Source organism: Coloeus monedula, assembly GCF_965178545.1.
Source record: "Coloeus monedula genome assembly, chromosome: 2".
Lineage (NCBI taxonomy): Eukaryota > Metazoa > Chordata > Aves > Passeriformes > Corvidae > Coloeus > Coloeus monedula.
In genome coordinates this window covers 38955479-39071195 of record NC_138782.1, presented here as the reverse complement: position 1 = coordinate 39071195, position 115717 = coordinate 38955479, and the positions used below count along the sequence as shown (strand labels likewise).

Sequence of the window (115717 nt, the reverse complement as noted above, 5' to 3'; positions counted from 1 at the left end):
CTGGAAGTACGGGCGGCGCGGGGAGAAGGCAGGGGTCAGGAGATCCTCCCCGCTATCCAGCGGAACTACATTTCCCAGGACGCCGCGCGAGGCGGCGGGGCGAATCGCTCCCCGCGGCTGTTCCCGCCGGGCCGCCGTAGCAGCGGGCGGGGGCGGCTGTCAGGCGGTGACGGCGGGCGGGACGCGCCCAGGTTGTTGCTGCTGCTGCTGCCGGGACGCGGCGGGAGCGGCGGCGGCGAGCCAGGCGGACCCGGCCCGGCCATGGACGAGCAAGCGGGGCCCGGCGTCTTCTTCAGCAACAACAACAACAACAACGCCCTCCTGCTGCCGCCGCCGGCGGGCGGGCCGGGGTTGGAGCCGGGCGAGGCGGCGGCAGCGGCGGCCGCGGCGGCGGCAGCAGGAGGAGGCGGCGGCGGAGGAGGGGGGGTCTCAGCCTCCGGAGCCGCCGCGCCGCTCTCGGCGTCCCGGGCTCAATACAGCGTGCCGGGCATCCTGCATTTCCTGCAGCACGAGTGGGGCCGCTTCGAGGCGGAGCGCGCCGAGTGGGAGGCGGAGCGGGCGGAGCTGCAGGTAACACCCGCGACCTTCTACCCCCCACACCCCCGGCTCCCGCAGCCGCTCCCCCTCCGTGTCCTCCGTCCCTACGCAGCTGGAGGGGAGCGGCCGCTCTGGGCGCTGCCACGGCTTGTCCTCTTCCCCGAGAAGAAGCGGCAGCCCGGGCTGTTCCACTGCCCCCAGGGCGGCCGGCCCCCGCCGCGGCCGGGAGCGGGGTGGGACGTGGCGGCCGGCCCGGCGGGGAGCGGGCCCTGCGCGCTCTGCCGCTGTCGCCGCCTCCCCGGAGTTTTCCGGGTGCCCCTCAGGGTCGGCCGCCCCAACTTGTCACCAGTTTCATAATCCCTCTTAAAATCTGCCCCCGGCGAGTAGCGCGCCCCCGTTGTGCCGCTGCACCGCCGCTCGTGCCGCATTTGCCCCCGGCCCTCGATGCTGCCTCTCCCGCACAGGGACCAGGCCCGTGGGACCGGCTGGATCCCCTTCGCTACTATGGGGCACGTTATGTAGTGTTTTCGTTTGAAAAGCGATGGGGTTGATACGCTCATTAATGCATGAAAGGATTGATAGTGATCTTGTGGTTAAAGAACTTGTGAGCTGCTGGCCTAGAGCCATTGCTGTCAGATACTTCAGTGATGTGCACGTTGCATTAACTCCAATAGCAGTCGATAATGCAACAACCTTCGTTCCTCTTCGGTGTTGTTTACAAGAAAATCCCTGTGTTAAACCTTAACGCTGCCCATGTTACCAGCAGCCCACTGATTCTCATTTGGCCGTGTTTGAGACTGAAAAGTGTCTACTGGTTTCCTTTTTAGATCTCCTTTCTTTGTCTCTTTCTTCCTGTCCATCCCTTTTTTCTATAGCTTTCCTTGAAAGTACAGTCTTTGTCAAGAGAGTCTTGAGTCTGTTTAGCAATGCAAACCACTTCTCTATTTTTTGGTTATTGGGTTGGGGTTTTTTTCATCTTTTAAATTTTACTTTCTATAGTAACATTAAACAACCACTCTGAGAAGAGTGGCAGATTTGATGTTCTTTAATGAGAGTTCCCTTGCACGAATTTAAAGGAAGTGGTCATGAGGACAAGAGAGTAATTTTTATTTTAACTTCAATGATTCAATGAGAAATTGGTAAGTAACTGAATCATACTTCTATTCACTACATCCAGTAAATACTGTGTAGAAAGTTACTAGCTTAGCTGTGTATAGGAATAGCATCACGTGTCATATATCCAGTGGAGGTCCATAAATATCTTGACATATATTCATAGCTGGTAAAGATACCAAATATTGCTTTGGAGAAAAAAAGCTAGTTTACAGGACCTAAGAAATTTTGCCACTGCATTAAAAGTATTAACATTTTGCATATTTATCGTGTCCTTCAACAGCATGTCATTCCTCCTTCTTCCCCAGGTATCCCTCAAAAGCTTGGTGTTATGGATGAGACAGGAGGAAAGAAGTAGAGTATTTAGACTGTTTGCAGAAGTCATGTATTATCAGTGGCAGATAACCCCATCACACGTTGTTTGCTTGAATGCCTTTGACTCTTGCCAAAACATCTCAATAAAGTTATAATTAGCTGTGGCTGGCATTGCCACAAGCTGTAACAGCATTTATCTGCTGCAGAGTCATGTTCAGGAAGGTGCAAAATTCTTGGCTATCTCTATAGACATCAGGCATTAACGTCTGCTGTGACCATTTGCAGATGAACGTTCTTGGATTCATGTGAGAGGTTTGTGGTAGGGATTCAGCAACTACAGGATGGCTTTTAGAAATTGTACACCTGAAGCATGAGCAGTGTTAATTACAGACTTGGTCTGTGCTCCTTCTGAAGCCTTTTGTTGGCCTGTGTATTTGGAAATGTTTAACAGAGTAATGGAAATTTGAGGTCAGACACTTTCTTTCTCTTGAGATAAAGATGCAGTGCTCCTCATTGTACTTCTATCCAATGCAAATTCCAGTGCTAGACTATCCATCCACTCTTGGGAGGCTGTGGGGCAAAGGACCTATTTAGTGTGGTGGTCTTAGTATCCCATAATTTTTCTTGCAATTGATCTAGTTTCTTAGAGGTAGATTTATCTCTGGTTCCTTACCTGCCATGGTATTGAAATACTTGGGATACCTTATACCACAGTATTACTGTGCTTGGCTTCTGCTCTGTAGTTGTTGGTTAGCTCCAAAATATACCCTCTCTCCAAAAAACCATCTTGTAAGTCAATCCCATTGTGATTTCCTGGCTTCCTTTTCTTCCTCTCTGGGCTTCTTTTCATTTTCTCTTTTTCTTATCCCTCTAATTAACTGTGTGGAACTAGATGTGATATTCAGGTAGAATACCTTTCTGTTGTGTTCTGTGGTGCTTGTTGAGGAGACACACACCGAAGCTCATAACGTGTGTGAGCTGGCAGGCCGGGCAGCTTAATCTGTTCTTAGGTACTGGTCTAGTACTGCCTTGCCAAAGTTTTTCTTCCTACCAGTGCCTATATTTTGCTTTCCCTGGCAAATATTCATGCTTATTCTGATCTTCTAATTATTTTTTTTGAACCTTTTGAAATTATTGTTGTCTGTATTATATAATCTTCCTCATTAGAGGCGAAAGAGGACTTCAGTATTTATATCTGTACAAACATCATTAGTAAGCTGTGTATATCAAATAAGAATGAAAACAGATTAATATGGGGCCCCCATGATGCTTATCTGCTGATTACATATTTAACTTTTAATGCTTGCTTTCTGTTTACAGTACTTTGACATCTGCAGATTGAAAAATTACCCTAAGAATAGACTTTTGTGATGCCCTATGAAGTAATTAACTAGGATAAATACTAATGTTATTAATCCTCATTTAAGTATTCACAAACAGTGTTTTATGGCGTTATAATCTATTTTCATATCTTTTCAGAAATTAGTGATTTTCCTTTTCTTAGGTTCTTCTAGCAGCTGCTTGGGAGAGTTGACAAGACAGGGTTTCCTGTTCTGCTGGTTTTAAACTTCAGGTTTTTTTCATTCTGCATTTTTCTGGACTGACACAGAGACATTTCAGAGTTGTCATTATGTGTTGGACAAGCCCATCCGAAAATAGCAAAGGGTTTGATCCAAATGCATGTGCAGGGCACTGAAATCCATATCTTTGCTTGAGGCAGGCAGGGGTTGAACTGACTCCCATAGTGGTGTCTTGCCTTAACCATACGTCTTCTGACTGGTTGGGAGTGACTGTTGCCGATGTTATTTCCCTTTTAATTAGCCATCTGTCACCCCTGGGGGGAGCAATGGGGACTCTGCCCCCGGGGCTGGGACCCCGCAGAGCTGAGTGCTGCCGATGCACGTCCTTGTCCCAGCAAGCGACAAAGCTGGATGAGCTTGGAAGGTGTGTGTGTGTATGGCTTTTGTTTTGACTAGAAATGTTGTCTTTGCAAGCAATGCATATGTTGCTGTGGAAAGTTCTGCTTCTGACAAACATTTTTCTGGCAAAAGTGCAAATTTGCAGACTTTGGCATTTCTTCCTATTTCACAAATGGTCTAAATTGCAACAAACTGCTATACTGTATGTAACTGTGTGTATGGACAACCCCACATCCTGCTGAGGAATTTTCTAGCTTTTGTCCTTGTCACTACTGAAGTTTTCATTTCCTCTAACTAGTAACTTGTTTCTTTAGAGTAGCAGACTCCATATGAGTGGTGGGACCTGATACCATTACATGAAAATTGTTTTTCCTGGGTAAACTTTCCTTTGAAAAGGTTTGCAAGGAAATTAGGGAGAATGGGTGGATACAATGTGCTTGTGTTTCTACAGCTTTGTTAAAAATAGTCCTTGTAAGACAGTGCCAAAAGAAAAAGAAAACACCACCCAAGTGATAGGGAAAGAGATAATGAAATGAGATAAAATGTGGTTAAATTACAGCAAACAGCTGTAATAGAAGGAATGTGATGGAAGTTACAGATAAGCACTTGAGATTGGGTATGGAAGTTAGATTTAGTAATGTTAGCTCGCTGGGAGGGGTTCACGGTGGGAGATCTTGCCCCTTGCTGCTGCTTTTCTGCTGCAAGAGGCAGGCCAGGCATGCTACGTGGTAAGATTGTGTCCTTGGAGATAGACAAGTTGAAGTAATGAGGAGAAGGGGCAAATCAGACAGATGGCTGTGGCTATTTATAGTATGGTTTAGGACATTTGTTACTCGATTCAGAAATTGTTGATATTTACAGTTTGTTGGCTTTTAGATAACGGTCCTCTTGTTGGATTAAATTTCTAGTTAGAAGACATTCTGATAGTTGGATAATCTGAAAATGTTGTGCAGAGAAAAAGTAATGAGCAGTGTGTTGGTGAAATCAGTTATTAAGTTAATGGAAAAGTCCTAAAGATACAGTTTGACCAATAAAATAGAAGATAAATAACATTTGAAGAAGTTCTGTATAAAATTTTCAAATATGATGATGTGGGTCAAATTTCTGAGATTCTCAGTGAAAGGTGAATTGGCAGAAGTGATGTAAAAGTCTTCTATAAAATATTTTTTCTCATAAGGCAGACAGTACAAAAGAACCACCAGTGATTAATGTTTCATGTGTTTCCACTGCAGAAAAGCAGTAATTTCAACTTTATTGTTTTATATATGTCAGATAAATCAAAGGCAAGGCAGAAGAAAATAAGCCATGGTCACAATAGTGAGGTGTGTTTATTTGCTAAATGGGCCTTGGTGACTACCAGATATCCTTTCTTTCACAGACTTCTTTTAGCAAGCTTTCTATTTGCCAGATTCACATGAAGCAAACTGTATTTTCTGGCTAATTCCAATATAATCATTGATATGCTGTCATGGCTTCTTTTATTTAAGGCAAGAGGACCAGTGAGAGTAAATGTTCAGTGATTTTCAGAAATTCAGAAATTTGTAGAACGTAAGTACAAACTGATGAGACAATGTTCTTTGCAGGTGTGTCCCTGGTTTTTATAGTCTGGGTTTTATTTTTTTTTATTGCATAATTGATCTGGCCATTTCCTACCATCAGATATTCCAATTCTTCTCATATCTGTCAAACCTGTAATTTGGTTTGAGTGTAATGAAAATGTGTTTCTTAAATAGGCCTAAATAATTTATGAAAATGCTGCTGTAAATATCGATATAGCAAGAACAGAGAGAGTTTTGCAGTGTTACATTGACTCCGAGTGGTCTTTAAAGCTTTCAAAGACTTTTCATGGAAAGTTATACTTGCAAAAAGAAAAAGGCATTTTTCTGTTTTTCGTGATTGCTGTGGAATTGTTGGATTGAGCAAAAATCAATTAAATTGCTATGTTCTAAGTGGAAAACTTTGGTTTTCAGTGTCAGGTTAGCATATGGTAAAACATCCTATGTGTCTTTATTAGTGCACATTTTTAATTAATTTGTATCTCTGTGTCCTACTCAAAATGTAGCCCTTCTGTTTCTGCTGAGGGTCTTGGCTCCTGGCTGTTTTATTGCATCAGGGATAAGTAACTTGGCACTGTTGGATCAACAAGTTGCAAATATAACTTAGCCTTTATTGACGTTTCAGTAGACACGGAAACTTTATTTACTAATTTTAGAATGGTCTGTGTAAAATTCCCCAAGGAGGATCACACGAATTGCCTGAGACTTTTAGTTCATCTTAATTTAATGCGAAAAGAAGTAAGACTGTACAGATACCAAGCCTTAACTAAAACTGTTACCAGTACACAGTTTTCTGAGAAAATAAGTATTGGTCAGTAACCTACTCGTATATTTGGCTTCACAAGGCTGGCAAGCCTTGTCAAGTCCTCATTTCTAAGTTTCTTAGTTAAAAAGTGGCGAGAATTGACTTTGAAGTAGAGGAGGGATTCTTATGTTTTAGCTTTAAATGGTGAGAAATGCTTGGATACCTGAAAGAATTCTTTTGCATCATTTCAGAGTACTCAGAATCCAAGCTTCACAGACAATAATCTAGAAATAAAAATACTTTGAAATGTGAAGACAAAGGTTCATTTTGTCTGAGTGACTTGCTCTGTGTGGGCCTGTAGATGAACTCATCCATATGTTCTTTTCCTATTTGAAAAAAGTTTGCTATATACTCACTAGTATTGATTATTTTTGGTAATAACCCAGTGATAAATAAGCTAAATTAAAGATTGCATTGTGGAAAGACTGCATTTTTTCTGGTCTTAGCCAGGAATATGTTTCCCTTTAGTGCAGTCACATAGGGCAGGATCGCAAAAGCATCAGAGCAAAAATGACATGCATGATGTTCATATCCAAGCTTGTAAACAGGAGGTGAGAACAAAATCACTTGCCTTTGTGTCTGTTTCACTTGATGTCCAAGTCAGTTCAGAGTGGTCATGCATGCTTGAATACAAGGAGTAGCTGATCCTGGATGTAGGAGTGAGGAGCAGGACTGTGCCAATTGCCTCTGCAAATGCTTGTGTGGTCAAGTCTGGTTCACTCCTCTTTCTGCTACTGAAGCCAAATCTAAAAATCTCCTCCAGATTTTTTCTCCCTTGTCTTGCCATACCCCAAGTGATTCATTCGGCCTGTGAACTTCCATTGTCTGTTTAAATGTGGGCCATGAGTCTGTTTATCAATCCTGGTGCTGACTGCTGTCGCTGCATTTCTGCCGTTCTTGTACAGCAAGAGGAAAGAAGTTTGAGCATTTGTAGTTTGGACTCCAGCTCATAATATGTGATTATTTTGTGACATGCCATTGCAGTGTTGCTTATAGAATTACATCACATTTAAAAGCTGAACTCTTTTTGTGCTTGTATCAGTCTATATGGCACATGCTTTTGGGTCAAAAAAAAAGTTAATATTCACCACTTAAGTACTGTGTGCCACAGAAGTGACTGGAGGTTTAGAGAAAATTTTTGCAAGTGAAGAATGATTAAATGAGCTGAATATACATTGCTTGGCAACTATTTTCATGCTTACAACTGCTAGAACAGTGAAAGGCAGCACTGAGAGAGGATAAAAGAAAGACTGGCATTCTGAACAGAGATCTATGTACTGAAACACTTCAAACTGCGGAAAGACAAGTCCTCTTGTTTTTGAGATGCCTAAGTTAGTAATCAAGGTATTGCCCGGAATAAATTGTGAATCAGTTCTGGATTGTTTATTAGGAGTATTTCAGTCTTACTGAATTTGTTTTTCAAACAGTGTTTTCTCTTTGAAAACACTGTTTGAAAAACAGAGACAAAGAAGGTAAGTAAATGGCATTTTTAGCCGTATTTTTTTTACTGTAAGCTAAATCTTTGATTTCTTTTGGATGGATTTTCTGGGTTTAGCTCTGATGCTAGTTTTAGGACAGCTCTGAGAAGTCCCACAAAAATAAAGTACCAGTAGCAGATAGTGCTGTGCACTGGTCTCATGAGGTGGTATCACCCAGCATGAGCATGTGAGGGATAAATGGGGTGAAGTACCTTCTTCGTGGGGTGAAGTTAAATATGCCTTGGTGCCTGCCAGTCGTTTCAGCCTGTGGCCCCACTTCAGTTTTGTGTTATCTTAAGTGGCTTCAGGAATTACAAAAGCTTCCTAGCCTCTCCTGGCACGGAGTGCTAGTAGGTGTGTGTAGTGATGTGAAGTATGGTGCCTCTTAAAATTGTTCCCTAGTTGTACTAGACCATTGATATTTCCCCTCCCCACTCCCTCTCTTTTCTTCTCACCCCCGGGCATGCTTACACTTATTTACAAATATACTTAAATATGTAGTGCTTCAGTGAGCCAACTATAATCTAAAATACTGAGTACCCTGGCAGCCTGCAGAATCCTTCTGGCAGATCTTGGTAGACTGGTTAGCACAACTGTTCCAGATTAATCAATCTCCATAATGTATTTAGTTATTTTAGCTATCTGCATATTTTTTGTAATACTTTTCCTACAGTTTTCCCCCCCCTCTTTTGTTCTCTTTCTCTCAACCTGTGAAGACCTGGTTGTTGAATTATGGAAGCATTATGTGGAGAATTGTGTGTCTTAGTAGCTCTTTGTCAAATGATGTCTGTTAACCTTTAAGTGTCCATGAATTTGAAGTGAGATTTACTTTAAAATATTAAGATGACTATTTTAGAGAAGAATAGAAAGGCATTTTAAAATTTTTGAGTCTTATGAATTAAAAAAAATAAATTGCCTTTTAACTTGAAATAGCTGTAAAATTCAGTAACTGATATAAGTTGATACTAAATGTGCATCAGTTGTTTAGCAGTCGTAGAATGTTTATTTTTTAAAATTTCCTGTCAAAGAGGAGTACTTTTTTATCTCCTACTCTCTGGTAGTGTTGAGGTGTCAGCCTAAAAAGATATCTAAATATAATATACTTTTAAACATGCTTGTTGTCGTGGTTGCTGATTCAAGGAATTATAAATTTCAGTGTAAATTTTTAAACATTGGTAGAATCTGGGCTTACTAAGATGTGATTTCATTATTTAATTATGTTGTTATGGCTGCTAAGCCTCTATTAGGAAGTCAGCAACATTTAAAAAAGAGTTGTTTATAACCCAGTGCTACCGAAAACATTGTCTCACCTTTTTGTCTACTTCACAGTAATGTGATACTAGAATCTTTTGGGGAATTCTGTAAAACAGCAGTGTTGTTGCCTCTGAAAATTTTTTTAAGAATGAATGTTTTTTTAAAAATCCCTTAGTAGAGAAGTGGAATAGTTAAGATAGCTACGGTGTTGTAACTTAGACTGGATGTGTATGACAATTCTAGGTTATGTTGCAGTTGGTCATGCAAAACAATACAGTGAGATAAAATGGAAAAAAAAATACCGGACACAACAATTGCAGCTGAAATAGACTGTTCCAGGCATGTCTTTTTCCAGTGTTCTCTGGTTTTGTGGGGGCTATTTTTGTTTGGTTTGATTTTGGTTTTTTGTTTGGTTTGTTTTGTTTTCTCCTTCTCTCTTGATTGTAATTTCACAGTTGAGTTGGAATACAGTAACTTGTAGCACTTAGCCTGGAATAAACTTGAGGCGGATCCTGCCTTGATTCTTGCTATGGAGCCAGCGGGGCCGGGTGCTTTATGGAGACGATGCGCCCCACCCATAAGGCAAGGAACAATATGAGGTTTTGCGTGATCCCCGTAGGCGATTTTGAGGTTTGCAGAGACTGGCTTATGACTTGATGCATTTTAACCTTATTGCCTAGAAGGTCAGTTGTCGCAGAACCTGTTTGTTGGGAATATTTGCGAATTCTTGAAATTTTTGGCAAACCTTCCCAGGAGTGGCCAAAACACAAGTGTAGAACAGTGTTGCAGATTAGTCAAAGTGGAAGGGACTCTCCTTCGCTCCTCTACTCCCTCAGGTGTAGCTCAGGCTTCAGATTTGACTTGGGCTAAAGCTGCAGCTGTAGAAGTCACCTGTGGAGTCTCAGTCTATTGGTAAAATTCTACCATTTATGCCTGAAACATAGAAAACTGGAGTTGTGCAGTTCAGTTATAATTTTCATCGTGTTTTAGTCCAGACCTCCTGCACATTAAATGTTTGCACAGACATTTAGACAGGTGTTGTCTTATGTGTTTTAATTGGAAATAGTGATCCTGCAGTTATCACTGTATTATTCAGAGACTGAGAAAATTCTGCTACATGTCATGATTTGTTATTTTAGATATTTAAACTCATTGTACTTGTTTATTCAGTTTGCATTTATCTGCAGAGTGTGTCTGTTTCTTTTATGGTGTGAACATTTAGGTTCCTTTGTATATTTTCAGTTGATTGCCAAACATTTTAAAGAATGAAATCTGCTTAAGACATATGAACTTTTAGAGTATTATTGCTAGTATAAAATTTCAGTTATTATTTTAATACTATCCTTATGTGCAATATAAGTAAACCTGAATATCATCATTAAGAATTTCTTAAATAATATTTAAGCTTACATGTATAACTGATGTTTATTGTCCACTGAGGCTGACCTAATTGTAATCACTTAGTACTTGTATAAATGAGGGATAAGGGTTGCTAAAATCTTGTGGAAAAAAGAGGGAACATTTCTCTATGTTATGAAAAGGACCAAATGTAAGTATTCTCATTTTCAGAGCCAGAATTTCTCAAAATAGTGAGTATTAGACATAAGGATGCTACTTTGAAGAAAAGCATGAACAAACTGTGCTAGAAACCGCGCAGCCTCCAAGGAGAGAGCAAAATTATTCTCAGTTTCTTGAAGTACCAATAAAACTACCTATCTGTAAAGTATATATTTATTAATCTTGAAGGTTCCTAGCAATTAGCTTATGTAGGGCTGGAGAAATGGCTCTTGGGCTGTTGTTGCTGAGTGCATTTTAAGCAAAAAACGCAAGGATTTCTTGAAAGTCTGGGGAAAAGGAAATTTCTAAGACATCACATTAAGAGCATGGACATATTACTGACAACAGAAGATGGTCCACATGAAGGAGGTGTCGTATGATATTTCTGAATCATATCCATTTATGCCTCTTCCTCTTATAAAAGGAAGCTTTTAAAACTATTGAGAAGTTGCAATTTCTAATTTTGTTTGGGCTCCTAGCAGTGGAAGATGACTTTAGCCTCAACTGTTAGCACAGTAATGCTGGTTTGACCTTTGTAGTATAGCAGTGTCTGAGTTGGGTTGTTTGCCAGCCTTCCGGGTAAAAATGCTTCATTCCAGTGTGTTCAGTCAGTTCATTCTTGGCTAGAAATTGCTTGCAGACAGCAGGTCACATAATAGATCGCTTCATCTTGTGTCCTGATAGCATTGGGTGATCTTCTTCATTCCAGCCAAATACATATTTACATCATGATCTTTTGCTTTTAGAAGCGCATTTGGATGTTCTCTCACTTGACTGGAAGGGCTCGTGTTTACTTCTGCTGGGCCTGTGTGGAGATAGGGAGAGAGAATCTGTGTGTCTGTGCAGTTACTGCAAACTAAGTTATATGTGTCTGAGATGTTCCTCTTGGGAGGGATGCTGACCTTGTTGAGTTGAGATGCTTCTCGCACAGTTGCAATCCTCAGGGCAGGAAATGCTGACTCCAGCACCAGCATTTCTTTCTCCTGTGCTTTTCTTTAAACCTGAGCAGAAAATTGACATTAGAATTCAATTGTAATTCTTGATGCCAGAGTGAGAGGTCTTTCTTTTGATTCAGTTGACTTTTTTTTTTTTTTTAAATTCAAATATATTTCCCCTATTGAAGGTGTTGACTGATCTTGTTGGAGAGCAGCCAGTGTTTTTCTCTTGTCATAAACTGGCTGGTCTAGTTGGTGACTGGCAGTTAAGGATCATTCAGGTGTCTGTCAAGCTATTTATTGGCTGTACTGGAGCAATGAAATTATGTCAGCTGGTGTGGTATTTTAGAGCAGCTGCTATTTGTTAGGTCGCCAACAAATGGGCTTTTGGAGTAAGATTCGTCTTGCCTGGTCACTAACATTCAACCAAGTTAGTTGTGTGCCTTCCCTTTATAGTTGGTGGAGAGAAAATGACATTTACAGACTCTGTTTTTTCTCACCTTGGGGTAAAAATCCACAGTCAGATTCTTTGGAAGCAACTATCTCCATTAACTAAAATACCTGGGGACTGCTTGCAAGGTTGTGATAGGTGAGGGTAGGATATTTCTGCTCATTTTTAATCCCTGACTTTCCTGTGCATTTATTTAAATGAAAGGCTTATTGGTCTTCATGTTCAACAGCTGATGGTCTAGACCAATTGCCTTTTATCCTGTTTGTGCTTCTCAAGAGACAAATGAGATGCTTGGAGACTTAGCTGCAGAGGTGCAGAAAGCTTCTGATCCTGGAAATGGCAGGTGAGGCTGTGGCATGAAGTGGTGACTGCCTGTAGGTATTTTTGCCTAAAAGTGTACTTTTGAGTTGAGCAAGCACAAGAACTTGGCCCCTTTTAATGGACTTGATTTGAGCATTAGGTACAAAAGCAGGTAGTTCTTCCTTCATGATTAGGAATTAGTATCTTGTGTTTGTCATAATTTTCTATTTAAAGGGGATTTTTCACAAGCAACTAAATGTGCTGGAAGTTGATAGAGGGTTGGCTGTCTATTTTCTGCTTGACTTTTATTTACTTATGTCCCATTTCTCCCTTGTCTCCCTCACCAACATACCTTTCCCTGTTTTCCTTTTTTTTTCCCCTCTCTTAATTACAGTATTTCTGGAGAACTTTCCTTAACCTATTTTAGTAAGTATCATAATTAACACTTAACCCTGTATTACAAACAGGGTTTTATTTTTCTTTTGTTCTTATTTTAGCTGAACATGGTTTACATCAGGTTTTTTTGCGAGTATCATGTGTCTAACGTATCTATAGAATTATACCCTAATTTTTCACTACTTCACTTAGTGAGCAGAAGTACTTTATCATCTTCTTTTGCTTATTGTTGGTAAATACCTTTATCTGCTGAAGGTTTTTTGTATGCTTATTTTACCCATTTCTTATCCTTTATTGAATGTTTCTCCAAGAGAGAAAATAAACCCTGTCAAACAAACCAAAATTGTTTTATTTCTTTTTTCTTTCCCTTTTTTTTTAGATCTGTAATGAGCATGTAGTTTAGGAGGCTTATCCATGCAGTGGTTTTTGTAAGTGTTTAATGTTTATGAAGCATAGTAAGCCCATTTCTTTTGAACTCTACAAATGAATATTAAAATAACTTGGGAAGACGCACACACTTAAGAGCTACGCTGAATGATTTTGAGGAAGCAGCTTCTAAATTGAACACTTCCTTTTGCAGGCCCAGATCGCCTTTCTTCAAGGTGAAAGGAAAGGACAGGAAAATCTGAAGAAGGATCTAGTGCGAAGAATCAAAATGCTGGAATATGCGCTCAAACAGGAAAGGTATGCTGCTTTAGTGATGAGTACGTGATGAAGAAATGCTGAAGACACAAACTTTGTTTTGCCCTTGTATTTGACAAAACCAGGAAATATTTTTTCTGTATCTACTCAGTTCTCAGATTGACAATTACTACTGTACTAAATAAAACCACAACTCTAAATGTCTGCATTATGATAAGAACAATAGCTAAAATAGTATGGCTCCAGAAATATGCTAACAAAACCCATAGCTGATCAATAATGAATACTTTTCCTTGGTAAAATTCCACTGAACTGTGTAGATTATACTCCAGAATTACAGTGTATTCTCATTTTGTTCAAAGTACTAGCTTTGTTTATTAATATGTGACGACTGAAATCTTGAATAACTGTCTTCAGTCTAATAATTACTAGTTTTTAATCTTGGTAAGTTTTAGTCTTTTTGGTATGATAGACTCTACAAGAATATCTTCTGGAGATTAATTGTATGATTGAAAAAATGTTTGTCTTTACCAGTTAATCAATGTCTTATTTCTTTGTTCATGGAGATTTCAGTACAAGTCCTCAGTTTACCATTTTATTCGTATATATACTTCCCTGTTACTCTAACCTTTGAGGCAAGCAAGTTTTTTTTTTTATCATGATTTCAGAAATCTCTCTGTTCAACCGATTTATTTTAGGCCAAGTTTAGTTTAAATTCTTTTAATTAGTGAAATGTCTTTTAAAGTTCTTGAATAAAGAGTATATTTATGGTACTGCTGCAGAGCAATTATTGCTTACATTGTTATTTTCTTATCAGATAATTCCTGCTTCTCTTTAATAAAATAAGCCTCTGAAATAGTTTGTTTAGTGGAAATAAGATTAAAAATATACACATATGCAAATGAGGAATAGAATATCGCTGGTAGATAATTTTAAAAGGACACTAATAGTTACATCACTGTATTGCATTTACGTTTGCTCATCTTATATGGGCTGCTTTAGCACAAGGCATGTCTTTAACCATCCAGTTCATCTCTTTCTGGTAGCAACCAATTAATCTGCTAGCATAGAGATGCAGACAGGGTTCTGGCCGGCAGTAGCCCCAGGGCTCCAGTGTATTTTCTTCTCCTTTGGGGAGTTCTTGGAGGAATGCTTGGATACTCTTTTTGCCCAGGCCTTCTTATGGTACTGATCTTGTATCAAATAGCCCAGAAAAATATGAAATGTATGCATAATGGAGTTTGCAGTTTATGGCTGTGGAAAGGCTTACATTTGAAGCATGATTACAAAGCTTAGTGTCATTGGTTCAGCTAAAGATATACTAGTAAGTCATATGTATTCTGTGAAGATTTCTTGTATTTCAAAACTGAGGGAGCTATTCCTGATTATGTAAAAGTATCTCTGACACTTCATGTTCATAACCCACAGAACTTAGCAATTTAAAATTATCAAACTATGTAAATACATTTTTGTGTATCATCAGAGAAACTTTGTAACATGAAAAAAACAAAAATCAAACTTCCATATGGATGGTAAAAATCTCCCCCAGTTGTATTCTGTAAAAGCCACTTAAATGATGATGTTTAAAAGTTAATGCAGCGGTCCCTGTCAGGATTAGGAAAAAACACTTGGTGGCTTCTTATTAGCAGTTTTTATATGTGTATCTTTTATGTTGTCTGTTTTTCTGCAATGTGTGGCGTTAGCCTTGGTTACTCAGGTCAGTAGGCTACAGTCAGCTGATCTGATCCAGTGTGACAGTTTCAGTACGGGTGTGCAGTGGTTCTGTAAGCAGATGTGATGCTTCTGACTGGTGTGTGTTGGAGACAGCTATTTATGAGTTTGTAGTTTTAAACAGCAGTTTTATTTGCCAGTTTCTGAAGAAATAGTCATGTATTTCTGTTGGAATTATCTCCCATCAAGTGCTCTTGCTTGATATTTCAAAGAATAGCAACATACTGAGCTTGGAAACACTGCTCTCTTTCCCAGTATTTTCCTAAATCAGCTGTCATCCAGGTCAGGCAGTAGTCAGGATGCTTGCATTTTCCGTTGGGTTCTCAGAGCTGGAAAATGAGATCCTACAAGGTAGGAGGAAGACATTCCTGTTGAGTTGGGGAAGGTTGGTGCGCTGTGAGGGGGCAGGGAATCATTCCTGTATTCCTTCATTTCTGCCCTGCCCCTGCAGCATTTCAGATCTTTCTCAGCTAGACGAAATAAGTTATGAGTAACAGAACAGAATATGAAATTGTGGACCAGAGTACTCCATGTTCACAATGCCCTCAGGAAACAGTGAAAAAGAAATGAGCAGCATTTGTTTTCTCAGGTACATGCTTTCATGAGCTGCTGTTCTTTGTAGTGGCTGCTCCACATTTCTTTTATCAACCGAACAGTTTCAAATTTTACTATAAATAAACAACTTTGGGAGTGTTGTTGTTCTCTGTTTCATGTCACATCATCTTATAGTGGGTAAGGTAGAAAATAAGTTTTACTACTGATTGTCATGCTTTTCTGGCAAATTTGGTTTAATGTTTACTCTTTGTCAGTAATGGTGAGGCTACCTTTTTGTTGTGTGTATAGCAAGCCAGGTTATTTCTGCTGAAGAGTCTTTATAGACGAAATAGCACAGAGCTTAGAAGGAGCTAGTGCATAGTTAAGTGCTAGTATTTTTCAATAGCAGTTTTGATGTAGTTTTGCCAGCATCCAGTAGATTGCAGTGTGAGGCTGTTCAGAGTTGAAGGTTACTTTTTATGATTTAATCAATACTTGCTCCACCACCAGTAAATTGCATTGGTGCCTCTGGATTTTCAGGAGCTAGATGAAATGTAGTACTGTTTCTCTCAAGTACATGTCCTATTTCAGCTAGTCTAGCTCACTTCCTGTCTTAACATATTTCAACCAAAGAACTGGACTCATGAGCCATGTCTCTAGAAACAGTTGATTTAATTTTATGTTGTTTTCTGCACTGATGTGTCTGATCAGTGTAAGGCTGGCGCCTTCTCCCCTGGGTAGAATATCTCGCCGTGCTGTTCCTGGCAGTCGTTCTTGTTTATGTCTCTTGATTTGGCGGCAGCTCCCAGATCTTCTACGGATGTTTTGGCAGGCTCTCTCAGCACAGCTGGATCAGATGCTTCAGGTCTGGCGACAGATATTTCCAAGAAATAGTGGCTTTCTTTGACTGGAATCAAACTTGTTTCTGTGTGAAGTATTCAGAAAAGTTTCACTGCACTCAGTCTTAAGAAATTTGGATGAAGGCTTTTAGCATTTTCCTAAGCAATTCTTGCCACGTTGAATGTCTCCAAGCACTGAATAGAAGACACATAGTTGAAGGAAAATACTGAGATCAAAAGAGGAGAATTGTGTAATGAAGGGCAAAAGCCAAAGCAGTGGTAATATTCATACTTATCTGAGTAAGGCGTCTACCCAGGAACATAGTTTCACAGTGCTAAAATAGCTTTCTTCCAAATAACTGGAAGGCTAGTTTTCAGATAGAAAACACCTTCTATAAAGTTGTGTCCTTCAGGTAGTTATTTTCAAGTCATTTTTCAGTCTCTGCATACTGTTAATAATTCATATGTAATTTTCAGAAATGGAAGGTAAATCATTCAAGTTGAACAAGTTTCAGATAACAAATCTTTGAGATGTTTCTTTTTGTCCCCTGCCACCAAACCACTGTCCTTTATATACTTTTATACTTTTTTACACAAAAAATACTTTATCTCTTTTTTGTGATGGTAGTATTACACTACTGGGATGTGTGAGCTACAGTTCCATGTGAACTGCAGGTGGCCATTTTAAAGCTGTTTAAAGTGGACCATGTGATTTCTGAAAAAGTGAAAAAATGAAGCATTACAGGTGGGCAGGAGATATTCTGTCATTGTAAAAATAAATTAAATTAAAATGTGTTAATGGAATAAGTGATATTTAGAATTTGTGTAGAAAAGAATTAAAGGTTATTTTGTGAAAAGTTTCATAGCCTTAGATTGCAATATGTGTGTGTAACTGAAGGGTCAGGTTTCCCTTCTTGTCCTGGAGTCTGAATCATGGTGTTCAGCCCTTTTCTTAGTGCACTTTAGAAAGAAGATTGTTTGTCTTTCATACCTGTGACATTTTCAGCTGTATTATAAAAAAGTGTCTAGTAATAAATCTCATACTGCCTGAAGAAGTGTAGAAAATATTTCCTAGATGGCCTATTAGCAGTCTGTATTGATTTTATGGGAGTTTTTTGTAATGTTTTTCTGAAATTTAGAAGCTGACCACAACCGAAGATGAGTTCACTGTGTCACACACTTCGGCATGATACTCATATTTCTGTTTCAAGTCTAACTCTGTCCTGCTGAGAGACCTGAATTTATACCAATTGAATTTAATTCAGATTTGATTATAGAATTGGGGTTTTTTTGTCATTTTGTGCAGTCAGAGCTCTATAACTTTTTTTTAACTTTGTCAGCAATATTGAAAATAAGGATTACTTTTTGGGGATTTTCATCTCTTCAATTGCCTCGTTTTTAGAACGTGGTTCTTCTGCCTTTTCTGTAGTGCTACTGATCTCTGCCTGCAATATACAAAGTTAGGTCCTCTAAAAGATGAAATCTTAGTCCAGCTTGGCCCTAAAATAAATTTAAAGGGCCAGTAGTGTACAAGACCATATAATCTACATTATCCTCTTGAAGTAAAGAATAACAACAAAAGCTTTAAAAGCTGTTCCATTATAAGATGGAACCAGTTACAAAATCCTGCTACTAACAGTTTAAAATGGATTTAGAATGAATAATCTCATTTTGCTGAAATGATTTTATAATGCTTTTGATGAGTGGGGAAAGCTTCAGTAAGAAGAAAGAAGACTGTTACTGTTGATTTAAGAGGGAAGTAACTTAAAAAATAAGCAAACATGGATTTAGGAGATTGAAATAAATATACTGAGATGTTTAAAAAACTGCAGTCTGAATCTTTGAAAGATGGATTTTGAAGAACGTGAGATCTGAGGCACAGGAAAGGTACAAAGAATGATCCTTTCAGTGAACCTAGCAAACATTTTACTTAGACTGGAAATTATTAACAAAACTTGATAAGAAAATTAGTTAGTGTAGTGGAACTTTGTATAAAATCCACAAAATAAAAGCAAATATCGACTGCTGCAAGACTAACTTCTCCCTGAAATTATTTGAAGGACTGAAGTAGAACACATCTTTCAGTAATCCAGATTAGAGCAGAGTAGTAATATTTGTTCACTTCTGATAAATCAAATCAAAATAGATTACACATTAGGGTCACTTGAATTCATGACTGCGTAAAAAATTGTAGTGTTTAAAGTTGGTGGGGTAGGTTGGTGACAGACTAGAGGATTTCTTACTTCTTGATTAATTATTGCTTTTCATTAGTGACGGCAGGGGAAAAGTATACATAGCATCAATATTTAACAATAACGAAATGCAGTTGTTTTACCAGGGTAACATGTAAGAAACGGATAGTTGGAAAAGAAAAGATAAATATTTTGATTGAGCATTCAGCTTTGATTTTGTTCTACTTTTGGTTATTCTTTTCTGTACCGACTAAAATGTATAACTTTCATCTATTCCTGTTAATATATTTCAGGTACATCCTTTCTCCTTTCCTTGTTGATTGCTGCTCAGCTGAGCTAGAGCTTAGTGCTCTGACTCTTGAGAGTTAGTTCCTTCATCTGTCAATGCTGCTATGCCTAAGAGGCACTTCTTCACTCTTCACTTACCCCTCTCAGTCAGAATTAAATGTTTATTATAATTAAAACGCAGCTGGATTAGTAGGAAGCTAGTACTGTTGATATTGAAGTGTAAGAGCTACCAAGCATTCTTCAGCACTATTTTGTTAGAAGTAATGGGTTTTCTTGATGAAATAGGAAAAGGCAAAAGAAAACAGTAGTATAATGAAGATGCTGAAGAAGCAATCAGGAGGTGTAGGTAACTTGAAAACATTTTTTGCAGCCATTCTTGATACAGTCATGCAAGCTTAGTAAGACTTGCCTTATAAAATTACGAAGTGTCAAACCCATTAACTTTTTTAAAAACAAATTTAAAGTGGAAGAGCTCCCTTGTGACTAGTGGAGCTAATGAAGCTCATTTTCTTGTTGGTGCATGTGAGAGGTTTATTTTTTTTGTCTTTTTCAGCCTGTTTCTTGCTGCCCTACACTCCGCTTTGTACGTTTGCGTTTGAACTGCTTGTATGTGTGTGCTGTTTGATTGTCCCACTACTCCCAGGCTGCATATGCAGCATTTCCTGACTTGTTCTCAGCCTTTTGTTCAGGGTAGGAACTAATACAAGTGCCACTCTTCTACCCAGTTGTGAATGTATAAAACTTGTAATTTTGTACTTAAGAAGTTCTAGTGAGTGTGAGAGAAGGAGGGAGCAGATTGCAAAACTAGTAAAGGCTCACTGATTCACTTTCTCTGTTGCAGTGTTATAAGACTTCTGTAATGAATCTTGAATAACTTACATGTGCATGTGTAATACTGTACTACTGTGGTTTTATTATGTGTATTTAAAAGTCTGTACATACTGAGTCTTTAGGATGAAGCTTTTAAAATTAAAAAGCATTTCTGTTTTTTTTTTTGTAGTTACTCTTGTTGTCATTGTATGGCATGCTTTGTGGGGCTTATTACATTAGATTTTCTGAAGGCTAAATATTTTTGGAAGAAAGTCTCCATTTTTGCACTTGGTCAAGTGGCAGACCTAGCAGCTTTGAGAGAAACTGGTGTGGATGAGCTGTCATTGCAAAGTCTCGTTCAGAATATTTCTAACTGAGGGCCTGCTGCTGTTGGAGAGCACAGCATTTCAAAGAATAAAACTGGAGTTTTCTTAATGGAGTGACAATATGAGATATGAAGTAGATGGCACTGAACTGACATGGGTAGTAAAAATGTTTCATAGCAATGGCTGAAAAGGGAAGACTGGGGGTTGGGAAGGGAAGCAGAAGAGTTGCTCGTGTCCCCAGGGAAGGAACCTCTTCTGTAGCAAGAACATTTTGTAAAATCTGCAGTCAACTGCTCTGTTTCCTCAGTATTCACTGTGCAATTACATGTAACCCTTGAAAAAAAATTAATAAAATTATGTATCTGAAGTCCTGGTAAAATGATTTAGTTTGCTTTGTTCCTAGCCTAGAAGAAAGGAATGGCTTTTCAAGTGAAAACAGGTGACATTTATGTATTTAGAGATATCCTTTAAATGTACTAATAGGTTTTTTTTCTTCTTTTTTTTTTTTTTTTTTTTTTTTTGTTTGGTTTGGTTTCCTTTCAGGGCTAAATACCACAAATTAAAATATGGCACAGAACTGAATCAGGGAGATATGAAGCCACCGAACTATGATTCTGGTAAGAATTTATTGAGAATGAGTTTATTACTGGCATAAAAGTTTAGCTGTGTTATGTGCAAATGCTGAATTGATAGTATTGATAAAATAAGTCTTAATGGAGCAATGAGAATAGAGATAATTAATAAATCCTATATTTTTCTCTTGTACAATTAAAAATATATGCTAGTGCTCTAAAAGGGTCTATTAATAAATCAAGTTAGTTTAGATTTTAAAAAATCCAAACCCAAATGAGCAGACTGCTCTTGGAGAGAGTAGTTTTTCTGTCCCTTAGTAATGTGTATGGATATTGTAGAGCAGAATGATACTAGATTCATAGCAATAGAATCCTTTTATCTCTGTATAATTCTTCTGAATGAAATATATATAGTTAATAATTTTTTGTTCAATTACCTCAATGGTATTCCAGGAAAAGAAATAATTAAGGTGCATATTGGACATAAGAGAGAGTTTTTGAATGGGAGATTTTTCAGCAGAATTCAAATGATCATTGGAGATGCATTTAGCTAATTTTGGTTTTTTGCCTTGGTCTCTAAGAAGGCTGATTAGTTTTCATCTCTTACTTCACACAAATAGACTTAAGCACTGAGCTGGAGAAATTAAGAATTTAAATTACTTCCTTTTATCCCTCTTATCTCCCTACCCTTTCCTCAGGAAAGGAAAAAAAAAAAAAAAGAAGAGGTACGGAGATCTGGCTATAGGTCAAGCCATTGAAAAAATAGGTGATGTTTGTTGTGTCTCAGTCTCCTGATACTCCTACTACAGTGACATTGGAACCACCTGTATGTAAAGGAAGAGCATAGAAAGTCTGCAGATCTCATCTCTGTCACTTGGTTTGTGGAGGGGATGGTCTAGTTGATGGTCATGGTGATTTCTTAGCTCATTGAGTTTAAAAGGTCATTAAAAAAACCCCAAACAAACAGAAAATCCGACTCCACACCAACTAACAAAGCTTTACACCAGGCCTTTCTTGTCCAAGTTCTTAATGAATTTTTGAGAAATTTTATTTTGTGTGATTATCAATGTTATTTCCATAACTGAAGAAATATTTAATTTTTAAAATTAAAATTTAATTTATTTAATTCTACTAAGTGGAAGACCTCAGTCTGTATCTGGACCATTAGAAAACTTTGTCCTGATCATACCACAATCCTAGACAACTGTGGGGTTTTTTTGTAATTTCTCAGGATGCAGCTACAGCATGTTGCTCAGTTTCCAGCTGAGGAATGTAGTGGGATGCCTGGCTTGCCCAGCAGAGCTCTAGCCTGTGCATTAATTCTGCAAAGTCAACATTGTGGAAATACTTTAGTTCAAATTCTATTATTCTAATTTATCCCATTGTATTCTATATATAGCTATCAGAAATGTATATTTTTGTTCTATATCAAGTCTGGACTGATGACTTAAAATAGAAACTTTGTTCTAATGCTCTTTTGAAGTTGTCTTTGACAAATACTGAAGTTGTGTGTTCATATATTCCCCTTGCCCCTATCCCTGTTTTTCCTGCCCAGTCATGAAAAAAGTGGAAATATTGGTAGTAGTTCTTCCATATGGGTCCTTGTTGTTTGTTTTCTTTCCAATCTCTTGGTGAGTCTGTAACACAATTTTAGAAGAAAGATTTCAGTCTCCTGGTAAAGGGATACTTAAAAATTATTTATACTATTTATTTATTTATTTATTTATACTGTTTATACTATATCTTCTGCTATAATTTGCTTATAATGCAAGTCTCTTCATTCTTATCTGTAAACCACTGCTACTGCTAGCAGTCATCATTTTTGAGCAGACTAAGCACAAGAGAACTCTTGCCTGTGGGTATACTTAGCAATGCCTTCAGAAGAAGGGTTTTTGCTTTCAAAAGGAATTTTCAGGCAGATTTACCTCAGTCATGTTTTAGTAATTACAGACTGAGCTTTGGTAGCTGTGCATTGGATCCAGCTGTGTCCAGTTGTCATTAGAAAATGATTGTGCATTTATTTCCTGTGGTTGCTATTAAATAGGCTTGTGAATTTGAGATGTCTAAAATTCATACGTCTCTCCTTGCATGTGACTTCTCATTAGTCTTTGATAGCTTCTTTGGGTAGGTGGTGGGGGGTTTTTGTATAGTATTAATTCAGTTGTTTAAAGGTAAATTACTTCCTGATGAGAATAATAGCTTTCCTACGTCACATATCAAGTTACTCATAGGATTATACCACAGGTTTTTCTGGTTCTTAAGTTTTGTTTACACAGGAAGTTTCTTCATCCTTCAGTGTTTGAACCACAAGATTTTCGAGTTTTGTAGAGGCTTTCATAGGTAATAAACCAAGATCTTTTCTTTTGGGAAGCATATGCATATGCATCTCTTTGAGGAGAGGGAAAAAACCCCACCATCATGTGCTGTGGAAGTATATATGGAATAAACATGTAGCTGTTGGTTGCCAGCATTCTCATAGTTTTCTTAAGAGAACAGCCACATGCTGGTTTGTTTGTTTGTTTGTTTTTTGTAGATTTTCCTGGAGTAGTAAAATTTGGATACAAAATTATGGTTAGGGGAAATGTGATGAAAATTTTTCTACAACTTTTGAGGTTAAAAAATAAACAAATGACTCTATTGTTTGTTTATTTCTACAAAACTAATACATATAAGGATAAAGTTGATATAAGTAGATCTGTTGATTTATGTTGAACTGTCAAATATTAAGGAAATTGGGAAGTTGTGAGTTGATATCATGCCACAGTTGCATTTGATATTGTTAGTAGTTAAAGATATTTGTATTCAAACTTAATGCGAGCAGCAATTATGTTGGAAGTCTAAGCAAAAATTGGACTGCAGACTGTCTGTCATTATGTGCCCCTAAAGGAGGTAGGAACATGCCCTCCTGGAGTAGGACTGTTTAGGAATTAGGACTAGTGGAACTTGCTCTCATAGTGTAGGGTGTACCTGGAAATCTTTATGTGTATCTAGTACTACAGTTATGTGCTATGTGCATTTTTTTTCTCCCTTCATTATTGGCATTTTGAATTTTGTTATGAAACCTTTCCAAATCATTTTAAGGCAGATCACATTTGTCTTTTCAAGTGGATGGGCATCTTTTATGCAAATAGGTAAAGGGAAGAAATGTAATAAGATAATATTTTACAGATGAAGGGAATGAGACAGAGATTCAGCCACAACAGAACAGTCAGCTAATATGGAAACAAGGACGACAGCTGCTAAGACAGTAAGTGTTGAAAAAAGGACTCAAATACCAAATGCAAAGCAAGAGTCTGCTAATGAAATGTGATGGTGATAGTATTTGGATTTTTTTTTTTCAGTTGTATTTTACTGAAAGAAAAGTTAGTGTGTGTGATGAAGTTCATTGAGCTTTTGCACTACTTTTCCTTGGGTTTTGAAAAATTTTAGTTCATAACTTCAGATGAGAAGCCTTGTCAAGTCAAAAAACTCCTGATCTCACTTACTTGTCTTTCACTGATTATAATCAAACAATCTGCTTGGGAGAACAGTGGGTCATAACACTTTGCAATTAAAAAACAAAAGACACAAGTAGTTCTGCTAAGAGCTGTGTAAAATAAAACCAGCTAGGATTGGGAAGGGAAACTTTTATTTTGGCTTGCTTAAGTTGCAGAAAAGACTAACATCCAGAAGGTTGGACTAGATGTTTTCTAATTCTCTGCTCATCTCAATGAAACAAATGTTTTTAATCTAACTTAATTTTTGAATTGTGACCATAATAACTAAATTAATTGCCAAGATATTTGGTGTGTTACAGAGGATTGAGAGGGGACTGAGACAGTAAGGACGATCTGGAACTTATATTAAAAGACCTTTTTCCAAGGAATTGTACAAAAGTTAATTTTGTTGGATGGCTTGTACAGGCTTCTCTTTTGCAAGAGCTCAAATCTTTGCATGCGTGTTGAATAAATGTAAATAAAGTCATCTTGACTTGGATCAGTGATTTTGAAGACAAGTCATTCCTTCTCAGTGCAGTTCATAAAAGAGTGACACTGCTGAATACAGAGTGCATATTACTGACAGACTCTGTTTTGCATAGGTGACTTGTTTGATTTTTCTATAGCCAACAACCAGTATTTCTCTCCTAATGTGGTTATGTGAATGATATTGTTAAATAATTGGAGGAGAATTTCTTGCAGGAAAGGTACATGTCCCTGATTCGTAACAGCTGTGACTGTAAAATAGCATTTCCTTTCTTTAGAGTTGTCTAGAATATTGACAGTTTAATCAGTTACTCCATGTTCTATAGGGAAGGACACAAACCAATTCTTACTTTCTCTTTTTTAAATTGTTATTTCCCTCTTATTTCTCTCAAGGGCAACATGGCATATTGATGAAAGAGCCAACTTTAAACCTACAGAGCCAATTTAGACTGTGAGGTTTTCATACAAGGATTTTTGCTGTTCAGTCTTTGTGGAAGACAAATTAATATTGCAGATCCATTGCAGAATAAAGGAAAGGCAAGACAAAGATTTTATCAAGCCTAGTCCGTCTTAAATAATAACTCTTAATAATAGCCACAGCTATAGAATTTGGGTTTTATTCCCTCTCTTCTAGGCTTCTATAATGTTTACATAAGGAATATATCTGGTACTTCTTATATCTAGTTTCCATGTGTCAAAGAATAAAATGACCATGGTTATGCATGCAACTGTGGTGATTTTTATAAAGCAGTTGTAAATATTTTAATTGAAAGTGCTTTTCCATCCATTTTAGTAAATGAATGAATAACGTATTGTATAACCTCTGACTGCTAGGCTCTCTGATTTTTTTTTCTCAGTGACTGTAGAGGCTGGTACTGCAAGAGGCGATCCCTCTGCAGCTGGTACAGGATGATTTACAAGCATGTTTCACTAGCTCAGCACCGTAGTTTGCTAAGTGAAGGGATTGAGAATGAGTTTAGGGAGAAGTTTCCATTTAATATTTTGTGGAAGTGATATAAGCAAAGAACATTAGCATGAGTTCTCTTCCTTCAGGTATCTGCAAGAAGTGGGCTACACTGACACGATACTGGATGTGAAATCAAAACGAGTGCGAGCTTTGTTGGGCCTCTCAAGTGATGCTTCAGAGAAGGAAAACAGAAATCAAGAGCCAATGGTAAATGGCACAGAGGGCCAGATTAAAGAAAACGCAATGATTGGGTAAGCATCAAGCTGACTGTTATCTTTCTGCATAAATGCACTTAGTGGTGTTGAACAAAGTTTTTGTTTACTGAGAAGATTTCAGGATTCTTTCCTAGTTCGAGATTAGAGCAATTCTAACTAATTTTATTATATTAAGCAATAAGTATGGAAGTTATTCTCTAGATTCACATCTTATAAGCACCGTAATTTATTTTTCAGTTGGATGGCAGCACTAAGTCAAATCGAGCCTCTTTTGAGACATAATTGCTAAGTGTTTACAAGTCAGCGTTGTTTCAAGTTAATGGTTTGTTTATATTGCTGGATACTTTACTGTGTAGGTTACAGGCTTTGCTCTTCTGATCTGCACTGACTATGACACAATAATCTATATAAGAAAAGGATTTTTTTGGCTGAATCTGAAAAACAAAGTCATTCATTACATTCTCAGTCCTGTAAGGTTTTGATTTTCTACTAATGAATAGACATACGTAAATGTGACTGAAATATAAGGTATTAATTTTTGCGTTTTAATATTTTTAATACTATGGAAAGTCAGTCAAAGACAGTAAAAGCTTGTTCTTACTTTTTCTCTTAAGTAATGTTGAAACTTAAGAGGCTTTTTTCCATTTTCTTCTCTTTTCCATGCAAAGTTAAAAAAGAAAAAAAAAAGTAAGTTAAACTTAGCTATAAAGGCTTCAGGAAAACAATCTGTTTGTTCTTGTTTAAGATATTGCAAAACTGGAAAAATAATGAAAATTATGCAGAATTGTAGGAACAATAGATGAGGTAGCTGTTTTCAGTAGTAGCACAGCTTCCCTCAGAAATTCTCACTCTTTTCTCCTTTTCTATACTCATGGGTCAAAGTTCAAGGCCTTTATTTTCTAAGGTCTAATACTTTGTATGATACATCCCGTTTTCTAAAAACCATTTGTAAGATATTCATTTGTACCATCCTGATAGCTGCAGCAACTTCATGCCAACAAGTTATATAAGGGCAGAAGTTCATTGTTATGTAATTAAATGTAATGCTGTGAGATAGAAAATTTGAATGTGTGAGAAAGCCTGCAAGCTGCTAAAATATATTATGTTGCTACATAGTTGACATGTCATTTATGTACAGCAGCTTTGTTTTGAAGAACAAGGAATGCTTGATAGCTTGCAGTAACGGTTTTGGTTTGATTTCTGGTGAAGTATATAAATGAAGCTTCTCCTCTTACACTTCAAAATTTATTTATGTGTATTTACCCAGTTTTGAAGAAGGTGGATATATGTATAAGGTAGTTACTTGATGGATGAAATGCTGGGACAGTGGTTTTGATACAGCACTTCTGGATACATTTGCATTTCTTTCCCATCTGCTTGGTTTTGGGATAGATCTGACATTAGGTTTAACACGCTGTAGGTTTGCCCCGTGGCTGAGGACATTCATTGGTGGAGAAAAATGAGTTCCCTTCCATTGTGGCTGTGCAAGCTTGTTAGCTGCAAGGCTGGTGACTTTGAAAAACTGTTCTTATCTTGCTCATGATGCATGAGATGGCAGACTGCATTATAGAGCTTAGGGAAGTGTTTTGATAACCTAATGAACAAGAAGGGACTCCAGGGCTTTTACAGGGGAAAAATTTTCCAGGGTTCTTGGTCAACATGGTCATGTCAGTCTTCATGGGTGATTTTGAATTTCTGATGTCCACTGAGATCTCCCTCACTGGAAGGAAAAAGTCAGGATTTTACTAGAATTCCGTGATCAATCTAAGTACAGGACTACCTCTCAATGCTGTGATTCTTCTGGGGGCACTTTCAGACCACCTCTTTCAATTTTTCTTTCAGGAAGCATTTTGTGGCTTGCTTCCTGGCAGAGACTGCCTGTTCTTTAACAGCTATTTCATCTTGTACTACGTCACTGTTTCTGTGACATGTGGCACTGTTCACCTCCTTCCAAATGCATCATTACTTGCCTCTGAGATTTCAAAGTGCAGCTTTGTGGTGGATGCAAAATCAGAAATAAGCTCATATTTAGCTGTTGTCTGCCTCATGTAATGCCAGCATTACTTCAGGTTATCTAGAACAACTTCTCTTTGAGAAGTATAGCATTGAATAGATGACTAAGATCTAAGGCACGTGGATGTTGCTCCTGAACTCAACTCAAATTTTTAGAGAGTGTTTGAAAACCTAATTCAACGCTTTCCTACCTGGTTGGCAGAACTAGGAAAAATTTAGGTAACTTAGCTAAATTCTGGCTTACAGTTGAAGAAGGTGCATCCTTTGAAGCAATGTCACCAGTGCTAGGCTGCTTACTGTGAGGGCAGAAGGACTGGCAGTTCCTTAAGCAGCCTCTTGTTATTCCTTGTGTGCATGTAAAGTGAAAAGCGGATTTGGGCTACAGCAAGCTTTTACAGTTGGAAGGAGTGCCGTGAACAAGTGTCTGCAGTTTGGTAGTGGTAGAACAGGAAAGTTATGGTGAGAAATTGGAAGAAAAGAAACTGAACAAAACCTTAGTGCAATTCCAGGAAGTTTAAGGACATATGTGAGTGTTTGCCAGGACCATGAGACATTGGGACAGTTGCAAACTAAAATGCAGACTGAAGACTTTCTGTTACTGTATCGGTACAGTGAAACTCTCTCCTACGGAGAAAACTTTGCTATCACCAGAGAAGCCTGTGAACTGCTCAAGCCAATGCAGTTTGGCAGATTTTCTGATTCAAAGCATTTAATGAACATTGATATCAAATATCTGCTAGCAAGTCTGAGGACACTGGTCAGCCTGAAGATGTTTTAGGTATATTTGAAGAGCAGAGCATTGGGCAAAAAGTAATGCATGAAAATGAATGAAGTCTAACAAGGAATACACCTCTGTGAAAGTGAGAAAAGACAGCGTGTTTGATACGTTTGGTCTTGGAAGAACTGCTGAAATCTGTGCATTTTAAGTCTGAGTTTTAGGAAACTGTTGAGATGGAATGAAAAATGCGAGAAGCGGAGTGCAGGACTGGAGTAAAGAGAAATCTTGTGGATGAGAAACGATGAAGACAAATCAATAGGAGTTTGGAAAGAATGTGGGTGAATGTGATGAAGATAATGTACAATAGAGGGGAAAATGGTACAGTGAAAAACAGAAGGAATGTGTATTTAATGATGCATTTCCAGAATAGGAAAATGGAAGGCGCACTAGCTTTTCATTCCCTTAAAGATTTCTTCATATAGCAGTGTAAATTGCAGAAAGAACAGATTGGCTCAACTGCCTTCTGTACAACTGAACATTCATGTGATAAATTCTAAGGAAAGGAAAGAGATGGTATTTGATGCTTTTAAGCTGCCATATGGTTATCTCTTTGAGAGGAGAGAGGGAGTAATGGAAATAGGAAACAAAACTTCCTTTATGTTTTCATTATTTTTTTGGTAGTCAACCAATACTTTCTTAGTGAAATGAAAGAGGTAGAGAACAAAATAAATTAGTATTGCAAAAATTTCCAGGGAAAGAGTGGAAGAGCTGATCTACTTGTCAACACGGTCTGAATTTAGCACAGTTTTTGTGTAAGTGTATTAATCTGTGCATAGTGCTTGTTGCTGCTACTCGGCCTCCCTCAGAAATATCTCTGTGACTTGCTCTGACTGTACTTCTAAGCACAGTGGAAACCCACGCTTTTCTTATTTTTAATTTTTTTTTAATGCCTTTGATTGTTTTAAAGATAATTCCTGGCATTTTTCCTCTGACCTCAGGGATGTGTGAAGTACTTCACGGTGGGTAGGGAGGATGTCTTTCCTCTATTCAGCTTACTACAGCTTTTATGGATTTTTGAGTTGTTTGTTACACCAGAACTTGCCTATTACCTGAGTTACATCTTGTTGTCTGTCCTTTATACCTATTTCTACAGCCGAGGTTTGGACACTCAATGCTGGGGATACCAACTTTAAATTGAGCCTTTTCATGGGAAAGGCTGGTGAGAACGTTTGGAGTGATCATTGTGAAGTTGATGCTGTTTGCTTTGGTGTGTAGAAGCATATGATGGTTAATGTAGTGCAAATACTTTATACAATAATATTTATTTGCAGCAGAGAATATGTAACTTGAATTCTGCTATGCTCTAGTTATTTTAGAAAATTGCTGTCTGGTCCCTCGTACCTCTCAGCTTAGTTTTGTATATCCTAAATGATTGCAGTTACATCAGAGAAGTTCCCCTTCCTTTGGTACGGTGATGAACAAACTACTATTGTTTTAAACCAAATCAGTTTCTCTTCATCCCTAGGTGAAGTAGCCTCAGATTTTGTGTTATTAGCTGCTACATGTGTGGCCAGACTTGTATTCTTACATTGCCTATTTATTTGCTGATGTACAGATCCTCTTGAAAACTTTAGCACTCAAGAAAGACATCATGTGGATTTTGAATGCACCCTGCAAGATTTTGAATCCGTAAATGAAATGTTAATATGATAACGTGAGCTAGATATAGTCCTGTTTTCACTTATTTCATGGAATTTAAAAGGGAATCAGTTTTCAGTTTCTTCAATCAGCTCACTTGCATTACAAAAGATAAGTACCACTTGGCATGACTGGACTCAAAAACAGATACTAAAATAATAACCTCGTAATAATGGTTTAAATTCCTAACACTTGCAGTGAGAGGAATGGGTGCTTTCCCCCAACAAACTGAAACAGAAATGAAAGCTGCCTGCAAATGTCTTGTAACTTGTAGCCTTGAAAACATGAATGTATAAAGTATCTTTAGTTCACTTATTACCTCATTTTCAGTAGCTTTATCTTACTGAGTGAAACCTAAACAGTCAAATTAGTTTACCTTCATCAAGGTGTGTATTTGACTACCATTTGGTATGAGTGGAAGCAAATATAATGAAGGAATAGAACTGGAAAGGAATGAGGATATACCAAACGTGTATACATATGCATATATATGATTGTCTATATATGAAAACAGTATAGACTAGTTCTTGCTAAGGGTTTGATCATTAGAACTATAAATAGCCAATAGAAGCTTTTTAAAGAAAAATGGTCCTGAGTGATGTATCAGTCTCTCTCTGAAACTGATCTGCTGCCTTTTCTTTTCCTATTGAACTGCAAAGCGCTTCCACTGCCTATACTTTATATAAAAGGCATCAAACCCTCAGCATTTGAGAGCAAATCCAGAGACCTTTTCAAAAATTAAACATTTTGAAAACTTTATCTTTCTGATATACAACAAATCGTTCCAACCAACACATCAGTGAATGAACATCTTTGTATACCAGAAGACCTTAATAACTCTTTTGCATCCCTAAATCCTATTAACACTAGCCCAGGTAATGAAAATGCTGCATACTGGCTGATGAATGTTGTTTGTTGACTAGCTTATAAAATGGTTTATTTGGGAAAATATCTCTGAATTTTTAAACCTCAGGTAGTACCTGCCATGAAAAAGATTTCCAAAATAGTATGCAAGTGTATGTTGCATTTCAAAAAGGAAAAACCACCAGTAAAGGGAATAAAGCAAATAGATTTTTGATTTTTTTTTTCTTTTCACCTTTTTCTTGTTTCTCCATGCCTTCATCTGCAGTGACCTAACAGGCATTTCAAAGGTACCTGATTTAGGCCAGATCTGGACACTTTCAACAGATGCACTAAAGCAGAAAAAACAAAGTAGATAAATTGGGGTTTTATTGTGAAAAAATAAGTCCAAATGGACCACACTTTTAATTGGCCCAGTTCTATGGCTCAAGAGTTTAAGAGATGCTTCTTGGAAATGTCACATAAGACTCGCAGTACAGAAAGAATGGGGAGAAAGAGACAGAAGTGGTGCAGTTGGAGAGAGAAGCAAAGGGAGGGGAGGTGAATGGAGAAATAACTTATAAAAGTACCTCAAATATTAAGATTATTTTTATTCTTTATAAAGCTTGTTTGATATATTATAGTTATCTGACTAGATTTGGCAAGAGAAGTGGCCCTTGCTTTTTAAATGTCATTCCTTTGCGATTCCAATTTATATCCAAACCATTTTGTAAGTGCTGCTTCCCAGTTGTAATATATATTGCACTAGTTCTTGCATTGTTTGGTGTGAATTCATAGATTTCAAAGGTTGTCACAGACTGTTTAACCTGGCCTGTGTTCATTGTGTATAAATTTTGATGATTGTAAGTGTTCTGTAGTTTTATAATCTATTTTGATATTTTCTGTGCTGCCTTATGAAAGATTTTACACAGTGTTGAACATCTAATGAGCTGTTTTTAAAGACAGTCTTCATTGAATTTGCATGCATTTATTTAATAAGTACAGTTTGATAGAATTTAACTAGCCACATTGAAAAGGCTGTTTTAAAACGTGATAACTAAATTCTGTGGGGAGTTAATAAAACTAATGACGACTATGCAGTAGCTATTTTGATAGTAGTAGGAAACTGAACCAAAGAAAATGGCTCAAGAAAGAGTATGAACAGCTTTGAATGCTGGGTCACAACAGGTTCTTTCTGGTACAAGCTCCCAGAAACATTTCTCAGCCTAAGCTGAACTTGTATTTATTTAACTTTATTGTGGTATTTCTTCCTGCTTCTGAATTTATCAATAAAATCCTGGTTTTATTAAAGATAACTTGTGTATATTTTGGATAAAATAAACAAACAAAAAGGGCCTCTGCTTTTTCCTTTGAGGTTGTGAGTAGGACTGAGGCAGTTAAATGGCCTTGTGGTCGGGCAGTTCATGGGAGAAGTTTATGAGTCTCTCCCTGGACATGACCCCAGACTTTCCAGAGTTATTATCAACAAAGGAGAAGGTAATGACAGAAATATAGATTGTGTTAGTTACAAAGAAAGTGCATGCCTATAATGTGACTTTAGTCTAAGTTAAACTTGACTTTGCAATGTGAAATGCTCTGCATCATGCTGGGAGCAGGAAAGGTATCATCAGTGTCCTGTTTTAGTTTCCACAAAACAACTTCACCTTGCCTGTAAGTTATAGCTTCTGCATTTCACTCACTAAGAAACAGGATTTCTGTTAAGATCATGAATATTAAAGGTTGAGAGCAAATACATTCAGTCTGAATGATCCATTTTGTAAAGCTGGTAATATTTCAATGTCAGAACCAACTGGGTTTTTACACAAAATACTTGTCTTGAGACTCGTCACTGTTGGCAAGAAAATGAAGAGTTGCTGTTTATGGCCTGCAGAGCCCCGGTGAAAGCCAGGCTTGCTTTATTTAAATATGTGGAATATCCACTAATCATATTTTTTAGATTTCATGGGAAGGTATTATTATTTTTAAAGAGGCCAAGGGGTCAACACAAATCTGAGTAATTGAACAGCCTGTAAACACAAATTTGGATCAGATTTTCACAGCCATCACAGCTGTGCAGAATTCTGTCACTTCTCCTGAGGAGGAAAATATTCATGTGATTTCAATTTTATGTTGCTTTAAGGGACACAAGTTACCATCCCATTTATAACAATAATTTTGTGTTTTAAACAGGAAGACATTTCTTATCTTTGGGAATCAGAAGTTCCCTGTTTCAAGAGTGATATTCACAAAATCTGTGCACTGCCCATCTGTTGTAGTAAGGTGGAAAACCCAGCAGCATTCGTGTAGCTATAGTTACCTTCTGGCAGTACTTATTGTTATGCTCATGAGAAGCAGTTAGTCCTGTTGTACCTTACTGTGTGCAGGCAGGAGTAGCAGCGTAATCTCTCTGCCCCAAAGAGTTTCCTGTCTACTTGGATAAGGCTATTGGAAATGAGGATGTAATGGACAGTTATAACAGTATCTGATAGATGATGTGATGCTGGTTAAATGATTTTTGTTGGGTTCGTTGGTTAGGAAGTGCTGAATCAACTGGGATGAGACCTTCAAGATAAGAAGACGAAGTTAGGTGCTGGAGAGAAAAGCTGCAAGAGTGCTGTTGCAGAGTACGACTGAGGAAGGAGCAGTGGGAAAGATTCAGGACAAGGAGCTGAGGAGCACGGGATTGAGGGGGCCCTGCCACAGTCTGGCTGCTCTATGCTCTCTGCTTTGGCAGGTTCTGTAGCTTCTCCTGGTGTCTGGGGGTTCTGGTTTATTCTTCCCCAGCTGTTTTTCTTTAGACAGTATGGCTGGGGAGGAAGGAAAAAGCCACACGTAAGTTCTTGCAATTTGAAAATTATATTCTCCCTTAAATATGTTGTGATACAGTCCAGAAAAGAGGAATTGTCCTTTCTGAGATCTTCTTAGGGTTTTTGGTCTCTTTATTTGCAAGGTCCCTGAACCTTGCTGTGGTCTTGCCTGACTCGTGCTTGTAATACCACTGTTTGTATCAGTCCCTACTTTTGGAGCTTTCTTCTATTGTTTTCACCCATCGATTTTTTTAAAAAATACTCTAAGCTACAAAACCGCTGGAAATGTCAAATTGTGTTTCTTTTTCTAAAATGGGATTTAAAGTTATTTATTTTACTACCTTATCTCTGAATATATTTTTGACCCTTCTGCATTTTATGTTGCTTTGTGAATGACCCCCTAAGAGAAACAAACTAACCAGATGGAAAATTAATGAAACAAGTAAGATTGAAATTGCCATCAAAGTACATAGCATAAATTAGCTAAAGCCAGACAGTTTTCTTCAATACATTTTATGTTATTCCTAAGTGTTCATGCCGACGGTATTATCCAAAATGCATTACCTTCATATGCTGCTAAAGGATGAAAAACAGCTCCAATTATTACATTACTTTTGATTTGACTGCTCAAGTTTATTGGGGTACAGTATAGCAAATCAGCCTGTCTGTCAGCTTAAAACTTTTTTCTTGTAGAACCTTTGAATAGTTCAAATATTCTATCACTTCTGTTTTCTTTTTTTTTTTTTTTTTGTTCTTAAGAATTCTTTCTTGGAAATAGTGTCGTAGCCCAAGTAATCTTCTGTGGTGCTATGCTGACTGTACATTTTTGTACTGTGCAGGAGTTTTGAAATACATGATAAATAAACTACCATGTTTCCCAGTGCTTGAGATTTACCCCTGTTTCCCGTGTAAGTGCAGGTATATGATTATGTGTATATATCCTGCCCACTGAAATGTGTAGTGGGTAATAGGATAGTTGAAATCAGAGCAGTTAATTAAAAAAAGATATAACCTCTTTTGGTAGTCACTTAGAACTTCAGTGTGAGAGAGCCAGGTTTAAGAGCAAATGGGTACAGAGCCAAGTCTGGTATGAATTACTGCAAATGCCTGGACCTGTAGAAGGATATCTGTTTTGTAATAGTAAGTTCTGTTAATTAAAATTTTATATTCCATGTTTGGTATTAGTTCATACATTTCTGTTTACTGCAGTATGTCTGAGAATTGCTATTATAGATCATCAGCCATAGTGTTTTTACATGGCAGAGTTTTACCTGGCAAAATACAGAGGAAAAAAAAACAGAAATAGTTGTGGTTGGATGATTTAGTCCAATAAAAGTAGACACAGACTCTCAGAATTTGCTGAAAGTCAAGAAGTCAAATGAAGCACATTACAAGTTTTGTCTTATCAAGATTTTGCTGTTGGAAACAGCAAGGCAACTGTACTGTAGGATTTCTATGAAAATGTACATTATTACTACAGATTCACAAGGTGTTACAGTCTGCCAAAGTAGTCGTTACTTAAGGAAAAATAAAAATATTACAGAGTGTTTTCAGGTTTGTCATGGAAGTGAGGGTCACAATACTTCAGGAAGCAGGGCAGATGGGAAACACATTTAAGGTTGTTCTTATCTAAGCTAGGATCTGAAAAAGTGGAAGGAATATTCTCAGAAAAACCAGTGACCATGAAAACATACTGTACATCATGGTATATCATGCTGCTGTGTATGCAGAATTTCTAAAGGCAAGTGAAATCTCTATTGGTATTTTTGGGCCATAAAGGTGAGTAAATGAAAAAAAAGTAGGGTAGGAAATTGTCTTAATGAAATGCAGATATATTGGGACTATGAAGAAACCACTCCTGCTAATTGTTGTCATGTAAGCATAAAGCTGCTTGAGCAGAGACTGTGCAAAGAAGGAAGTGTGCTGCTTATCATGCATTATTACACATCAAAGCTTTTGCCTTTGGATGCTTCCTGTAATAGACCTTTGGAAAGTGTTACGATGAAACACTGGAGTAAGTGGGTGATGGACGGATGATCTGGTGTTTACACTGCAGGGAGTTTACAAGGCCTTACTGTGTAGGCCTGTTAGTTGATGAAACCTTTTGAAAGGGTTAGCAGAAGCAGGGCACTTGCTGGTAGTATGGGTGACTGCACAGGACAATTTAGAGCTACAATTCTGAAAAGAGAGAGGGGGAGACTTCTGCTGTTTCAGTGGTTGCGAGAATCAACATGACGTGCATTTAGTGATGAACTGTGAAAAACTGACTACTGATTAGAGGTAAGAAAACAGTAAAACTTGTCTTCACTGCTGTAAAGCCATCTAAAGAATGTACCAGGTTTTACTGGAAGTAATTGTAACAATTCAAAGTGAATAAATTTTGCTCACCACTGTATCTTTCAGGGCTTGATGGAGAAGTGCATCTTCTGCATAGAAAACACAGATCCTGATGATAATTTTAGGATTGCTTTATTTTTACTTTTTTCAGGCTTTTAATAATTGTTACAATCCTGTTTCTTGGATTCTTCCTCTTCAGTTGTTAATATAACAACCCTTACACTTCCTGTTCTGAGGCACTGTCTAAATTTCTGCCAGCACAGTCATAATTTTACCCAATCTCCATCCATTTCCTTATTTGTTTAATGTAAATATAAATATTATTTAGTCATCAATTGTATTTTCCCATTATATTCTTTTATAGTGGCATATTTATCATCTCTTAAAAGCTAATGAATGATAGACCTAGAGTTTGGTGTTTCCCAGCAAGATGAGGAACATCAGCTAGCAGGAGCAAAGTTTTTCTGTACCCTGATGTACATGTGAGAACCCAGCTTGGTAGTTGTGACTCATGTCCTTGTTGCTGAGGCTTTCAGTAATGGCATAGCAGTATTGCTGTTGCTTTGGGCACGTGTCAGATGAATGTTGCTTTAAAATGCTTTACAAATAAAAAACTGAAGTGTCTGTCCTGGTAATGGTAGCCATATGAAGAATAATTGTTGGTTGTAATAAATAGTTTTGTTGGTTCTAATAATACAGTTTATGTCTATTGTTTAGTCCTTTAGCCACAAGAATTTTTACCTATTAACAGTCTGTTTTTATTTGTAAGCTTATTTTAGTCTTATGTGTTGTTGGACATAATAATACAGAACAGCTTGGTAATTGCAAAAGTGACTTTATTGTGATTTCTTTTGTCTCATGATGGTGGTTGTTGTTGTTGTTTAGGAAACCTGAATTGACTGACTCTGCCTCTCTGCTAGAGACCTTCAAGTTTCTTGAAAATGCAGCTGCAGACTTTAGTGATGAAGAAGATGAAGAAGATATTGAAGGAAGAGAGAAAACAATCATTGATACTGCAACAGTGAGTGGAAAAAATAATTGAAAAAGTTACGAAGAACAGAAAAAGTGAGATTAATGAGGTGCCTATAAGCAAAGTATATGACTGTGTATGTACACATGCAGATCATTAATGCATCTTTATGATGTTCTGTCCAAGCATGTGTGCATAAGAGGAGTTATATATGCATTTCTAAGTTTGTGCATACAGGTTATGCTTTGCCATCTTTATTGCTCTAAGTTAGATTAAATTTTTCTAAAATTGTCTCTTTACTATTCCATACTAGCTAGTATTTTTGATAGATACTGGACACAATTTTTAAGGAATCAGATGTCCTTTTTTTACAGTTCTTGGCTTAGTTTGAAGGTATTGTTCGTAGTGTTGCATGTCAAAAATGATTCTTGAATATTTATTCAAAAATACTGATACTTAAAATGATTCGCAAAAATTAGTCTTAGAGTACAGAAGTGAAATACACTTATCTTTATAGCTTGTGGAAGGAAGAAGTGTAGCTGGAAAAACTCTAATGTAGTTAATAAACTTTTTTGTTCGTTTATTCAGTCAAATGCCTTAACCTCCCTTGTGATCTATACTTTGCTATATGATTTGTTCATATGATCACATAGATAGATACATGCAATCATTATTCTTCTTTAAAATTAACATTTATTTCCTGAACTGTGTTTCTTAACAACTGAAGCAGATAAGAGATGATGGATGTGATTGTTCTATGGTCAGTTTTAAGAATTAACACTAAAAAAGCAATTAGTTTTATGGCATTTTTAAAGGGAATCTTTTTAAATTTTTCTGTCATTCATGGACTGTGGGCTAATGTCTGAGACTCTTCTGTTAAGTCCTGTATAATACAGTATATTCACTAAGCCTGCTGAAGAAATGAAGCTTGAAGTTTGGAATTGCTTCAGGTTTAGAAATTGGTTCACTGTATTTAGTGGAAACAGTTAGTCATCCTCATGAGCTGTGGGATGTTGGACTATGTATTGAAGTCTTTTCAGGTGGACCTTTAGCAAGGTTCCAAGTCAAAACATTCTGATTAATGCAATTTTCTATTTCTGTAGAAGTAAAATTTTTGCTATGGTTTTCATGTACCATGGCATCAGCTTACCAGTTGGTCAAATAACTGCAAAGAATCTAGTTTATTTTGATTATTGAGGGAAAAGAAAATTTTTTGTGGAAAACTTAAAGTGAAATTCTTCATTAAAACATGTATTTTTTTCTTTTACCAGAATTTGCTTTTGAATCTGAGAGGGAAATGCAGTTTAAACATGAAAAGCAACATGTTTAAATAGCAATAACATCTGAGAAAGCATTCAGAATGGAATAATTTACTAAGTCTAAGAAAATTATCTCTTTTCAGGTGTGGGGTTTGGGGTTTGTTTATTTGTTTCCTGGAGTTTTTTCTTGGTCTGCGTAGAGATTGATTTCAGTATTGAAAGTTAGGCTATTTTCAGAGAAGCAAAGTGAGTTTTTGGTTTTGCTGAAGTCTTTTCTAGGTCATTCTTGGGGTTTTTGTTTGTGGGTTTTGTGTGGTTTTAAAAAATGTTTTAAGAGAAAGTTTGTACATTCTAGTTTAAAAAAAAAAAAGATAGTAGTCTAGATCAGTGTAGGTTCATTATCCACATGATTGATTATTGATGGTCACAGGAAGAAAGAGCTACACACAAGTTTCATTTTCACTTAGAAGTTTGAACAAAGTATACTCTGCATACTATTCCAGATTTGCTTATTAATGTGTACTTTTCTACTTCCTCTTCAACTTCCTGTTTGGATTTTGCATAGAGGACAAGACAGTACTGCTTGGATTAAAAGTGTGTTTGTAACTTAATTCAGCTTTTTTTTTCTGTCCTTTCTGAACCTTCAGATTGTAAGGAAAAGAGTGCTGTCTGACAGCAGTGAAGACAGAGATACAGAAGAAGCTTTGAAAGAGTTTGACTTTTTGGTTACCTCAGATGATGGTGATGGGGAATCGAGAAGTTCGGGAGATGGAACAGACTGGGGTAAGGAAATTTGATGGATCATACCAGGAGAAAAAAAAAATGTGCTAAGAACATATTGTGACTGATGAGTTCATTGAATGAGATCTCTGTCAAGATCACAGCATCTTTTGATTATTTCTACAGTAAATAATTGGCAGATTGAAGCCCTCTTGATATGATATTCTCATTTTTTCTGTACACTGCTTTAATGTAAAGATTCATGACCTCAGGTCATTCTTCCTTTTCTTTAATTCTAAGGCAGATAGAATTTAAATTTTATGAGTGGTATTTCAGTCTGTTTTTTCAGTGACCCATGCACACAAACGGCTCTGATAAGGCTGTATTTTACAGTTATGTTATGGAAGTTACTTTATCATCTTTGCTTTGTCCCACTTTGATGCAGAGAGTAATGTGAGTCTTATTGTGGGTGTGTACTCTTACTGTGGGTTAGTAATTTAGTTAATATGAACTCTTCAGTTGCTCCAACTTTCTTTTATAAATTAGCAGAATAATATATCTTGAAGTCCACTAGTCATAGAGAGACATTTCACAAACTGCTCTCTGTCCTTTGAGGTTCATGTCCTGTGACCCAGATTGCCACCATCCACTTTACCTTGACATAATGATTCTGCCTAAACTCTTGGTATAGAGAAGGGGAGAAAGAAGAGAACTGGTTAAATATCTTGATGAGAAGTTGTTTCCTGCTCAAGCTGCTCTGTAAAGTCTTAAGGATAAATGGACACAGAGGGAGTTATTGAAGATGATGGGAAATAATTGAGCTTTACAAATGGAACTGCAACTTTGACAGACCAATAGGCCATGGTAGCTATGGCTCTCACATGAGCTATCAGCTCCAAGATGCTGTATTTCACTGAAGCCATGTCCAGCTCCTGGTGGGACTCCACGTTACTCTTCAGTGTGGTATAGTCTCTGCTTAAGAGGATGTCATAGTATCATTAGATACAGCAGTCAGTATTCTATTTACCAAACAAATTTAGAAATACTGCTCTTTAAAAAAGAAAAAGAATTTTGATACTTCTATTTAATACTAAAATTTTATCCATTTATGCTTGGTCAGTGTAGCTATTGCTTGTGTCACCAAAAAGTCAGTATGCCGACAGGAGCTTTTTGATCTCAAATTCACAGTTCTGGTTTATTTTTGCTTTCATTGATAACAGCTGAGTACAAGTGAGCAGAAGTCTAACATAAATAGTAAATTGTAATGAAAAATAGTAGTTTCATTTCTAGAAATGTGAAAGGGTTTTTTTTGAGTTGGAGGTGTTCATGTTTTTCAATTACTAGTTTCACAACCTGTGTCTTTTTTAGTAACTGTATATAAGACTAAGCCTCTTCAAGAACTGCCATTATAAATCACTTAGGTTAATTTAAGTGAAACTGTTAAGTGTAGTACAGTAGAGTGATGTTGTGTTGTGAGGGACAGCAGCAAACAGAGGACATTCTTTCTGCATTTTGGATTCTAAGTATTACTGCTCAGTTACAGTAATCTGTTGAACCCATTTGGCTTGAAAGATCCTCAGATGTTTTCTGGTAATTTTTAAATTATAAAGCACTTGAATAGGATTAGTTCAGGATCCACTTCTGAAGCTGAGCAGTATCTGTGGGACATGCGGGAAGCATGCTGGGACAGTCTGTAAAAAATTAATATATTGGGTATTTTCCTGGCAGCAACACAGTCTAATAAAAATCTATTTAAACCTTTTTTTTTTGCTGGAGGAGAGAAAAAAGTCTTGTCTAGCCAGGGAGGAAAAGCATGATTAAAACTTCTAACCTAACCCCAGAAAGAATAGATACTTGTTTCTCAGAAGTATGATTTTTTCATATCTTTTTTGAATTCGTTATGCAGTTTTTTCTCATTAATGGTAATTGAGGCATATGCATTAAGAGGACATGACTTAGCCCATAGACAATCTACTTTAGAGTCTCTCTTCAGCTTACTAATACTTATTTTCATAGCTTTTCTTAAAAGACTTAAGCTGCTAAACTTTGTGTCTTGAGTTAATCTGTCACTCCATGAGTATAGGATCATGATTGAAGGGTTCAAAGGAGTGAGAGAGCACCTTAAAAAGTATCTTCTCGCTCTATGATCCAAGTCTGAGCAGAGTCAGGCTCTGTTTTCTCAGCATCTGTACATTAGGTAGTTAGAGGCCACATTAAGATGCCTTTTTTTGGCATCACTGAATGCTCACAGTGATCTCAGCCCCTCGTTGAAGCGCATCTGCTCCAGCTGCCTGAACCATCTTAGTGGTTCCCTTAGACTTGCTACACTACACCAGTAGTAGGTACTTAGCACTCTACCTAAAAGGTTTTTCAGTATTAAAAATATTGTACTGGATACAGTACTCAAAAGTGGGGTCTCAAAAGTGCCCAACACAGGGGAACAGTCACTTCCCTCACCTGCTTGGTTACATTCTTGTTAATACAGCCCAGGACATTGTTGGTTGCCTTTGCTGCAAGAATATTGTTCCTGAGTCCTGTTGAATTTGATGTTGATGGAGAATCCCTAGGTCTTTCATTTTTAACAAGTCAGTCACATTAATAACCCATGTGTGATTTTTATCTCCAGTCCAGTCATAGTGGCTCCTTCAGATTGTGATTGATAGTGTTGTGCTTCCTCTACAGACATTTAAGTTCTGCAACTTAGTCTGAGGATATGTTTATTATTGTTCATATTTTGAAAGGTCTAGAATAGCTTATCAATGTAGAAAGCAAACTTGGTCTGAAAGGAATTAATCTTTAAATAATAAGGTTGAGATTTTAATGAGAAAACAAAACAAAAAGATAATGCATTTCAAAAATTTTGGAGCTGTAATGCTCACGAAAATAAATTTATATGACGAAAAGCTGTATTACCTCCCCTCCTCTCGCAAATTATTTTTCTAAGCTGCCTCAGGACAGCCTCCATATATGGAAAAATTACTTGGGGGATTTGAACTCACATAACATGTTTTCTTCAAAATCTCCAAATACTGTACAATTGGAAGGATACTTCTTTTCTGTATCATGTCACAGAGGAAGCAATTTGAGGGAGATGTTTAGAAAAAAAAAAAACAAACCCCAAAACAAAAAAGAGGGGATTTCTTTTCATTAGGCATGCTGAAATGTTTTGGACTTTTCTCCCAAAGATTAGTACCTCAGGCCTTCACCTTTTTGTGAAATTTCATGGCTTTAGTCCTCTAAGGGTTTATTTAAACCATGATGACATGAATATTGTGTTCCATAATGATTTAAATGTGCTACTGCTTTGTGTAAATAACAATGTAGCAGAAAGACAGTAAAATGAGAATTTGAAATGCAGTAACACAACATCTGAGTTGTAAAGTTATGTTGACAAGTAACATAGCTGTTTCTTCTAGATATAATAATTCTTCCCCTGGAGGAAAGAAAATGCTGAAAAATATGTCCTGATTTATTGTAAAGTAAATGTCACTTACATTTATGGACAGCTATGTGCTTGGTTATAGGAATTAAGCACGTGAAATTTCATCTCAATTATTTATTAAGAAAATTCTGAGCAAACAGAAGTGGAATGTGAGTAGCAGTTTTACAGCTTTCACAGGCTTGGTGCTATTTCTGTCTGTTTAAAATAAAAGACAAATGCCATTGACAGCAGCTGTTGCCTCCTTCAGTGGAGATCACTTGGTGACATTATTGAAAAAGGATGTTTCATTTGTTTCACTTTGTTTAGAAAAGGAAGACCAGTGTCTCATGCCTGAAGCCTGGAATGTCGACCAGGGAGTTATAACCAAACTCAAGGAACAATACAAAAAGGAGCGCAAGGGGAAAAAGGGGGTGAAGAGTAAGTGGAAAACATTGCACCTTAAAATCATAAATCTCACATCTTTCACACCCTTAATTCTATCTCTCTTTCAATGTTTTCCTAAAATTACTTACTCTTTTACTTTGCTGCTCCTGACTGCTTTCCTGTTCACCAGTTCTCAGGGGTTGAAATTAATGACAGACAATCAAGTTACCTGATAAATAGTTGGATTAGATATAACTTCTTCCAACCAAGTGTTGGGTTAGTTAAAAATTCTCGCTTCGAGAATGTTTTGTACTTTTGTTATTCAGATATTTAAATTGTAAAAGGCATTGTTTTAATACTTCACACTTTAATATAGAAGACTTCAGAACCCTTTCTTAGCTGGAAACATGCCAGTTTCACAGGAAGAGTTAAAGTCTGATGTATAAATAAACAAAGAAAGAAACCAAACTGGAAACTCTCTTGAGTATCCTATTAGATGACAGTGGGAGAAAACAGGTTAATTTCTACCCCTGTTTATACTTGACATTCACAACATGAAAGTCATGCTGTCATCATAATTTGTTATGCAGGGCTCGAAATAGGAAGCAACTATGACCATCAGTTTATTTGTAAATTACAGGATTTATTTATTGACTTTCATACATCTGGGACTAGCCTTTAAAAAAGTTGGGTATTGTTATCAAAAAAACCTGTGAACAGTATCTGAAATACAGTTTCTAGCCCTGTATTTATTTTTTTTTTTTGTTACATTTCCTGAAATACAGATATGTTTTGTAAAATCAATGGGTTTTGATAGGTAAGCTGTAAAACTTTTTGAACTCAGATGGAGAGTTTAAAATGAAACACTGTATCCATGTGTGTGTTTCAAATACCTGGCCATATCGAGAATTCATGTGTGAAAGATGTATATTAATAATATTGCATGTAGCCTGGTAAGAAATTTCAGGGATGTTTCTCCCTTTGTGGGAAGATGCTTATGAATACCAAGGAAATTGTCACTTCCAACGAGATGAACATAATGATGCAAATATGTCAGACCCTCGCATCCCTGAGGCTGACTTGTTTTGTTACTTTTTGTATTGATACTCCCATTAGCTGCTGCTCAGCAGTTGGTTGTGTGGCTGAAATTATGTTACCAAATACAAAAACTAAGCTTCTCTTTTTTTTTTCAAATTAAGAAAAAAGGTAAATAATTACCATGCTTTAAATTTCTCAAGTGATATTTTTGTCATCTTTGAAAGAATTTAATTTACTGGAAGTTAATTACAAGTCTGACAAGAAGCTGAGCTGGCTAACTAAAGTGTTCATGTTTAAACATGAACTTAAAATTCATTCTAAATTTCTTTATTCTTAAGATAGACAGGACATGCCAGTATATGATTACAGTGAAAGTGATTTTTGTAACTTGTCTGTTATTTTTTAAATATACAGACATGTTACGTAGTTCAGGGTAAACAGCTGTAGGGTTAGTTTAGCAGAAATTATTTAATCCAAGTGTTGAAATTCTATTCTTGAACAGCTGTTGTCTTTTTATTTTTATTATAAAACTCAATTGTTAATATAGACATAGACATTATTGGAATATCTTTTATATCTTTATATTTAAAATAATGAAGTAAAGGCAGCACTTGGACATCCAGTGCTCCTTCATGAAGATAACTACTGCTCAGTACCTTTTTGATTGATTTGATTGGTTTGATCTTGGGAGACAAAGTGGTTTACTGTAGCAGTGAAATTAAGCATCTTTCCATGGACAAACCATCATTAGAGAGGCATCAGTGCAGAAAAATCGGGAAGGATCAGAGCCTGTTTTCAGCTGTTCATGATATTGCACATAGTGAAGAAGAACGTGAGGGAGGCTGTCTGGAGAAAAAAAGAAGGGACTAAATAACATTAAATTTTACAAAGTTTGTTTTGATGACTTTAATTTCATCATATATGGTGCTTAGCCACTGAAATGCTACCAAGTAAAATACTGTTTTTATAAAGCAGATATTATAGTAAAACAATCTTGCAAAATCCTTTGTAGTGTTTTTCTGGATTGAGTAATATTTTGGTGACAGACAAGTTAAATACAATTTAGTTTATTGTCAGTCATTATGGTTAGGGTGGACAAAGTAGAGTTTGCAACTACATTAGTAAACTCACGATTTTGCAAGGCTGTAGTAAACATTCCTGTGAAGTAATAAGAGAATACAATCATAGAATGGTTTTATGAGAGAATACATATATTAGAGTACACTACTGTGTTAAAACTGCTTAAAAATAGCTGTATTATTTGCTGGTCTAGGAAAAAACATAATGGACTATGGGTAAGACATTTTCCCATTCTTAATTAAACTTACAACAGGAAAAACTACCGAAGATATGTTTCAGCCTCAATCCTATATAAAACAGTCAAAACAGGGATGTGGGAAAATGATGGAGCAAAGCACAGGTAAGTGTCAAGAAGGGCATGGGTCTTCACCATATGTAGCTTCAGGAAGTAGGCCAGTGAATCCAGTTGCATTTGTATTTTAATATAACTTTTTGGATTATATAGTTCACGATACCACACTACTGCACAAATAAATTTAAATTACAATGTTGTCATAAGAATATGCTGCACAAAGTACCTGATGCACAAATTCTAAACTATTCATGGATGTCAGCTATTGTTTTGGCAAAGTAAATATTCTCATAATCTAAAGTGTGACTCAGTTGGCAGAATTCTTCAGCATCCCATACAAGTAGCACTATAAGTTCATACATATGGGGAAAATTGTGCATTCACAATTCTCAGTTGCTTCTATCACTTTCTTCTCGAAATTCATTTCATGCTGGATGATTAGTTACTGCTGAAATAAGTGCTCATTAGTTTCTCTGTGGTAATGTCATAATGCAAGGTAGGATCCATTGTTGCATGTGCTGCTGTAGCATATCTGATATAAGTAGTGTCATCGTGAACTATGCCTAAACCCTTTAATTTTTTGTTTTTTTCTGGTTAGGGCCCAACAGGTCAAAGCTGCAAGATATGCTTGCAAACTTGAGAGATGTTGATGATCTCCCTTCATTACAGCCATCTGTTGCACCTTCTTCTAGGCCCAGTAGCTCGAGGCTCATTGAACATGAGATAAACAGGACGGATGAAGGTAAATATTGAAAAAAAGTGCATATCCCTTTGTAGAGGGTGGATGTTTGTAGTTACTTCTTAAAGATTATCCTCTAAGACTTTCCAAGCACTTTACAAGTTCTGATTCAGTATTGCAAGTTCTGTCTAAGTGTGATAAATGACATTCCCATTCCTCCATTATGGTCACTATTAGTAAGGTCAAGACACCTACCTAAGTTCAAGTCTTGGCTGAATACCTTTGAGCATGATGGAAAAAACATAATTTGGCGCTTAGTGGCTTTGTAGTATGATGATCCTAAATCACTTGCTTTTGTTTCTGCTCAAGCCTGGCAGACAAGTGTAGACCGTAAACTCTGAGGACATAAGAGCATCTTTTTTTCTTCCCATTAACATAATTTTTATGTATGTATGTATGTATACATACACGCATGCAGGCGTGTCCTTCTTTTCCAGTTGCAAAGATAGAGGCTCTGCAGGTAAACACAGATGCCTTACTATAGCTTTTAAAAGCATGTGGTGATTGTGTAGTGAATCATACAGAACAACTTGCAGCTTGCCAGTGTATTACTTTCCATAAAGTGTTCCCAAAATTAAAAAAATTCTCATGGGGCTAGTCCAAGGGAAGGCCACTCACACATCTTTGTAATGAGGCACTACTGTTATGTCTGAAAAATGCTAAATTATGTATTTGATTCAATATTTGAATTGCTGTAATAGAGAGCATAATAACATATAGTTTATGAGGCTACATGATTTTTTCAAAGACAGCAGTAGCTAAAGGGAGCCTGCAAGAGAGACAAACAGGGACTTCTTACATGGGGACGTAGTGACAGTACAAGTGAGAATGGTTTCAGACTGAAAAGAGGGCAGGTGTTGATTAGATATTAGGAAGGAATTCTTTGCTGTGAGGGTGGTGAGACACCGAACAGGTTGTCCAGAGAAGCTGTGGATGTCCCATCCCTGGAAGTGTTCAGTGCCATGCTGGATGGTGCTTTGAACAATCCCATCTAGTGGAAGGTGTTCCTGCCCATGGCAGGGGTTTGGAACATGATGATCTTTAAGGTCCTTTCCAACCCAAACCGTTCCATGATTCTGTGATATCATGTGCTCTATTAAAATGGTAAATACGTGTTTTGAAAAATGTGCAAAAACATGAGTTCCTCTTAGCAGTCTTTCAGTAAGTGTGAAAAAGTAGATCAGCTGAGTTATAATTAAGATGCATTAAAAGCCCTGGTGTGTGGAATAGTTACCAAAGATCTCAGTAGTTCTGCTTCCTTCATGCTCAGTGATTTTCTTTATGAAAGAAGGGGGTAACTTAGCAACGCTTTGAGAAGGGGAAGAATTTTTCGTTGAGTGTTTCCTTTCCAACTTTTCTCACATCTACAGAGAGCTATGTTAGCAGAGCTCTTATTTTCATGTCTTTTCAGTAATGTGTTTTTTTAATTCAAGAGACTCAAATGGACTCTCACAAAAAAAGACAGCTGATTGTTACCATTCTGAGTTTGGCATTACTATTAGCTGTGTATATCTTTATAAAGCTGAGACACATTTGGGCACACATTTTTTTATTCTAGTAAATTTTCAAATTTGATGTCCTGTATGTATTGTGTGTTGAGTGAAATATTGCATTGTGAGTTCGAAAGACTGGAAAAGAGACCAGTAGTGTAGACTTTATGGGGGAGAAGGGAAGAGATGTTTGTGATGAAAAGGTAACAACTAGGAGACCTAATCAAACAGCAGTGCTTGAAGGGCTTTTATTTGGGCTGCTCCCACCAGCTATTCTTATTTATATTTTTGTTGCTTCTTCAGCACCTATTTGCATATTTTGTAGCTGAGTTGGGGAAGGTGTTTTCTGTGTTACTTGTGCATTATTTATGGGTGAATCGTAGCACACCCTGCCTGCCTGTGGCTGGTTGCATTTACTGTGTGGAGCTGCACACACCTCAAGTGTAGGTGTGTTCACAGGGTGCTGTTTGTTGGTAAGTGCAGTGATTATCTTTAGAATAGCTATTTTTCTATGCATCTCTGTGTATTTTTTCCCCTCTATACTTGAGAGATATGTAGCATTCTGAAAGTGGAAAATGTGCTTTTATTATACAGTGTAGTATAAACCCATGTTTCAGGATTTGTTTTGTTTTGTTTTGTTTTCTTGCAGTGGAAGCTTTAACATTCCCTCCATCCTCAGGGAAATCTTTCATTATGGGAACAGATGAAGCCCTTGAAAATGAACTGGGTCTTGGAGAACTGGCAGGCCTTACTGTAGCAAATGAGGCAGATTCGCTGACTTATGATGTAAGTGATTATTAATGGTAACTCAATGTCCTTCTGTCTTGTTGAAGGCAGATGCAAGTTACTTGTGTGTAGACTCAGAAGAAAACATTTTCCAGTTAAAATTATGCTGCCAGAGCATGTCACAAATTTTTACTTGACGAAGCTGTTCTTCCCATACACAGCAGCGTTCAAGCTCCCTGCAAGCCCCTCTCCTCTCATTTCCCTACCATGTCATGCAAATAGTTGAAAGTAAATTAGTTATTGATAGTGGTACAGCTGGGTACGTGTAACCACAGTGAGTGAGCAAACTTAGGAGTATCATGGCCAGCAGATTGAGGGGTGTTTCTATCCCTTTTACATGGGCTGTATGCAGTTTTGGGCCACTCCACTTCAAGAGGGTTTTAGAGAAATTGAGGAGAGTTCAGTAGCTTGTGACTGATGAGTAGATGTTAAGGGAGATAGTCTTGTTCAGCTGTTAGGAGGCTGAAGAGTGCTCAAACAGCAGCCTGCAGACATTGAAAGGGTGCTTACAAGGATGACAGAGCCAAGCTTCTCCATAGTGCCAGGCATTAAAGCAAGAGAAAACAACAGCAAACTACGTCTTGGGAGTTTCAGGTAATACACTGGGGGAGAGAGTTATGTAGTAGGTGATATTGAAACAACTTGCTTAGAGACACAGTGGAATCCCTCTCCTGAGAGATATTCAACACTTGGCTGGGGGAGAGCTGTGGTTTACATTACCTGGTGTGGGCAGTAGTTTCATTTCAAATGGGAGACTGGACCAGAAATCTTAGGAGAGTTTTGTGGCCAGCACTTCTGTGGCTGTGTATGTAGCCTGCAGCTTATTTTTCTTGCACTGTTTGTGAAAAAATATTTCTTAAAATTGCATCTTTTTAGTTGTATGCAATTTTTTTTCTGTATTTCTGATTTCTTGGGAAAGGATACTTCAGCTATTAATTTAATTATCTGCTCTTGTGTGATCTGTCAGCTTCAGATTAATCTTGCTATTGCGTTGCCCAGCTGTATCAAGGTTGAGGGATTTCAGAGATAATTTTTAATGCTATGTTGGGGAAGAATCCTACCCTTTAGTAAATCTGACTTAAATAGTCATTATCTGGGATTTTACTATCACAAATGAAGTCTGAGACTTTAGAAATAAGATGCAGGTCCTTACTTTGAAGTTCTACCCCTGTATGTACTTGTAAAGCAATGAAGTACATATTTAATAAAAGCTTACACATTTTGAGAATGCCACTGCAGAGATGTGCTCTACCACTATACTAAGTTTCTGAATATGTGATATGTTATGAATCATCACTATGCAATGAATGCAGAACATTTCTGCTAAAATTTAGTATTTTAGTATTATCTCCCAATTTGGGCTCAGTTTTTAATGTTTTTACGAATTCTCCCTAGCCATGTCTTCAGAAAGGGGTACAGTAATGTACAAATGCATTTCTGTTACAAGTACACCTAAAAATCCGAGGCTGGATTTTAAATTCAGAGAACATGACAAACCTGAACCATCTGTACAAGATGCTTTCATTGCTTGACTTCATTGTGCAAGTGTCTGTATAAACTTGTGTTTTTTCATGTCTCTGTATCATGAGCTAACAGCTTTCATTTATGGAATAGCCTTTCTTTATCTGCTCATATCCTATCCTGCATGGTAGAGAATACTAACTGCTATTTGTTCATTTGTCAAATGGCTGTATGAAGTCCTGTGATCAGGAATTCATAGTCATGATTACCTTGACTCTTACCTTTTTCTAGTGCTGACAATTAAAAAACAGCATTTACAAAACTATTTGCTCTTGTCACTGTGCACTTCATTGAAGCAAAATGAGAGGCTGGTGTTTCTATTTCAAGTTTCATTGAAAGTTTAGCTTACAGATAATAGAATGTTTCTATTTTGGACTACTTCATACATCTGACTGCCAAATGTGAATTAGGTATGATTAGTGAAAGTTTAGTGTGTTAAGTGTCAGTTTTGGATCGTATGGTGAATCAAATTGAAAGATTATGTAAATCAGTCTTTAAATATTTTTACTTTCAAGAGTGGCAGACACTCTTCCCATTTTCGGTCCCTTTTATCCTCCTGACATTTTTGCTGGATTCTTTCCTTCTAAAAAATGGCAGCAATAGCCTACCCTATTTCATGGTTTCAGTTTTTTACATATTGCTTTGGCTGTAAGTTAAAGAATGGTTTTCACTTGGTAATGGAGATTATGAATTTATTACTTAAAAGACAAAATTTTTCTATTGTAGATAAGTTGTTAGAATATCCAACAAGATTAAATTTTCCAGATTGCTAGCCAATACTCTTAAGTTACTCTTTTCTTTTTCCTTCCTTTACACATTCTTGACGAATGTTCACTTTGGTTGGCTCTGTTTTTTTCCCTAGTCTTCTGGATAGATTAAGAAGCTTCATAAAATTATGATAGATTTTTAGATAAGAGTAACTGAACTGCAAAATCATTGCATTTAATGTTAAGTACTGATTAGGAGGTTTTGGACTTTGTAGTAGGCTCTTTGAGTTCTTACAACTTTGAACAAGAGAAGTGCCTATAATTGCATGTCATTGCTGGTTTTGAGTTTTCAATCTGTTTTCAATTTTGTATAAACACAAATATTATTATCAGTGGCAAATCCAGATCAGATGCTAATTTGGGGGTTGGCATCCCCCCCAAACTGCTTTTCAGGCCTCACCGTTGCACTTTGGTGGGGAGAGACAGGAGGAGGTTGTCTGCTGTGTGAATAAGCAGCCTCACAGCTTGCGAGGCTGGTGGGTAGAGTGATGCGGTGCAGCCAGGTGGGTGATGTGTCAGGGCTAGAATCTGTTTCCACCTCTGCTGCTGGTCTGCTGTTGGTATGCCCTCCATCTACTTCCCAATTTATAAACTACCCATCTTGGACTCCTTTGGAAAGGCATTTTTGAATGAAAGACAAGCAAATGGAGAATATTATCCTGCCAGAACTGGAATTCACTATTGGGCGATCTGAGGTGTCTTTGTGGCTTTTGCAGATGTGAAACAGAACCTGTGCTGCTGGTATGGCAGCTGGAGGGCAGGCAGGTTCCCTCCATTACCTAATTGGCATTAGGTGCCTATGTTGAAGCAACCAAATTCCTCTCCAGATATCTGTACGTCTTGTACCCTTTTTGCTGAGACTTTCTTGGCCAGTCTTCAGAAAACCTGCTAGAGCTGCTAACTGTGCAGTCCTGCCCCATCCTTGTACCAGCTCGAGCGTTTGTCTGTTCCTTCACTGAGCCAGCTTGGCTCAGTAAACTGGCAAAGAAGCTGACTTGCCTCCCTGAGCAAAGCAATATGTCATTACTAAGAAATATGATGAGACTAAACCTGCTGTTTGTTACAGCTCCTTTCTCCTTGTTGAAAATCTATAGAACCTCTTAATTGATGCGTGTTTTTATAATTAAATCCAGATGTAACAAAGCCTAAGAAAAAGCACTTCTGTTCTTAAACCTCCTCTTTCACTCCCAGTCCCCAGAATAAAATGTTTCTTGAAGTGGCTCAAAATAGTTGTCGTCTCATCTTTGCAGTTAAGGATATAAATTATTTGGAATTATCTGTAGATTTCAACATAATAAATATCAGTACAATTGTTTGTTTTCTTGGTTTTTCATAACCACCATCAGCAGTGGAAAGGTAAATTTAACTCATGACATTGTTGACTGACAGTGGAAAAAGTTGGTTCAGCATTTTGTGTCAATGTTTGTTCAGAAGAACAACATTGAAGAAACTGTTACTTTTTTTTAAAGGCTTTCTTTCTGGATCTTCTAAAATGCATTTATTGCCAAATAATTGTGTCTGTATACATGATACCTTATTGCCTGCCAGTTAGATTCTTAGTGTGTAGCCAAGTCCTTTTTGCCATTTTTTTTTCCTATTCTGGCAAACTTCACTGGCCATGCATTATTGCAGAGCTTGAGTTGCCTTAGCTGGGTAAGTTAGGTTGTGTTCCTTTTTGTGCTTCTAGAGACTTGTCTGTTTCTCTCAGACCTTTACTTTAGAGCTGCCATGTCAGTAGTACTTTGGATATTCAGGGACCACACCTTGGTGAGTCAAGCCCAGTGTTGTAAGTAAATGAGCCAGTAGGTATAGATCAAGTTTTAAATACCTAACTGAGTTCACTGAAGTATCAGTGCTTTTAAAGTGTGTAATTTTACAGACATGAGAGTATTTCAGATTTGCACAGAATTTATTACTGTGGATGCAACATTACTTGTATGGAATACATCTACCTTGGTTCTCATTTTGAAGTGTCTGGTTAGTGTTAAGTGGACTGTGGTTCACGAGCAGATTGTTGTGAAGAGTGGGTGAGATAATTTGACTTCTTCTGAAAATGCCAAACTAAATTTTTGATTTCTTCCTTTTGTTGTGCCTTCCAGCTTAATTAAAAGTTTGGCATTTTTTTTTTTTTATTAGATAGCCAACAATAAGGATGCATTGAGAAAGACTTGGAACCCCAAGTTTACGTTAAGAAGTCACTTTGATGGAATAAGAGGTCTCGCTTTTCATCCGGTTGAACCAGTCTTAATAACAGCTTCAGAGGACCACACTTTAAAAATGTGGAATTTACAAAAAACAGCCCCAGCAAAAAAGTAAGATTTTTTTTTCTTTCTTTTCTTCAAAAACAATTTTAATTTATGAAGAAAGAAAAACCAAACCCTAGATACCACTTCACTGAATGGCCCTTGCAGTTAATGGAAAGTGTTCCCTGAATTTAGGAGTAGGAAAACAAGCTCTCAGAGAAGGGTGGAGATGTGTAAAGAATGCCAGAAAAAATCCACGTGTTTGTGAATGTGTTTTGTTTGTGAAAAGGAAAACCATTCAGTTTTTTATATTTTCCTTGTGGATAACATGACAAATTAATTTACTAGTGAAAATATTTGGATGTGGCCTGTTAGTGTGCTTGCATGTGTATATGAATGTATAGAATGCATTTATATATCTATGCATATGTATGTATACACATACATGCATATACATAATGTACAGCTTTAAACTCTGAGATGTTGGCAGGTTCCTTTGTTCACTGTCTCTTGCAAATTGCTGGGAATTTGCAGAAATGAGAGGAAATTCATAGCAGGGCTGATGTGGTTAAGGGAGTACCATCATACCTTTGAGGAGGACTGGGCATAACACGGAGTCTTCCCTTGGTCTCTAACAAGATTGGTGAAGTCCAGAGAAGCAAATTTTGAAGCATTTCAGTGTTGATAGAAAAACTAGGAGTCCAAAACTCCTTTGCTCTGATAGGAACACTTAATGATACATTCCATGTGATGCTGATGTCTCTCCATTTCTTCCCCTCCGCTGATGTACCTACCTACTTTGATGGGTCTGTGAGCTACCTTGAACGTCTTTAAACAAAAAACCAAACAACAAATCCTGTCGTGTTTTGAAAGACTACAAATAGTTCCTAGATATGTGAAAAATTGTGTTGGGAGAGGAAGTTTTGAGAGAAACACTGCAAAAGATGTAGCAGGGATTTTAAGAATTTAGCGATTCTGGCATTTTTTGTAAAGCATTGTGTAAGATTGTATACATGTTAATTTCTTTTCATACTTTGTTTAGGAGTGCTTCTCTTGATGTAGAGCCAATATATACCTTCAGAGCACATAAGTAAGTATTTCCTGAGAAATATTGTCATATTTTGAGAAAGATATGATTTTTAAACAGAAACAGAATTTTTTAAAAAAGTAATTTCCACCTTACCAGCTACTGATTTCATGTGGTACTTTTAGCTCCTATGTTTTTTAGAACACATCTGCATGTGTTCATCTCCTTTCTGCATAGTTATTTATGTCTGAAGTCAGATATACCACAATTTTAAAATTAAAACCCTACAAATTATACAGTTCAAATTTGATTAGGTGTTCTGTTCATCATTGCAGCTTTTGCCTTTTTGCCAGATACTTGAATATATAGAATGAAGCTGAAGAAGAATGAATGCAATGGATTTAAATCTACTGAGATGATTTCATGAAAGAGCCTTAAATCTTTTAAAAAGAAAAAAAATCTGTTTATGCGAAGTACAAAATCCTACAGTTCAAATTGTGATGTTGTAGCATATGATTTCATTATGCAGAATTTTTGTTGCAATCCATGCAGCAAGTGAATTGTATTTAACATGGAAATTTGAAGATTCAGAAGATTGACATTGCATTTCATGTAATGAAAATGTTAATAGTCAGTGTTTCTTCGGGGGTTTCTTCCAGTGGACCAGTGCTCTGTGTGGTGATGAGCAGTAATGGTGAGCAGTGCTACAGTGGGGGAACAGATGGCCTCATCCATGGCTGGAACACAACCAACCCAAACATCGACCCCTATGACTCTTACGGTGCGTTGCTGTCACACGCAGCAGTGAAATCATAAGTTTAGTGACAGTAATGTTGTGTCACTAAAACAGTGTAATTTGTCGATAATGCTTCTGTGAAAGTTTAAAAGAGCAAATTGAATGTTATCTTCAATTACTTGAAGTAACATTATTTTAATGCTGATGCTACTTGATGGCAAGATAAAGTATCATTTTCTTAAAAAAGGCCTTGATCTCATCACAGTTTTGAGAAACAGCTAGTCTAAAGTACAGGTTTTAAAAGTACAGGATTAAACCTGATAATTTGGCAAGTACAGGAAATGTGTATTTTAGTGTTCTTTTCTTTGAAAAATTTCTGTGGAGTTGAGATAAAAAGAGATTTTATAGTCTGAGACCAAAGCTGTTAATGTTGTTTGCAAACAGCTAAAAAGGCCCAGTTTGGTAAAATTTACCAGATCTGAGTGGATGTCAGCCTTGTGTCTGGATTTTGAGATTTACTTTTCACTTCTGGTAGCTTCAGATGCAGTTGGCCTCAAAGCTAACTTTTGCATAAAAGGGACTGCTGTGCCATTAATGGCTGTTTGAAAGTGAATTTTAACAATGAAGTGTATTTCAACAACTTCAAAACTGTCCCTTCTGCTGAAGCATTGTTTTGTTCATTTAGTTGTAAAGTGGGTAACAGAATGTCACAAATACTGCTGAAATTCAAGCATCTTCGTGCCAGAGTAAATAAGACTTCTATATTGATATGACATGATTGATCTTGGGGTTTTTAATGGATTATCTTCCAAAGTTTGGTGCATAAACACAGACTAAGATACAGGTATTGACTTAATTCAGATTTTGTTTTGAAATGTGGTTTTTTGTGTTTTGTTCACAGATCCTTCTGTTCTAAGAGGTGCTTTTGTAGGCCATACTGATGCAGTGTGGGGTCTGGTTTACAGTGGAGCACACCAGCGATTGCTGTCGTGTTCAGCAGACGGCACTATACGTTTATGGAAAGCTACAGAAATTGCTCCAGCTCTCAATATATTTAATGATAATCAAGGTACAGAAAATCACCCTACCCTAAAGTTCATGAGCATCACTGTTCAGAGTGTCATAATTTTGGGTACTGAACAGAAATACTTCTTGCGCTTTTTTCTGAATTTCTTACCTTTATGAGTGTTTTTGGGAAGAGTGAATTTTGTGACCCTTCTTTGACATTAGCTAAATATATACCTATGTGCAGGGGGACAGTCAGATATATCTAAAACCCAGCTGCTGCAGATGATCTGCTGATGATACTAGCACCATGGAGAATAATGTATTAACTCAGTAATTCAGATTCAAATTTGAGGTTCCACTAGGCCCTTGCTTTTGGTTTGTAAAAAGTAAAAAGCCCTTTCTTCCCCCAGTGGATGTTTGCAGTAGCTAGTCTTTTATCTCAGTGTCATTGTACCTTCCAGATTTGTTCCTTGTGCCTCTAACACAAGGAACAAATCCAACTGAATTTCTCAGTTTCCACATTAACTAAGTAAAAATAACCTAGTGATCCTAAACACTGGTAGTTGAAAAAAGGTACTCCTTTGGAATTAGTTACTGAAATTTCATGCACAAATGAAAATCCCACTGTTTAGAATCTAATTTCTGGAAGTTGCTGTCTGAGTCAAAGTGCTCCAGAACAAGCCCGTTGACACTGCCAAACTCTCCTAGAGCTAACAGCCATTAAAGGCAGCCCATGAGCTGAGACAGTTCCTTATCTCTTCACAAAAACTTTGAGGCAAAATAAACTTTGTCATAACTGAACAGACTTGTTGAATTATGGTGTAAAGTTGGTCGGATATGTCTTAGTTGAGACAGACTGAGCAAAATAGAAACATTCTATATATTTTAGTTTTTGCAGAACTATGTTTCTAAAGGTATGCAGGATTGTTATTGCCAGCTCACCTATCTGCCTGCTTTGAAAACTTCCTGGAGAGATTTGGGGTTTGTTGTGCGTGATTTTGGTTTTAATTATTAAACTAAGGGGGAAGGGGGAGTAGTTTTGCCTCACAGAGCTAATATTAGGACGTTTTTGTATTCTAAACTGGAATGAAGCCCAGTTGTGAAATCCAAAGACTGAAAACTCCGTTTTCCTATGGCTTATTGATAACCTTGAACAAACTCCTTAAAGTATCTGTCACTCATTGTTCAAGTCCTTTAGATTAACCATTGTAGCTTACCAGGAAGCTGCAGATAAGCATGCATGGCAGTGGTAGAAAGGGTCACTTGAGAAACAATGTGTTTTCTTCTCACACCAATCCTTTTTGGCATTTTTTCGAGTACTTGTAGATAAGTACCACCATTCCTGAGAAATATTCTTGAGGTCATGTGTCTCAGAAAGATATTTCTCCCATGAATCTTTAGAGAGTTTGCAGAGATGTGATGATATTCCTGTGTTATCTGAATCTATGATCCAACATTAGGTTGCTTAAAATTCAGTTTCTCGCTCTCTATCTCTTCCTCCTCCTCCTGGCATCTGTTGCAGCTGGTGTTGTTCTTTCACACAGCAGGTGGTGAACAGGACATTTGAGGAGAAAAATCCTAAGGGATAGATCTATGCCCAAGCTTTGCTGATTTGACCTTCTGTCCTGTAGAGTGCAGATGGCTACAGTATAAGGAGATCAAATATATACCACAAAAGGCAGGATGGACAAAGCTTTGAAATACAAGTTTATAATGTATTTGTATAACTTTGCATGATGACAGTTCCAGTGTATAAAATTTGCACCTGGAGAACTTTGGTGGTTTTTTAAGCTCTGATTTTGTCCAGGTTAATTATAACAACGTTAATCATCTGTCATATCAGTTGTACCACTTTAATTTCATGTCCCTTTATTGAAGCAATGGAGTTTGGTGGAGTTTTTTTGAGAATTGCTGTTACAATTAAGGGAAGGAAAAGGGGCCCGGGAGTTCTTACTTTCTTAATTTCAAAGTAGATTTCTGGCCAGCTGCAGTTCCAGATACAGTATCTTAGTAAAGAATGTTGTTGATACATGTGTAAAAAAAAAAAAAAAAAAAAAAAAAAAAAAGATTAAAATAGTGATCAATACAGGGCAAGCTATTTAGATTGGCATAATTTATGATTTAGAATGCAACATTTCCTTTCATAATCGTGGTTCTTTTGATGTTGAAGTGCTTACTGGTTGAATTTTTTTGTTTAATATTTTTAAAATTTTCTTCACACCAACTACATCTTCCCTTCGTTGCTTTCTAGAAATGGGAATCCCTTCATCAGTAGATCTTGTGAGCAGTGACCCAAGCCTCATGGTAGCATCATTTAACAGTGGACACACTAGCATTTTTAACATGGAGACACGGCAGCGAATTCTTACCCTGGAGTCCAGTGTGGATACCAGTATGTATCAAAAGCCCCAAACCAACCAAAGGAAAAAAATGGCTTCTTGAAGATCGATACCATTGATAATCTTTTCAGTGTTTCCAAAGAATTGGGCAGTGTCATGAGAAATTATAACATGAATTATGTTACAGGCTGTGTTTTGAGATAAAACAGTAAATTGTTACTACTACAACAGACCTCAGGGGTGTATCAGTAGCAGAAGAGTGCACATACTTTTGAAATAAGGTAGAAGAAACAAGCTCGTACTCTGAATCCCTCCTCAAGGGGTAGTAGCACAAGAAAAAGCACAGGTTTCTTTAACACAGCTTTGTGATCTCTGTTGATTCAATATATCCATTTTCTCTTCAGTCCAAAATTGCAAAATAGAGGCAATATCAGGAAAATTCAAAGTTGAATTTATTAAAAAATTGTAAGTGTATGTCAATTCTTTTTTATTTTTCCTCAGAGGTATTCATCTCCTAAGGTTTATTACACTCTTGGCTCATTTGGACTTGGGCTTTAGTTGAAATTTTCACTGTAGGAGGAAAGCAAAGCTCCAGTGAAAGAGTATTCATTCACAAGGTCCCATATAATGCCTTGGATCATGGCAGTGACCAATATTAGAAGTTTTAGAGGACACTGTGAAGAGGCTGCTGTCACTAAATTATTTTACCCTGGCTTTTCAAAAGAGACCAGAACGAGCTGAAGCATAAGGTTTCATATTTAAGCCACAATGGTAAAACATTGTGTCATTTAAAATTTTGGTATTTCTTCCCCCACCCTCAGGGTTTTATGTCACTGACTTCTACTATTTAATTATATTTTTTAAAAGGACTAAGCCATTCTTGTTGGCTTTGCTTGTGTGTTTTAAAATATTTAAATGACTGTCATTTTATAAGAGCAAATGGAAAGTGCCATCTCTCTTCTTTGTTATTCCTTACTGTGCTGGATTTCTTCTTTTAACCCACATCTTTGTTCCTGTCTGAAAAAACAGTTCTAAATTAGTTAATGCTGTTCAGCAGCAGTCACCTTTGTTCTTCCATTCCCTCCTCCCTTCTATTTTTTTTACCTCTTCCTTGCTGTAATTCCGTAATACTGCTTTAGGAAAACGAGACCCTGGTATGGCAACCAGCAGTCCCTGTTTAGTATCTTCAGTTATGTAACAGTACTATAAAGCTTACATGTATTTTAAAGAAATAAATTATTATTTCTACAAGAGCTAGACAAGAGGAAAATGTCTCCTGAAATACCCTACCACACTATTTAGGGCCTCTGCTGTTCAGTATAATCCTCACTCTGGCATTTTCAAACTGTGAGGATGGCTAGCTGTGATGAAGGTTCATGTGCTTTTAGTAATTTTAGGAGAGTTTATTAGTATGGATGTGGGGTTTTTTCCTTAATTTTTACTTCAATAATTTCTAAGTGTCTTGTGGATGCTGACACGGCTTTATGGTTCAGATTTTTATAGAAAAGTGTGAAGTGAAATCTTTACCATTTTAATAGCAGGTGAACCTTTAGTACTATCCTATTTCATTTATTTTAGTAAGAATTGTGATTAAATGATGTGAATGTTCTTTGGAAGCAATTTAGCTAAATACAGTCAACATGAAAGACAATATCTGTATTTTGATGTTCTGTGTAGTGACTATTTGTGGGTTTTGTCATAATCTATGCCTCTTAAGACCCCTCTTGCATTAACCTGTGCATCACAGCAATGCCTAGATTTCTAATCAGATAATTCCTATACTTTTTTCTCTGTATGTGTATAGGTATCTATATATATGCATGCTATTTCAGAAGTATTGAAGGCTAGGAAATTGGCTCTCCTATGAATAGTCTAGCATCCTTTTTTTTTTAATAATAATTTCAATCCATGTATGTCAGATAATATTAAGTGGATTTTGTTTGCTTGAAACACACTGCCTGCAGTGTTTTATTTTCCTGTCCTGGGTGTTATGAAGAAAGTTTGACTTGGCAAGAGGAGGAATGTGTGTGAATGAGGTGTTTTCACTCAATTTTTGGTTTCACATTTTTAGCTGGTGTGCCTATCTAAAACCATGTCCAGAAGCTGGACCTTACTTAGCATACATACGATTTATGTATGTTTTTATCCTGTGTAGTTTGGAAAGTATTGTAAAGTGCATAACATAAGGTGCTAGCTGTGAGTTTCCAGGATATATATGTAAGAAGTATTTTGCAAATAAGATTGATTACATACTTATTTCTTAGTAGCAATCTTTCAAAGAATTTAGCAATTTACATGTACTGATATGTGTGGGTTTTTTCTTAGCAGTCAGTTCTTCCTGTCAGATAAACAGAGTCATCAGCCATCCAACTCTTCCAATTAGTATCACTGCTCATGAAGACAGACACATCAAATTCTATGACAACAATACAGGTATGCATCTTTTCAGCTGGTCTTAGCCATAGCCATTACATTGTATAATGTAAATCATTATGATCTATATTATTCACATAAATGCTGAGGGATGTCAAGAATTGGATAGCCTCTGAAGTGGAAATCTCTCATCACCAGCAGAGTCCAAAGATTGCCAGCCCACTTAAAGCTTTGTTGGCAAAGTGATAAGGAACTTGCATCTGTCCATTCTTTTGGGATGCCCTGTGTATGGGGTTTATAATTATTTACCATAAAAGGCTTCTTTTTTCAAAATCTTCACGTTCTTATGTTTATGTTTCATCTGTTGGTTGTCTGTATTATTTTGATCTTGAGAGCGGGAACCTCTTGCACTCCTTCAGTGCTTCCTAGACCTCTGCCACGTTTGACCCATAATTTACAATTTTTAACATGAAATCATTGCTGTAATTTTAATAAGCTGTAATAGAACATTAATTCTCTCTGAGACAACTAACATTATCCCCTACTCCTATGTAGTTTATATTCATTGCTTTTAGTATACTCAGCCCCTGCCTTCCTTCCCATTCAAGATCTTACCTGACAACTCAATTATCTTAAGGGGCAGATATTTAAAATGCACAGTGATTGCAGTGTCAGGATGGCTTAAAGTAAAGGTCTCACAAACGTTGATGATATTGTTACTGTGGTTCTTGGGAACTGTGAACATTAAAAGAATGACTTCTTGTATAATTTTAATGATTCAGTCATGGGACAAGATCTTGTATTTATAATATCAGCTATGGTAGCGTCATAAGCAGTGACTACAGGTAACAAAGTTAGTTGCAGAAAATAACCTAAATAAATCTTTTCTTTCAAAGGAAAACTGATCCACTCCATGGTGGCTCACTTAGATGCAGTTACAAGTTTAGCTGTTGATCCTAATGGCTTGTATTTGATGTCTGGCAGTAAGTACATTCAGATTTCATTCTCTTTTTCTCATAATGGTGGCAGGCATGCAAATTATAAAGAAAACTGTTTCCCTTTTCTTTAGGTCATGACTGCTCGATTCGCTTGTGGAATCTTGAAAGCAAGACTTGCATCCAAGAATTTACTGCTCATCGCAAAAAGTTTGATGAGTCCATTCATGATGTGGCATTCCACCCATCCAAATGTTATATTGCCAGTGCAGGAGCAGATGCCCTGGCTAAAGTGTTTGTATGACAGAGTGCTTCCCATTCAACTTTAGCTTTGTATATATTTAACCAGCTGCACAAAAGAGAAGAGGAGGGCATGAGTTGTTTTATCTTGCCCTATAATTCAGAGAATGTTTGTAAGTGTTTAGTTTTGCAGGGTGCTGTTTTCTAAATTGACGTTTGTTCTGGTTTCTGTGAGCTCAGCTGGTGCTGAGAGCTTGGAATCTCTCAGTTTCAAATAGTTTAAAAAAAAAAAAAAAAAAAAAAGCTTTTATTTAGGGGGTGTGAATTTTCGTCCAGGCAGGCCTTGGGTGAAACTAGGTCTACGTATTCTCTATTAATAAAATGGAGTACTGGAAAGAAGGGGTCTAATTGCATCAGGGAGTAGGAAAAGAGGGAAACTTCCTAGGATGCTTCTCATTGAGGAATCTTAATGTACTCAAATCACCTGGAAAAAGTGATTCAAAGTCAGTTCACATGCTCATTACTGTATCATGTGAGAGGCACTTTGTTATCCCTTTGGTATGAATAAAGTAGATCTTGTTCAGAGAGCAGTAGTGGATAGTTAATCTCAGCCACCTGGCTGCTAGCCTAAGATAAATGCAATTAAAGGAAGGCAAATTACTAACATAAATTAAAATGCAGTAAAGTTTCTGTTACACCTTCTGTGTTTCTCAGTAAATACCTAGTTTGCAAAAAAATTTATATAATTTTTTTAAGACTGTATTAGCGTATGGTTAGAAGCTGAGCCTTTAGTTTAAATCCTGGTTAACAACAGACTGACACAGTCTGTGTATACTGTAGTAGCAAATTTAACTTATTCAGATTTTAATGCTGTTTATTCCTGGAGATCTGGCACAAGAAATTATCACAAAGCTTTCCAAAGAAGCTGTCCTGCAATTTTAGGTATCCAGCGTTCATCTCCTCTTTCTGTTCCTGCTAAAAAGGGTATCATTCTGGGCATTAAGGATAACAGTGAAATACTTCATCTGAAGATTAAATCTGATGCTTTGTATGGGTCCTTCTAGTGGAATAGGTGGGAACTATACAAAGCTCCATCAGTTTGAGAGATTCTGCTACTGCTAGAGATATTTCCCAGCTGCACCATTTGTGGGACTCTTTACCTTGTCCGCTTCGCTGGGTGTATGTGCCATTGATGGGGTTACCTGAAGAATGAGTGCTTCTCATAATTACTCAACAGATGTCCTTTGTTTATCTGTTCAGAGTTTCTCTGTTGATTTGACAAATAACTTTGAATCTGATCTTTAGTCTTTTTATCCCTTCTTAAAGGAAGGTGAGTGGATTCTTTTCTATTACATGTCATCATCAGAATTATCACTATTCATGAGCGTGAAGTTGGTGTTTTTCTCTGATGGGATTGGGAAGCAGAATTTCTGCTGGAGTTGATTTCTGGTGCTGATATGAGTAGGAAAGAACCCAGTGCAACTCCTCAAGTACCAGCATGAGGCTGAGACTGGAAACTGATAAATAAATCTTTACCTTTAAACTGACACTTGGTAAGCAGGAGTCATTGAAAGATATCAACATAAGGTTTGACTGTGTTGTTTTTAGAGTGGCATTTGGGGATGGGACCACATTTGAAGTTGATCTCAGAGTTTAAACCAAGTATATTATTTAGAATAAGAGGTTGACCTGTGCTGTTTGAGCCTGCAACACATTATATGTACTGCTAAAATATCTTGGAATACCTTTTATTGCTCAGAATATTCAGATATGTCACTTCATGATATTGATATGCAATATATTTCCTTAGATAGGATTAAAACTTTTACCATGAAACAGATGACTACAATAATAATACAGATTATTTAGTTTTTATAAAATGTTTTGGTTATGATGAAAAGGAGGAAACTTGGCTGCAAAACTGAGCATTCAACTTTGTGAGAGTTCTGTGTACTTGACTCATATTCTTTCAGTGTCATTATTTTATTTCTTTTTGAAGAGAAAATTACAAAGATTTATTTGAAAAATTCTAAAAGTTATGTATATTATATATGTGTATATATATTGTAAACATGTATTAAATGTGTCTAGTAAGGGAAGACTCCATGGGTGCATTTTAATGTTTTAGTATTAAGAGTCCTCTTGAGTTTGTGTATACAAAGGATAATGGTGTGAGTATGAAATGAATGTTGTGCTTTTGCTTACACAATACAATATGTAGTCACAGTTGTTTAAATTGCTGTACATAAAAACTAATAGGCCAGCATGCTTGTTTTTAAAGACTGTCATTCTGATTACAATTGGAATGTAAGAGGTGGCTGTTCAAATGTGAATTGAAAGATGTTTCGTTCTCAGTATTGAGCTCTTGCTCAAACCGAAAAGTGATTTTTTTTAAAGCTGGCAATTAGCTAGAGGATGAGGTGCCTTTAAAAAACAAAACAAAACAAATGTAGCCTTACAAAGAGGTTGTGGAGTATATATATTTTTGTGCTTGTCTTCATAATTGATGTCAATGTCTTTTTACTGTACTTGCTCACATACTTGTAGGACTGCAGGGTATTGTGCATGAGCCTGTCAGATCTTCTGAACATCATCATAGGAGATAGGGTTGAAAAAATTATTTAGGTTATCTAGTCCATCTGCTTGCTAAAGCAGGGTTGTAGACTTGTGCATTCTAATATTGTCTTGGACAGTGAGATTTTATATGTTCTAAACAATTAGGCTTCCTTTTAAAGATTATTTCAATGATTACATCTCGCTGGCAGGAGGATTTACGTGATATTTAGTCACTCCTTTTTGTAACTTCATGCCAGTATTCCAAGCCATGTTTTGTGCCATTTTACATATTCTTCATAGTCTTTGGAGTTTGGAACCTGCATGCACACACTGGTTCCATCTGTAGATTTTCATTCCTTTCTGCTTTCTTCAAGCTATTTTTTTAGTCTGCTTTTTTTGCACTACATTTTCTTGTTTTCATCCTTTAAGCTCAATTCTCCAAATCTTGGTGTCCATACCACCATTCCACATGCATGATTTGTTGGACTTAGTCTGAAGGTTATCTGTTAAGCTTGGTTGTTATTTGGTTGGGTTTATCCTCTGTAATGCGATGCTTTTATGTAGGAGGACCAAGCTTTTGATGTCCGACAAACTCAAGTCGTATGTCTTTACTTGTGACAACTCCTCTAAGTAACATTTGAGCATTGCTATTTTTCAAGTTTCTTCTTCACTTTCAGTATGTTATGATTCTTTTGTAGAGACTTAATTCCTGTTTCATGATTATCCTGGGTCTTACAAGCTTTGAACTTCTGACCTCTGAGGGCACTAAATTATTTTTATTTGTTCCTCTTTTATGTGCAGTTTTTCTTGGTTCAGTGTAATTGGTAACTTTCATTAGTGTGATCCATGTGCTCATTGAAAGTGTAAACAAAACTGGACCCAAGGCTTATTCTTGAAAAGACCCTTTTTCTGCAATATCAGTATATAGCGTTTTACTATTATTATTTTTCCCTTATCTAATTTACATGGTAATTTTTAAATTTAACTCATATAATTTTTTGTGTATGTTAGCCTGTGCTAATGATTTTGGTTTTACTAACTAATTTAATGGCAGAATTTTCAGTCCTTCTGTATGGTGAAAGTTGGTCCGCTAGGTTTAAATACTCTCACTTTTAATTTACTTCACTGGGCTGTTTGCTTTCACATATTTCATTCAGTTACCAAAATGCCCAGAATGATTTGGAGTAGCTTGGAAGAACTTCTAGATACATTGTGTTACTCTTACAAAATCCTAGTGTCTGCATTTATTTTTGGGCCTCAAGGAGAAAACTTCCACATAAAAGATTTACTACTTTTATCTCATTCATGTTTATTTTGATCAAATATGTTCTTTAGCAAGAAGCCTGTAGAACTATATGCCATATACTGCAGGCTATTTTTTTAGGACATGTATTTTCAAATAATATTACATTAAAGCAGTCCCATGTAATTTGGTTCCTATGGTGGTGTCCACCATACAGCTTTCTGATTGGGTCATACAACACTGTTTTTCAGTTGTGAATTTTAAGTAACCAGAAACTTGTCCATTTGAATAAATGTGTGAGAGATAAAGGACTTAGTTACACCACCTTTTCAGCACATTTGTTGGATCACAGATATGACCTCTTTCCCTGCCTCCCTAGGTTTCAACAGTGTAATTTTGGGGAGCAGCAATTTCTGTAAACTCGTGTTCTTTGAGCAGTGTTTGATGGGCAGAAGTGTGGAAACAAACAATTGAAAAGCGGACATAACCATCAGATAATTAAGTCTCGGTTTTATTAATGCCTTTCAAGATGTGTATTTGGAAACATGGCAGTGTGTTTTTAGACTGTCCCAGGTATCCAAGAGCCTACTTGATGCCTGTGTGAAGTACCTAGTCAACCTGAGATGCATTGAGGAAGAAAGTACAGCCATTGTCATTGTCCTATGCTGAAATTTGTGGCTGTTTAGTTGAAGCTGGTTTGGACTACACTTAGAAATGAAGAAATCAGAATGTGATAGTTAACCTCTTCCATGTGGTAAATTGGTTTGTATAAAATGTGGCAATCTTTGATATGGCAGTATGGGTTTTCTTGGGCAGCTGCTGTTCATGAGCATCATAGAGATGCTTAGTGTAGTTGTTACTACTGAGTGACAGAGGGGATGAAAATATTTCCCTGAAAAAAATGCTCAGATGTTTCAGGAAGCTTCTTTTTTCTCATAAGGATGTGAAGGTGTTGAGAATATTTTATCTGAATCTGATAATGTGTTTAGCTAAAGAGGGTTACAATAGGTGAACAGTCTTGACTCTTTCATCATCAGTGTCTTTAAGCTTAGAGACAAACACAGTTACAGAAACGATTCTCCTGTAAACTGCCAGTGAAAGCCTCTGCCATGTTTCTACTGAGCAGCAGAGAAACTGATGGACAGCAGTGTCGATCCATCTGGTTATGTCAGGGGTGTTCTACAAAAAGTAACCCCTCTGGTAAGAGATAATGTTACATACAGCAGAGCAAATGAACTCCTGGGGAGGGTGGGGAAGGACTAGGATGAGTCTTGTGTAAATAGTCCTTGTTTGGGCAAACGCTCTTGTTTAGCTGGTGGGAATGTTCCTAGGAGGGAGGATGGTTGGAAATACGACCTTTAAAAAAAAGTCTCTGCCTGTACTAATGAACATACCTGTGCAGGTTATCTATCCTTTTGATCCTGCTTTTTATCTTCCCACTTAAATCTTCCTTTAGGTTATATTTTCTGAGAATCTTAAATCTCATCTGCAGTGAGCTCTTATTGCAGAGTGAATTTCATAAAGGGCTATTAATTTTTCTCTTGGAGTGGTTTTTTGAAGGGTGGTAGGGTTTCAGCTTCAGCCCTACTGCTCTCACCACCAAAAAGCTGATTTGTACCTCTTTACACCCAGTTCATTTAATTCTAGTTGGTTATCTCTTACCCTGCCTTCTGGCTTAGTTTTGCTGCTCTGTAGTCAGTTGTGAAAGCTTATGAATTGCTGTATCATTTAAGATGTTTTTGAGAATCTGGATTCCACTACAGAAGGCATAAATCCAGTTGAATAGTACAACCTGTGGGTCTCATCTGGTTTGTTGTCAGGAGAGACTTTTTGTTAGATTACAAAATCCAAACTATGGCTGAGCTAAAAAGGCATTTAATAATAATCTATTCTTCTTAGCCCAACTTCTTCCTGCTTAAGCGCAGATTGTGGTATTGTGTGTTAAGCTAGTTTTGCCCTGCTCATGCTGCCAAGCCATGCTGTGATTGTGGGAGATCACACCAGTGCTTAAACCATGCCCTGTGCACGTGTTTCTAAGCTTCTCAAAGCCCTGTGTTGACATGGTTCTCAAGGCCAGTCTTCTTCCATTCCCTCAAGTTTGAATTGCAGGCTCCCAAAATTACTTCCTGGCTATTTTGAGAAACCCTTGGTCCTCACACCAGAGTATTGGACTAGGGTGTTGAGAAAAGATTTGTGCAGCTGGATTTGTACTATTCTGAAAGGGAAAGGATAACTTGTTGCCAAGCCAAATATTGTCATTATTTTTGGATTACTTGTGAAAAGCAGCCAAAAACATTGTATAAGGGATAAATGATGGACTTCAAGCTAATATTTTTCCATTAAGAATTTATTTTTTTATGCTTCCTGTCATCAAGATACAGTGCTTTTGAATGTAGCTTGTTTTCAGGTGTATGGCTCCTCAAATTGTTTCCTTGCAATCAGACATTTGCAGATGTGTATCAGTTTTGAAAAGTGTCTCATATATGTTAGCACTTCTTTTGGAAATGTAAACTGAGCATGTTAGTTAATGATTGCTTGTACTTTTATAGTCCAAGCAGACTGAAAAGCAGTCTTGTGCTATGTTTTCCTTGAATAGTGCATCTGAAAAAACTTGTAGAAGGAACCCCATGATGAGATGACTTTTGTTGCTGTAAGGTTCTCTGTTGACTTTTGTCAGCTTTGCATTGTAATTTGCGTAATTATCTTCAACTGACTGTCAGGTTAAAAAGGACAAATTTCTTCGTCATATGGACTGTAGCTTGGATTTTTTGTTGTTGTTGTTGTTGCTTATATTAATAGAATTTTTTCTTTTCTACTAGAACTTAGAGGTACCTGACACCTCTCTTTAGGAGAAGTTATTACAGGTGATAACCACTAACACGATAGTAATACAGTGGCTCCCCTTCTGTTTTGGGTCACTTCCATGGCAGATAGTTGATATGAAAAGGCTACTGTGGCTGATATATAAACAGCTAAAGGAAATTAAGATTCCCCTTCAGAACTTTGCTGAGGTTATGATTTTATATGCCAGTTTTGAATGACTGCTTTGAAACAGTGTTGGGCTTCAAGTGTCTTGTAGAACTTTGGATCCAAATGAGAAATACCTGCTTGTTGAGTAATAGTCTGTCAGTTTTTTGTGTATGGCTCAGTACAAGGCTGTGTCAGGATTGCAGTACCACCAAAATTACCTTGTTTAAATGCAACTGTTGTACAAAAGTGAATGTTATTTTGAGTGAGAAATTCTGTTTTCTTATTTATGAAGGAAATAGTTTTCTTGGGAGTAAGCATCCATAAATGTAATATATTTCATGATTTTGAAAAGGCTTATTAATCATGGGACATGAGAAAAATGAAAGTGTTTCATTCTCCAAAGATCTGTTAGCATTTATTATTACAAGTATAAATTTTTGCTTTAAATGGAAATGCTTCTTCAAAAACTTAGTATTAAACTTCTTACTAAAACTCAGTAGTTTAAAATGCTGGAAAAATATCTAAAATGGCAAAGACAGAAAATTCAGAGGGAGATTATTTTGAAATACGCCAGTGTAATTTTGAGCTTCTCAAGTGCAGCCCTGAATTTTCTCTTTTTCACTGCAATTCATACTTTGTGAAACTTCTTGGATAGGTTATATTTAAAGCTACATTCACTTGCCTGAATAAGTCAAATAAATATTTTGTCATTTAAAATTATATAGATCTGCTTATGTTAGTGTGCCATTTGAAATGAGACCCCATTGAGGTAACCATGCAGGTATTTGTGCTGGTATGGCAGTAGTGAAGTGGGGTATCTGTGTACTGTACCCGCATTCTGTGCTGAGCAAAATCACACGGACTTCCAGAAATAAGCAATGGTTTTTAAGAGCAGCTTTATTTAATGTTGCAGCAGCAAGTGTCATTTGTACCATATAATTATGTAAATTGGGTGCTAATAAATACTATTTTTCAACATTTTGCATTGTGTTCATAATTCTGCATTTTATCCCAAGATGTGTGTGGTTTTGGTGTGAGTGCTAGGAGGGGAAAGTGCATTAAGACCAAGACTAATAGACTTGTTTGGAGGGGCTTGAGGTAACTCCATGTGAAATTCTTGTTGAACTGTGCAGCGTGTCACTATTCTCAGGAGTGCCTTGTTTTTTGTGTTCTCTGGGTGTCTTGGTTTCATCCTGCTCCACCAGCTTGGCTCTGTTGTCACCGCACATCTCCATGTGCTGAGGCACATGGTCCCTGTGTGGGGGTGAATGTGGGGTGAGCAGACATGCGGAGTGGGTGTGGTTGTGCAGGAGCTGGTCTGTCAGCGGGCGTTGTTCGCAGCCAGACACGTGGCTCTTCCCGAGGACGGCGTTCATTCAGCATAAAAAGAAACGCGTGGTTCTGCCCTTGGGGAGAGGATGCGGGAGAGCAAACCACACATCACAGATGGCAGCTGCGTTGCTACAGGAAGGTGCTCAGAATGGCACTGTGAAGGGGTGGCAGGAGAACCTACACAGAACTGAGCAGAACAAGTTGTTGTCAGTGAGTCCATCCTGTTTTTTCTGAGCTTGTAGGTGGGATAAGTGAAGTTCTCATCTTTTCTCGATAGGTGTAAAATAGCCTGATTTAGTCCTAGTCATCTTCCTGCCTCGTAGGAAAGGAGGAATTGCTTTATGAATTGACAGTACAATCTCATTCACCCCAGTGTGACTGCCTCTAGAGGATTCCTGAGGTAGGGGGAAAAAAGATTTAGTGAATAATGTACAAGTGACCCTCACATGTGGGAGGCCTTCCTAACATGCTTATGGGTTTGCCTGTGAACAAGATATGGCCCCATGATGATTTGCATGTGAGAAAAGTGAGTACACTTGGTGATACAGGGGAACTTCTACAATTTCTTGTGCTTAAAAAGAAGTAATTTCTATGACTGCTGGAATTCTTGAACTGCATTATCAGAGTTCTCATTAGAAATCTGAGAAGGGGTTAAACTGGTGTTAAGAAAAATAACACGTTTCTTGCCATTCAGTAAGACTGACACAGTTGATTGTGAGCAGTGTTGCTGATGCAGTGCTAAAACCCTCATCACCCTTCCTCCCCCAGTTTAATGAGGAAAAAAGATTATTTTGAGGAATTTGAAGCATTCAGCTGCATAGATGTACATTTGTAATGTTTTCAATGTGTAGGTGACTTAGCAGATGTAAATGGCCTGGTACTTTCTAAGATGTCTCAAAATGAGATGGGAATGGAAAAGAAAAGGGATCAAGTTGTTTCCATAATGTTGCTCATGGACAGAGAAAAATAGCTAGCAGAATGATAGTGACTTTGTTCAACCATGAAATAATTTAAAGTACACACACCACAGAAAAGTGACTTAAATTTGGTGTCTCAGTAATATTTCTGATACTACTTACTGCTTGCTTTGACTTTCTAAGAAGATAACGTGGATAATTTTTTGTGGGGTTATAGGCAGAGTGTTAAATCACTAAATATGTTTAGATTGGGTTGATCCTGGCTGGATGCTTAACTCCAGAGCTTTTCCTGGTTACTGGTATGGTTTTCCTTGTGTGCTGGAGAGCCATGGGGGAAGGAGCATGAGGAGGAAGGGGAAGCTTGTCTGCCCACCTGTCAGCAGCAGCCATGGAGAGACTCTCCTCTTGCTGAACCAGCAAAGCAGCAGCAGCTGAGGAGCAGGAGGTGCACACTGCAGGTGATGCCTTCTGTGCAGGGCAGCACAGTGACAGCAGAAATGCTGAGTGTCCCACTCCAGGGAAACAGGACTTTGAGTTACCTCTCTCTGATGGCTGAACTCTTAATTGAATTTGGTGGCTCACTGAAAATGTGAGTGGCTAATGCTGGAGTTGGAAGAGATGCTGAAACTGAGCTCTTCCAAGGCTTCCAGAGCATGAGCATCAGTAGGTATTTCCAGGTGGGTGTTCTGCATTGTGGTTGCTGAGCACTGATAAGCCACCAGCCCAACTCTCAGTGCAAAGATGCTTATTTCTTAGGGAGAGGGTGGTCAGACACCCTCTAGAGTGTGTGTGCAGTGACTAGTTCAGACAGCTCCCATCTCTTCAGGATGCCTCTGCCAGACAACAGCTTCTGCTGCACTGGTCAGACATCTGAAACTAAGTGGCCCAGCATCAAGCGACTGGACATACAGATCCTCTTTTGATTCAGTCCTGCGTCTAGAAAGTGTGTAGAGCCTGTGCTATTTTTTTTCATCTTCCAAAGGAAGTCTGGTTCCAAAAAGAACATGATCTTGCAGACTTTGGAAAGTACATATGACCTTGATGCCCTTCAGTCATTAGACTCTACTTCAGTGACTGATTCCTCTGACAGGTAATTTTGTGGTAGCTCACTCTAAGGATCTTTTTCATCTGAGCATGTAAGAGGACAGCACTGAAGTGCCCGGGGCTTTGCCAGCCTTGCTAGGTCTTCCATAATGTAGTAGTAATCTCAGCTGTGTTTCAGAAACTAAAGTGGCATGGGCTGTATTTGCTGTTTATTTTTTAACCCCATATGAGATGACATGCACTGCATGTGCCTTTAGGACCATTTTATTGCAAAAGATAAAGCAACTTATGTTGATAAGCTCAAAATAGCTTGTATATGTTACAGAAGGAGTTCTGCTGCTTTCTTCAAACAAATATACCTCTTTGAACATTTATCTCTATATGTAAGCTATCTTGGTTTTTTTAATAAAACAGCATTTAGCGACTTTAGTAGGCTGCAAGTAAGTTGATTGCTATGAAAGATAAAGGTTAAGAGGAGTGTATTCTGTGATTGCTTTTCTTAATGGAAGGGTGTATTCTTAAAAGTTTTGAGGCTTCCGCTTAATTTTATGGTGTTTATGAATAGGATGTCTAAGTTTAGACAAGAGTTGGATTAAACCACTTTCATGCTTTGAGTTTTGACAATTTGAGGATCGTCCCAAGAAGTAAATAAAAATGCACTTTGAGAAATCAGCACCAGAGTTGTTCTGTAAACTGAAGATAAACCATTTGAACAGCAACAAACCCTGAAGTGCCCTTTATAAATGCTTGACGAAAGATAGCTGTGCAACTTTCCTGTGAAAGAGCATTTGAAAGCTTAATGTCATTGCTTGAAGTTCAAGCTTTAGAAAAAATTATATCCCATATGCATATATCCCTTATGCGCATCCTAAAGAACATGTGTGCTCTAGCTGTTCCTGATGTCTTGGCCATCACTGCTGTGCTTTTGGCAGAGCAAAAGTGAAACATTGGGGAGTCTCTGCAGGGTACCAATCTTTGGTGCTGCAAGAGTACATTCAATATGGAGAACAATATGTGGTAGTAAGCTGCTGCATTAAAAGTTAAACCACAGTATTAAGAGTAACTGTAAGTTAGGATTTAGGCCTTTTTCTCAGGTAGCCCCAAATCAAGCCCCAAACAAACAGGTTTTCATACAATAAATCTGGTGTCTGAGTTGAAGTCCCCAGTAAATTCAGTTTATGGGCTTGAGTTTTGTCCAGCCCATGTAATGTCCCTTGTTGACAGAGAAAGATGTGTTCAGCAGAATGGAGTGAGGAGCTGGGTCAGGAGATGGGGGATATCAGCAGTTGCTCTGCTCATACCTAACTCTCTCTATCCTTAATCATTTTTTCAAGCCACCACGCTATTGCTGTGAACTGCAGCAGCACAGATTAGTGGTAAAAACTCTGCATACAAATATATTTGTGGCAGCTGACAGTGTCCTGTGCTTTTAGTCTGGGTAGAGTGGTTGAATTGATGATACTCAGTTAAAACTGGAACTTAATGTTTCTTCTAAGGGGAAGCGATGAGCTTTTACTATGTAAAACCACTGTTTCATCCAGAATTGGTTTGATAACCTGTAGAGTGGACTCCAGCCTGGTTTATGTTACCACACCAGGGGGATCATGCAGAATCTGCTGGTTTTATTAATTTGCATTATGCTTACTTAGTTGACAGGTTTTGAGCTATTTCAGTCATATTTCCAAACATAATGATTTAAAAAATAGTGTTACTTTTGCTGATAAAATGAGTTTCCCTTACGGCAATTCAATTAAAATTTATGTGGCTAATAAATATCTTGGCTCATGGTTATTAAAACTATAAATGCTGTTAAAAGCCTGATTTGCAAGTAATATGGCAAATGTGAGTTTTAATTTCTTTCCATTTCCTGTTAGTTCCATGAGCCTGGCACAGCATGGCTTTTATTGCCGTAAGGGGTGTGAACACTCATGTTTTCATTGGTTCCTTTGATAACTTTGCTTAATGTATGTATTTTCTTAAATGATACTGGATGGAACATAACCAGCAACTGCTGCTTGCAAAATAAAGTGCAGTTCTTTTGGTCCTCCTAGTGTGTCACTCCTCCCCCAGTGACTAGTGACATGGGTAGTTCTCCAGTTAAGAAACCACTGTGTGTTCTGACTGATCCAGGGCTGTAGTAGGTATATTTTTAAACCAATCTGTAAAAGAGAAGTCAGTCCTAAATTTGACAGAGAGTGTCTGTAAATGCTTGAAATTCTGCTTTTCCCAGTGTATAATACAGAACTTCAGATAATTCTCTCTTAAATCCTGTTAATGGCTCTTGAATAGCTCTCCTCACACTAGAGACTCCTCTTCTGAGTGGTGGTTTAATGACAGACTGGTGGGTCTTAAATGCTTTTCTCATTGTGACCAACTTAAACCCACAGTTTTTCTCAAAGTCTCCTGTGTCCTGGCAACACTCGTGTGGTCCTGCAGGCCTTGAACCACCCAAGAGTGAAGGATGAAGCTGAGGGGGAAAGACACTTCTCAAGATCAAGCATTAATGCAGTGTTGTAGGAGATTAGATTCCGGTTCTTGCATGTTGGCTGCCATGTGGATTTGAGGATTTACTGGGGTTGGCAAAGGATTAGAGGGTCCTGGAGCTTGACCCTTTCTGCTCACTTGCTTTTCAGTTTCTCAGGGTTTGGATAAATCCCAGTGCTTGAGTTTACACTAGCTGAAGCTTAACTTGCTGACAAGACAGCAGTATGGAGTGAGTACCTGCTTTTAAGAAGGTACTCAAATTGAGCTGTGTTCCCTCTCCAAAAGAAGCATCTGGTATTTGAGCTCTGACCTGTGTGTCATGTGGTGGGCAGTGCCGCATGAGGTGTTTCTACCACAGCTGCTCAGCAGCCTGGCCACTCCCTGAAGGGACCTGGCCACTCCAGGGAGCAGGTGGCACATTTTAAGAAGCTTGCATGTGTCCAAAGGTGAGAATTGGGTAAGCTGGGGCTCTATGCTGGAAGCAGCTCTTCAAACTACTGCAGTTATTTCCTCCATGTTTACTGCCTCCTTCTCTATCCAGCCAAATCAGAGTTTCTGATGCCTGCAAGGACAAAAAATGAAAATCAACAGTCTACACAGAGCATTATCATGCATAGGGACAGAGCTGCAATCAACCTTGCTGACTGGAAAGTGCCAGAGGGAAACACCTCCAGTGCTTCTTGAACTGAGGGCTGGCGTTATTCCTGTGGTACTTGGTGTGCCTTCAGCACGGTGCCCAAGGGTCCTGCCTTGCTTAAGTCCATCAGTTCCGTGGCTGGGAATTGAACTCTGTGCAAATATTTTGGATGAGCTGATTAACATAGCGGTAGAGGTTGTCAAATTCATCCACAAAGAAGGAATGCTCCTTAGCAGGGTCTGATGCAATGGCTTCCAGTTCATCTGGGGCTGCCCAAGCAACTCCAATGGAATAAGCAATGACTCCTGGAAAGAAACCTGAAGTTTAGAATAAGCATAAAAGTTTTCATTGCATTAAATCTTATTTAAGACCAATACCTATCTTCACTAGAAAGCCAAAGAAGTCCTGTGTTGCTAAAACAGGAAATCCCTTGAGATGTCCTAGATAGCTGCATTTGTGATGATTTATAAGTTTTTTTTCTGAAGTTCCTTATTCAGCTATTAAACAGATGCTGATCTTGTTGGAGCTCAGTGGGACCCCAGGGACAAGTACTACTCTTCCTTCATAAGGTTTCATCCAGTGCCTTCGAGTCATAGGAAACTGCATTTATCTGACCTGGATGAGTGCTGAGGCATGAGGGGAGAGCAGGCAGTGATAGAAGACCTTACCATTTTGGTGAGCTGCCATGGCTGGCATGCTGACATCATCGTAAGACCTGCCATCTGTGATGAGAATCATGATCTTCCTTTTGTTGGGTTTGGACTTGCTGAACAGCTGCTCTGAGGCGTAGCTAATGGCTGCTCCCGTGCTGGTGCCGCCACTCCAGTAACTGATCCTTTTGATAGCGTTCAGCACATCCTGCTTCGTGCTGTGCTTGTCAAAGCTGAACTCCAGCCTCTGCTCGTAGGTGTACTGCACCGCTCCGATGCGCGTGTCGGTATCCGAAATCTCGAACTCCTTGCTGATGTTGGCTACAAACTGGAGGACCGTGCGGAAGTTGCCGGTGCCGACGCTGCTGGAGCCGTCGATCACGAAGCCGATATCGGCGGAATTGAGGCACGTCTTGCTGCAGGCCAGCCGGTCGGTGTCGCACACCCGCTTCACCAAGGGCTGCACCACCTTGTGGAGGCTGAACCAGCTGGGCACGTTGATGGAATAGAAGCCACTTGTCCTGCACACTGCCTGCAAGGCAACATGAGGATAAATGCAATGGAAATTCAGTCTGCATGTTTCTGCTGGGGTATGTAGTTAAATTGTAAATATAGGCTCCTGGAAGGAGCAGTGCTGGAGTCTGAAATGGCCTCTCCCGCAATCACCATCTGCTTCCCTGGGAAATGATGTCAGTATAACATCACAGATACTTGTGTAATGTGACAGCTTTTCCTGCCTTTTTTTTTAGAGCTGTGGGATGGAGCTGATATTACAGTAGTGAGAGAACTGTAATAAGCAAGTTTGCCACCTGTCAAGGTTTTTTACGTGAGTTACATTGTTCACAGGAAAAGCATCCAAATTACAGAGCTGCTCTTAGTGTGGCTCCCATGGACATTGCAGGAGCCTGTGTGTTTGCCAGGTGCCAACTTCAGCTCCCGTCATTCAGAACAGCAAGGAAAGTTTTGCCTACTGGCAAACCCTACTACCTTCAAGTGAAACCTGGGGCTTAAGCTGAGGAAAACTTGGTTCATACCCTTCTAAACAGAAAAACCCAGGCTCACTGTGTTTGCTCTGCCAAATAGTAAAAAAAAAAAAAAAAAATTATATCTATATATAAAATTAATTTTTATAAGTCAATACTCATAAGGGCCAGATCGACGGGAGGCTTCTATAGGGTTACTGGGAGTCAGGTCAGCATGGGCAGGAAGTAGGGCTGGCACAGCAGAGGACAAGAGGACATGGGGGAAGTCAAGGGGTGGAGGAGGGGAGTGATGCAAACAGGCTGGATCAAATCATCTTTGGCTTTAGTGCCTTTTAAATACCAATTCCTCAGTTCTGTGGGTGAGAATATTTTGTTAAGCCAGGCTTTATCTGTCAGCTTTGTGGTGGTGTGTGTATCTGACTGTTTTAATAGACCGAGGCACTGGTCTTGACTTGCATAAAGCCCAACAGCTCCAAGGGAGTTACAGTTCCCTCCAGTCTGGGCTCCTCACGGTGTCCTGCTCTCATTTGTTCTTCTTACTTCTATTTTAGTGTTACAATGCAGCAGTATCAAGTCACCATTCCCTCCTTACCTTCCTGTTCTGAGCCCACTCTACTCTCACTCCTGCTGTGTCTCTGGCATGTTTGCAGAGGCTCGCTGTAGCTTTGCTCTTTTAAAAACACTAAATGCAAATGAGACTACAATCCAATTACATGCTGACCAGAGACAGTGCAGCTCTTTGGAGCAGCTCTGAAACTCACGGGAGATTATTTCATGGCAGAGCAACCCAGCTCAGACGGGAATCTGTTTTCTGAAAATACCAGATAATTCAGCCCTGTTTCCTAAGCCCAGCCTGGTTTTCCACTTGGTAGATATCTCCTGCCCTAACTGGGTGCCAGCTTGTCCTGAAGCACTGTTGATCAGACAGCTACTGTTGGTGCCAAATACAAATCAATCAAGGCTCACATTCTCTTTTTTTTTTGCTGTACATGGCAGGGATTTATCCTTTTTCCAAGAGCTACCATGAAGTCCATAGCAGCAGAAACAAATTACTGAAAAATAACCTTCATCCACAGTGGAAAGAGGATGTTTAAGTTATCCAGTATAGCTGAAAAACTAGACTGTGCCTGTGTTGGGACTGTGCCACCCTTTGCTTGTGTGGGACCTGTTTGTAAATGCAACATTGACATTAGGTTGACAGGGCTCCTCATCCTTCCCCTAGTGGGAGATTCACAGCAGGAGGTTTGTGGAAAAAACCATCCCAAATTGCTCAGGCTGCAATTGTACTTTGTCACGCTGCTGTGTATTTGGAAAACCGTGCATCTCAGTACAACTGCAGGTGTGTGCCCGGGTTTAGTCAGTCAAAAGCCATTTGCTTGATGATGTACCTCAAACCAGAACTTTACTGACTTCATCCGCTTTCTGACCTCAGCATGACTGCCTGGTTTTTGTACAGAAAAACTCAAGACAGTATGTACAAGAAGGAAAAGAAATAACCATAAGTGGTAAGAAGGAAAGGGAAATGGCCTGAATGAAGTCGCTTGGAAAATTTAGTCAGAGCCAAGCTCCTGGTCAGACTCAGCCCACTTAGTACCTTGTCCACAAAGTTCGGTTCAATAACATTCTGCTTTTCACTTTGAGCAGCTGCTTCAACAGTGACAAAGAAGATGTTGATCCCTGATTCTCTGGCCAGCCTGGAGGCCTCTTCCACTCGGTCGGTCGGCCACCCATCCACCATCACTACAACCACATTGGGTGCTCCACCTCGGTTTCCATTAGCATCCAGAAAGAAGTTTTTGTTAACAAATGAAAGTGCCTTCCCTGTAATAGAAAAGGAATTGAGGAGGAGTTATGGATCTGGAAGCACTCTGATAATATCCCATGAAATAGTAGGCAGAGAGCTGACTGAAGTGTTGGAGGCTGCTGAGAGCTGGGGAAAGCAGTTTCTGTGGCTGCGTGAGCAGGAGGGGAGGCCACTGCTACTGGTGCCAGTGCATCCTGAGCCCTCCTGCACTGAACCCCCTCCCTATGCCCCAGAGAGGTTGGGGGTGATGAGCTGGGTCAGCAAGTATCCCCAAAGTGTTGATGGGAGCTGCCCAGAAGGAGACAGCTATGTCCTGTCAACTTGCGATGGATTTGCAGTGCCCTTGATCAACACATGCAGGTCATGGTGGGAGCAGTGCTCTCTCACCAGCCCTGCCCTAGCACTAAGCACTGTTTGGTCACAGCCTCTGTGTCCTGTGAGGAGGTGTGGGCTTGCTTTAGCCCAGGCTCGGAAGCCCTCCTTGAGCTGAGGATGTGCAAGCAGCCCCATCACCTACCAACATTGGAAAGTCCTCCTTTTTGTTGAATTTTCTCAATGGCATTCCTTAGATCCTTGGAGTTGGCATAAGTTTTTAAGTTAAATTCTGTGGAAGGGTCATCACTAAAAGGAGAAATTAGAGCAAATGTCAGTGTTTTGCTTCACATACAACACAAAAGCCATAGGACTGGTCTGTGCTACCTGGCTCCTGAGTGCAAGCTGGAGTGAGGCCTTTAGCACATATCAGCCGTAGAGCTACAGCTGCCAGAGTGTGCAGTAATGCCCTGCGGCAATGGGAATGTCTGGGAAACTCTTACCCATACTGAACAATGCCCATCAGAGGACCAGCGCTGCCAATGCCAAGGGCTTGAGCCACGTTACCAAGGAACCGCTTTTGGAGCTGAAAGCGGCGTTTGCCGATGCTCCAGCTCCCATCCATTAGGAAGGACAAATCAACCTTGCAATCTGAGGAGAGATAAAGAAACACGGAAGATATTTTTAGTCCTTTCTGATTGCTGTGCTTCTTGCAAGCAGCAAAGGCCTCAAAAGTCTGCATCCAGTGACTTGTCCTGCTGTGTAAGCTCTACAAAAAAAGCCTTTGACAAGGACAAGTCACAGCTGGGGGCTCAAGTCTGTCCTGCTTGCTGGTAAACACAGTCCTTGGCATGATTTTGTCCCATACAACATCTGAGCTTGGCTGTGTGATGAAAGGGCAAGAATCTTTTCACAGGAGTCAGTCTGGGAGCACTGCATTTTGGGAGCCAGGGAGGTCAGCCCCACAGGAGCAAGCTGGCTTGTATATCCTGTGCCCTCAGAGCCACAGATTGGGCTCAGCGTGCTTTATTTGCAGCCAGAGGTGATGGGAGTTTGTAAAACTAGCCATGGTGCTTGGATTTTGTGGTCTGACCACCTGCAGAGCACAAACTAAGGGGATTTCCTTGGTGTCACTTTTGTGGACTTAATTGATGTAATAGACATAACAGGAACAATTACTGTGTTAATGTTGCTCAGAAGGGAGGGAAGTTCCTGAAATGTGTGATGCCTGTGATGTGCCTCAGGGGAAGGACACCGTGGGGTCTCTTCAAGGCGACTGCAATCCAGGATTACTGACAACAATCCTGGCAACTCTGCACTTCTGAATGAGAATTGTTCATCAGTTTCAATCTGGGCTGGAGCTAACATCAAGGATGATGATTTTGCTTGGGATGTTCAGTCTGAGTGGGGGCTGTTCTTTTGCATGTCATTGTAGCCTTGGACCCGTGTGTGCAGCAGCAGCAGCATGCTGTTGTGTGTTTCCTCTCTGGGCTGAAAGTGATGTTCTACAAAAGGTATGCCTGTACCCAAACAAACTCTTCCCTTTAATTACACAGATGAACCTCATCTTTGTGCTTCTGCAAATGCTGTCTTCATCCCTGTCAGCCTGCTTTCAGGTTCCTGGAATTTAGTGGTGAAACATTCATCTTTGGTCTGCGACCGGGAGTGGGATCAAAATTTGGCTTAACTAGAGCGCTAATTAACATCTTCCCCCTCCTGTGTCTGGGTCATCCCCATCTCTTGATTTCCCTCTGATGATGCCTCCTACCAATCAGACTGTTCAAACTACTGTGTTTTAATCATTAGGTAGCCTGAAGGCTACAAAGCGCCAATTGTTCTTAGTGGCTTATGCAACTGCCTCCCATCTCATTACCTTCAATTTTTTCTCCCATAGCTGTCTCTTTTTTCTAATTCTAATAATGCTGAGTTACAGGAGCGTGACTGAGAACCGTGTCTGCTCAGAGCAGATCGTGAGGCAAGGTCGGGAACCCACAACAAATACCTCAATTAACAGCCAAGTTTTCCTGAATTTCTTGTCCTTCAAAGGGAACTACTTCATGAGATCTGTATGAGGAAAGTGGGCAGTTTGTTAGCCAGCAGGGTCTGGGGAGGCAAAGATTTACATACACTTAATAGACAGACTCGGTTTCTGGGGCGGATTCAGATTCGGTGCTGGGACATGAGAGGGACACTGCAAGAGCACAGACTAAAAGTGCTTTGTAGGGAGGTGTGAGCACTTTCTGGTTTGCAGGGAGGCAAGATCTGAATTAGGGCTTTTATGGTCCTAGAGTTATCAGCGGGATGAAAATTTTGTTTCTGGTGTGACTTATTTTAGTTTAACTGCTGGAAACATGTCTGTCCTTGCTGGCATCTCCACTTCACCGAGCCCTGCTTTCACGCAGTGCAATGGGGTCTGTAGGGAAGAGCCTTCCCTTTTTCTTCTTCTTTCCCTTATTTCTGTATCAGTTTCAGCTGTATTTCACTTTTTTGATAGGGAAAAGAATACTTAAAATATTGAGAGGAGTGCCTGGGAATACATAGACGTTTGGTTCAGTAGTTACTGTAAAGAGTCCAGACAGTGCTCAGCTGCCCAAGGATGGGCAAGAGAGGACCCAGGCACTGTTGGAAGGGTGGCTTCTAATGAAGAGGTGGCAGGTGACCCCATCTCTCCACTCAGAACTTGCTTTCTCTTTCTTCTGCTACTTTGGGCCTCATCTAAAGATGAATTAATGAGTTAACCTTTATAAAGGGCTGTAGAAAATTTCCTTTTCAGGGCAGGGGAACCTACATTTTCCTCTCTGAACTTGAGGGGTCCTTGATGCTCCCTCTGCATCCTCTCTCTCCTGGCTGTGGCAGGTATCAGGTCCCTTTCTCAGGTGGTTTCCTTCCTTCTCTCCAACCCACTCCTATGGGAACGGTGCCTGCACACAGCATCACCATGGCAGCCTGCTGTGGTCAGCAGAGCTCTCTCATCTAACCCTGGTTGCAGCACACTGGATTGCTGTCCTCTGCCACCAAAGTACTTGAGTGAAGAAGCTCTGCACCCTGGGAGCATGGAGCTGATACTGCCCAGGAAGAGGTGGTGGGGAGCAGCCACTATCTTCCTGCCCAGGTAAGCTAAATTTTGGATGTTATTTCCTTCCCTGTAGAAGCAAAAACCAATTATGTGTATAAGAGGGGTCAGTGGAGAGTGCTTACTCTTTCTCTGCAAGAAAGAAAAATGTGTTTCTGGATTTTCTTAGCTTTTCTTGAAAACTTAACTTTGGCTATTTGATTTGAATGCATTCTAGCAATACATAATTAATAATGTTGCTTAATTATGAAATTAATTCTGAAATACATACTCTGATTCCCCTGGGAGATGGGCTCCAGCGGCTTTGGATTCAATTCTTCCTTTGAACTGAAGCCTAAAGAGAGAAAGGAAAGGATCTATCAGTGTGTGCTTGGTGGCTGCCCTTGCTCTGTAAGGAAACGGGCAACAGGGTCACTGCAGAGACCCCCTGGCCTGAGGATTGATGTGGGAGGGAAACGAGGATGGATAGGACATCCTTGGAGCTTACCCTTTTTCATCTACATAATTTCTGGGGTAAAGCAAGAGCAGAGACATTTCTGGGAATGCCACCAAAAGCTCTGTCAGCACCAAATTTGAGGTGCTCGCCTTTGGGAGTCAGTCCCCTAATTGTGAGGGTTTGGCAGCATCATGCACAAGTAGTGGGCTGCTCAGGAGCAGAGGCTGGTGGCCACGGTGTGGGATGGTGACTCCCAGCAGTTTTCCCCTGAGAACCAGCACTGCCACCACGGTGGCTCACTGTGCTTTACAATGAGCTGCACAACGTCTGAAGTGGACGAGCAACAGATTTATCGTGTTGTTTTGTGTCTGGAGAGGAAGGCACAGGCAGCAACTCACTCCATCTCATTACAGCCAGGGAAGCCAGGGAGCACAGCTCCTCAGGTGCCCCCAGAGGTCTGGGTTATTTTGCAAAACACAAAAGAGACAGGGTAACAGAGAGCTACAGTTAAGTCAAGGGAACGCCTCATGGGTCACTAGTGGATTCTAGCTCAGGACCCAAGTGAAGTATTTGGGTGGTAGCAGCCTTGAAAACACAAGTTGATGTCCTTGTGAAAGGCACTGACTCACAGGGCGCCATCATGCTGGCATCAGAAGGTCTGAAAATGCTGAACTTCACTCATGACTTGAATGTCTGGCAAGACTCTCCTACAGTCCAGCATCTCCCTTCCAAGCAAGGGCAAAGAGCTGTTTCTTTTCAGTACAGCATGACAAGATTAAGAGGATTTAGCTGGGATAATCCTCAGAAGAGACAGCAATGATCAGACAAGCTACAAACTGAACACTCACCAAGAAAACTGTTGGTCTAAAGAACAGGAGATCAGCTTATTATTTTTGTAAACTGCATGTTAGATTTTATAAGAAAAGTAGGAGGGAGGCTTCCTTAAATCTGCATCACCAGATAAGTCAAGGAAAGACTCCAGACTTCAGATAAACATTGAAAAGGTAACTTTAGAAAGTGTGACCTTTATAAAGAAAAGTGTGAGAGATTACTAGGTACCACAGAGTTTGTCTCTCCATGGCAGCCAACCATGAGCAAGGTAAGCATGAGAGAGTATCAGTGTATCTACAGAGACATCAGGGAAGGTCACCACCTAAACATGATGGGAGGTGTAACAGCCTAAGCTGGTTGCTGAAGGTATTAATGACCAAGCCATAATGATGCAGAGTACTGTGAAGAAAATGGAGGGAAGTGCCATTCCCCTCTGTAATTCCTGTTTCTATTCCAGTTGAGTCTAAAATCCACCTCTCGTAATTGTCAAATACAACCTTTTTTGTGTCCTTCTAGCTGCATACTGAAAGCTGCACGTAGTTTTAGGTCAGGGGCCATGTTTGTATTAAGTCTGAGTATGCAGTACCTGGTGTAAAGCTGACCTGATTGGTACCTGATCCCTGCCAGGAGGCTTCAGCACACAGCAGCATCTGTACTGGACAGGGGTGCTTTGGCTTCTCAGTTTGAAATTCAGCTGCCAGTGAAGAAAGTTTCTACTGCAGGGACTAAACAGACCTGCTAACAGCAGCATCAAAGCAGTGATTGTGCTCTGCTTTGCTTGTCCCCAGGCATCTGCTGTTGCCTGTTGCTAGAGCCAGGACGTGGAGCTAGCTAGGGCACTGGGCTTGGCCTTGCATGGGAGCCCATGGGGCCACCTCTGCGTGAAGTAGGCAAAGGGCATAGAGTTGCCCTACTTTGTTTACAGCAAGAGTTGGTGATTGCTTTGTGTGTTTTGTTTGAGAATTTCTCTGCTATATCTGGCCAGGTTAGGAGAGCCCCAGGGCTGGTGTTGCTTTTTGTCACTGTGTATGTGGTGCCTGCAGTGCCTGCAGACCTGCATGCAGCCCCTCTGTGCTCCTGCCCAAACTTTGACAGGATACTTTCTGGACTGGGAGTAGGAGCTCTCCACCCATCCTGGCACTGGCTCTTGTGACAGAAACGCCTCTCTCCCACAGTTAGTGGAGCTGGCCCTCTTGTGCCAGAGCAGGCTGGATGCATTCAAAAGTGGGCTGGCAAGCCAGGCACTGACTGGCTTCATCTGTCGTGGCTGGAGCTTTTGTCCAGCACATTGCTGGCTTGTGCCTCTTGTCTTGCACACTGGGGATGAGCTTCCAGGCAAGGAGCAGGGAAGAGTGCACCTGGTGTTGTGTATTTGCCCGTGGGAGCTCATTTGGATGGGGGCAACACCACCAGGGAGAGGCAGAGTGGTGGTGCTGGGCCAGCACTGCCTGAGGCTCACCACTTGTTCCTGACTGAGGAAAAATGATGTGAAACAGGGGTGACACCAAACAGTTCTGTCCAGTGATATCTGCTGCAGGAAACATTTTTGACCTCTCTCAGGCCTGAAAGTCTTGCTGACAGGGACCAAACCTGCCTTTGAAGGAAGGTAAAGCATGTGCAGGTTTATGGTTAGCTTATCTGATGTGGAAGTTAAAGGCAACATGACTTGGCAATGCATAGCCTCTTTTTGTCAACCACATAGATGACAATGATTGGGTTTTTTTCTTTAAAACCTGAAATAGTCACCAACCTGCCGTCCTGGCTGTGTATATTCCAGTACAGGCTTTAAATACACAGGCACATAATAGTTCCACAGCAACAGACCAAAGCCACGCTTCATCCTGCTGCCTGCACACACATACCTCACATGTGCCAGCTTGGTGTCCCATATGTGCGGTCCCCCCCCACGTTGCCTTATTTGCAGAACAGAAAGTAGGTGGATTTAACACAGTAGTGAAATTAGAAATTAACGTGTGCCATCCATTTTAGCAACTAAATTGTATATGAAAGATAATTCATAGTTAGCTATTTGCCTCATGCATTCATCTGCATCCTATAAAATCCATATTCTTTTCCCAGGCATACAGCTGACATTAGCTTTATCACTGTGGTAAAAACTCAAGTGTAGGCAGTGCAGCATTTCTCATTTTTATTTGCCAGTGCAATTATCAGTTCTTGAAGGTTGTGGGTCAGCTGGCTGATTTGTGCTTAGTAGAACAATAAGGTCACCCACCAAATACTCTTCCCCACCTAATTGGGAAGGTGGTCAGTCTCCATGGGCCTCACTGTTCTGCCAGTCCAATTTAATGTTGGTATTGCCATGGGAATTTCAACTCACTGCATGGGCAGTCTACGCTGTGCTAATTAAAGTTCCCTTCACTGATTGTTACAGCTGTCCACACTGATTAAACTTCCCATTCATTTAAGTAAGACAGCAGCGACTACATCCACGCCAGAAACTACTCCTTTGAAGTGACAACCTGAATTCATCAGACTTTATCACACTAGTCTGTGCTGGCCCTTCAGTTGCTGAGAAACTATTAATACAACATCCCCCATGCCCAGTCTTTCATTGCATTTAATGCAATCTGTTGTTTTCTGCCTCAAAATATCCCTCTGCACCGTGGCCCTCATGCGGTAGCTTTTCCTGAATAAGCACACTAATGGCTTTGAAGTAAGAAGAGTGTTCAAGGGAATAGTCTTTACAAGGGCCACCAGCACAGCCCTCTCCAGCAACAAAACTGGTGGTGGGGAAGACCTCTTACATTGGATACAGGCCCCTCGTAAGAGGGAGAACACCAGGTCATGAATTGGTCTGTATCTTACGTAGTCTGCTTTTAATGTTCCCAAGGAAGGGGAGCTGTTAAACATGTAGAATTTGCAGTTGGGAATAGCTCCTGAATAAGGGTTGCACAATCCTTGGTCTTGTACTTCATCAGTACTCATAAAAATAGTCTTATCTCCATATTGTCAGTTTTTAAGGCTAAAATGTCTGAAAATTTCAATGATGTTAATTATTCTTTGCATTTGACTTAAACCCCCCTTTTCATATCTGAATGTCTCCCCTAAGTACACTGGCATCAGAATAATCTGTCATGTTCTTCACTGATTGCAGCTCTAAACTGTGATCTCAGCTGTGGCATTCCCAAAATACCTTCTCATTTACAAATGGATTTCAGTAGCTAGAACCCCTTTCTGTAGTGTAGCTGCCAACTCTTTCCAGAGCTCATGTCTTCTGCTCCTGCTTTAAGCAGGAACTCAAGACTGATGAAAGCGCAGAATAATCTACTAAGATGTAAACAACATAACTTATTTATAATTTTAAATGGTGCAATTACTTCTTAAAAGGAGATTGTTATCACCAGTGTCATGGGCTTGACGAATAAATAGATTTAGCTTTTCCCATGTGTGATAGAAACCAATTATTCCCAGACTAGTTACTAGATGCTTTAATATTTACCTGTGTCAAAAAGGCTCAGTCCAGGTTTCCATGAGTCTGTTTCCATTGCTTTCACACATGAAAGAGAAAAAGTACTATTACTGGTAATAGTGAAAATACTAGATTACAAAGTTCTGACTCAATTTAGAAAGGTCAGTTCAGACAATAACTTACATGAACAACTTAGGAGCTGAGAAAATCAGTAAACCTGGGAACCTTTATGTGCACATTTCAAGCCATAATTAAGAGCCTTGTATCACTGCCCTCAGAGCACTAACAATTTTAAAGGTTTTAAATAACCTCTTTGGATCTGTTTTGGTCTTGTTCCTCTAAATTGCATTGGTACTGAGGCACTGACCTCAGTATGCTTTTGTTTGGTTTAGGTTGTTTTTCACTGAAAATCTGCAAGTACCTCTCACCTACAGATTTCTCTATCCCCTCAGCCCATCCAAACACAAAGAAGTTGTCTAAAAATTGCTTGCCACTTATTAGGCATGGATAACTTCATCAAAATTGCTGCCCTTATAAATAAAGCCCAAAATGTCTTTGTTTTTGGAACCTGCTGAAAGATGTTCCCAAAAAGTGATGCTTTGCTCTGGATTGCAGCCAGATGAATGCCCTTGCAGCTGACTAGGACAGAAACAGTTCTGGGGAATCCCAGGAGTAGCAGACTTAGCTCTATCGAAGACCCAATAGGTGCACAGAGCTGGTGGGATAGCTGGCTGCAAATATGCAAAATATACAGCTTTTTGAGTGACCTGTTAGTCCAGGCAAAAGCTCTATTTTTTGCATGTAGTCCTAGACATATAATGAAGAAAGCTGTCAATGAAATGCATATCTGAAAGTGAAATTACTATTTTTATAGCTAGGGCTTTTTCTTGCTCATTTGTAGATGCCCATAGGAAAAAAGGATTGATTTTTAAAATACTCCAACACTGGTCTCTTTAAAAAAAAGAAAAACACCACCACCAAAACTCTTCAGTAAAATTGCCTTGAAAAACATGCTTGAAAGCTAAGTGAGTATGGGATTCCAAGAGTTAATGTGCATTGCACAAGTAACTGGTGTGTTGGGGCAGGTGTTTTCCCAGCACACTCTTTTGGTAACCTGAGCCGATGAGAGGAAGTTCCTTGACATCACAGCCAAACCCTCAGAACTGATCGCTGCTGTTTGCACACACTTGGTGGGATCAAGAAGAACAACCTGCCTTTCCAAAAAAGCAAGGACTTACTCAGGAATTTTCCTTTGATTGTTAGAAAAATTTGCTGCTTGAAAGCAACACATCTGAGCTGCCACATTCTGGACTGAAAAAAGGATCAGGACTTATTAGGATTACAGCAACTATGTGTTTGTATTTCTTTTCCTTCTTGTTCTGTGATGAAGAAAAGAGAATAATTTGTTATGGGAAATGTGTGCTTTGTAATCACTTTAGGGTGACCTTGAGGTGCCTGAGCAATTAGGTGGGGTCAAACACTGACTTTGATTTAAGTAAGACTCAGCAGTATTCTTCTGTTTTTCTGACAAAGATTTGGCTAGCCTGAGAATTAGCCAGTACATCCTTTGGTATGGACAAAAAAGTAGGAGAAAGACAAACATAGATGGAAAACAGAAGGAAGAGAAGGAGATTGAAATGAGGAGGAGTTGAAAAGTGAAGGAATGGAGTATGTCTTTGGACAAGTGCATTTTAAATATGCTGCAACTAGATCAATGACAAATTGACATTTTGACTGGGAGATTGCTGGGTTGAATTACTTGGCTGGAATTATCTGGAAATACCTACTGCATAATAACATCCTCTAACCTCAGTGTGAATGACCACTTGGCTCTTCCTGCTACAGTACTCCTCCTGTGATTCCCAGTTCTCACCAAAGCCCTCAGGGCCCAGGGACACCTTCATCTGCTGGAGTCTCTCCCTCCCCAGTGGGTTTGGTTGCCCATGCCAGAGGTCAGCACTAGGACAGAACAGCACTTGCCTTGGCCAGGGCTGTGTGTGAGAAAGGGCTGTGGGAAGCCTCCGTGGGACAGCACAGAGGTGCACACCCTAGACCTAGTCCTGTGCCTTGCTATCTTGACCCAGACCTTGCCTCGCTTACCTAGTGCCCTGCCTCATTGCTGGGGACGTGCCTGGCAGCCTGGGCTGTCGGGTCATCCTGGGAACCCCCACTGGAGCTGCTCTGCTGCTGTTGGGGCTTTGTGGGCCTGCGGCCTCGGTGCAGCCCTGCATGCCTTGCTGCCACCCCGGCTCCCATCCCTCACCCCAGCCTGGGTGCTCTCAGACAAAATCTGTCTCTGAGAAACTCTGCTGTCCATCAAGGGAGAGTTAGTGTTTGGTATGTGTGCTGGGAGCTCTGGAGCCCCTGGGAAGTTGTTGGAGGCCTTGCAAAGTGCCTGCTGACTGGGCTGCTTGCTGGGGAAGGATCAATTGCACTTCCAGGAAGAGAGAACAGTACAGGTGATGTTTCTACCCTCAGTATTAAAAGCAACCTCTACTTTCACTGTCAGCCTAGAGGTTTCTGGGAACCACAGGAACAGAAGATTTAGCTCTATCGAAGACCTGATAGGCTGCAAGAGCTGTTTGTTTGTTTCTTGTAAAGTGTTTTTAAAGAAAAATTGAAAACACTTTGTAGATGTTGATCCCCACGGTCTGAAACAACTGGTCACCAGTGACTGAGCTTTTCTTTGCCTTTCCCTTTCAGGAAGCTGCTAGTTGGCATTCTGTGCATGAATCTTGCCCTGCTCCTCCTCCAGGATGCAGGAAAACAATGTGCAGTACAAGGGCTAGTTTGGGGTTGCTGAAACTATGAAAGAGAGTGGAAAATTTGCTGCTAGCAGTCTTGCTCACCCAGGTGGGCTGGAGAGCTGGCAGCCCTCTGGAAGGTGGCAACAGGCTCTTGGCGCTGAACACCTGCATGATCCAACAAAGAAGCAAGAGTTAAGTAGATACCAGTGGATGCCAGTGGGCAAGAAGACAGAAGCGTCATCACAAGGGATGCAGTGGCCCCAAATTGTCTTTCTGCACATTTTCAAACCACACAAAACAGGAAGATGGAAACTATGAATTAATAATAAAAGAAAAAGGACTGAAAGAGGCTGGCAAAAGAGTTTAAATGTTAGCAGGTGCTGCACAGGGAAGCTATTATCTGGTGCACTGGAACATCCTGGGATGCTGACTGTGCTTAGGGCCTGTGAACTGGGTCAGACCACAGTCCTGCCAACTTCCACAGACACAACGTTCGCCTCTCATTTTGCAACAACAAATGTTATACAAGACCTCTATAAATGATTTTGGACTACTGTTTTGAGAACAATTCCATGTTTAATCAATCTTGTTTACTTTTCTCTGTAAAAATTACACTATTGTCACGCAATGACCACTGTGATATCTTCTCTCACTGCATCCTGCTATGAACATGGTTAGGAGGGAGAAACAGTGCATTACTGCATGACACGGTAGATGTAAGAGGTAGAAATATCTGTGGGGAGGAAATAAAGGAGGATTGTAATGCCTTTACCTGTATTGTGTCGTAAAATATTGCTGTTACTTGCAGAGGTGGAAGTGCCCCTGAATGCTTTGAAAATATTGTATTGGTTAGCACATGGAACTTAAACACAAGATTTTCTAGTATTTGAGCAGTACAAATCTACTGGTTGTTGTTAATTTAAAACATACCTGTATTCTGTCCTCTTCCTTGTGCAGCCTGAACCTGTCCTAAGTAGACATCAAAATGGAAATTGTGATTTATACCATGTTTGGTTCAGGACTGCTCCTACCTAGCTTTTTCACGTAGTCTCACTTTAGCTGTCAGAGTTAATGGTTCATATATAAAGCTGTCATTAACAGACTTTCTCAGATGTTAACTGTATATTTTGAGCCTGCTTAAAAAAGGATTGTCTTGCTCTGTCATACAGATTAGCCTTGTTAATGTTCCTTTCAGTTATGGATGTTACTTATAAAGGTCTCTGGTCTGCATTTGAAAGATCTGCAGTTACTTCTGTGGTTTGCTTTCCCTTGTAATTTTTTTTCTCTCACTGACATTGATGATCTGTGTTTATTTCAGTACCATCCAATTGTCCTGGTTGTGTGAGGAAGGTTTTAACCCCAACCCCAAAACAACCCCCCAGACCAGATACTACCCTTTCTGCAGGGATTAAGTGGATATGAGCAAGCAGGCAGACTGTAAGTGATGAGAAAATGGAAAAATAATGTGAGAGAATTCATGTGTCTGACATGTCTTCTACATGAAAGGCTTTTTTTAAGGTGATTGGGTTATTAAATTCCCATTGTTCAAAAATACTAAAGGCTCAAAGCATTTGCAGATGGAAACCATGTCTTTAATCATGCCTTTCATTTCATTAATTATTCTTAAGAAGCCTGTTAACAAACTTATCCTATAACAAGCCTTTATTCATTAGTTTTCCCAGAAACATTAATTCGAAAGCCCGGTGAAATCAGTGGGAATGTTCTAGCTGGCTCTGTGAACACTGGACAGGGGCCCAGGAGGTTATTTTATCAATAGATGTCATCAATGAGACCATTTTGAAGGGTTGTCTCAGAAAACAGGAATGGCTGCTCCTTGGGAACTTGACATTGCAAAATTAGGTGACAGTAAGTAGCTTGTGTTTGACCCAAACTTGAACCTTCCAGGCCTCTAGAAGCCCTTTGATGGGATTTCTAGGAGCTGTTCTGAGAGACCTTGTAAACTCCAGATGCCAAAGAGATCCTGTTTATGGGAGTAACAGGCTCATCTGCCAAAACTGGCAAGGCTTTTAAACTCTAAGCTTGTAAGGCTCCAGATGGACCACAGATATACCAGGCTGAGTATTCAGATTTCAGAGGGAAAAATCTGTGTGTGCAGCAGTCAGTGTTGCATGGGATTGTGCAGGGCAGGCTTTACACACAGGAGATCAGTATGTGCCAAAGTGGTGGTAAAAATTAACTCTGAGTCTCAGAGCTCCCCTTGTTTCATGTTTGCCATGACTGAGCCCCAATGTGTATCTAAGACTCTTTACAAGGTCAGTAGAAACAGAGTACAAGAGGGTAAAAGAGAGATTACCTCAGTATCCAAGTATTTTATGCCACTTTTAAATTTTAATTGAATGTTAGCAATGTGGATTTCTCTCTATGCACCTTTTGACTGTGCTGGGCTGTGGGGCTGCTCCCTCCTGCTGTACCTCCCAATGGCACATTACCCCTATCCCTGCAATAAGCTGGTTTCTGCCATGCTTTTGTTGGCTAGGACAAACATGGTGGTGGTAGAGGAAGAAAGGTTGGAATTGCTCTTCCAGGTTGCAAGGCTTGTTCTTCCTTCAAATCTGAGATGCCAGGGAGGCTGTGACATGTGAATATGTGTTCATTGGAACAGAGCTCTGTGCAAGCTGGAGGCCAACCAGGCTAGGAGAAGTCTGTAACAAACTGGGGATGGACAGTCACCAGGCAAATCCCAAGAACCAGGTCAAAAATCAAAGGAGTGGAGCTGAGAAATCTTGGTTGGGAGCATGTGCTGAGGTGAGCAGGGAGGCATGGAGGCTGGAAAGGATGGGAACAGCAGTTTACATGCAGTTTAGAGTGAACCTTGTAAGTAATGAGAACTGATTTGAAGAGAAAAGCAGCTACTCTGTGCACAAAACATGCCTGCCCATCTGCAACTTGGCCAGCACCCTTGACAGGTTAAGTAGTCAGGGAGAACTTGGGGAGAAAGGCAGCATTCAAAACCAAACGCCAGCTGTTCTCCCTGGTGCCAGGATGGAATGTTTGTCCAGTGCTTCTGGAAGGCATGAGCCCTGCTGGTCTTCCTGCTGGAGAAGAGCTTTCAATGCCCTCTCTAGCACTTACACTACTCTTGTCTCATGTCTTTTCAATACTTTTCTGTTTACTACCCTTTTAAGTCACAGCTGTGGATGGAAGCTGTGTAGTGTACCGTGGTAGGCAGTGCCCACCTTAGAGTCCCTGTCTGAAAAGAGATGCAACCATTGAACCCATCTAGACACAGAGGGCAGGAAAGTTCCTCACCTGAGGATGCCCAGACAATCGCTGCCTGATGCTTGGTTGCCAGCTCAGTGCTTCAGCATGGCACCAAGGGTCATGACACGACTTACGACCACAGTGTTCACAGAAGCACTGAATTTGGTCCCAGTCCTCATCTAGGGTCCAAGCTGCTGGGCAAGAAAGGATTACTTGAAGAGCTGGGATGGGAGAGAACAAGTGAGCTTGTGGCCCTTGGGAGTGTGCTGGACTAACTGCTGTTGGACAGAAGCAGAAGCCCTAGTAGGGCAGGTAGGAACTATTGTCATATGGCACACTAGTCACATCAGTGTTTTTTCATTTAGAAATTTTGCCACATCAAGTCTTTGAAGCAGGGGTCCTGCAATGGGGCAAAGTTGCCATTATTTTTCCTGTTACTCTGTCTTTGACAAACAGAAGATAAAGGGGAAAGAATAGCAAGAACTAGGTCAGGAGTTTTGCCCCTGCTCTTATGCTCTAATCTGCAAGTCTTGCTTTCCTTTTTGCTCTTGTGAGCTATTCCCAGTACCAGTGTCTGGAAATGGAAACGGTATGTTCATTCTGACTGTGCTCTGCTTCATAGATATTTACTTTTGAGGTGTCTTTTGCAGGCAAACTACCAATGCACAGTGAGAGGTAGATCTGTGGATCTCTGTGAGCCAAGATGGACAGGAGACATTTGATTCTGTCAAGCCAAACTCTGGTTAAGACCAACAGCATCATCAGAAACTCTGGCCTGAATAATAGCAGGGATCCTAAACACCCCTCAGACAGAGAAAACTGATAAACTACTTTATGTATGGTCATCACATCATATCTGTATTTGTACTTTCTGTATTTTTTTCTTTATCCAGCTCTTTCAGAATCAAGAAGAGGTCAGGAGAATTCAGGAAGCCAGATATCAGGTACAGACACGCTGGATGTAGTCCTAGAAAGGAAGTCTGTGAAATCAGAAGTGGTCTCCACCACTCCAGCTCAAAAAACCATATTCTTAGCTCTGATCACTTTAATATTTTGGGAATTAATTTTTGCTCAGAACTTCAGTAAAGAAAATTGTGAAGAAAGATGGATCCAAATTACAATCAAGTGACCACTGAAAGAATTGGAAAATTTGAGAGTTTTTTTTTTGGTTTGGGATCATTGGTTGGTTTTTCGTTTTGTTTGGGGTTTTTTTTCAATTTTTTGACTAAATGATTTGTCTTATTAAGGACAAATACAACCTTCCCACTGATTTCAGCGTTGCCAAAACTTTACTCTCAACATGCATCTCCTCCTGGCTGGGGAAACTCAAGTTTTCCTAATTGCTAGTAAAGACAGGGAGGGCCTCCTCTGTGCTCAGCCTGTGGGAATAGGAAATAGGAAAGAAAGCAACAAGCAGAACCAAGTTTACAGGCACATTAGGTACTGAATGATGCAGATTCCCACAGAATTTAAACCCCTTTGAATTGTGTGGTCACTTCTGTAAACCCTGCCATGCACATACCTACCTGCACATTTGACTTGATAAGATTAACCCCTCCAGCCCCTGCCTTTATTTTGCACTCACAACTAAATTTGACTTAATTATGCTTCCCTTCAAGACCTGAATTACTCAAAAGATACTTGCCCTGCTATGTTCTTGGCTCTGAACTACTTGGCAGTGGGAATGACTGCAGCAATGTATGTGAGAGCAAAGCTGAATTGAAAGCACTCAGAAATAGCTATGGAGCATGAATCCTAATGATGGCCCAGCTGCCTTTTCACTCAAAAGCAATCATATCCCAATGCTCAGAACCTTTCAAACAGTTGAAAATATTCTCCTTTTCTTGACTGCACAGCTGAGCAATTGCGCACTGTATGGGAAAACACCTCTATATACTTGTATTGCAGGCTGCGGGCTGGATTGGGAGCAGACTCCTGGACTGAGATGCAGAGCTCTGAGCAGCCGCCATTCTGCTGTCAATAGCAAGTGGCAAGCCAGGAATAACATCACATGTATGCCAGGCTCAGAACCACAGCCGGAGGTTTTTGAGAGAAGAGTGGTTTAACGTATGTCAGCATTTCAGAGCTTTCAGCCCTAAGCTTAGATGGCTGTGCAGCCCTCTGCATTGTGTATTTTACAACTAAATCAAGTCTCCCTTCGAAAGAGTATGACAGAAGGAAGTAATAGGAAAACATGATTCAAACAGCAAAATCTTTGTCTCAAGTTTTGCAAAACCCAGCTTTTGTCACTGCTGAAATGGGCAGATACTCACTAGAAAGGCTTCCTCAGAACTGTGGGTGATCAGCATCTTTGACATTCAGGCCATGCGTCTGGTTTTCAGTTTAAATCCAGGCTTGGATTTAGACATTGAGTTTGCTGAGGCTTGAAAGGTTATTGAATCATTTCTGCCCTAAAATACACTGTGCTGCATGCCTTGTGGCATACTTACTTCACCATACTTACTTGCTGCTGCAGCTACTACAGATGCATACGCTGGGTGGACACTGCTAGAACCTAAAAATAAGAGATTTTAATTTTCAGCTATTGAAGCAAAACCCCACAATGCTAATGTCTAATAATAAATGAAGAAGGAAAGATTAGGGAAAATCAGGTGTGCAAAAAATATATGAGAATTTAATTTTTAAAATTCAAAAGCTGTTACAAAAAATATATTACAACATTAATCTATTGAAAGTTATCACAAAAGTAATCTAAAATGAGTCTTCACCTATGTGTTGAACTCTCAGTCTAGACATGAGAATCAAAGAACTTATTGACTTCTATACCTGAAAATCATCACAGCATTTGGTGATGGAGAGCTTACTCTCACATTAATTAGTTTGCTGGACTTAGATATTTTTTCCACTCCTAGTATTTCTATACTGAATTACCGAACTCATGATCCTCTGAGTCATGGTATATCCAGCTGTATGTCTCGTTCCTTAAATTTTAGGAAAGCTGTCAGTCCAGAGGAAAGCAATGCAAACATCCACGCTACTGACCCATATCTCTGACCCTGTGCAGTCCAGGTCTAGTCTTGGCTGCAGCTGCTGTGGTTCTGGTTGCTGCAGGTGTCGTGGTTGGCTGTGGCATTGTGGTGGAAGGATCTGTTGTCGTGGTCGTTGGCGTGGGGGTTGTGGTGGCCATTTGTGTGGCTGGAGTCGGCACTGGAGTTGTCTGATTCTCTTTGCGGACTGTGTCCCCTGTAGGAACATTGACACTGTCACTGTGGCTGGATGTGTGACAGGTATGGAAGCAGTAGCAGCACTCAGTGTTTAAAGCAACCCAGAAATTGGCATTCTCTTCAGGATACCTACAAGCATCCTCATCTGTGGAGCCATTAGTGCCTTCATTGCTGTGGGGGTGTGTAGTGCAGGTGCCTGTGTGACGCTCTGCTCTCAGAGGGTGCTCACAACAGCCTGTTGAGGCATTAATGTTTGCCCTACACTTTTCTGCTTTGGCCAGGAACACTCATCAAACTGACAGATGTCTCAGACCTATGAAATGGTTCAACAAGCCAGTTGCGGTTTCTGTTTTGGCGTCATCTTTTCTCAGTGTAATTAAGCACTTAGAAGGTCCATATAAATGGAAATCAGCTGGCATCTGGTAGTAAAGATGGCCAATCTGAGTCATAGACCAGAATAAAATTGCAGCAATGAAATGTTTTTGACAGAAAGAAAGCTTTCAGATAAAGGTGATTTGGGGGAGTGGGTCAGAGCCAGAGCAGGGAGCGTTAGGGCTTTGGCTGAGGGGAGTGGGGGAGAGCGCCACCTGGAAGGTGCCAATCTCATCTAAGTTTGACTCATCTCACAGTTGCTACTACTTTTAAAATGTATCATCTGTTGTGAGAACAGTGACAATTCTAATCGCAAAATACGCATCCTAAATAGCCGTACAAAGAACTGTCAACATGCTTAGGTTCTTCCAAGTCATTGTCTCAAAAAAGGTTCTTCACTGTTATCTTCTCTATCTAGCTACAAAAAACCTGCCCTAAAATACCTTCCGTGTTAACCTGGGTCTCATTCTTTCCTCCCTGCCCATAGCCCTAGGGATGGCCTGACACACTGTCTACATTGAAAGGGAATGGTGTGCTGCACGACACAAGCTTGTATTTTATTGCTATTTCTGGATGTTCTCCTTTTGGAAGGCACCATTGTGAAACTGTCTGGTGGATTAATTATCACCTAATGTTAGGCAGTGAAAAACTCAGATCTCAGACAGTTTTAATGGAATAATGCTGAAAGAGGGCTCAGAAGAAAAACAAAACAACTCAGCTGAAAAAATCAGCATGAATGGCTCTTTTTGGGCTGAACAGTACACTCTCCATGAAACTGTGCTAAAAGAAAAAAACCAGAGGGCACAGTGAGTCTTCCCCTGTTATCCTGTGCTGCTGGAGTAGGAAACAGACATGTTGGCCAGCTTTATACCCCAGTCTGTGAGGAGCAAGGAAGCTGGAAGCTAACAGTATTAGCAGAAAACCTGAGGAAGCAGCATAGTAAGAGCACAGAAAAGCTGTTGCCTTGGTGCATGCTGGTTGGGTTTCTCATGGATTCTTTAATACAAGATGAGGGCTCTCAAGGGGTAGCTCTTCCCAGTGCTCCTGCGGGCAGGGTACCCATCTCTTTCACAGTATCTTCAAAGGATTTGCAGGGCATGTGCCCTGCATATGAGATTGCCAAGAACCATAATGCAAGATTTTCAAGTTCACAAAACCTGAACTCACCCAAAGCACAAGCAGAGATTAAACTCTGTGGGTGCCCTCTTCTCTGAATTGGCAGAAGTCCTTCAAGTACCATTGCAGGTTGGTTTGGTGGGAAAGGGGCTGTGGGGAGGAGGTTGGATGGGGGAGGTAAAGCTGTCTGTGTAACCAGTGTCAGAATTCTTCCCGTAAGCACCTGCTGGCAGATTAGGTGGGTTGGCTCCTGTAAAGAGCATCAAGATCTCCAACCCTTACCTTGTTCCAATGCTTTTTCTGATGTGTTAGCGGTGTCTGTACTCTTCATACCTTTTAGGTCTTGCTCTGGCTTTTTAGGCTCTGAAGCAAAATTGAGCACATTAGAAAAGGCAGCTCTGTAAGAAAATAGTTTCAAGTCTCCCATTTAGAGATTTTCAGTCCCCAAAGGAAGGCATCCCATCACATGCCATTAGGTGGGTCAGTCAGTCCAATCAGAGCTTTATCACCTACTGAGAAAAAGCGACAGCTAGAGAGTAGTCACCCCCTATCTTTTGTGCCAAATTTAGGCATTTTTACAGCCTGAAAGCTCCTGTCAGTACCAATAGAATTTCTGAAGTGAGCTAGAAGTATTGGAGTTTGCCACTAGTAAGCCAATACTCATAAGATTTAGTGCATTGTATTTTTTCCTCTGAGTAGTAGCATGTTCTGAGAACCAGGGTCATGATGTGTGTACGCTGTTTGGGAAATACTAGCTAATGTGCAATATTTCAGTCACTAATTCATTTTCAGGTGTATTTCTTTCTTGCCTGACATTTTGAGATCATTATGGGGCCAAGTCCTGAATGCCATAGACTGGCTTAGAAGGAAAAGGGGGATTTTTTGGTTCTTTTTTTATTTCTAAGACCCAGAGATATCAACATACTTGGAATACTTATTACTTATATTATTTACTGCTACCTCACAAAAAAACCTGCTTCTACTTTTTTATCTGGCTGAGTACTGGATGATTTTCATCTTCCTTTTTTTTTTTTTTTTTATTCTCTACCTCTTTTGGCAGCATTGAACTATTTTACTCCAGTGTTAATGTTTTCCTAAAAATTTGTACTGTTTTTACTAAACGTCTTTTAATTGTTTTGAGCAGCTGTGAAGAGCTACAATTTTGGGAAGGCTTTTCTTGCTGTGCCCAGCATTTGAGAAGCGCTGTAACCAGCAGGAACATTTAAAGAAATGTCAGGCACTGTGAATCTCTGGCATCTCTGGGATGAGGACTAAAATTGCATCTCTGACAGCTGATCAGGTATGAAGCAGGATTTTTTTGTTAATCTGACAGCAGTGAATGTAATACTCAAAGGACTCAAAGGCCTTTGCCTCCTACAGATAATGGATTTAAGTATCAAAGTGAACAGTGTGGTCTCTGTAATTTAAATTAGAAGAAAAAAGTTGGGTTTTTTTATTTTAAAAAGTAAGTAGGAAATTCTCTTCCACAGGATGGCCCTGGAAGTGTATTACAGAGATTTTTATCTTAAAGACAAGCTGTTTGTAACAGAGAACAGCTGAGGTGGCTGAGCTGAGGTGGCAGATCTAAGGAGGCCTGACAGGGCCAAGTAGGGCTTGGGGAAGATAGATTGTGACCATCAGATATCTTTGCTACCTGTGGGACAGGGCTGGGCAAAATCAGACAGTGTCATTGGGTTTGATATAAGAGTTTCTTGCTCCTCTGAAAATCCTGGGCTTTCTCTGCATGAATGCACGTCTTTGTTGTTAGGATCCTGGCATTTTCATTCACACTATTTGATTCAAGAACAAAATGAAGACTTGTGTCTTTGGTTTGCTGCAGGAACAGGCTCCTGGTATTTTGTTTGTGTGACAGAACCCTGACTTGATGATGCTCCCCATTTCTACACTGATTCTTACATGATGTGGCTTTTAGCACTGGTGGAAGACATTATTGCTTACAGACTGATGAGCTCAGTCCTGGCTGTGATTGTCTCTGGTCTGCTGTGAAATGTTTGGGCTCATATTTTAAGTGTGGCTACACTTGGGAATGATGAGTTGTGATTTTAGTAAACATTTCTCAGAAAAAGTCAAGATTCCTAAGGTATTGCCCTCCCTTCTAGCACTGCATAGTATTTGGGTCAAGTAATTTCTGCATATGTAGTCAAGAAATACAGAAGTCTGTACCTATTTGATTGTAAATTCAAAGGTATTACAAACTAAAGGCATACAATTGAGCAATGCATATTCAGTCCGAACAACTACAGCTTTGAGATTTAAATTTGCCTTTGTTCAAGAGAAAATATAAAGACAGAGGGCACTGAAGCTGGTGAAGGGGTTGGAGCACAAGTCTTATGAAGAGCAGCTGAAGGAACTGAGGTGTTTTATCCTAGGGAAAACCCCTAAGGCTCAGAGGGGACTTAATGGTTCTCTACAAGTATCTGAAAGGAGTTTGTAGTGAGGTGGGGGTCAGTCAAGAGGAAATGGTCTCCAAGGAAATTGCTCCAAGGGAGGTTTAGATTGGATATTAGGGAGAATTTCTTCATGGAAAGTGTTGTCAAGCATTGGAACAGGCTGTCCAGGGAAGTGATGGTGTTACCATCCCTGGGAATATTTGAAAGACATGTAGATGTGGCACTTAAGGACAGGGTTATGATGGACTTGGCAGCGCTGGATTGTACACGATGACCTTTTCTGAACTCAATGATTCTATGATTCTGTGATGAAAGGGGTCTGTATTTTTCTTGAAGGACCCAACAGTAATGTACAGGAGAAGAGTAGTCTCCAAGTAACCTCTCTGTGGCCTTGAATGAATGCACCCAATGCCAGGCATTTGAGTTAATGGAGAAGATACAGCACATTTCCTTAAACCACAGCTCACAGTGGATATGCTCAGGAAGGCTCAGGCTCAGCAATCAGCAAAAGGACTGTGTAAGGGAAGTGCACTGTAGTATGGGACGTTGATTTTCTTTTTGTTTGCACCCCCAGGGAAAAGTCTGAACCTTACAGAGCTGTAACACGGAGCAAAACCAAGTGTCATTTCAGCAAAAAGGCAATCCATGTGCACTTGAATATCAACTACCCACCAGCGTGAAACTTGATCAAAGACCTCTGAAAACAACTAAATTATTTAAACTGAGTCTTATAGAGTAGGATGCTGACTAAAATGATTACCAGAGTAGTTCTTTATTGTGGCTTTCTTAGTTAAGCTGCTGTGCATTACCATCTCTGTAATTTGTATTATATTACTATTTAATATTATACTCTCAGCACTGAATATCCCAAGAGATAACATGAGTAACATTAGGAGGAAGCCAATGAGATAACCTCAAATGCTTTCATATAACCAGTACAACATCATATTCAGTAACTGATCTAAAGCAAGGGGGAAACTGTTTGGAAACGGAAGTCTGCAAAACATGGTGTGACCAAAAAAATAGAAATTGTCTGAGATGGTTTCCATATGCTTAAGATAAAAAAATACCATGAGTGATTTGGATGACGTACTAATGGGTGCATGAACATCTGCCTCTGAATAGTTATATCTTTGTATTATACAACTGAGAAGCTACGACAGAGAGTTGTGAATGGATGTAAGGGAAAGTCTGTCACGAGTACTTGCCTGATTTAACTGTTGTACTTTTTGATGAAGAATATTCAAGAGTTGTTGGATATGTCACACCTTTTCTTGGCTTGCCCTCTACAAAAAAAAAAAAAAAAGTATTAGAAGGCATCACAAAATATTCTAAGTTTTCTTGATAAAATTCTCATCTAACATAGGCATTCAGAATTAGATCCCTCTTCTTTACTGCCCAACTTATTTTCATGAAGATTTCTTTCATCTGATGGCAGAATCTCAAAACCATATCACTAAAAATATCAGTGCCTAAATCCAGCATCATAAAAAAAGAGTTAGAAAGCATGAAAACACAGTACTGGGGAGGATTTGCAGAGGTCAGTTAGTTCATTCTTTTGCTCTCAAATGATATTAAGCACAGGGGGACATCTGTATAACTTCTGATTAAACCCACAGCTTCCCTAGGCAGCCTTCTCCAGTGCCTGACTATGCAGTTGACTTGGAAAGCATGTTTGATGTGGGATTCATTTCATCACGCACGCAGCATTCTTCTCTGACCTCACTTCTGCAAGATGCCGTTTTTGGCAACAGTCTTTTGCAGTAATAACAGTGAGAGAAGGCTGTGCTTGTGTGTGGGAACATATGGTACCTATATTTAGATCTAAAATGAGAGTCCTGACTTGAAACAATGAGGTATGTTTCCCAGTTAAGCTTTAAACCACAAATCTTTTTAGTGCCAGAGCAGATGCTAACTCTGTTGGTACATGTGGCCATGCAATTCCATCTCTTGGGACAGTTTTTGTACTCACATACATCGCTGAATTAGAAGTGTTGCAGAGAAGCCCAGCAGGGAAGACTGCTTTGGCCTCTAGGAGTTGATGGATGTAGGTCTTCCGGACCCTGGTGAGTGTGTCTGCGAGATGCTGTGCTGTGTCATGTATCTGGACCAGCTCTGGTGAGACCTACCTCTGCCTCCTGCAAAACCTGAGTCATGATGACCTCTCCTCTGTTCCCTTGGGGGATTCTTTAAGAAGGTATATATGGCACTGCAAGCGTGTCAGTTGTCATCCTGTGTGATTAATCCAGGGACCAACAGCACTAAACAGAGTTAATTCCTACAGACTGAGCCACTCCTGGGAACTGGAGGCTGTTTCCCCCATGATGGCACACAAAGAAAGGTGTATGCTAGAGGAACTCTAATGAGCAGAGATGTCCATGGAGCTGGAGAGTCCGTCTTTTGTCCCTTTTCATATCTCTATCTCCTTTGTTTTGCTCCTCTCTAAAATTCTAGTTGTCATTACAAAACCATAGATAAAGAGCTTAGAGTTACTAAGGAGTACTGATGTAAGAAGTTATTCCATTTCTCATTTACAGTGATATAAACTGAGAGCAGCTCCACTAATGTCAACACCGATCCACCAAGGACCAGAGCTGGCAAGATAGCATGCATAGACAAACTGGAAAGAGCTTCCTTCTCACTCTCTGGGCTTCTCTCATGGAAGCTGGTGTAAGTGAAGGGCAGCAGGTTTTTATATCTACTAACCCCTGAGCTAAAACTGGGATCAGGAGCCAAGAAGGACTAGGGAGATCTTCTAATTCAGTAGAAAGACAGAAAAGTTACAGGATCACAGATGATTTCTAAATGCTTTCCTTTATCCCCAACAGTGGATGAGTTGTCAGTATTGAGCAGTTGATACATGGATGCAGCAGTAGCTTGATAATCTGATCTTAATTTGGAATATTTCTGTGCTAATCTGATTTCTAATGCAAACCTGAAGCCTGCTTCTGTGAAAATACACCTGCTAGGGTGGGCAGGCTGGATTCTGGGTTTTTTGATCAACAGCAATTTGCATCCCATATGTGATCAAGAGGTAGACGTGTGGCCTGACCTGAATGTGGCCCTGCTCTCTGGGGCAATGGTAATATGTCTTTTTCACTACTGGAAAAAAACTACATCTAGGTTGGAGTTTGCTTAACATACTTGAAAGTGTGTTTTCATGTGGGCTGAAAACACCAGCTTTGGCCATTGAAATACAACGTGGTGGCTGCTGTAGTGCAGTGGTTGCTCACCCACTCAGTTATCTGTGACTAGCAAACCCAGAAGTTCAGGACTATTTTCTTAACCCACGAGCTGCAAAACTCCCACTGAACTGAATGGAGTCATTCAATTGAGTGCAGAGGCATCTCAGTGCTTGAAAGTGAACACCAAGGTATTTGCATACCTCCTGGTGTGCCGGCTGCTTTAATCCCAGAGGACAGACCTCCTTCTCCACTGCCCCTAAATCATGCCACTTTATTTCCTGGGTCCCCCAAGGATTCCTCTTCTGTGCTCTTTTGTATGCATGTTCATTCACAATTTAAACATCGGTGGCAATATCCTAACTAGGAATAAACTGTTGGCACATTCCCAGGGTGCCGTGTTGCATACAGGTCTGGTCTGCTGAAAGAGAATTCAGCTGGAGAATAGGGAACTCAGTTGTAAAGCTCTAAAGCTGTCCTGAAATTAATGCCTTAGGTGATTTTATATTTTTATTGGGGAATGTTTTATGCAACTCTGGCTTTTTATGACTCATAATCACAAAAAATCCATCCCCAGCTCTTCTCTTTCTGAGAAGAAGATCTGTATGCATTCAGCCTCAGGCTGCTAAGTAGCACAACCTTCCTGGGTTTTAGTCTTCTAAATTTCTCTAAAATTCTAAATTTCTCACATTTTCAGTAGGTATAGTGAAAGTTTTCTTCCTATTCACATATAAAATATGATATATATGTTATATGAAATACTAAACTTACATTTGAGCGAGTTTATAAACTAAGACTTCTACTGTCATCAGTGAGAGCACTCAGTGTGCATAGAATTAAGTGCATGGGGGACAAATTTCATCACGCCTGCACATACCCAGGTTTCTCATCATCTCCTTTTATATACTCCTTCAACTGTCTCTTGTACCTTCTTTCCTAGTGTCTCATTATTTAAGAATAAAGATTTATTATCATAAATCAAAAATCCCTACCGTTTCAGGGAAGAATTTCTACAGTTTTATGGGATAACAACTGAGCAGCTGTTGAGGTAAAAAGAAAGAAAAAAAAAAATCCTATTTCCCATTTATGTACCAGAATTACAATGTGCTTTTTGTTGGAGAAAAAAACTGCAACAAGTACAAGTAGAAATTCAGCTACTTGAGGAAGTTCCCACTCATCCAAAGTAAATCCTTCTCATAATATGGTGTACCCATTGCAGACTACTTTTAAAAAGTGCATCCAAATACATAAGTGCAAAATCAAGATGACAGTTTGTTTTGGTCAGTTTCTGAGACCTCCTTTGCTGTCCACAAATTTTCACATGAAAAGCACATTATTTTTAGTAGATATTCAGTTGCTTGAGCTGTTGATTTTTCCAGGAATGATATAGTTAACTAACACCAATTGGTTGTACCTATCTTAAACCTCCAAAAGTGCAGACCAGCAAGAACTGGTCCAATGTTAGATTTAGAATTTTAATGTAAAGCAAGGTCAAGCAAACCCTCTTTCACACAGAATGAGTGCAAGTAGATTTAAGATAATCTGGAGCTGGGGTAAAGGGGATCTAATCTGCAAAAAAGAAAATTTTAAATCTCTGCATTTTGTTGGTAAATGGAAGTGGGTTCCTATATATACTATGGGGAGGAAAAAGGAATGCATTAAATTAAGATGGATTTACCTGCACTGATTAGATATCAAAACTGTTTGGCTAACAGAGAGTTCCTGACATACTTGGGATGCATCAATCAAATTGCTTAATACAGGGTTAGCATACATACAGTAGGGCTATATGGGGTTTGACATGTCTGAAGCCACTTCAGGAGATGCAAACTCAGATGCAGGCTGAGGATGCCTCAAATGGCCAAAAGGCCTTTCAGGTCCCTCAGCAGCACTGCTTACCAGGGTGGAGAGTAACAAAATTTTTACATCAATAGCTGGAGTTAAGGTGCCTTCCAAGACTCATTCCAGAACAGCCTTTGCTCCTGCAGTGGGCTCAGACCTGCACTGGGCTGAGCTGAGCCCACTGCTGGCAGGATGCATGTCTCTTTGCAGGTTATGTGGAAAGCTCAGAACAAGAAGTGTCTCAAATGCACTATTCCTGCCAAAGCTAGGCGGGGTGGGCCTGTGGTGACTAACAAGGTCTGTAAAATGAGAGGCTGCTTCCACCTCTGCCCATTGCTGCCCAGCAATCAGTGGTGGGGAGCAGGTGGGGAGGGCAGGCGGCTCCAGTGCCCCACCCCAGAATGGTACCTGACACGAGGAAGGACTCCCTCCAGCGTGGCAGTGACAGGGACCGGACACCATTGGAGAAGCTCCCACGGTAACCAGAGTGCCCGGCGACTTTCTGGACAAGGATCTTCCCACCTGTGTTGTCAATGATACCACTGCAAGGAGGAAATATAGTGTCTCAAGGCAGAAATTCCGCAAAAAACTTCAAAACTTTTCTACAAGGCAAGAGGTATGAAGTGTTTCCTTTTACCTTTAAACCGGGTGTGGTGGTGGGGCTGTGATGCTACTGCTAAGTGTGCTGCTAAGAAATATTTGTGCTCTTCCCACACAGAGAAGAGCAGTTTGTTGCTAAGAGCTGTCAGGATCTCTTTGCTCTTCGCAGTGATCTACTGGTCCGCTGTTTAAGCTTGACCTAGTTGCACACAAGAAAAAGCCACTGCCTTCGTTAAAATTCCTGCAAGCTTGATTGAATGACTGAAGATACAGGCAGAGGTACTCAGAGGAGGTTTCAGGCCAGCCATGTGACAGAATGTGTTTTCTTTGAGTTTCAGTATGTGTTTTCTGCAAAAACCCAAGGCTGTTCCTGACCTCAGCCTGGAGTAAACTGGACACAATATTGCTGGAAGCTTTAGAAGACCTGGCAGACTCCAGGTGTGGTGCACGTCAAGTGGTGCTTACCACATGCTGTAACATGTACCTCAAGACAAATGGAGAATCTTCAGTGTATGCAACCTGCTCTGGCATCACTAGAATAGCAGGTCAACCTGGAAGCAACTGTGACTGTAGGGGAGTTGTAGGGCTGGCAGTAATGACCAGGCAGGAAAATAAGTACTGGGCAACAAACAGGGTTGAAGAGCATGTTAGAGGTGTAGTTTTCTCTGATAATTGCGAGAAGCTGCTGTTAAAATAAATGTCTGGAGAAAAAATTCCCTGTCTGTGGAACTGCAACACATAAATTAACAAGGCCAAAAACAGCTGGCAAATGAGAAAAACTGAAACCCTCACTGTAACAATACAGCCAGCCAGGCTACAGGGAGATTGCAGTTGCTACCAGTATTTTTTAACGTCCCTTTGGGACTAATTCTGAATGCCAAGACAATTTCCAGTGTGCGCTAGTATCTGGCGGAGGAGTTTGCCGTCGGAAAGCCGGTCACCTGGCAGTCATCTCCCCAGCGGGGGATGAGCGGGCACAGCTGCCAGGAGGTGGCAGCCCTGTGCACACACAGGCACCTCAACCTAAGCGCTGAGCAGTGCAGAGGCAAGGGGTGAAGTCCCAAAGCCTTAACTATCCATCCCACTTTACCCGAGATCCCAGGTATTTCACAGAACTGGAAGCACAGCAGTAGCTCCAATAACTCCGAACTAAGTCAAGCTGTCAATCAGGCTTTATAACTTCTTGCTGCATTTTCAGCTGAATACATCCTGCCTCTGCATCCCGCCTCCGAGTGCGGTGTGTTTTGATAGTGCAGTTATCCTCCATTAGAATTTTATGCACATTTTTGCATGGCTAATAAAACTCTGAAAAACTTGTGCTACAAAATTTATGTTACTCACTTCCTCCTGCAGTGTCCTTTTATGTGGCAGGAGAGCACATTACTCAGTCTTTGGTGTCAAGGACAGTTAAATTCAAACCCAGAGAACCAAACCAATCCCAGAAGTATGAGAGTTATATGTATTCATCACTGGTGAAATACCTATTTTTTCTGAAGATTTATTAGTAGTAGCAGCTCCATCTCTTCTTCCACTCGAATAATAATAATACAATAGTAATTTGTTATGCATGAATGAGAGATCTGGAAATCTCAAGCCATTTCTCCAAAGGTGAGACACTTCTTCAAACACAACTAATTTCTATAGGAATACAGGATTGACAGCACTTTTTAAGAATAGATCCATTCCATCACACATGGTCTTTCTCTCAGGTTTTCTACAGCAGCCTGCAATCAAACCTACAAGGAAGTAAAGAATTTGAAAAGTCGAAAGCACCCTACACCGAGATGGCAGTTTTGTCTGAGTGCCTCGCTCATTTCAACTCACTCACCTGTGAATTGCAGCATTACAGACACTGGAAAAAGAAGCATAAATGTCTGTGCCATAAACACGATATTTTACATCTTGACATCCAGGAGGGCATTTTGCAATGAATTCTGGATTGATTATCTTCCCCGCCTTGACATCACAATCAATCTGGGGTACATCTGTGAATGCAAAATCTTGATAAAGTCAGATTGAATGCTTTCATAGCTGAGTGATCTTGCCATGAAACAGTGAGTAACTGAGTGACAGGGATGCCCTCCTCTTAAGCCTTCATATCAATAGTTTTGGGATACAAGACATCTGTGTCTTCTGCATCTGCAACATAACACATAATAACCGCTGTACCAAGGGATGTGGCAGTAACTAAGGATGGAATAAGGAAGCCTGTGGGTATTTCTGACCTTCAGAATTGTTTGCTTCTCTGAAGGAAATATCTGTTATGACACTTTGCTCGAGAGAGAAAGAAGTGTAGTCACCCAGCCTGTGGTTAACATGTGGGAAGGAGGGGGTAGGGATGCTTCCCAAGCCTCCCGCTGTGCTCGTGTAGCTCTGTGCTATCTATAATGTCAGGCTGCAGTCACAGCCCATTATCTTGCCCTTAATTTTTAAAACTTTTTGCTGGGTACAATTTACTTTGAACAAGAGGTTTAAGTGTGCATTTACAACCTCGCAGCAGGCTTGTTTGTCAGCTACATGAGCAAAATAATCTGCAGACAGAATGGTCCTGCAGTAGTATAGCTGAAATTTAAACATCCTAGTGCACAGACATGCACCACTTGTCTCACACTAATCAGCTACATATGCTTCGTGTTAAAGCTGGTTCATTTAATGTATTTCTCTCTCTCTCTCTCTGTGAAAACATTAGTGCTAGCTTTGATTCTTGTGTGGTACCTAATGACCTATGAAGATACATTTTAGTAGTGAATTACAAAATTTTCCTTTTATATATGTTAAGTGGTGCACACTTTACTTAGTGATTTGTTTTCAATAAAAGAATCTTTTAGCTAAAATATAATGCCATTCACTCCAGACAATTGTGAAGAGTTACCAGAATATAATCTCAGTTTGCACCTTTCTTATGCTGTAAAACAGCCAAAAATTCTACTGAGACCACTTACATAGCTTAGCCTTTTTTGTCTTCTTTGTGGCTTCCTTGGCTGTGTATGTACATGTAAGAAACACACCTAGAAAAAACAAAGATAGTATCAGGAAAAAGGAGGACTATCAACATCAGCTGCCACAACCTCCTGTGCATGAGATTTCTCAAATTTGAATCAACAGATTGAAAACCTGAAATAGGAGTTTTTTCAGCCACATCTAGTATTCTACTTGGTGGTTAACTTTGCAGTCATGATGGCATCTACTGTGGGGAAGTTCTTTGAAGGGGATTAAAGATCAGTTCAGTTCACATATTCATCTGTGGAACTCACTGTCTAAAGATGCCATGGAGTCCATGTGGTCCAGAAAACCACAAAAGTATTTCCGCAAGCAGTGGGAACTCTTTGTAATTGGTGTGATAGGAATGTTAATGAAACAGTGTGCTCTGTGCATAAAGCAGCCGGGAAGCTCGGGAGTGAAAGATTCTTCTTAACAGCCCTTTGGGAAAGTTACCCTGTAATTTTGTGTTGCAATGTTTCACTCACTGGTGGCAGCAGGTGTGGGATACTGGGCAGCATTACAGACCGTATGAGCTTCTAGGGTGGCATGTCCCAGTATCCTGTCAGAGCAAGGGCACTCATTTTCTTCAGTAAGCAGGATAATGATTTGAAAAGTGTAGTAGTAAAAGAGACATATGCTGTTACATTAAAAGATACATCCCTATAAATGCATGTAGCTTACTTGTTGTGTTCGCTTGCTAAGTGATGACATACAGAACCTCCTTATCCTCTGGGCTTATTTTATAAACACTGTATTATGGATAATTGATAACTTCATTACAAATATATTGACTTTCCTATTCACCTTTCCCTTCTCTGAGCTTTCAAAGTGAATTGAAACTCTCTGTGATGTGATCTAAGCTGATCCTTTTATCATTTCTTAAGCTAATCTTAATAGAATATGCAACAGAATTAATTTTTTTCTTTTATGCTTTTCTCCCCCTAGACTGATTGCAGAGTTTATAGGGTTTATCACACCTAGAACTTGCTCAAAAGTAAAAGCAGTCTCACACTGTCTGAAGTGACAGTGCATAGATGCAGTATTTGGACCTTTTGTCAGTGGTGCAGTTGTGTAACCAGGGCAAAATTGTAGTTAAAAAAAAAAAGAATGCATGAGTGGAAAATAAAATGCAATATCTCAACTACTTGGAATGTTACACCGTAATATAATGTGGAGAAATTAATCTGGTAATTTATGTAGAAGAACTACATAGATTGCTATGAATTTGAACTAAGAACAACTGTCCTGACAGACTTGAGGATAACAGCTAGAGGGAATATTGTCTGGGAATGTCACAACCAGAGTGTTCATGTAAGATGAAATGCAAGTTCTGGAGTTTCTGCATGCTCCCAAAAAGTGACACCCCGACTGCCAGGGGAAAGAAAATAAGACACATTTATAACCTTTTGGTACCATCTTGTTCATGGAAAGAGCAAGAACAGGGAGAATTTAAACACTTGACTTTTCTTTAGAGGGAATCTTCACATTACAGACACTTTTCAGGCCCACCTGATATGGACTGCATGCAACTGGTCATGTACTTAGAGATCTCTGCAAGTAATTAATACTTTTTCTATGCCAAAGTCAGGAAGTTTGTGTAGCCCATTTCTGAAAATCTGTGCCAAGGCTTACACGTGCCACTGAGAGTTTCATCAGCTGTGGAGTCCAAAGGGAAGAGAATAAGTCAGAAGCCACTGGGCATCCAGGACAGGAGAGTACAAACCCATAAACTACTGATTGCAGCTCATCAACTATACTTACCAAAGAAGGTTGCAATGACTGTGGCCTTCATGGTGAGTAAAGCAAAATCTGGAAGCGTTGCTAGGGAGCACTGAAAAGGAAAAGAAGAGTACATCAGGCTGCATTTGGAGGTATTGGCAGATGAGACAGGAACGGTGGGGAAAGAGGGACTGTGCACTCTTCTTCAACCTTTCACAGTCCTCACATGCTGCATCCTCTTATCACCCTTTGTAGAAGAGCTGATATCCCCAGAGGAGATGGTGTTTGGGCTGTTACACTCCCATGGACTAATTTTTCACCTGTCTCCAAAATTTGTCTTTTGCTCCAGGAAACCAAGAATTCATTCACATACTTACTTCAGAAGCCAGCATCAGGAGAGGGCATGATGGGCACGGACATGCTCTGACATCTATTAAAATCTGTTCACTGCTCTTCTGAGAAATCATCACCTAATCGTATTTTCTGCACATCAAACAACACCAGGTAATCTCATATCATATGGGGAACATAAATAAATCCTTTTACTCCGGACAGATGTTGCATACAGTATTTTGCAATTGTTCCATCTTTTGTGAGCCAAATTACTGGTTTCTTTCCTTTTCTGAGGATGTGGATGTGTATGTGTATGTACGTACGTGAGAACCTGAGATTAAGAGGATTCTGTCAGAACATCTGGAAAACATTTTTTTCTGGGTCTGCATCCATGACCCCTGCCATCCCTGAAGCTCTTGGCCAGGCTACAAGAATTCAAACTTTGTGGAGATAACCCCTCTCAGCTCCTCTTTGGCATCACCTGCTGCTTTTGTTGTTATTCCATGATGGTTGAAGGAATCCTGTGTTGGGTACTCATAATTAATCAGTCGGTCACCCCAGAAAGTTAGACTAAGAAGGCAGATACAGGAGAGAAAGAAAATCTGCATTCTGTCTCTCTATAAGATGTTTCCATATTTTTACTTTAATTGCTCTTCTTTTTCAAGCAAGCCACATGCTATGAGGATGACTAAAATAGTAGGCTAACCTAAACTGTGTTTAGCCAGTAATATGTCTATATAATTTATAACTCTTTTCACATAGAGCAGATGCACCTCTGATTTTTGTTTCTGTGCCACAGTTTGAGAACTTCAAATACCAGGACATACTAACAGTGTCACTTCCTAATAGCACAATGTCTTTCCTTGGTGATCTCCCTGAAAAAGTTTTCCTGCTAGGCTGCTAAAGCTGAAACCAGCAGAGGTTTCTCAGAAGCCATTGAACTGAATCCAGGGGCTATGGAAAGTGGCTCAGCATGGTGACTGTGTCTTTCTGAAAAATGATGGGCAGTGCAGTGGGGGTGACCCCAGGCTGTACAAGCCATAGCAGCAAGAGCAGTTATGTGGTGATATTCTGCTGTCATGGATAGGTTCTATTAAAAAGCGTTGCCCATCTTTTGGAACAAAAATCCATTTTAAGCATTTACTGCAGTGTATTTCCACTGTGAAGCTGTTAAAAGAAGTAGCAACAAGATGTAGAAGAGTGCTCAGCGAAACTTAACTCAGATGCTTTTCTCCTCTCTTTTATGTTTCAACCCATTAACACAACAGAGGTATCAAACAATTGCTCTCCTTCAAAGAATTTTCACTTTAGGTCAATCGCTGAAAAAGAAGAGGCAGAATACGAGTTGCAATTCATTTGCAACCATGCACCATTAAAGATTATACTGACACTGGCTTAGACTTTGCAAAAGGCATCTTAATATGAGCATTCCCAAAATTTGCAGTGAATAAATTCAGCAGTGGCATCTTTATTTAAAGTCAAGGAGATTTGTGTGAATTTGTCCCGACAGTATTTGACTTGGTGCTGAGATATTTTCTTCACCAGTTCAATTAGAGTAGAAGAGGTCTGAGATGGTAAAGCATTCATGTAAAATCTGGCTTCATGGGTGGGCTGCTGTGTGTTCTGTGGAGAGAGTCCAATACTGCCTAACTTTTCCTGTCTTACAAAATGTGTAACCACCTGTATGACCAGTCCTGCACAAGACTTCCCACTGCCTTCTGAAGGCCATGCTGCCCCCCAGCCCTGCTGTCCCCAGGGCATGGCCAGCCAGTCCTGGAGCCATCCAGGTCTTCTTGGGTGGCAGTACCCTAGGCTTGCCTGCAATTGCATTGCACCAGCATCTCTGCCTAGTCTGCTGGTGGGCACTGCTCTTCATGGCAACAGAAAGTGGGCTTTTGTTCCTAAATTATTATTAATTTACTGCAGAAAGAAGCCAATAAATCTAAAAGGATTTAATATGTAAAGCCTGTCAGGGGTTCAGCAGAGTTCAGCAGAACCCTCAGCCTGCAATAGCAGATCTTTATCAATAAGGAAGACACGGGAAGGATTTAGACAAGGCTGTTAGATTTACTTAACAGTTTAGCTAAACAGAAAAGCACTTACTGTGGACTCAGTACCTTTTCTGGTGCAGTTTATACTAGTATCTTCATGGAAATAAATTATAATAGTAAAGAAACTTATTTTTGCCACTATATTAATTTCTACATTTGGCAGTGGCATATCAGGAGAAATGCACAGACATCCTGTGACACAGCTCTGGTGACAGTACTCCAAGGGGTGGTCCTGGCCTTTAGACCTTGGGCTGTCACATGGGGAAATGCACAGGAGGATTTACACTGCTGACTATTAAGCATCAGGCATAGAAGCTCCAGGCTTTCTGTTGTGGGAAGTCTGTGTGCATTCATTGTATTTGGGGCCTAGGGTGTCACCTGATTTAAGCTATGTGAGATCTCCTATAGTGTGCACTAGCATGGCATCTGCTTCTTCAGGCTGGTAAAGGGAGCAACAGCTTGCAATAAAGCAGTGCTGTTGTTTTTTTTTACTCTGGGAAGGAACGGGAAAGCAGGGCTCGAACCCATAATTACAACAGACTTTTTAGTCTGTGTAGGTCCACTGAAAGGTTTGGGGATGTTTTATCTGTAGATCAAGAATGATACTTTGCTATTGAATACAAACCTGTACTTCCTTTGTTCCTTTACAAAATGAATAGATCCCATTAAAACAAACAGAAAAGTTTCTACTTTGGATTAGTCTGGAGCGTGAGTTTTGCTGAGATTTCTCCTAATCAGATTTCTATTAAGGCAGTATTTACAGTCCCAATCAGAACTGGGAAGTAGTGACTATTCACTATTAAATCTCCTAAACTGTGTGCTGGATCTCTGTTTATCAGAGCATATTTTCCCATCTGAATCCTTCAGACTGTCATTACAGAAGTGGCTCTTATGCCTAGGAAGGCTATTAAGTATATGCATTACATTAACATGTGCTTCAATCCCAGCTAAGTACAAATGTAGTCAGAAGCATCTCCTTCAGTGTTTCCTAATGCTGCTGATATTTTACCTTTTAAAATCAAAGGTCTATTTGAAAGACTATTTTGTTGATTACTTTTTCCTGAGCACAAACACTTGAAAAAGCTTATGTTAGTGGAGAAACAGAGTTAGCAAACCATTCTTTCTGTGTATAAAGTAAGATCTTTATACTGACCTTTTATTAGCAACTTGACTTTTATAAAGATCTCAGAGAGTTGCTACATACTACAAACAAACAGATGGTTTTAATGCACATAAACTGTCACAGTATGGCAAACTGTAACATTTTCTGGAGGAAGTGTAGATTTTTAAGTCCTTGGTTTTTGGTGTCAGGCACTACTGTCTGTTCCACGTGCAAGCTGAAATTCTTTGCTAGGGCCATGTGCTTTGCCTCTGCAGGAGTAAGCAGTTTATCTCCTGTAATCTCCTGTGCCACAGAAATTAATTTGTATACTCTCTTTGTACCATAGTAGTGTGTGTTATTGTTCTCCTTTTCAAGGGGTTCTAATATCCCAGCAACGCTGGCAACATAAAGAAAAACAGAAATGGACTTTGTTTGAAAGCTATTTGAGCAAGTGGCATGGAGTTAACAGCATGATCTCTAAGAACTGTGGGTTGAGTTAAATATGTGCCCTTCATGGGAAAATCAAGTGGGCTGGGTGTAAGTGTGAATAAACCGATTTGGATAAACAAGAACTGATCATCATCTTCCAGAGGAAAGCATTTTATATTTTGTTGTTTGGTTTTCTTTTTAAATTGTTTAACCCTTTCTTTGTTTCATGCTCATACTCTGTACCCATAGTGTTGTACCTTGCTTGGCAGTACAAGAACTGTTCATTTTGGTGCACGCTAGGTAATATGACCGGCACTTGTCACATGTGGTTTAGTTTCACCCCCTTTCTTTTCAGAGGGAAGAAGTTATGTACCCTCAGTGCACTGAGTTGCTCTGGAAGTCTGTACATAAAAAGAATATCTAAGTGGCTGCCTTCTGAAAAACTGGAGGTACTGAGTTTTGCTGAGAAAGTTTGAATTGATAGCTATAGTTCATTTCAGAGGCTTAGATTAGCCTGTAGGTATTCCAGGCCAGGTCACAAAATGTAAGATCCAAGGTGCTGTTTTGTGAGGTGAGCTTGTCTGCATGGGAGGATAGACTTAACTCTTTGTGTGGTCTGAAATAGAATATATGCATTCAGGAATTTAAAAATATCATAGACTTCATCACCTGCTGCTATAAAAAAAGGTGAGTGAACGGTCACCTGTTTTCTTTCATATATGAAAGAATGCAAAAGTGCTTCCTGGAAGCACTGCTGAGCTTCAGAGCACAGTAGTAACGCTCTATTTAATTACCCAGTGTCTCAGAAAGCCAACAAGGCTTCAATGGCTGCAGGTCTTTCCCTTGTGGTAGAGTATCATATGTCACACCTTCAGCAGTTGTGTGTTTAGTAAAATGAATAACGAAACCACTGTTAAAGGAGTCTCTGGGCCTGGGGACAGCTTGTGCTCTTCCACTTAAAGATTCTTTGCATTAACATACTCCTTACCTCCTAAGACAGTGTAGCCACAGCCTGTTTGCCAGATGCTTTCCGTGGCCATGTGGATCCCACATCCGGGCAGTGGTGGTCCCCCACCTTCAGGGCAGCCACTTCTTGCTGCAGGCCCGTGATTTGCACATTCAGATGGGGAAGAGGAAGCAGGGAGACTCTGGCTCTCCTCCGCTCCCATGCAAGTGGCAAGTCAGTCCCCTCCTCGCTTTCTTTCTGACCCCATGTTTGGCGTTTCTGGTTGCAAATGAGTCCTTCTTTGTCACAGAAAATTGGGGTCTCCCAACCTTTTGTGCCCTGGAGTCTGATATTGGGGACTTCTTTAGTGATGAAGAAAACTTGGGTTCAAACTCTCTGAGGCCATGGACAGCCCTGATACAGTTACCTCTGATTAAAGTTTCTCACCACTTGCTTTTTATTACAAGACTTTGATTGTTGTGGCTGCCACATAATGTTTAAAATGGTGCCTGCTCTGCTCCGTGAGGTTCCTGGCTCACAGGAGGGCTGTGGGGACTGCTGGTAGCCAGTACCTCTTGTGGGGTACCTGTCAAGTCACTCTCAAGTCATTGAAGTGAGGTATGGGTGGATTCAGAGGTCTAAATTCTACCTAAGTTGCACTTTGGGCACAGGAGTAATTTTTTTCTGAGCTGATTGAACAAATGTTTATATGCAGGTTGGCAAGAAGAATTTAGTCTAAAATAGCTCTCATTCAGGTAAGTATAATGAAGAGATGCTATACCAGCAATTTAGAGATAAAAAAATGCAAGCAGCTCTGCACTACTCATTTTGTGTTCATGCAATGCCCTGAAATTAAAACATAAGGTTGAAGTAACAGTGACGATGATTTCTCTACTTACCACAGAGCTCTTTCAGAAGAAAGTAATTTATTTAAGACTACAGTGTGATTTAACTTGCCAGACCTTTCTCAGAGCTTAAATAAAACTGCAATGATTATACACGTTCATCTGTCTCAGCAAGAAAGCCATCAATTATGTTGGTCTGACCTGCCCCTTCCAGCAAAGGAAGGATACATTTAGAATATGTCACCCACCCACAGAGAAAATATAATTTGGACTATCTGGATGATGACTTCTTTGGGGACCATTACAGTGTGCTTTCCTGGTTTCTGCTAATATATTATGCATTAATTTTTCATTTTGATGCACAGCTTTCGTACCTCATTGGGAATTGCTGTTAGCTTAAACCTGTGAATCCCTATCCAGAAAAATTCCTCCCCACTATGGCTTTTGTCTGCTCAC

General features: G+C 39.5%; 2 protein-coding genes across 4 annotated transcripts; one reads left to right on the top strand and one right to left on the bottom strand.

Moving 5' to 3' along the window:
- The first annotated feature begins 207 nt into the window (after window positions 1–207).
- Window positions 208–62852, top strand: STRN (striatin). Of its 3 annotated transcripts, none has more exons than XM_082276648.1 (18): window positions 208–570; window positions 13197–13300; window positions 20522–20595; window positions 23719–23797; window positions 25566–25730; window positions 36993–37128; window positions 38984–39119; window positions 42805–42915; window positions 45870–46013; window positions 48150–48286; window positions 52711–52886; window positions 53860–53907; window positions 54504–54625; window positions 55482–55649; window positions 57840–57980; window positions 60256–60360; window positions 61197–61283; window positions 61370–62852. In XM_082276648.1, exons 1-18 carry the CDS (start codon window positions 262–264, stop codon window positions 61537–61539), a joined length of 2412 nt encoding a protein of 803 aa, XP_082132774.1. In that variant the 5' UTR covers window positions 208–261; the 3' UTR covers window positions 61540–62852. The 3 variants fall into 3 exon arrangements, with proteins under 3 accessions (XP_082132774.1, XP_082132773.1, XP_082132775.1); XM_082276647.1 differs by having other exon boundaries at window positions 60253–60360; XM_082276649.1 differs by lacking the exon at window positions 42805–42915 and having other exon boundaries at window positions 60253–60360.
- An 11932-nt stretch (window positions 62853–74784) lies between these two features.
- Window positions 74785–109628, bottom strand: VIT (vitrin; the record flags this gene model as incomplete). The annotated part of the gene is made up of 18 exons (XM_082302665.1): window positions 74785–74963; window positions 75327–75840; window positions 77886–78112; window positions 78613–78716; window positions 78911–79058; window positions 81752–81814; window positions 86208–86255; window positions 89027–89089; window positions 89697–89753; window positions 89855–89893; window positions 94611–94661; window positions 95150–95350; window positions 97102–97182; window positions 100439–100516; window positions 104663–104796; window positions 106683–106839; window positions 107797–107862; window positions 109598–109628. The coding sequence occupies 18 exons, from the start codon at window positions 109626–109628 to the stop codon at window positions 74785–74787; spliced, it is 2241 nt and encodes a 746-aa protein (XP_082158791.1).
- Window positions 109629–115717: the final 6089 nt, after the last annotated feature.

Bases quoted from the DNA above. Each gene is read 5' to 3' on its own strand.
- STRN (XM_082276647.1), top strand. From the start codon at position 262: ATGGACGAGCAAGCGGGGCCCGGCGTCTTCTTCAGCAACAACAACAAC. The intron at 25,731-36,992 runs GTAAGCATCAAG...GTTGTTGTTTAG, and splicing joins AAAGAAAACGCAATGATTGG to GAAACCTGAATTGACTGACT. The intron at 57,981-60,252 runs GTATGTATCAAA...GTTTTTTCTTAG, and splicing joins GGAGTCCAGTGTGGATACCA to CAGTCAGTTCTTCCTGTCAG.